The sequence below is a fragment of the Hippocampus bargibanti genome, linkage group LG05 (assembly GCF_051943395.1).
Source record: "Hippocampus bargibanti isolate YZ-2025 linkage group LG05, ASM5194339v1, whole genome shotgun sequence".
In the NCBI taxonomy this organism is placed as follows: domain Eukaryota; kingdom Metazoa; phylum Chordata; class Actinopteri; order Syngnathiformes; family Syngnathidae; genus Hippocampus; species Hippocampus bargibanti.
Genome location: NC_142738.1, coordinates 18,110,262 through 18,252,814, shown reverse-complemented (window position 1 = coordinate 18,252,814; position 142,553 = coordinate 18,110,262). Strand labels below are relative to the sequence as shown.

The window sequence follows — 142,553 nt, the reverse complement described above, 5'->3', positions numbered from 1 at the left end:
ATTTGATATTTCCATGACAGCTTTCCATGATGACAGGTGACGCACTGCCTCCCCACTGACTGCACGTCACTGATCTGGATTAGATTTAACCGATAGAATATACTGTACATGGTGGTATTTACTTAAATGGTTTGCAGATGTATAAACTTTGTTCCACTCTTGTTTCATTTGCCGGGATGACAGTACATATTGAATGAGCAGTAATATCCATTAAAGTGAATATCATCTTAGGCAGCTGGCTCTGAAAGAAGTGTATGCACATGCAGTTCTTGGCCACCATCCCCATGTGGTCCGCTATTATTCTGCCTGGGCTGAGGAAGACCACATGATTATTCAGAATGAATACTGTAATGGTAAGCTGTTGTTTAGTCCCCCACAACCCCACCCGACCTTGATTTTAAATGTAATATTGGATCAATGAATCTGTGCGATAGGTGGAAGTCTCAGTGATGTCATCAGGACAAAGGAGATGCAGGGGGTGGTATTTTCTAGAGGCGAGTTGAAAGATTTGCTTTTGCAAGTGTCCATGGGTCTAAAGTACATTCACAGTTTAGGACTTGTGCACCTGGACATCAAACCAAGTAAGTCTGGCATTGTTTTCTATTGCCTTTCTCTGGGCATAAATTTCAAATAACAAAAAATACTTTGGCAGTGATCCAACCAAATGCACTTGTACTTAACCCTTTTATTGTAAATTCTCTTTTGTATCATCAGGTAATATATTTATCTGTCAACGTACTGTCTCGAGCACGGCAGGTGTGGGGGAGAGTGAGGAAGAGGAGGAGGATGAAGGAAGTCACCCAGCAGGGGTTGTTTACAAAATTGGTATGAATTGTCATGGATAAATGGCTAAATGTTGTGTTTCCACGACAGGAATTAAGATTTTTTTTTTTTTTTGTAAATCAGAGCATTTGGGTCTAAATTAATCTGTGTAAGGTCTCAGTGAAGTACAGATCACGGCTGAAGAAACATTTTCATCTACGTTTAAATCAAGTTCCACTATAATTTAGCAGGGCCAGAAAAACATTTTGAAAGGCAGTTTTCCTAAGAGGTTCAGGGACCTTTGGGATCAAGAAATTATTAGTTCCAAGAACTACATGTACCAACAAGTAACATTTCTGAAACTTTAGGCTAAGTATATCTTAAATATGTTTTGCATATTTGTTTCCTTTTAAAGGAGATCTGGGTCATGTGACATTAATCAATAATCCTCAAGTTGAGGAAGGGGACAGCCGCTTTTTAGCCAAGGAGGTTCTTCATGAGGTAAAATAAAGGCTACAAAAAATAAAGTGAAGGCACATTGTGGAGCTTTTGTAATTTTCATGGATATCTCATTCGTGTACCAGGACTACACCCATCTTCCCATGGCAGACATCTTTGCTTTGGGCCTCACCGTGCTGCTGGCAGCGGGGGCTCCACCAATGCCTCAAAATGGAGATGAGTGGCATCGGCTCAGAGAGGGCAACCTTCCCATGCTTCCAAGAGACCTCTCTGCTCCCTTGAGAGAGCTGCTGCAGGTATCCCTTGCTTGGTCAAGTTTTGCTTGAAGTTGTCATGTCTTCTTCTTCTTTTCCTTTCGCCTTTTCCCTTCAGGGGTCGCCACAGCGAATCAATGTCCTCCATCTATCCCGGATTTGTGCATCCTCTTCTCTCACACCTGATACAGTAAAGTCTCGTTATATCGATATCGGATATATCGATAGTCCCGGTTATATCGATACTATTTCTATGCACACACGGAGAAAATTACATGCAAACAGGGTCGGATATATCGATAGTCCCGGTTATATCGATATTTTTTCGGACTCCCTTGAATATTGATATAACGAGACTTTACTGTACCTTCATGTCCTCTTTGACCACATCCATAAACCTCCTCTTCGGTCTTCCTCTCGGTCTCCTGCCTGGCAGTTCAAGGCTCAGCATCCTTCTGCCGATATAGTCACTCTCTCTCCTCTGGACATGTCCAAACATCATGGCTGGTCTCACCACTGTTTTATACACTTTTCCTTCCATCCTAGCTGAAACCCTTCTATCACACATCACACCTGACGTTTTTCTCCAGCCGCTCCAGCCTGCCTGGACATGCTTCTTCACCTCTTTTCCACACTCTTCATTGCTCTGGACAGTTGAACCCAAGTATTTAAAATCCTCCATCTTCTTTATCTCTTCTCCCTGTAGCATCACTCTTGCACTTGGATCCCTCTCATTCACACACATATATTCGGTCTTGCTGTGACTGATCTTCATTCCTCTCCTTTCCAGGACACAGCTCCACATCTCTAGTTTCTCCGCCACCTGTTCCCCGTTCTCGCTACAGATCACAATGTCATCTGCAAACATCATGGTCCAAGTAGATTCTTGTCTAACATCGTCTGTCAGCCTATCCATCACCATAGGAAATAAGAAGGGGCTTAGAGCTGACCCCTGGTGGAGTCCCACCTCCACCTTGAATTCCTCAGTCACACCGACAGCACACCTCACAACTGTTTTACAGTCATGATACATGTCTTGCACCGCTCTGACATACTTTTCCGTCACTCCAGACTTCCTCATGCAATACCACAGCTCTTCTCTGGGTACTCTGTCATACGCTTTCTTCAGATCTACAAAGACACAATGCAATTCCTTCTGACCTTCTTTGTACTTCTCTATCAGCATTCTTAAAGCAAACACTGCATCTGTCGTACTCTTTTTTTTTTTTTTTTGGCATGAAGCCATACTGCTGCTCACAAATGTTCACTTCTGCTCTTAGTCTAGCTTCAACTACTTTCCCAGAGTTTCATTGTATGGCTCATCAACTTTATTCCTCTGTAGTTAGTACTACTCTGCACATCTCCTTTGTTCTTAAAAATGGGCACAAGTAAACTTCGTCTCCATTCTTCAGGCATCTGTTCACCATCTAAGATCTTGTTGAATAACCCAGTCAGGAACACCACCGCCACCTCTCCAAGAGACTTCCATACCTCCATTGGTAAATCATCAGGCCCGAGTGCCTTTCCCCCCTTCATCCTCTTCGGCGCCCTCCTCACTTCATCCTTGCTAATGTTTGCTACGTCTTGGTCCACAACAGTCACGTCTTCTACTCTTTGTTCCTTCTCATTTTCCTCATTCATCAATTCTTCAAAGTACTCTTTCCATCTTGCACCTGTTAATACATTGCCATCTGTATCCTTAATCACCCGAACCTGCTGCAGGTCCTTACCATCTTTGTCTCTCTGTCTCGCCAGCCTGTCACGATCAGTCTCACCTTCCTTGCTGTCCAGCCGAGCATACAAGTCATCATAGGCCTCTTGTTTGGCCTTTGCCACCTTTACTTTATCCGTGCGCTGCATCTCCTTGTACTGCTGTCTGCTCTCGTCCGTCCTCTCACTGTCCCACTTCTTCTTTGCTAACCTCTTTCTCTGTATACACTCCTGCACCTGCCCATTCCACCACCAAGTCTCCTTATCTACCTTTCTTCCACTCGATACACCAAGTAATTTCCGACCTGTGTCTCTGATTATGTTCGCTGTAGTTTGCCAGTCATCTGGAAGGACCTCTTGCCCACCTAGTGCTTGTCTTACCTCCTTCCTAAATGTCATGCAACACTCTTCCTTTTTCAACTTCCACCATGTTGTCCTCACTTAAGCCTTTGGTTTCTTCATCTTCCTCACTGCCAGCGTCATCCTACACACTACCAACCTATGCTGTCTGGCTACAGCTACACTCTCACCATCCACTACTTTGCAGTCACTGATTTCCTTTAGATGGCGCCGTTGACACAAAATGTAGTCTACCTGTGTACTTCTGCTTCCACCCTTATAGGTCACCCTATGTTCCTGTCTCTTTTGAAGTTGTCATGTAGAATAGCTGAATTGCCCGTTTTGTTTATATCTTTCTTTTAGTTGTTGTTAGATCCAGATCCCACCAAACGGCCATCAGCCAGAGAGCTTTGCAAGCACAGCATCTTAAGGCAGGAGAGGACTGGAAGACTGGCCGCTCAGCTACGCCAAGAGCTCAACATAGAAAAGTTCAGGACTGCCATGCTTGAAAAGTAAGAAAGAAATATACATTACTATTGACTTTCATTGACATACTTACACTGCTGGTCCAATTTTCCGCTTACAAATGAATACCCATATGTGATTATTTTTTAAATGATAGCATATATGTTATGCTCTGTTTGATCATAATTTTGGTTTTAATACTTTTTGTGAAATGTTTGTTTGGGGCTCAACTCCGTCCGTCATCATGTGGTCTGATTATTGACATGCACTATTCAATGTGGCCAGTAGGTGTCACTTTTATCATACATTACTTTTGAATTTATACCGTGTAGTGAAACCAAACACGCCTGTACAGTATTTTGATTACTCTCTCTTCATATTACCAAATTTGGAGGTAGGTATTCTTTCAGGATGTCACCATTGTCAACCCTGTGAGCGTCCGCAGTATTTAAACTACATTAACAGCCTCTACAACAACCTTACAATTTCCGCAAAAGAAACTCTTGCTTTGCTTACTCAACTTTTCAGTAGGGAGTAACTGTTGAATTGAATGGCCACAAGTTAGCAGACATAATTTTTTAATTGTTTTTATAGTGTTTTTTTTTTTTAAATAAATCGAGCCATTTTGTCCCTTTTCAACTTTGAGCACTCAAAAGGTACCTGCACACAACCCTAGCTTTGTTATAGCTTCAGCTGTTGTTAAAGCGCAATATAAAACAATTTGTATTGTTTGTATTTCAATGGCCCAGATTACCAGACACGATTTTTATGTTATCCATTTTTTCATAAATCAATTTATTTTGTCCCTTTTCACCTTTGAGCACTTGCACTCTCAAGTTCTCTGCTGACATCGTGAGCTTTGTTACAGCTTTAGCTGTTGTTAAAGCGCTATATAAATCAATATACAGTATATTGTATGTTTTGTATTGTACAGTGCAGCCAAGATAAATGCTATGAAATATAATGAATAGACCGGTGGAAATAATTCAGTGCAATTTCATCAAACCATTTAAAAAATGTCTTGTACCTAGATCAGTGTTTTGAATTGTTTTTGTGCCAACATAGAAGGCCTTGCTGACACTTTTGTTCCACCACTGTGAAAGGTTTTAAAAGAGCAGTCTTAATGTTCTTTTTCCACAGGGAGCTCCAAGAGGCACGGCAGGCTGCTCTGTCACAGAACAGCCCACGGCCTGGGTTGAAACATTCTAAAAAGACAGGGTCACTGCCAAGATCTGGGAAAAGGGTTGTGGGTAGAAGGACTGCACGGTCCATGAGCTTTGGTTGTCTAGGGTATGAAGTGTGATGAGAGGATGCCCAATCGACAGGCTTGTCCCATTTTGTGCATGCACCAACAAAATGTTTGCATTTTGTTGGTTTTGTAAATGATTGTAGTCGGTGGCAAGCATGACACAAGAGTTCCTCACTATTTTTTGTTTTTAAACTGTGAATAAACATTTTAAGGGGGTTCATCCTTTTTTCCTTGCCCCATTTGATTCATTTGTTTGTTTTTCTGTATTGAAACTGACTTGTCATCATTTGAAATGGGGATAAGCAGGAGAAATGATTCAAAGCTTACAGAGGGGACTCTCCATAGAGTTGTTGTTCATGTGATAGTTTGACCACATTAACACCAACAAGGCCACAGTAATACTGTGGTGTGAAGGTCTCCTTCATGTTTAAAATAGTTCATATCCATTTTATAAAGAAATCTCTCGTTTTGATAAAGTGCACACAAACCAAAATTAACAGCGACTTTATTTCCTGTTAATTTTTAGGGGTATGGGAGGAAACGCCCCTGTTGTGTATGTTTTTTTTTACCTCTTGTGACCAGACAACTTGAATATGCAACAGCAGCAAGTGCAATCCAATCTAAGCTCCTCCCCCCATTAACTTGAGTTGCGGGAGTCGGATTCCGGAAGAAGTTACCGTGGCAGGGGGTATTTTAAAATTGACAAGCGCGTTGCTGTAAGTAATCTGCGTTTTCCGGTGGTTAAATTGTTGAATTAAAAAAGTTTGATTCAGAAACGGATAACTGGAAAGCAATCGACTACTCAGCCCTGTAGCTAAATATTGTGGGTTAAGCGAGCTACCAAAGAGAATTAGAGCCACCGTAGCTCATCGTTTGAGGAAAGACAATTGTTAAAACGAAACTTGGTTAGTGTACTCGTCGAAATTTATTATCGTTGTTGATGAGTTTTAGAAACCTGCCACAGTGAACTAAAACGCATGCCTAAATCTGTCTCAGAAAAGTGATGGATGATCTGACGAAGTTGGCCAGCGAAGAAAACGCCACTTTGGTAGTGTTGAGCTTCCTCCAGGCGGACTGCAGTAATGTGCAGTACAACAAGGCTGTTTACTCTTTGGGTATAGAGTTAGCAGAAACTTGGAGGGAGAGTAGCGATGACAAGTATGGGGTTATCGAATGTGACGGCAACCTATCCACCACCATCTCGGGTTCCATCGCCGACATAGAGCCGTTAGTGGAGCTTTACTGGCCCGGTGAGTACACGTGGAGTTTATACAAGTACTGTAGTACTCATATTCTGTTCCCAAGAAATGCAGGTACTGTAGTGTTTTAAAAAATACCACCTGAGTGAATAACCAATCTGCCGTATACGTTTTGTAAGAATTCCTACAACAGTCGTAAATACTGTTAGAGGCCGTGTTTTGTGACATGACGTTTCATTTAGGGTAAAGCACCTGATTGATATTTCAATGTTCATGTTTTTACAGATTGAAAAAAATACTTTCATTATCAGCAAGGGATTCCCTTTCTCCGTTATTTATCAAGGTCCATAACTGGTCACAAATCAGTCATTGTGGATGTGCGGAAATAAAATATAATTTGCATCCATACCCTTGGACAATTTAATTTTCGATTAACCAATGTGTTTTGGGTTGCGTGCAAAGTCCACAGGAACTGAATCACCCCACTGTTTTTCTGGCACATATTGGTGACTTCTTGTAGGTGGTTTAGGCGAAGCGAGAGCCCTGCAGGAGGCTGCAGATCGTCTGAGAGAAATTGCTGCCCAACTTGAGCAAAATGTTGTGGACCACGCTGCCAGAAACCTGCACAGGAATGTGATGTCTTCACCCAGTGAAGTGAGTCTGATCTCAAGACACTCAACTCATAACCCAATAAATACTACACTACACAACCACAGAGGTCCAATACAAGAGATGTATCATACGTCACATCCAGCTTCTCCATCAATAATGAACCCTGTATGTTTTAAATTGCAAGTTTTAAGGTATAGTTTGTCCAGAAACCCTTGAAATTGCAATGTTTATATAGGAATATTTTATTTATGCAGCTTTATTGTTGAGAAATTTAAATTGTGCAAGTGACTCAGCTCCAACAAACGTATTGATTCAGATGATCAAGCCCCAAAAATGGTCCTTTTCTGACCGATTGTTTTTGGCTTTACAGCAGTGGCTGGACCTCCTCAAAAGTGAGGTGCACAGTGCCATGATGCAGGGGGTAGGCTTGGAACAGATGCCCCAGGAGAGGGTCATCATAGCCTTCAGCCTCACCCTGGTGAAGCAGGTGTGTGAACACACCCCACAACTGCTCAGAGATCTCTTCAACACTGCACTGCAGTACATCAGCCCAAGGGCAAGGTGACTTGAAGTGGGCAGGATGAGAGAATACCTATTAAATGTTTGCAGGAAAACAAAAAAAGAGGGGACGTTAAGCCACTTTTCAAAGACAAAAAGTATGAGTGTTTTTTTTTTGATCATTCGTCTTATTTTCAAAGCAGGAATATGTAGTTTAAGTTTGTGTAGTTTTGCTCATGTGTTGTAATCGATGAGAAGGTTTCTTCAGCATCGATGGACCACTCCTGTACGACTGAGAGCTTACACAGACGCATGTGTTGTAATGTTTTTTTTGTTATCTGTTGACATGCATGTAAAAATGTGCTGTGCGCCTCAAGTTACCCCTGCAATGTAAACATGTTGAAATAAATGATATTGGTTTATATGGAATCATTTTGCCACAAAACCATTGTCACTTTCTTTATTTTCAAGTACCTGTAGTGTGCTGTTGGAAGTTTAAGGTACAAAGTTTGATGGGAGATATCTTGTACATTCTCTTGCTTTTTCTGTTCAACATTTCAATGTTGATTGCACACCTGGAAGTTTGTAATTACATGCGGACCACCTAAAGCTCACCCAGCAAGGACTTTGCATCACAGCGATACCAAATAAAAAAATGACAGCAGTTGGGAAGACAGCACATTGATGTGGTGGATTCTCATGTGGAAAGTTTGTCTACACTGCAGCAAATGTGTCTGCTAAATTTTCTCTCATCCATTTACTATAACAAAGAAAAATACTGTCATATTTTCATGTATGCTGCAGCTTTCTCAATGACCACTGACTGAAGAATTATACTAGTAGGACTTGAAGCATACTAATTTAAAAGTAGGGATGACAGCAATGGACAAATTTCATCAATGTTGGGATAATCACATTGCACATAAAATGATGAAAAATAAATGAACATGACCATTGGGTTTGAACATCATGGTAGTGGAGTGCACATTTATTTCCCTTTTCTGTGCTTGCACCTGTTGATCGGGATGGAAGCTTTATCCTCAAATGGATGATGATTTTAAATGTGGCCTCGGATGACAAATGCATCTTCAGGGTACTAAATCATTTCTGCCGCGACATACTTCCCCTGAGAAGAAAACATATCCCTTCTACTTCCTCCTATAGCTAATGACACCAAACGTCATGACAGCAGTGAGGAGTGCTAGGGCAGCTCCGCTGTAGAGCAGAATTTGGAACTCTGATGCTGGATCTGCCGGCACCTGGGTCTCCTCTGCGACGGCCAGCACAGGGCCCTGCGAGACTGTGGTTTCAGCTGGTGGTATATTGAGCTCGCTCAGGGCCTCTGCTTCGTGCTGGGGAGGCACAGTTACAGGCTCCAATTGTGGTTCAGACAGGGCTTCAGGCTTTGCGGTCTGGCCCAACTTAGCCGGAGATGAGGGCGCGGCTTCGGCAGGCACAGGGGCAGATAGGGGTTCTACTACAGGAACAGGTAAGGGTGTCACAGGTTGCGGTTCACTTGAGGGAGGAGCAACATCTACTGGGGCTGGAAGAGGAAGTTCCGTTTCGAAAGAGATAAGGGAAGGTTGTGTTGACAAATTTAAAGGTGTTTCGATGACAACATGCTCCTCCAGTGAAATCAGGGCGGCAGGTTCCTCCAGGGTCACGGATGCAATGGGAATCTGGCTGCTACTTTCCTCCCTGAGCTGGGCAAGATCACTCTCTGTCCCCAAAACACTCATCATGCTATCCTCAACCGCACCGCTTTCGCCGCCTTCCTCCAGCAGCTCGGCCTCCTCGCGCTCTACGTGGACAATGTCCGAGTTGGAAGAGTTGTTTTCGCTGCGCTCCTCTGCCAAGGCTATACCCTCGTTGCTGTCCAGGCTCTTGATATCTTCGGGGTCCATCGCGCACACCTGTGCCCACGACTCGTGGCCAGCCAGCGACACGGGTAAGCTCTCAGTCTGCCAGGAGCTGTGCCCGCTGCTATTGTCAGCCGTGCACAGCAGAGACGACGGGGGGCTCAGCTGACCGGGCACCTGCTCCCCTGACAGGATGTAGATGTCGTTGCTGTCTTCGGCGATGCCCACGACCCGCTCTCCTTCTGAACCAAGCCCAAATAGTTCACCCTGTGGAGCACACAGGGTCATGAGTGCATATGATGGCCGAAAGGGAACAACAATGGGACAAAGACTTCTGCTTACCCCTGAGCAATTCGACTCGGGACCAGCATCAAACTGCGCAGTGCATTTTTATATACTTAGCGCACTATATTTCATAAAGAAGAAAACATGTAATCAACAACTTCAGCAAAAGGCAGACAACAGTACACGCACTGCACTGGTTGCCGGTCAATCACAGAGTTAACCTTTTACATTAATACTTGAAGTGGGCAGGAGTTAACCTTTTACATTAATACAATGATGGTAACATCAACAACAGCAAGTGGGAATTGAACCTGCACCGCCTGCTTGGATATCAGTCAAATGAACCGTTAAACCACATCAATGAATCACAACTGAATGTCATTTTTCACTCTTTCCACCATTTATGTTGTCAACACGAAAGGATGCGGGCAGGACTGAATTTCTGAAGATGTTTATCATCGTACTTGAAAAGCTGTAAAATCATTAAGAAAAAAAAAGACAGGAACAGAAATATGCATAAAATACGAAGGCAATTAATTTATGGCTATATTAAGAATACGAGTACATCATCCATTCACAACATCATTGTACATTTTTAGAGCAACGCATTTATTAGTTTCTGCTATGGATGTGGTTTTAAATGTGTGCTAAACCAGTAGTGCTCATTCTCATGTCACATTGTGCTTCATTCAGCTTTGTATACTACTACTACCTAATGTTATAAAGCCGAAAGAATGAGTGTGGGTACCCGTGTGTTATGCAACCAAATACATCATATGATCATGTGGGGCAACTGAATGACACCACTTCGCCTGCCTAAGCCAAAAGCAGTGAACTCAATGTCATCAAGCAAGGTCTGTTGATTTCACATTTAATCCAGAGAAGGTCACGTTTGCCCTAATGCTTATCCATGCACACCATACACACAGTTACAATACTTAAGCAGGCCTTTGCATAATATCCGGGGCATATTACAGTACTGGGATTTTTATAACAGTTTGTACAAACTAAATTACGTCATGAGCTGATCGGGTGGTTTAACAGAAAGCCACAGAGGATTGTTTTTTTATTATGTGTCAAGTCATTTCATTTGCATGACATGCTTTCTACCTGCTGGGAACATATTAATTACATCAGAGAAGTGTCTCAAAAATAATACTCGACATTTACAGCAAACAGGCAAGCTAGTAGCAAATGGAAAATAGTACTGGCAGACCAAAACGTATTCATAAATGGCTTGGCCATTTATGCATTTTTTTCAGATGGGCACAATGTTGGTGAATGTGACAGCTGCACTATATTCAAGAACAAGATTAAACTTAACAGCCACAACCATGATCCGCCATTGGATTTCTCTAGAAGCTGATTCGCGTGCATGCTTTACTAAAAACCTACACCATCAGGATACAGACTCGCCATCATTCGGACTGAAGGTGACAATGCTGTCATGTGCTGTTAAATCCACAAGAGTGTGCTGGTCATGGAGTTCAACAAGAAAAAAAATTCCATACTGTCGTTCACGTTAACGTGAACGACAGTATGCATAAAGTAAATTTTAAGACTCGTGCTGAATATTCAGGAAGTCTTGTTTTTGAGTTGGTGACGAGTCCGTACGTGACGTCACTAAAGGACCGTCCTTTACCGTAAAAAAGATGCATTGTAGCGGTCCTTCCATCACGTCAATGTATTTTGCTGTACTTATTTGGTCTGGGGACCTCATGTTGCACCCAAAAGCCGCCAGAAGGCCAGAAGAGGGCGTCCAAGCGCCATATAAGGAATTTATCAGCCTATGTAAACGGAGGTGGCCACAGGATGTCGCCATTTTGTGCCTGTTTTTTTTGGGTGAGAGATTTTCCCCCAATGTTGCCTCAAAATGGCACAAATAAATTATTTAATCGATTACAAGCATGCATGCTTTCCTCTTCAGAACTATTTCAATCATATTCATAACTGGATGTGTAACAAGAAAGCATATTCTCCGAATCTGAAGCCATTGTTTTGATTCACTAGCAATGCAAGACGTCTTGGCGTGACGTCACGCCGTGGGGGCGGGACGTTCTGAACATGCAGATTTTGGACACTAAGTCATTTTTATTGGTGTTTTGCATTTGACTAAAAATATCACTGCGTGTTTTGGGTATTTTAGATGCTATAAAACGTTTTTCTGGTGTCAGTTAAAAAAAACAAAAAAGTGACGTCGGTTGTCCTTTAAGTTTCATTGCTAAGCCCATCGACAAGAAAATGCAATTACTGTACATATTGTCGATGGACCTTATGAGACAAATGTCTACCGTGTCAATGAATCATTTGTTGTTTTGATTAAATTCAGTAAAATTAATTTGTCATTTTAATGTTTATATTTAATCACCTTTTTCCATACATCATTATTGGTAAAATGCTACACGGGTGACACTCGCAAATAAGGTGGAAGCTTTAAAACTGATAGCCAAAGAAGGAAACGCAAATATTCTGGTATTCTGAAGAAATCCTTGAGAGTTTTGAAAGGCGCTTATGAATGAAATTCTTATTATTATTTGATATGTTTCATCATACATGAGTGCATGCTGGGAGATTAAAAGACCAAATGTGCTTTTTGTATAGTTTTGTAATGACACCAACATTGTGTACGGATGATGGCAAACAATAAAAGTTTGGTGAGACCTGGAAATGGAATTTAGCTACAAATGAGGTCCTGGCTGTACCCGTAATGAGGCTAAAGTGCCAATCCATGAAGATAATGAATCAAAGGCACAAAATTGGATATGAAATCAGCTGTCTTGAACACAAATCTCCCAAACACACACAAACAACAAACACATTGCCCCTTCTCTGTTCTTCTTTGTATTCATCAAAAGGTGAGAATTTTTTTTTGTCATTGTATTATTATACCAGTGGCATGCAGTCAGGGGAGGCAGTTGAGGCTGTGCCTCACCTGTCATCATGGAAATATCAAATGACAAAATAAATTAAACAGTGATATTTATTTAGTGATTTGCACTTTAACGTTATTTTCCATTTAACGTCACCATTTTTGGATATTTTTTTTCAAAAATCGCTGAATTTTCCCATTTACCGTTCAAATACTAAGTGGACACGAGCGGTGCCTCACCATGGATTGCGCAATCACTATGCTAACTGTGCTGGCTTGCTCTGCAGTGAGACCACTTTGCTGTCCCTCTGCATATCGCTATGAAAGTGTTCAAAAGCTTTTAGTTTATGAATGAAATTTCTACAGTTTAGCTGGTGTATATAATGTACAGTCACTGTACATTATAAACACTGTACTACAGTGTTTATTTTATTTTATTTTTATCAAAACTGTGTGAATAGGTGAGGCACACAGTTCTCCTGCTCCTCATGACAGGGGGCGCTGGTGATTACAGATTCTTCTTGCGACTCCTCGGCTGCAGAATAATAGAATTAGTGAGAGCAAGCTTCAGTAAACAGTTAGCAAGTTAAGTGCAACCATCCAGTCATTTTTTGTGTTGCTTGGCCTTATTTTCAGAACGGTAGATTATATATCTAAATTGGAAGAATTTTCTAAACTGGATTTTCAATCGAAGCAGGAGATAATAATTAAAGGAAGACCAACACCGGACTGTATAGCTCACAAACGATGAGGAATGAATGTAAATCTCCTGGACAGCGTCTCAGTTTTTGGGCCAAGAAGGATCTCATTGAAACTATTCCTGAAGCGACAAAGTTGCTCCAGCTCGTGCTCACTGTTCCAGCTACTACAACATCAGTGGAGCGGTCATTCTCAGCACAGAAGACTGAAAACATACTGTCGGAACAGGACTGATTAAGGACGACTTTCTTCACTGGCAGTGATCTCCATTGAGACAGAGACTTGGACTTCATTTATAAGTAAAGGTAACACGATAATAAGGTTTTTTTCTTAATTCTTTTTTTGCTATGCTACAGTTTGTATACAGTATATAAAGAATGCTGACATGACATTTTAAACGAAACATGTTAACTGTTGCCAATCAAGTGGTGAATAAGCTACTCTGTGGAGTTCATATGTTTGTAAATCTCACTGTGATGACGTCAGTGCCTCACCAGCCATGAACCTCACCGCACGTCACTGTATTATACAAAATGTTTACATTGAAACACTGATCCAAATTTTGAACACATTACCTGGAAAAATGATGACAATACCATCCCTTAAATGATATTTATTTTTCAATTCCCATCGCTTTTTGAGAGGAAATGGGTACATTCTAGGACCCAAATTGCAAGTTGGCCAGTCTTGAAATTGAATGTAGATGAGAAAAACGTTACAAGTGGGCCATTCTAATCCCTTGTGATGATGTTTCTCTGGGATTGTGAGAGCTATTTTTGTAGGGCAGCGAGTAAGACGTTGCTCTATTCCAAATTGGTGTTGAAGTCAAGGTACGGTGATGCACATATTTCACACATGAGCAGCCGAGATGGGAATTATGTAACACGACTTGGACGCAGTGGAACGTGCCGTGACAGGGGCCGAGCCAAACCCATGACAGATTCTTTGCTTGGCAACATTTGGTTCGAAACATCAGATCGGCAAACCACAAGCATCATGCAAACTGTCAAATGAAATGGCTGATGTGCAGCTATTGACTAACAGATGGAAGACAAAAAGCAAACAATGTACAAGCTGAATGAGCTTGAATGTCACAGGTCCATGCATTGACATTTGGTAAGAAAATAAGATCTCACTACCTCTTGCTCAGACATTTTCTTGCACAGACCCCCAACCACTCATACATGTCCTCCCCCTCCTACGTGCCCCTGGCTGTGTTCTGTCAATGAGGGGTGACTGGTTTTGTTCTGGCCAAATGAAGTGTACGCAACATTCAGGTCATAATAATCTGCATTGTATTCTGAAAAGCATGACAAACGACTCCGCACTGACCATCAAATCGTCTATACGCTGAGCAAAGTGTATCAGGGCAGATTTGCTTTTGAAGTAATACATGATTCAAAGGTACATTCTAATTTCCGTGTGTCAATACAAATTGTGAAGTACAGATTTTTAAAAATCAAATTCTCGAATAAATTGCTTTCTGTACATTTTTCGCTGAACAGAATTAATTTATTTTATATTTCTCACCCATTGGAACGACAAAAAATGTGTGGAATTTCTAAGTGGTAAATGCCAAAGTCCAGAGGTTTGGCATATAAATGATAAAAATCCATCAATGTCCAGCTCTTTCTGGAACTAACAGTACAACGTCGACATTTGAACAGTACCACTACAATAATAACAAAACCAGAAAATTCTAAGACAGTTCCAAACCTTTAAAATGGAAAAAACTACAGTAGAAATTATCGAAGAACGCACAAAGAAAAGACATCTTACCTTCGAGAAAAGTGTACAAATTTCTCACTTTTGACTTAGCTAGCCAGATAATTTCTTCATCCAACGGACCAAAAAGTAAAAAGCCCGCTGGAGAGATGCAGATTTCACCTAACAATTGCTGCAACCAAACGACTTTCCCCTTCCTTCCAATCATCAAGCCTGTACGCAGGCGTCCGCCTCCTTTCTCTTCACCCCTCCAATGCTGATCCTGCCCATGCACATCATCTGTTCATCCCCTGTGACATAACGCTAGACAAGAATGTCACCGCGCTCAGGACAAGCACACTGTGTTCCTATTTGATTGCAGTTTAAAAAAAATAATACAGACTAAATAAGGTCGAGCCTCATACCGCCACAAATAATATATATTTTTTTCCATAATGCCAGTAGTTTTCATGTTAGGCTGTTTAACAAGATTTCAAAATTGAAATGACTGCGTTTATGTGACGGTTTGTTTTTTGATGCAGTGTTTTCATGACCAATGATGGAACATTAGAGACTCACGAATGCAATTCAATACAATAAAATACATCTTCATTTATATAGCGCTTTAACAACAGCTGAAGGTGTATCAAAGCACTTAACAAAACTGTTAACATAAAGTAAAATAAGAAACGTAAAACACAACACAAAGCAGTTTGAGATGAAAGAGAAATATCCTGTGCCATTAATGACTGTTTCAACAAATAAGCGGTTGAAGAAACTGCATCAATTCCTCAAAATATTACACTGAAAAATAACAAAAATAATTACAAAATAATAAAGATAAACAAAAACACTTTGGAGTACAGCTTAGCTAATGATAAGTATTCCAATTGAAACTAGAGGAAGAAAAGGCTGATGGCGGTAAACTATTCCACAAAGCATTTTCACATAATTCATCTGAGGGCAAATCAATCATAAATTATCAAATATATAATCATCAAATTCATGAATGAAGAGTGCCATTGCGATCGTGTACTGATTATTAAAGTCAATCAATTTCCATTTTGAGATCTTGTTAAACAGCCTAACTTGAAAACTATGGCATTCTTTCTGTGAAAACAGCCCACAATCGCCCCCCTCTGTTCATGTAAAGAATGTCAGAAATACAGCACAGTGGCTGGACTTTCAAAATTACAAGTCCTTAAAGGACAACCGACGTGACTTTTTTGTTTCCTAACTGACATCAGAAAAACGTTTTATAGCATCTAAAATACCCAAAACATGCAGTATGATATTTTTAGTCAAATGCAAAACACCAATTAAAATGACTTAAAGTGTGTAAAAAGTACTTAGTACAGTAAAGTCTCGTTATATCGATATTCAAAGGAGTCCGAAAAAATATCGATATAACCGGGACTATCGATATATCCGACCCTGTTTGCATGTAATTTTCTCCGTGCGTGCATAGAAATAGTATCGATATAACCGGGACTATCGATATATCCGATATCGATATAACGAGACTTTACTGTAATTTGAAACCGGAAGTGGCCAGTTTCAGGAGGTCCCACCCCCATGTTCGTGGGGGTGGATCTAGAATCAAAACAATGGCTTCAGATTCGGAGAATATGCTTTCTTGTTACACATGCAGTTATGAATATGATTCAAATAGTTCTGAAGAGGAAAGCATACATGTTTGCAATCGATTAAAGAAGGTTTTCTGGGTCATTTTGATGGCTCAAGACTGACGTGTAGTGGCACAGAAAATGCAGAAGATGGCGGCAGAGCTCTGTGTAAGGAATTAATCAGCCTGTTTCCACAGGCTGATAAATTCCTTACATGGAGCTTTGTCACCCTCTTCTGCCTCTTTTTGGTGCAACACGAAGTTTTCAGACCAAACAAGTCCAGAAAAATGCATTGACGTGATGGAAGGACTGCTACAATGTGTCCTTTTTTCGGTCAGGGGCGTTCCTTCAGTGACGTAGGGTGAGGACTCGTCACCAACTCAAAGACAAGACTTCCGGAATATTCAGTGCGACTCTTAAAATGTAAAATATAGCTATATGCGGTGGAATGTTTGTAAAATACACTCAGTAGAAGTCATTTGAAGCCATTTTACAAATTATGGACACAACTTGACCGGAGACATCGGTTGTCCTTTAAAAACATTACAGCAATCCATCCATTTCTCACACAGCTCATGGGTGGGATGGTATCCCAAAGTCAAAGTCTAAATGTCAAGGCTACAGAAAGGCCTTTTTGATTACCAATATAACGTAGAATTGGCATGAATGCACGTTTGTTCACATTTAATAATAATAATAATAATAATAATAATAATAATAATAATAATAATTAATACATTTCATTAATAAGCTCCTTTCAAAACTCAAGGGCACTTTACAGTCACAGCATATTTGCTCAAATTCACATTTTTTCAATTACCGGTAAACATTCCCGAAGTGGGTATCTTATTTGTCTGAATTATAGACTGATTCAAAGTGTTAAAAAAGTCTTGTTGTTTTTGAGCATGCAATGTGAATGCAATGCGGTTCAGTAAGGGTGTTTTTTTTCGCTGCCTGAAACAGGGCTGGAGATGCAAGGTTTCGCCTGATGACAGCGAAATTTAACGCATGCACACGTATGTGCGCACACACAGAAAGACACGCGCACTTTGCTTTAATGGTAATAAACGACATTTTTTATGATTTCTTAACTTTAGTGACTGAGACAAATCGACCTCATAGTGAGACATTGTAATTGATTTTTTTCTGTGTATAAATATATTGAATATGTACCTACATTCAGTGCTTTTCTGAATAACATCAAGAGTAATATGCAGCTCAGACTGCAGAAATGTAAATCACTCACATATCCCCCTTGCTGGTTGATGAATTCACCCTGAGTCTCCTCCAGGAAGCGCACACCAAGATGAAGCAAGGTTGACACAGAATGATCTTCACTTTGTAAAGCTTGAAGCAGCACCAATGGCGCGAGCACCTGGGATATAAAGTGGCAGTTGTAGTGAATCAGCAACAAGAAAGGGGAAGTCAAATTTAGGATGTACAAAATAAATAAATAGAAGAACAGAAGAAGTATAATGAGGAAAGGGGTTTCGAAGTATCGGAGCGGAAAGTAGTCATTGGAAGCAAGAGTACAAAAGGAAGCAAAAAAGGGGTAAAAAGTAAAGGGGGTAAAAAAAGAACGTACATTGAAATTATGTTAAGCTCGTATTTCACAGAGTGGGGCACAGTGCGTTCAAGGTCAAGAGTTTTTAATGGACCCAACAGTCTTTTATTGTCAACTTCCCAGTTTCATGGCAAAAAAATATTGTGACAAGAAAATCTGTTTGCAACAATGAAACTGTTGACCAGTCTTTGTGACTGTTTGCAACCTTAACAAAAAGCAAGCAAACAAACAAACAACAACATTAGGGAAAGGGGCACACAATAAATGGTGCGAGACTCAATAAGACAGAATAAATTGCTTTATTTTCAACCCAAAAAATGCAAAAGCTCACCTTGCTTGACCCACCCTGTGTGTGTAATAACAGGTCCAGTGCTGTATCACGGAATCTCTCAAACTCTAGTGGCCTAAAACAAAGACGTGAGGTCATGAAATCAACTGTAATATATATTTGAGAGTGGTGTTGTTCTTTTAATGCGTTAAAAAAAAAATTATTTATTGCACAATCATTTGACCATGTTATCTTAAAGGACAACCAACGTCACTTTTTTGTTTCCTAACCGACATTAGAAAAACGTTTTATATCATCTCAAATACCCAAAACACGCAGTATGATATTTTTATTAAAATGCAAAACACCAATAAAAATGACTTAAAGTGTCCAAAATCTGCAAAAAAAATTGAGCAGCGAATTAAGCATTTTCAGAAAGTCCCGCCGCCAGTTCGTGACGTCACGCCAAGACGTCTTGCATTGATGGAGAATCAAAACAATGGCTTCAGATTCGGAGAATATGCTTTCTTGTTACACATCCAGTTATGAATATGATTCAAATAGTTCTGAAGAAGAAAGCATACATGTTTGCAGTCAATTAAAGAATTTATTCCGTGTCATTTTGAGGCATCAGGGGTGGGAAATATTGCAACCAAGGGAGGCAGAAAATGGTGACAAAGCCGTGTAGGGAATTAGTCAGCCCGTTTCCACAGGCTGATAAATTCATTCCATGGAGCTTGGTCGCCCGCTTCTGGCGGCTTTTTGGTGCAACGTGAGGTTTTCAGACCAAACAAGTACAGCAAAATACATTGGCGTGATGGAAGGACTGCTACAACTTGTCCTTTTTTTTCGGTCAGGGGCGTTCCTTCAGTACGTACAGACTCGTCACCAACTCAAAAACAAGAGTTCCTGAATATTCAGCGCGAGTCTTAAAACGTAAAATATAGCTATATGCGGTGGAATCTTTGTAAAGGTCAGTAGAAGTCATTTGAAGCCATTTTACAAATTATTGACACAACTTGTCCGGAGACGTCGGTTGTCCTTTAACTCGACTACACCAATAACATAAGTGTACAGGAATTCATGGTGGCTGGAAATTAATATTATTGACAAAGAAATTAATATTCTTGATGAAGCTGACTGGGCTGAGAAGTAAATGGAGTCTTCTCAGTGTACGGCAGTGTTTGCCCGAGGACCATCTAACTTCTGCTAATGTTTTTTTCAAAGCTTTGTCACACATTCAACAATACATTTCAATAACAATTTCATGAGTGCATGTCGAAGACAGAGAAATTCTGGAACGTGTAAAATAATCAATTAAATAATTAATTGATCATTAAGAATTCGGTTAATCAAGTCTGCAGAGTTGAAAACTCGAACTACTCGGCCTCAGATACTTCTGCTCCATGTGTCACACAGTAAAAAAAAAGAAAAAAAAAGACCCTATGAGAAGTGTGTCCACAGCTCCTCTCAGGTGGGCATCCAGCTCCTGGGCCACACGCTCTCCAAGATCAGTGAGGCAGTCTTCAATTGATGTCTCAGGATTGGCTGGATTAAACACCAAGGACATGCGACAGTCGAAACCTGTGCTGGAAAAGGCTAGGAAGGCAAAAAGAAAGCTAGCTCAGACAGGTTTGGGAACATGCCAAGATAGTCACAGGAAAAAAAGAGTGTACAATACTTACAAGCATCAATTTCCTCTTCAAGTTGTTTTAGCTCTTCTTCTACCTGCTTTTTAACAATGCCGGCATGATCGCTCTCTGAAGTTCCTGAAATTAAATGTAAAGCATACATGTTTTTTGCCTTAGAGGAATCATTGTGAAAGTCATGTCACAACATCAAGAAAAAAATATGGATGCACTCGTTGGAAATGGTGTTCTTTTATTTACTTTTATCCGTGTAGATTCTCAGTCTGCAGTTTCTCACATTCTCCACAGTTTCTTCCCGCATTCCCAAAACGTGTAAATCTTGCTCTGAATTGTCATTTGGAGTGGATGTGAGTGTAAATGGTCGTTTGTTTATGTGCTCTGCAAAGTAAAGACATTACAATACAGAAGATGGATGCACATAGAATTTGGATGTGCATGGAATTTATCAAACCAATAAAATGGTTGGAACTTTTCATTTCCTGTGATACTGTGCCGCTTGCTAATACTGGACTTTGCAGCATACAATGTTGTGAAGCGGAAGAAGACGCCAGTAGTAATCTACCTAAGCAGGAAATACTTTTCCTCGCATGATTCTTCATGTGTCTCGAGTACCCACTATGGGTCGTGTATAAATATGAACAACATATTTCATGGAAGAATTCGCAAATGACAATCATCACAAACAACTCGACTGCGTGTACATAATTGTTGGATGAAAGTTGTTGTTCTTCTCCTGGTTCATGTTCTTCGCTTGTGTTGGTCTAAATAGTCAATCAGCAGTAATCGAAATGATGAACAGAAAGAGTATTTATTCAGAACCCTGTTCGAAAAGCGATTTGTTCGAACACCGAAATCATTTTTCCCCTTACAAATAGTGTAAATCGTTTTCATCCCTTCCAACACCCTGAATGTTTACCTTTTTAGTATTTTATACATTGTTTTATGCATGAAATTGCACATTAAAATGCTGACAAACACATAAAAAGCAATGCATAACTCAGAAAATGTTAAGCAAAATGGCAAAGACACAAATAACAAAAATAAATGTAACCCAGGCTTTCACTTGTAGCCTCTTTGCTGCTTGTACTGACTTTCTTTGGAGGCATGATAAGGGGCTAAAACACTTCGTACACCTATATTAAACGCGACAGCAAAACGCAGCACGTCCACACGAGACATCAGTTTGTCACGAGCGAGTTGACAGCTGGGCGGGGCCTCCGCTCCCGACGTCCACCAGTTGCTGTCAATTCCCTCATCACGGACATTTGGACATTTAAACCAGACGCTGGCACTCACCCAGCGTCGGAAGATACTTCGCCTCGCACCTCGCCCGGGCCTTGAACTGCTATCGGTACGAGAGTTGCTTCGCCCGAGGTATTTACTAGCCTCGATCGCGTCAGTTGATACTCTTGAGATCTGTTTTGCACCCTCGTGGGCATTTTTATTTTTCCCCGAGCGAGTCAGGTTGGACAGATCGCCCCGCTCCCCCACTCGCAGTGCTCTGTTTTGTCACTTTTTGTTCAACCAGTTTTTTTCGGGTCCGCGTTATCTCGGACCCAATTTTTGTTCGAACTACGAAACAAGAATTTCTCGAATTTTTTGTTTGGACTCCGATTTGTTCAAACTGTGAGTCGTTCGAAAACCGAGGTTCCACTGTGTGTGTGTGTGTGTATATATATATATATATACACTAAAGTCTCGTTATATCGATATTCTCGGGAGTCCGAAAAATATCGATATAACCGGGACTATCGATATATCCGACCCTGCGCGCATGTAATTTTCTCCTTGCGTGCATAGAAATAGTATCGTAATAAGCGGGACTATCAATACAACCGATATTGATATAACGAGACTTTACTGTATATATATATATATATATATATATATATAAAGAGAGAGAGAGAGAGAGAGAGAGAGAGAGAGAGAGAGAGAGAGAGAGAGAGAGAGAGAGAGAGAGAGAGAGAGAGAGAGAGAGAGAGAGAGAGAGAGAGAGAGAGAGAGCATAACAAACTAAACTTAGACACATACACATAAATGAGTGGAGAATAATAAACATTGCATTTTTTAGAATGTGCAATAATGATCAATTGTGTCAATAATGATTTTTGCTTTTTTGTTTTATCAACCCTTATGGTTAATAAAAATTCTCAAATAGGGCAATTGTAATGAGGAACAGGTCATTTCTGTTTCCATTACGTATTTCTAAGGGGAACATTTGCCAAATCCAAACAAATTTGATGGCGATCGATGTTGTGCACGGTTGTTTCCGGTTACAGATGAACAATGGGACTGACCAAATTTCTTCAGCGGTTGAATTTTGGAGCGGATATTTAATGCGACATTTTTTTTAATTTGTGTGAAACACTGCATTGTGGAATTGTATGCAGAATCTGTGTACAGCAGCACTACTTTCATAGCAGTCAAATTAGTGTGTAAACATCCTAAATGCTGCAGCCATTGCATTCAACATTCAGACATTGCCTATTCAACATCTTTCTAAATTTAAAATGATATGCTGATTACCGTGCCTTCATGTTGCGTACACACGACACGCATGCAGAGCGCACGCCCTGAGTGAAATATTTATAAGAGTAAGTCTAAACAGCTGCGGGCATGATGAATCACACAAGGTACACATTACAACGGAGCACAATCTTTGATTTTCACAATTTAAAACGTCTGTGTAAAAGCTCAAGTATGAATTTAAGAAAGAAAAGAATGTCACTGACCCTGTGGCAAAGGAGTGATTTTTGGTGACAGCAACATTAAATTGAGGAAAGACAGCAAGTGGACATTTTTGGACAGTCAAAAGGGGCCCATTTGCCCTCTCAGTTCCGCTATAGTTTGGACATGAATATCCAAATAATCATTGTTGTTTTTTTATTTTATTTTTTGCTGCTGGCTTGGTGCTTTTTCAGTATTCAATCATGCCGCTACAAGGCCAGCTATTCTGCTTGGCTCCATTAACGTGTGAGTGATCCAACGGTGATTACACATGACAAGCTGTCACAAATTGGAGCGGGTCATGCGGAAAGCAGGGCTCAGACACTCATATGCCTCGACACACCCACACCAAGCGCACACACACACACACACACACACACACACACACACACACACACACACACACACACACACACACACACACACACACACACACACACACACGCACGCACGCACGCACGCGCGCACGCACACACGCACGCGCACACACACACGCGCACACACACACACACACACACACGACAACTGTGAGGTCAGCGAATATAGAAAATTCCTTTGTTTTTTTTTAACTTGCACATAGTTTGCTTTCTTTCTAAATAATGTTATCTTTCAGAATACTTTCCAACACTACTTCCATCCATTTATGGTAACCATTCCCGAATGGAATTTGGTATAACATAATTTTATTGTGCACATTTTTTTCTGAATAAGGGAATTTAGATTCTGGTTTTCTGTCATTATTTTAGTTTAAAAAGTTTGATGTCATTTGTAACGCTAACAATATTTTAGCGAATTTAGCTCCCTGGGTGTAACCAAATTAATTATTTAATAGACACATACTGTATTCAGTCATAGCCCGAACTTAATGGAGTCATGCAAATTTTGATGAGCATCAACTTCACCACATCATCATTTTTCAAGAATATTTCAAATTTCAAAATTATTGTTTCAGTTTGTGAAAAGCAAAAATAAGTCTTTTCTAAGTTGGATAATGTCATGCTGTGCATCACCCTGAAAATGCCATCCTCGCGATGAAACATGCTCACGGTAGCCACATAGCCTGACACTGCTTTTCTTTAGCACAGGGGTGTGAAAATCCGGTCCTCGAGGGCCGCTGTCCTACGCGTTTTCCAAGTCTCCCTGTTGCAACGCACCTGATTCAAGAGAACAGGCTCAATGGACACATCTGATTCTAATGATCAGATCATCAGCAAGCTCTGCAGAAGTCTGACATGAGGCTGTTCCCTTGAATCAGGTGCGTTGCAATAGGGAGACTTGGAAAACATGTAGGATGGCGGCCCTCGAGGACCAGAGTTTGACACCCCTGCAGTTTAGCAGGAACAGGGACGATGGAGTTGATGGAAGATAGATGGAGCCAAATCAGGGCCTTTTTGGAAGAAAACCTATTGGGCTCTGCATTAAACCCGACTGAGGTTTATCTTCCACCAAAAAAATGGCAGTCAATATACAGAAATATCTACAACTTCTTCTTCTTTTCCTTTCAGCTTTTCCCTTCAAGGGGTCGCCACAGTGAATCAGTGTCATCCATCTTCAGAGGTTTTATTCGCATGTTTGTTTTGGCCAAGCTTTTACATCGGATGCCCTTCCTGACACAATCCTCTGTATTTATCCGGGCTTGGGACGGGTACAACAAGACACTGGCTTATGTCCCTTTGTGTCTACAGAAGATGCTCGGGAAAAGGCTCCCAAACACAAAATGGTCATCGGCACAGCTATAGCTGCATAAAAAGCTTATTCTACAAAGCATTAACTACAGGGGTGTCAAAGTCATTTTTTGCCGCGGGCGACATTGTAGTTATGGTTTCCTCTCGAGGGCCGTTATGAATTTGGGGAACCCATTTGAATGTTTAAATCCCTTCAAATATTACATATAGAGCACACAGCAAATTAATGAATAACTCGTTTTCAAATCTGAAGTCAAGTATAATGACTTTTACTGTGGTTGACATCCAAAAATATGAAATTTTGGCTCATATTTTAGCAATCATCATGGAATTTAACAAGTTTGATTTGCTTTCGCGGGCCGAAAAAAATGATGTGGCGGGCCGGATTTGGCCCGCGGGCCTTGACTTTGACACCTGTGCATTAACACAAGGCGTGGTCCTAAATTCATCCTGACATCACTATGGCAGTGAGTGCGTGCGTGTGTGTGTGTGTGCGCGCTCATTTGCGCGTGCGTTAATAGAGGCAGTGCATGCTGCCCTCCCATTAATTTACGACTGCAACCTCGGTTATGAGCCAATCATCAGTTCATGCTGGGGGTACTCTGAAAAACCAAAACACACATTGCAACAATGCTCCAAGTTTCCCAACAAAGGGAGTGAAATGGTGCAGGCTCAAAGCACATTTTTGAACGCACCAATAATTGGGAACAGGGATTTTATAGGCTGTATTTTTTTGTATCGGCTTCTATAAGATGCGAAAAAAATGTGACTTTCACTCCAGATGAACTAAAATATTTTCTTCATCTTCATGTTGTATTTTTTAGATTCGTGTGACTTTTACTCTAGCAATATAAAGTGTGAATAATATAATTTGTCAAAAGCTGCTGAAAAAACAAACACACACCCACACACACGCACACACACAACAACAGGAGCAACCGTGATTCCACATTTGATTTTTTTCTAGCCTTTATTATTAACTATAGGAGTTTAACCCACAAGTGGTAAGTCAATGTTGTAAATCCCTAACACTAAAACTAAAACAAAACAATAAACAAATATGAAGATGGAAACACTTATTTTCAAATGTGTTTCATGTTCACGGTCACATTGTGTTGTTATGTTTGAAATGTGTTTCATGTTCACGGTCACTCTGTTTCGTTACGTATATAAGGGCTCAATTGAGCATGCAAACAGGTGGCTTCACATCCTGAACACTTGTGCTTCTGGCAAGTGACTTTTATGTGTATTATCTGTGTGTGAAGTTTCATGTGCATGTCACACGTTGTTGACTTTTGACATCACCCAATTTTGTAGAAATACAACTACAGTCAAGAGTGTGCCATCTTCACTGTATACTGGGTGTAAAATAAATACAATTGCACAATATTTTCTTGTTTTCTCTCACCAGCTGTAGTGGGGCCAGCATGACGTCTAGAAGCAGGCAACCGTCCCAGGTAGGTGAGCACAATATACTTGGTTTCATAATGGAAATCCTTCGGCACGGTGGTCGCAATTAGGGGAGACAGTGGAGCTGTGGAGCCTGAGGAAGCCATGGATCAGAGGTGTGTCACACTTCGAGGCACATATGTTCTTACAGGAGAGCAGGACACTCCACCTGTAGATTGGATGAGTTCAGGTTGTGGAGTTAGAACGAGTAGTTGTGGTGAGTGGAAGCATCTATTCACAGAAAATGAAATGCAAATCAGTATAAATAAGTATGCAGTTGGCCATGAAGCAACTGGTAAGAGTGCATATATGACACCGTGTAATATAAAAGGCATAGGTAATTTATCATAGCATTTATAGTTCCACATTCACCTCCACATGTTGTGAATACCACTTTCAGAATTACAAAGTAACATTATTGGAGATGCATACATTTCTTGAATGAAAGTACGACCAAACTATATTAAAATCGCCGACGGAGGTATGAATATTTTAAATGTTACCCGGAATGGCAAATTGCACAGATCTTTTTAACAGTGAGGAATGTCAATTTTTAGTTCGACGAGTTAGGAAAAACACTCACAAATACAACAGCCACAAACAACGTAGGGGTAATGTTAAGATATTTTCGGTTGATTTTTAGTCAATGTCAAGCTTGACTTTGATAAAAATGAAACCCAATGAAGGACACACCTACCGTCCTTGAATAAAGGCAGCCAGGTGCTGACAAACCGGAGTCCGAAGGGGAACTGCAACACCCGTGCAGCTTAAGCCTTAGCACGAAAGGGTGCAGCCCAGCATATCACACAGGCAGCTGAGCAGTGCGTGCTCGGACCAAACACAATCGACGAAAATGGAGCACACGTATTTCTCTTTCGGCTGTCAGTCTAAAATCATGCTGACATCGTTTACTCATTATTTTAAGGGTAAAAGGGAATCATGTACCCACTGCATCATTTACACTCATTAGTTTTAATAATTGGATAATCAATGAGATGACATCGATCAGGCTTTTCTCTTTCACTGTTTTGGTAGTGACAAGAAATCGTTTAATTTTGAAAGCTCAAGCCGGAAATTGGTCCGTCTTGTTTTGTTTCACATGACGTGAGGATAGCGGAAGCATTAAATTTTACTGTACGGCAAACAGGTTCTACTTTGCATTTGTTGTTTTGTATTGTTTTGATTTTTTTAACTGTATTTGGCTAAATATTAATTTTAGTAACAGCAAACATGGCCCTCACTGATGCGGATGTCCAAAAACAGGTAACGATGATGATTAGACATCTACTGAGCAGAAGGTAAAAGTTGGGTCAAAGGTAAAAAACAGTAAACGACCGTTACAGCTGCCCAAATGATTGTATCCGTGCAAATTACGTATCTCGATTAGAATTTACCGAAACAAAACATGTATACGAATTCACTTTTAAAAGTTGGAATTGGTCAGACTATGAATTTGACGACTGGTTTTTCTGTTGTGACAGATAAAACACATGATGGCCTTCATTGAGCAAGAGGCCAATGAAAAGGTTGAGGAAATTGACGCCAGAGTGAGTCGCTCAGCACGTGACCGCGCCGCGCGCACATAAAAGCTAATGTGTATTTTTAATTTTTGCCAAAATTTCATGTAAACAGTTGTGCTTCTTAACTGATTGCAGGCGGAGGAAGAGTTCAATATCGAGAAAGGTCGTTTGGTCCAAACGCAGAGGGTGAAAATATTGGAATACTATGAGAAGAAGGAAAAGCAGATTGAACAGCATAAGAAAATGTGAGTGTGTGTGCGGGGGGCAGGGGGGTGTAATGGGGTCCCCTTCTGACATTGGGTGAAAGGCCCTGGATTGGTTGCCAATCAATCTCAAAGCGCATACTGTATAGAGAGACTACAGACAGACTACCATTTACACTCACATTCACACGGTCACTCAGTGGAATTGAAACCAAGTTTCTGGACTGAAGCCAAGTGAGTTAACTATTACACCATCATTAACCTCCTTTTAAAATACATTGACTAAATTGTTATTCATAAGGTTTCCCACATCGTAATTACTGTATTGTGTTAACAGATTTAATTTTTAAATAGCGCACATTTGTATGTGAGCACTCTTTTCATGTGTATGTTTTTGCCTACGACTTCCTGTCTACAGTGTTTGATGTATCAATTTAGAGTATTGATGTTGAGTAAGTATTCTTCAAAATGTCTTATATTTACATCAGATGCTGATGTTTAAAAAAAATCATTTGTTCTTTCTTAATGCCGGAGTGGCTAAACTTTTCCCATGGACAACCAGATTTCCATAACTGACTAATTGGTTGTCAACCTTTTCCAGCCTGCATACACAAACCCACAATACTTTTCCTTATCCTACAATGACAAGACATCACTTCTTCTGCTCCTCTTTCACAGCCACGTCCACACATGCCATCATGAGCCATAGCCATAATTGAAACAGAAACAGAAAAATAACCCAGATACAAGACGGCTAGATCTCTGAATTTGAAAAATGAAATCCCTGCATATTTTAGTAGAATATCTGTGACTGGGGGGCAGAAGCAGGGACGCACTTCTGTAGTGGATAAAGTGCAGAAATATATATCCTGTTTGTACCATTTTAAAATGTCACTCCAGATTCCCATCAAGTGCTCACATGACTATCTGCAAGTGATTGCTGATTGCTGACATGTTGGTGTGATGGAGGTCCGTGCAACCATACGTTGAAGGCGGAGCCTACTTTTTTCTGTTTTTTTTAGACTGAAACTGCATACAGTAGTCCGTAGTGTGCAATAACACAATATATGTATTAAATAATATACACATGCACACTCACCCCCCTCCACGAGACACAAACACACAATCCTCACGGTTGACTTTAAAGCAGTACACGGCCTATGAGTCAGCCTAATCGATTGGGTTGGCACTCCTGCCTTAATACAACTCTGTCAATTTGACATGATTTGAATAAAATTTGGTAAATGTATAGCAGACCCAGATGCTCTAATGCCAAATCAAAGTTCATGTGGGTCTAAACTAGACTCCAGATTTTTCAACTACGTAGTTAAATGTCTATAATCGGTGTACCTTCTACATTGCGACCATCTGATCGTTTACTGCAGAAATTTTGGATCATGATAAAACTTGACTTTCTGTTTCCATTTAAGATTTGAGAAGTTCACTCAATGATTTCTCTGGTGATGAATGGTGAAGGTCTTTGAGTGCTGCTGTTTAATCAATGACATTTCTTCTCACGGCACATAGCCAGATGTCCAACCTAATGAACCAAGCAAGACTTAAAGTGCTGAAGGCTCGTGATGACATGATCACGGTAAATGGTCATGCTGTTTATCCAATATATTCCAGTAACATCAAAATGTTTAAGCATCCATCCGTACACATTGCGCAGAAAATTATTTTTGCAAACATTTTTTCCTCAGAATATCACAGCACTGGATTTCATTTGAACTTTTTGTGTCCCCCGACATCGAAGGATATGTTGGTCGAAGCTCGACAAAGACTTGCCACGATTGCGCAAGATCCTGCCAGCTACTCCACATTGCTGGAGGGGCTTGTTCTTCAGGTAAAAATAGTGGGGGAGGGAAAATATAATCCAACTGATTCATCTCATATTTTTAATTTTAAGCAGATTCTTTACTTACAGACAGTGTAGGTGTTCAAATACCTGACATGTTTCGGCGACTACTTCCGCCTTCGAATAATTCCAATAACGAAGGCGGAAGTAGTCGCCGAAACATGTCAGCTATTTGAACACCTACACTGTCTGTAAGTTAAGAATCTGCTTAAAATTAGATATCAAGTAGACAGGATGAACTTAGTACAATGATTCATCTCATGTCTGTTGAGACAACCAGTTTGTTATTTTAGTCCCTGGCTGCGTGGACGTGTTTCTCCTGACCATTTCTTGATCAGAAGTACACACGCGCACATAATTGTGATGATGCCGACAGAGGGAGAAAAAAAAGAGTGCAAGGCTAACACAGACATGCAGGCAGATTGAATTGGATACTGTGATGCAGACAGATGAAGTTGTCAGGAACTATAGCCTACTGATACAGTCAGCGAATCATAACGCTAGAATTGTACTGATAATATGATCTGAAGCAGTGATGACATCAGGATAGATGGAATACAAATGAGATTGATGTGCTCATTACATTGGACGAGCCAACTTCTCATCGTTCTCATTTTGGTTCGCACCGAATCCAGCAGACATTTAAACAGCTCCTTCCCCCAAGCCATTAACTCATTGAACAGTAACCCAAATAGAACTGTATAGAGCCTCTTTGCAATTTTTTGATGATGATACTAGTGCAGCGTCTTCTACCGGAAACAAATTCCTTGTGTGTTCTACATACTTGGTAATAAAGATGATTCTGATTCTGAACCTGTTGCTACTCCCTTTGTGTCATGTCACTTCCTGAGTGGCTCACATTCTAATTCACATCCAATCATCTTGAACAGGTTGAACTTTTATGACTATTTCACTAGACATTCAAGATTTGGGCTTCATCTGACTTTGCTCATGACAGTGGGGGAAAAAGCTCAAATTCAGACATAATCAGCATTTTGGTAATAACGGGATCACAGCAGTCCAGTTGCGTTCGATTCAATCCCCTGAGAAATAAATGACCGGGATGAATGAGAATATCTACGTTTACATTTTGGTAGCAGTACTTGGTAAATCTACAGCACTGTCCTCTCTTGCTCCTCTCCTGCTGTACTTGTTTTTTCTTTTCAAACAGCAAAGTAAACACATCGTCCAGACAGCAATAATGGTTTGTTATTTTTGAAAACGTCAACGCTGACATCAAACTGTTTCGACCTCCTGTACCTCACAATGCACCTGAAAAATGCCTGGGCACTGTTCTGTAGTAGACTTTGTGTAGGATGATAATTTGTAGTCCAAAGGCCAAACAGAGTGACAGTTGCAATTGCAAACGAGGTGACCCTCCTCCCATCCTGCACTTTTTGAGTTTGTGCCTGTCATGTTTAGGGTTTCTACAAACTGCTGGAAGAGAAAGTTATCATTTGCTGTCGACAGCAGGATGTGGAGATGGTTCAGGTGAGCTTGACCTGAGAAAGGTAGGATGAACAAATTCACAAATGTTGCACAGTGGCGAACTTTAATAAGCAATTCATGCCTTTGCGTTTTGCTCATAGGCTGCAGTGAATAAGAACATCCCCATCTTCAAAGAGGCTGTGAAAAAAAACATTGTTGTCAAAATTGACACCAACCATTTCCTGCCATCGAGCATGTAAGAAAATTCCATTTCCATACATTTGTCGTTAATTTTGTAATTTTCAAACAGGGTGCTTTTTATTTTCATTCATCATTCTCATATTTGGGGACATATGAACAATTGTTTTCATAGCTGCGGAGGAGTGGAGATGTATAATGACAATGGCAAGATTAAAGTATCCAACACTTTGGAGAAGACACTTGAACTTCTAGCACAACAGGTAAACAATGGCATACATGTATAGTAATTCCAATGTTTGACCTCGAGAGGGCACTACACTCTACACAATTCCAAAGGAGTGGCGTGTACCCTCAAGGCAAGGAGGGGCTTCTTTAGTTGTGTTTGAAAAACAGTCATTGTGCTTTACTCGATTTGAACTAAATTTAAAATAAAAGAACTCGGGATAAAGAAAGTACCGAAACAAAACAAAACGTACTAAAGTTACTGAAAGAACAAAGTGTAAGATTTATATACATATATTTATAGAACATTCTTACTTGGGCTCTTTCAGTGATGGATTTGATATGACAGTCCGATCAAAATCTGTTAGTACAAGGCTCACAGTTGTTTGATAATGTGCAGAAATAGTAAAATATGTCGGTCTATGTTTTAAATAATAACAATGCATTCTGTTTTTGGGATTTTACTGTGACTCAAGGTCTGGGTTTGAAAAAAATGGTCCAAAGAAAATTATAAAATGAATCGAAAATGAGGAATTAAATACAGCAAAGTAGTGTAGAACACAATAAACACTGTAATTGAGAAAATGCTGCAATTTGCTTTTGACAGACAATGGTGTTAAAACAAATCTGGGATCAGAATGAGATCATGTAATTACTGTATGTTGCCATGTCCTGTATATAATTGTTCAATAGCATAATGGACATCTTGGTGATGTATTACTTGTTTGCTATATTTCCTCCAAATAGATGATGCCTTCAATCAGAGTGTCCTTATTTGGCGCCAACCCCAACCGCAAATTCACAGATTAACAGTGGATATAAAGGGTGCAGCATGTACAAAGGTGAAATAGGTTTTGCCCATGCCATGTTGCATAATATTGATGACAAGTATTACCACTCAAGTGCCTTACTTTTAACTGACATATCCCATAGACTCTTGTCAGTCATGTATGCCAAATGCCTTGTTGGTTTTTCCAAGAGAAATGAACAGTGTTACAATGTATATTTAATCAAACAAAGAACGTGTTCATAATTATGAGTGAGCGCTTAACATTCAAGAGCCAAAGTAATAAATGAGTACAACAATGCATTTAGTGTGTCTTCATTCAGCAGTTGTAGAGAAATTGCTTACCTAGATTGTTTAACCAATTGTGTAAAAACTAGCCTCATTTAAAAAAAAATATAGCATTGTGCTTAAAATGCTTAAAATCTCTCACACAATATTTAGTTTCTTGTGTCGTGTTTCATTTGCCCGTGAATGTTCGTGGCGGGTTGAACTGTGTGCCAGCCATTACAAGCGCACCGCGTGTTCTGCTGAGTCTCTGCGTATGATGCGATCAGGGACATCATGTAAATAACAATGAACTTGCGTTGTATTCTCTTTTTCTGTAAATAACCACTATACGATCACACGTTGTTAATTCTGTTTTGTTATCTAAAATGTTTTGCATTTGAGAACAATCTGGAGGAGATTTATGTTAATCACAAAACGAAACCCATGCGACTTCACCCATCCCTTCTGCCATACTGTGTTGCAGAAATAAAAAGACACATCCACGCGTCTGGTCTCATTAATACGGCAGCATCGTGGAGATGAAGACAGTCACTGTTGTGACACCCGTCACATATATATATATATATATATATATATATATATATATATATATATATATATATATATATATATATATATATATACACACACTTGTGGCAGAGAAAATGAGCACAAAAACATCATCCAGTGTGGGTCCTTGGGCAAGACCCTTCACGCTAATGCCTACCTCATAAAAAAAATGATGAGAGACAATAAATGGAATGACATGCCGGCTCAGACGTCGCCCGGCCAAACAAGGTCTGCGTCAAGTGCTGGGGAACCAGAGCACCCTGATGAAAAATGGGCTACTGGAACAAAGCGGAGATGGACGAGATGCGATAACATGGCTCTGTTGGAATGCTACTACTCAAGCAACCCTAGTCAGAGGGGTTACATGCGGAGAATGGGGGCTGAATGGTTACTTCGAAACCCACAATCACGGTTGACCACGAAACAACTAGTAGCTCAGTGTTCCAATATCCACAAACGGCAATTGCTATCACAACTTGAGATTGATGAGGTACAACACAAATTCCGAGGTGAAGGGCCCCAGGCTGCCACATCAGAGGAAGAGGTTCAACCAGATATCGGGAGGCAAGCCCCAATGAATGATGAGATTGGGAAGCCAGCCCCAATGAATGAAATGCTGAGCGAGGGAGCAACTGACCTGAGAGATAAGATCATGGCAAGAATGAAAACTGGGCAACTAAAACCGATTACATCGGCTATGTGAAGTACCACCTGAAAGTCTCATGGAAACTGTGAATGCAGCACTGAGAACGATCCCGACCGGAACGATCACGGAAACCAATGAGCTGATATACACCTCAGCATCAGTGATCCTAGAGATGCTCGGCTACAAGAGCAACCATGAGAGCCACGAGATTCATTACCCACCATGGAAAAGACGGTTCTAGGCCAAGATCAAGGCGGCTCGGAAAGATGTGAGTCAATTGACGGAGATCCAGAGAGGTGTGAATAAAAGGCCAATACCCAAGAGGTACATGCAGATAACCATACCTGAAGCACTCTAAACTACCAAACAAAGGCTCCAGGCCTTGTCCAGTCGCCTAAAGAGGTACACGAAAGAGAATGAGGCCAGAAGAATAAACAGGCTGTTCGCAACACAACCTGCGAAAGTGTACGCTCAGTGGCAGGGTTCTAACAGCAGAGCAGACCCTCCAAGGCTGAAAAGTGAAAGATACTGGAAAGGCATATGGGGGAAGGAGGTCGCACATAACAGCAGTGCACAATGGCTGGTGACTCTGAAAGAGGAGCACAGCAACCTCCCTGAACAGAACCCAGTTACCATCACAGCGGCAGATATACAAGGAAGAGTCTCAGGTATGAAAAACTGGACGGCACCAGGCCCGGACATGGTCCACACCTACTGGCTAAAGAAACTCACAGCTCTCCACGAGCGCCTAGCAACACAAATGAACCAGTTGCTGATGGATGGGACTCACCCAGGATGGCTAACCGAAGGGCGAACAATCCTGATCATGAAGGATTCCTCAAAGGGTGCAGTTCTTTCCAACTATCGGGCAATAACCTGTCTCTCCACAACATGGAAGCTCATGTCAGGCATCATTGCGGCTAAGATAAGTGGACACATGGATCAACACATGAGCAAAGCACAGAAAGGCATTAGTAGAGATACTAGAGGTGCCAAACATCAGCTGCTGGTTGACAGAACAGTCGCTCAAGACTGCAGGTCCCGACATACCAACCTGTGCACAGCCTGGATTGATTACAAGAAAGCATATGACTCGATGCCACACACATGGATCACTGAATGCTTGGAGTTGTATAAGGTCAACAGGACCCTGAGAGCCTTTGTTGCAAACTCGATGAGGATGTGGGAAAACCACACTTGAAGCCAATGGCAAGCCACTAACGCAAGTGTCCATCAAATGTGGCATATATCAAGGTGATGCACTCTCCCCACTGCTGTTCTGCATCGGACGGAACCCCCTCAGCCAGATAATCGCCAAGACAGGCTATGGATACCGCCTCAGAAATGGAGCTACGATCAGTCACCTCCTCTACATGGATGACATAAAGCTGTATGCTAAGAGCGAAAGGGACATAGACTCCCTGATCCACACAACCAGGATCTACAGCAGTGACATCGGAATGTCATTCGGGCTGGAGAAATGTAGTCGGATGGTGACTAAGAGGGGCAAGGTTGTCCACACTGAAGGGGTCTCACTCCCTGAAGGAACAATAGCAGACATTGAAAACAGCTACAAGTACCTCGGTATACCACAGGCCAATGGCAACCTCGAACTAGCAAAAAGGAAAGCGGCGACGACCAAATACCTCCAGCGAGTGAGGCAAGTCCTCAGAAGCCAGCTCAATGGCAAGAACAATTAAGACCCGGGCAATAAACAGCTATGCCCTGCCAGTGATCAGATACCCTGCAGGAATAATAAGGTGGCCAAAGGAAGAGATTCAGACCACGGATGTTAAGACCCGAAAACTCCTCACCATGCACGGAGGGTTCCATCCCAAGTCCAGCACCCTGAGACTGTACACAAGCCGTAAGGAAGGAGGCCGGGGACTAGTGAGTGTGAGAGCCACTGTCCAGGATGAAACATCCAAGCTCCATGAATACATCAAAGAGAAGGCTCCAACTGATGATGTACTCAGAGAATGTCTCAGACAATGGGGAACAAAGGATGAGGTGATGGAAGAGGGACAATCATGGGAGGAGAAGCCCCTACACGGGATGTACCACCGAACCATAGCAGAAGTGGCTGATCTCAATAAGTCCTATCAGTGGCTAGAGAGGGCTGGTCTAAAGGACAGCACAGAGGCACTCATCCTGGCTGCCCAAGAGCAGGCCCTGAACACCAGAGCCATAGAGGCAGGGATATACCACACCGCACAAGACCCAAGGTGTAGGTTGTGCAAAGAGGCACCTGAGACAATCCTACACAGGGTGTAAGATGTAAGATGCTGGCAGGGAAAGCCTACATGGAGCGCCATAACCAGGTGGCTGGCATAGTCTACCGAAACATCTGTGCGGAGTATGGACTGGAAACCCCAAGGTCAAAATGGGAAACACCTCCCAAGGTGGTGGAGAATGACCGAACAAAGATCCTGTGGGACTTCCAGATACAGACCGACAAGATGGTAATGGCCAACCAACCAGATATCGTGGTCATAGATAAAGGGGAAAAGAAAGCCGTTGTCGTGGATGCAGCGGTCCCGAGTGATGGAAACATCAGAAAGAAGGAACATGAGAAAATGGAGAAATACCAAGGGCTCAGAGAGGAGCTGGAGAGAGCCTGGAAGGTAAAGGTGACAGTCGTGCCTGTGGTGGTCGGAGCACTCGGGGCAGTGACCCCCAAACTCGACGAGTGGTTGCAACAGATCCCGGGAACAACATCGGATATCTCGGTCCAGAAAAGCGCAGTGCTGGGAACAGCACGGATACTGCGCAGAACCCTCAAGGTTCCTGGCCTCTGGCCAGAGGACCCGAGCTAAAATGGGGGACAGACACCACCCATGGTGGGTGAGACGCGGATTTTTTTATATATATATATATATATATATATATATATATATATATATATATATATATATATATATATATATATATATATATATATATATGTGTGTGTGTGTGTATATCAGTGACGTGCAGTCAGTGGAGGCAGGTGAGGCACCTGCCATCATGGAAAGCTGTCATGGAAATATCAAATGAAAAAATAAATTAAACAGTTAGATGTATTGAGTGATTTGTACTTTAAAGTTCTTGTCCATTTAACTTCACTGTTTTAGGATTTTTTTCAAAATCGCTGAATTTACCGTTCAAATACTACGTAGAGACGAGTGGTGACGTCATTGATGACGTCAGTGCCTCACCAGCCATGAACCTCACCGCACGTCACTGGTGTATATATATATATGTGTATATATATATGTATATATATATATATATATATATATATATATATATATATATATATATATATATATATATATGTGTGTATATATATATATGTATATATATATATGTATATAGAGAGAGAGAGCTTTTGCTTAGTTTTTTATTTTTTCATGAAATATGACCAAGATCCTCAACAGCACAAATCACAGACAATTCCAAGACTGTTTGTGTTTTTTAACCAACGATGATAAGGCTTTTATTTAGTTTTCCATACACTTTTATGATTGTTATGCAAAAGTAGCTTTTTTTTCCTATTATTCTCGATTTATTTTGAAACCTGAAGCTGCAAAGGTTTAAAAACAAAGTACATTGGTGGGAGTGTGTAGTTTTTAGGCCGGAAGTAAACTGTGTGTGTATATTTTACGCTAATACAGGGATTAAATCATTACCATCAGATTAACACGTGAACGACCTACTGACAGGCAGCACTTCCCAAACCAGGTAGGGAATCCAAGATTACAACTCAGACCTCATGGATAGAGTGCAAAGAATGCATAACAGAGCAGTTAAAGAACCCTCTATGTATTTGTTTAACCTGTATGATTATGCAATGTGATCATTTTAGAAGATCAGCAACCAAACAAATGGTTAGCAGCCTGAACAATATACAGCATTTTTTCTTAGCAAACAGACAACGATATCTCTTTTGGGTTGAGGAATAACTCCAGATGTAAACTCAAAATACCATGGGACACAGTTCACAGAACCCTCCTTGACCAAATAAACCCTTACACTTGCATGTTGCAATCTCCGATAACATGAGTGAGTGTGAGCTGCTGGATCCAGACGCAGCTTGACTGGATGAAATGAAACGCGCAGATGCAACACAATCCCTACCGATTGAGTTTATTCCAACAATGCGAGCACTGCCTCCCCAACACCAAGAAAGTAGACGCCTTGCGCAATGCCGAATAGGGGGGCAATAACCAGTGCACGGCACGCTGCACCCTTCAGGAATGCAGATGGTCCTTCTCGTCTCATTATTCGCCTACAGAAATACAAACAACAAATGATAGCTGGTAAAAGATTACAGACAATATCTGATGAGAAAATAGTTACCGTGTGCAGTCAACAATTCCTCGGTAGGTATCCTCCCCTTCACCTTTTTGGAGTGTTTGCAGTCGAGTTTTTATCACTGTACGGGTGACAAAATCAAAGATGATATATTACTGTGTAGTACTGGATCCAAAATGCACTGAAACCTTTACCAGAGGCCTTTGTAAGACCTTCTCCAATCTTTTGAATAGTCATGTCATGTTTTTTTGTTTTTTACAAACAAGGAGCTAGTTCAGATGACAACTGTTCAATCCATATCTTTTATCATCCGCTTATCCCCACAAGGGTTGTGGGTGTGCTTGTGCCTTTCTCAGCTGTCTTTCGGCAGTAGGTGTGGTACACCATGAAGTGGTTGCCATCCAATCCCAGGGCACACAGACAAACAAACATTCACGCTCATACTCACGCCTAGGGACAATTTGGAGTGTTCAATCAGTCTGTCATGCATGTTCTCAGAATGTGGGAGGTAACCGGAGTACCCAGAGAAAACCCACGAAGAACATACAAACTCCACTCCATATTTATAATACAGTAAAGTCTCGTTATATCGATATCGGATATATCGATAGTCCCGGTTATATCGATACTATTTCTATGCACGCACGGAGAAAATTACATGCAAACAGGGTCGGATATATCGATAGTCCCGGTTATATCGATATTTTTTCGGACTCCCTTGAATATCGATATAACGAGACTTTACTGTATTGCACATTTCCCCATTGTGGGACTGAAAGGGTTTCTGGTTCTATTTTGGGCAAGTTGTGGCTTAGGCACGAGTTGTGAATTTTTCTGATCAGTTTATTGAATAGTTCAATATGCCTTGGATTGGATTGGATTGGATATGCCTTTATTCGTCTCACAGTGGAGAAATTTACATTTCACTGCAGCAAAGTGATGAAAGGAAAGGCCTTCAAAGGTCAAATTAAGTTCACATGTAAAGGTTACAGTCCATTTCAGTTTTATCCTGAAATAACACCTCAAAGTCCAATGTGATTCCTGACTCTTTGTGTTTCTCAAAGTTAAAGCCCTTTGGAGGATTTGTGGATCGGAAAATTAAGGAATGAATGAATAATATTTTGTTAAAGTGGGTGCCTTCAAAAAAAGCCTATGTCCTGAGTTGTTTAAGGCATTCAGATCAAAATAAATTCCCTCAAAATGCATGATAACAAAACACACAAAAATATTCGCACTGTCATAATAACTGAAATAAACGGTGTCTCTCACTGTGTGTTTCAATACGAATGGTTTTGTTGTCTTCATAAAAAGTGTCATTGGATTGTATCGCTGAACCGAGTAAGTGGTGAATGTATACAAATGTCAATGAGGACTGGAATTAAAAATATCTCTCTGGAATATCAAATCCAGACATGCTGATGTGATATCAAGATAATCGACAGTTTTAGTTGAAACACAAATCCATTGTCATAGCTCATCATTTCCAATCTCCATCATGTCCCCACTCACCATCCAGCGGTGTGACAGCCACAGCTGCCACTGAGCCTGCAGCGCATCCTGCCACAAAGGACTGCCAGAAAGGAGCTTGTGCCTGGACATCACCTGGACTTCCATGTTTTTCCCTCCCCAGTGCGTTCAAGTTGGCAAACAAGGGGAAGTAAATCATTGAGAAAGGAACATCCCTGAAAATATATATTTTGGAAAGCGTGAGAGCTAAAATAAAGGTACAGGCCATGGCATTGACAAAGGAACGAGAAGGATGGTGTGATAAAAGTGGGGAAAATAAGTTGTGGTCTTTCCCATTGTTACATCTGTGCAGGCAGACATAGCTGGAGGAATCTATTGATTTGTGTTGATTAGAGGGGTCAGGAAATGCTGTATAACAAAGTCCTGTAGTCCAGTTATGTAATCGACAGTAGCCCAATCAGAAAACCAAAGAGGGTGTTGAATGGGAGCAGAAATGATTCATACATTCTTGAGCTCCCTTCAAATGTAGTTGGGTAAAAAAAAACATACCTTTCCAAAATGAACTTATGTGGCACTCATGCTTTTTACATTTTGTGCCAAGGACATCTCACATTTATTTGTTCAAAAGCTCATAAAATACTGGATGATATAAAGTAACGGTGGTCAAATAGGATGAGGTATCTTTCAGAGTCCCACACACAGCAGCGGGCTTCTTTTCATTCAAATGTGCGTACACACACACACACACACACACACACACACACACACACACACACACACACACACACACACACGCACACACACGCGCACACACACACACACACGCACGCACGCACACACACACACACACACACACACACACACACGGCCCCAAAGCAAGTGGAGCCTTAACAGTGAAGAATTGATATATCCCCTGATGTGCACCCATTTCCAGAGCTAGGCTAAGTTTCAATGAGGTCAAAACACCACACTTGAGCCAAATAAACTTTCGTTTGAATTGATTATGTATTTTTTATGGATTGTTTGTGCCAGTGACGTGCAGTCAGTGGAGGCAGGTGAGGCAGTGCCTCACCTGTCATCATGAAAAGCTGTCTGAATTTACCGTTCAAATACTAAGTACAGACGAGCGGTGACGTCATTGATGACGTCAGTGCCTCACCAGCCATGAACCTCACCGCACGTCACTGGTTTGTACAAACTGTTATCAAAAAGAATGTCAGTAAACAAATGATTACATCAAACTGGCACGGTACAGTGATACCTGAGTTTACGAACTTAATTGGTTCCCAGAAAGTGTGTGTAAGGCAAAACGTTCGTCTTCCAAACATTTATTTCCCATAAGAAACCATTAAAATGAGAATAATCCGTTTCCAGGTCCCCACAAAACATAATTTTCTCCGGAATAAGCCTTAAAACTACACAAAATATACCTTATTTTATGTATAATAAATGTGCTATTGTATTGTAATTAAAGCAATAAACTGTACAGTGTAATAAAGTCGTTTTATTTACCTTTGTGATGGTAGTTGTCAATGGATGTAGCAATGGTCGACTTAGCTTAATGATACTGGGACAGCTGAGTCACACAAACACACACCTTGTTCGTGTTTTTTGATGATCTTCTACTGCTCGACCGTAATTTTCTTTTGTGTCCTCTTCGCCTTAACACTCGCCTGTGGTGGGGCCTTTTTCGGTCCCGTAATAGCAAAAGTACTCCACTCAATAACAAACCACCTCTGTACTCAAAGAAATGGGGGCGGGGGACTAGTCCGCCAGCCACCGTGGCGCTGTGTGATTTGGTTCGTCCGCTGAAAACTAGTTCGTTAGCCAAGACTATATGCTTGCAAATTTAATGTTCGTGAGGCAAAAAGTTTGTGAGCTAAAGCGTTCGTAAACTGAGGTATCACTGTAGTTGTTTTTATGCTGAGAAGGGCATAATTTCAAGTTGATTTTATTGTGCTGCTGTGATGACCTGTGTGTGCATGTATAACCTCGTTAAGGTGGCTCCTGCTCCCCTGTATAAACCAGCAAGGCCTCGGGTCCTCAGGAGCTCCACTGTGATGCTAGTGGCCGATGTCCGTAGGGCAGAATTAGGCCGGGGCAGCTGTGGTGCCACGAATGATGGAGCAGGACCAGGAGCAGCAGCCTGAGCTGGTGTCGGAACTTTTCTCTGTGCAGCTGATAAGAAATCATATTTAGGTGAGCCCAATATCCTTATCACATTAAGACATTTTGCTTGCGAAAAAAAAAATTGACCCCCATTGGCTACATTAGTTAGCAGGGAATATAAAATACAGTAAAGTCTCGTTATATCGATATTGGATATATCGATAGTCCCGGTTATATCGATACTATTTCTATGCACGCACGGAGAAAATTACATGCAAACAGGGTCGGATATATCGATAGTCCCGGTTATATCGATATTTTTTCGGACTCCCTTGAATATCGATATAACGAGACTTTACTGTAATTACAATAAATCTCACCCAGCCTTCCTGCATCTTGTAGTTGTATTTTGAGCATTTCCATGGGAGTGGTGACCACCACCTGACATGTCCCAGCCCCACAACCTGCCAGAACTTCCCCCCATAGAGGCAAGTGTCTGATGACAAAGGACAAAAGCATTAAGAAAACCTAAGACATCCTTATGTTTGAGGATTTTCTTTTCATATTTAAAGGACAACCGACACCTCCGGACAAGTTGCGTCCATAATTTGTAAAATCACTTCAAATGACTTCTACTGAGCGAATTTTACAAAGATTCCACCGCAAAAATATTTTACGTTTTAAAACTTGCGCTGAATATTCACGAAGTCTTGTTTTCGAGTTGATGACGATGCCGGAGCGACGTCGCTGAGGGAACGCCACTGACCGAGAAAGCGACACACAGTGCATTTTGGGTACTTTGTTTCGTCTGAAAACACGAAATTAGAAGAAAAACTCCATAAATAAGGCGATGTTGAATCGTTGTGTGGCAGCCAATTGCGGTAACACGCATAAAGAAGGTGTAAGTTTACACAAATTCCCAGCGGACAAACCAGCCATTTCCAACAGACCAGAGCAGTATAGCGCCAGCCGAGGAGCTCCCTGGAGTGCGCCAATCCCCGCTTGGATAACCGCTGTCACCCTCGCAGCCTGACAATGGGTAGAAAGTTGTGTCCACCAAAAACTCTGTTTATTTTATCCCCACCAGGGATTCAATTTTTGTAGAACGCTCACCTGTCCTCATGGCACAAATGACCGTATATCTTGATTTTTTGTAACAGCATGAGACTCATTGCTCGTTTGCTAATTTGGTTGATCGGTTTCCACCAAACAGGGTGTTGTGGTGCAGCGAGGGCATATGTGGAGTTTTCACGATTTTAATAGGGGCACAGGAAGACAGATTCTGAACTTTATACATTAGAGATGTGATGGATGTCAGAAATGGTTAATTCAAAATATGTGAACAACAGATATCAAAATGTCTGAATCATTGTCTTTATTTTTAGATCAGGCCACCGGGCTGGGCAGTGGTCATAGAGCAGTTTCCGAGTGCCCATTTCTCTACATGTACATGCTTTCAACATGCAGAGTGTCTTGTGGGCAACACGTCCGCCACGTTCTCAAGGAAGATTTTCTTTAATATAAATTGACATGTAATTTTAAGCAGATTCTTTACTTACAGACAGTGTAAGCGGAAGTAGTCGCCGAAACATGTCAGCTATTTGAACACCTACACTGTCTGTAAGTAAAGAATCTGCTTAAAATTAGATATCAAGTAGACAGGATGAACTTAGTACAACGATAAATTGACATGATTGATCAGCTGTGACCACTTCCTCAGCAGCGCAGACCTCCCTCTCACACATCTGCTGGTCTACAGTTATGTACGAAATTATCAACAATCTATGTAATGTTTCAATTGCATCTTGATTATTTTCATTTGAGGTGATTGCTAAATCATGAAAACATTCTCCAAATATATCCACGCCACAAGGAATCTTGTACAGTTCACAAACATAACATAACATTCAAATGGCTGTTCTAAACATATACCCATTTCTGGAGAGCTTTTGTCTGAAGGCATCATTTGCTGCCAGTTTGATTGCTTTTTCTGGTGTGACAAGAGTGAGGTTGACTGCTGCACCTAGTGGAGGCAAACAAGCTAATGAGTGACAAAAGTTTCCTTCTCAGCCACAAAAATCAAATAACAAACAAATCATCCTAGGGTTGCTACTACATGCATTCCAATGTCACAATAAACCACAAAGTATAGAAAGTCACAGCTACATTTTTGTTTGTCACAGGAATTGGAAATGCAAATAATACCTCTGTAGCATCCAAAATAGCCTTCTGAGCGTATTGTCTTGGCCAGACAGTCCCACCTAATTTGAGAAAAGAGAAATCACGTTGTGCAAGTTTAATGGCAAAGGACAATTTAGAGACCAACCTACATTTAAATAAAAAGTCAAACAATAACATCCATATGCAGGAATTGATCCATAGAAATGCTTCATGTACTGAGAATTTATGACGGAATAAAGGATTTTTTTTTGTTGCAAGCTTTCTGAAATTCTTTTGTTTTTTTGTTTTATTTAAAATAATTACACCAAAAGGAAAGCATGATGGTAACCATAGAACATGAATTGGATCGTGTGACTTTGGAAAGTGTCTGGCTGATATACAATTATTTCTATACATACACATACACACACGCACGCACAAAATTGTACCAAGCAGATGATAATATTAATGTGACAAATGAAAATGACGAATGAAACTTGCCAGGAACAACACCTTAAAATCAGGGGTATTCCATCCTAGAGAGCACGAAAATGTAAATGAATCATTCTAATGAAAAATATTTGTAAAGACTGTATGCCTTTTTATCCCATGATAAAATACACTTCTTTTCATTAAATGTATTGGATAATCAGCGCTAATGAAGGATTACATGCCCCAGTTAGTCATTTAAAACGGGGTTCCACTGTATAGCTTTTCGATGAAAAGGATAAATACAGTATGATGCAGTTGTTAATGAGTAAAATTGATTGTGTTATCATTTCCAATAATCCAGTTTGGGCATGGAGAACAACCATTGAAAGATTCTTTTTAAAAGTGTCAGATGGACCGCCAGACATCGTGCAATACAAATGTAATGAGTACATTTAAGTGAATTCAATTCCACCACCTGCAGAAAAGGTAAAATTCAAATGATGTCACAGTTAAAGCAAGCCTCCCTTCAAAAAGGTGGATTCATGTCAGCTAATGTTTCCAATCAGTCCCCGTCCTGTGATGGGAACATTCAAAATGGGAGAGGAGACAAGCAGCTGCAGTTCTGTCTACGGAGGGATTATGTGTGTGTGTGTTGCTGCTATTCTCAGACAAGAGTACGGACCCGTTCATGGATGGTTGTGAGAGGGGGATATAGACTGTCTATTCTCCAAAAATAACTTGAAATAACAAATTAGTTTCATGACGCCATATCGGTTAAGCTTTGCAATGTGCAAACAGATGAGCTCAAATTATCGGTATGCTTTTCTGTATGCCCATTTGTTCAAGTCACGTTTTAATTACATTGTGACTGAGTGCTCTATATTCAGTTTCTCATTAAAAGTAGGGTGGCACTGTCTTCTTACTGGTCAATGCCAAAGAAGTGATAGAAGGTCATCGTCCCACATGTCACACTGTGAGACAAGACATACATAAATCCAGACATTTGCTGACTATATCACACTATACAGACTACGAAGTGTCAAGAAAACAGAAAAAGTGCTATGAGACAGTACATTTGTCTGTGACACATCTGTCAGATGAAAATCGGGCTACATTTGCGTATTCTGGCCATTGTGATATGATGTTACAGTGGTTACTTGACTGTCAACGGCTTTTAAAGACATCTTGGGAACCTTGCGTGACAAAACCCAGAAAAGAAGTGAGCCGTAATTGGTCATAACCTGAACCCTTGGATGCTGTCATGTCATTTTCAGATGATGGTAAGGGACAAAATGGCCACACCTTGAAATAGATGAATATGGATGGATTTTGTTTCTTCATTTATTTCCACAAATGCAATATGAATAAGAATACTGTTTTTACACCAGAAGGGTTGCATCGAACCGTCTAAATTGTTTTCAGCGTTATTTATTTATATATTTATTTATGTATTTATTTTTGACTTGACCTCCACCTTAAAGTAAACACACAATTATCTATTGTTGTGTTTGGACAATTAAACCAGTTTAACCGTTGCTGGTTAATGTAGAGTTGCAAGCACCCAATCCAACTTTTATTGAAAGGAAAAATGTATTCTGGTAGTTTTCCATTTCTGAGTCACCGTGGAAAACTGCGGTCTGGGTCTTGTGGTGCCGAGCACAGAATAGCCACACCCATCACAAGGCAGTGCTGTTGCCCACCCCGTTGAGAATTCTGGCTCACATTTTTTCACAGAGTACATTTTCATTTTGGATCATATTCAATCACAAATACTATAAATATTTCTCATAACTGACTTCCATGACATCAAACCAAAACATGCTAAATTTATTTTGGAATTTCATGAGAATCATGATTTTTCCATTGAGCTTCCTCAAGCACTGGAAAAATCATGGGATGCGACTTTATAGTTTTGCAAGTCCCCCTTTTATGAGTTTCTTGTGATTCGTGTGACAATGTGATCTTTGTTAAGGTGAGCTGATAACTCAATACAGTGCTTTTATGCACTTAGGAAACATATTCATATTTTTGTTTTTTCTCTGAGGCCATACTCACATTCCTTTGTAGACCTGGGCACCCTGCTGGTTCTGTAGGCGGGTTTTGGCCAGATCGATAGGAAATACACATGTCACACCAACCAGGCCTGCCACGCCCCCATTAATCAGCTTAGCAGGGAGACTGCAAAGGGATCAACAAATAGGCACATTGGACATGTGCATGCAAACAGACATTACACGCAGCTTTCAACACAGGCCACGCACATGTGTGAATAACTTGTGAGGCTGTCGTAGAACTGGAGATGTCTCAATAGTTAACTTCAAATCATAACACTGAATCAAAATGCTCAAAAGAAATAATTAAATAAAGAGGAAAGAAGGTCCCTATTTAAAAGATTAGTCAGTGATTTTTTTTTGTGTGAGACCAATTTATTCCCGAATGGTTCGGCAAGACTACAAGAAGAAAACACAGATGGAATGTTTGAGTAAACAAAGATTACCTTATTTTGTTCTCTGCCATCCTGTTTGCGTTTGGGCTCAAGGCCCACAACTCCCCTCGTTGTCCTCCACCTACTTCCTCCTCTTCTTCCTTTCAGCGTCCACAATTTGGCACTGAGCTCCAAATGGCCATTTCACACTTCGCCTTTCCCACTCAATAACACCAAGGCAGATCACTAGATCTTTGACTGTGTTACCAGCGGACTGCTCTTTTTCCCCTCACTGGTGGCAGCCTTTTTTTCTGCTTTGGCCAAAACCAGCAATGACGAGTCTGTTTTGAGGCCAGCCCCTCTCCTTTTTGCTCTCTCTCACAACACGGCACAAAATCCCCTCTTCTGCCTTGAATGGAAAACACACGCAGAAAATGTAATTGCATGAGATCAAAATCCCAATCGAATCGTTTCTAACACTAATGGAAAATATCACAGGAAGGGCAGTCAAAAAGAGCGTGCCGAGACTCTCTAAACTGCCTTCTAACACACAGCAAAGGGTGCAAAATGAGGAATCGTTGTCCTTAATCAGAAAGTATTTTCCTTTCCATGTGGCTCTTGGAGTGTATTGTATCTAGTTTATGTACTGTCGGCCTCAAGGTGAAGATGTTTTCGGATGAATTTTGTTAGCAATGTGGCCAAATTTAATAGGTTTTTCTCTCTCTCTTTTGTAATCACTTTTTTCCTCCATCTCCCCGACTTCCTCATGCCTCATCTCTCTAATTAATCTGACTTAATCTCTACCTCTACTCTACCTCTATTTATAACACCATTAAGCTTCATTATAGCTTTACTCTTTTGGCACAGTGAACTATTTCCAAACAAAGAATAGATATATTTGTTCATTATTTCTTTGTCACATCTCATCATTTTTTTTCTATGTATTCCTAAATCTAGTTTTTATTGCCCAATCCCAGCCACATTCTTTTCCCTGAGCCTCTTTCTCTGCACCTTTCTTTCAGCCAGGCTCCATTCACACATTCGGAGAGAAAAGTTACCCTGCCAAAACACAGAGAGAGCTGTCTCACCCCTAGACAACCTCTATCTAAAACCTCTATCCACACGACACTTAATTTGTCATAGTTTGAAAGCCGGCAATTTTATTTTCTTCCAACACAGTGAGGAGAAGAAGGTTGTTACCTCCGCGGGTGCATCCGACAGGCTGGATCAAGCTGTCCACTTTCCCCTCCCTTCAACCAGGCGTGCATCAGCCGTAACCAAGCCAGAGCAAACTGAGAGAGCCAGTCGTTGCACAAACACTAGCATTGTGTCAGTGGCTAAGTCCCTCCCTCTCGTGGCTATCGTGTGTGTGCTTAGACCAGGGGTGGGCAAACTTTTTGACTCGCGGGCCGCATTGGGTTCTAAAATTTGACAGAGGGGCCGGGCCACGAGCATTTGGAGGGAGTGTTTGGGCCGGAAATACTAAACCTAAAGAATTAAAGGACAACCGACGCCTCCGAACAAGTTATGTCCATAATTTGTAAAATCACTTCAAATGACTTCGACTGGGAGTATTTTACAAAGATTACACAGCAAATAGCTATAGTTTACGTTTTAAGACTCGCGCTGAATATTCATGAAGTCTTGTTTTCGAGTTGATGACGATCCCCATGTGACGTCACGTTTGGACCGCCCCTGACCGAGAAAGCGACACACAATGCATTTTGCGGTACTTTGTTTAGTCTGAAAACTTCGTGTTGATCCATGTTGATGGCGAAATTAGAAGAAAAACACATAACGCAATGGCTGTGTGTTGCACCAAGACAACTATTTGATATTTGCTGACACAAATTCCCAGCTGACAAATCAGCCCATTTCCAACGGAGCTTGGGCGCAATCTTCTGCATTTTCTGGGTGCTACATTGCTGTCATTGACGGCTGGAATTGATATTGGAGGACACCTTTAATCAATTGCAAACATTGATGCTTTCCTCATTAGAACTATTTGAATCATATTCATAACTGGATGAGTAACAAGAAAGCATCTTCTCCGAATCTGAAGCCATTGTTTTGATTCTCGAGCAAGGCAAGACGTCTTGGCGTGACGTCACGAACAAGGGGGTGGGACCTTCTGAAACTGGCCATTTCCGGATTCATTTTGAAGTCATCTTTATTGGTGTTTTTCATTGAACTAAAAATATCAGCCTGCCTGATTTGGGTATTTTCGATGCTATAAAACGTTTTTCAGTGGGAAACAAAAAAAAGGTGCCGGTTGTCCTTTAAATGCAGTGTGTACAAACCTCATAGCACAGTAAGAACACTACAACCCAATTTATTAACTGTATTTCAAATGTGAATAATATCCCTGATCAGTTAATAAATTTGTCTCAAGGAATATATCAATATACATACTATTTCGCAGATACTTGGAGGTGGAAATGGAAAGAGATTAAAATAACATATGCACTGTGATTTATCAAGATCGCGTCTGTTTTTATTTTCATTGAAGTTGTCATCGAAGGGGCAAAGTTAAAGAAATCAACATTATTGAAAAAAAAAAAAAATTCCGCCAAATCATGGATGGATTGTCCTGACCGTGCGCTCTACAAACTCTCCACTGACGCCCTTGCCCTCACGCACAAACAATACACGTGTACGATCGCCGAGCACACAGACATAGGCTACTTGCAGTTGAAATTTGCATACTCGGCACGGCAGCCAATCAGAAGCCTGCGTCTTTCTTCCGGACTTTCGCAAGCGTTATAAAATTATAAAGTCATTTTTCAAAATAGATGCACAGAACCTCAGCCCAGAAGAAAGATTCAAAAGAAGCTAACAACATGTGTGACGCTACAAAACGTAAATTTATATCAAACCGTGACTGTAAAGTGTACGTGAGACTTATGAAAGGGGCTTCGTGGCTCGTAGGAAGCAATGCAAACGTTGCGTTGTGCGACACAATGAGAATGGACTACTGCAGCAAAATCTACAGCCATGCACATTTACCGTAAATTAAGCAAGGTACAATTTGTAGTTGGTACATTCTTGATTTAAAAAACTTTATACTTCGAGACAATGTTTTTTATTGTGATTAGTTGTGTCATTGTGTTTCAAGTTGTGAAAAATGGGGCAGGCAACTTTTCCGTTGTCTGGCCTATTGTCTGCTAACTTTTTGTCATGAGTTTCAGACACTGTTTTTACTATAATTTGGGCAAATTCGGCGGGCCGGATTAAAAAGCATAACGGGCCGTATGCGGCCTGCGGGCCGTAGTTTGCCCATCCCTGGCTTAGACACACGATCTCAGGAACTCCGTTAACATGACTGAGTTATGGACACTCGCGTACCTGTTGAAGGCATTCCATTTAGACAATCCACTTCCAATAACTTTGTTTTAACTGGCGTGCAAAGCAAAGACAAAGATGAACTGAACCATTCTAATTAGTATTTTTAGTCATTGGCCTCTGCATTACATAAGACCCCAGTCTGCAACTAATCAACAAGTGTCCCCACATTTACAATCCATCTATTGCCAACATAAAAGCAATGCAAATGAGGATTACAATGTTGACTGTTACATAATTAAGAGAGGAAAAACAATCTAAAAGTTGTGCCTGCGAAAATAAATAAATAGACAGACAGACAGACGTAACAATAAGGGGTAAACACAAGTACGCCCCCCCCCCCCCCAAAAAAAAAAAAACACATTTGTGGACGACAGCAACCACTTGTTGCCCTTAAATAACTTTTTTTATCCACTATTATTTAATTCCTGGCAAAAATAGATGTTTCTCTTCATGGTGTTTTTATTAAAGATGGTGTTTTTTTACTTTTACACCTGGCACATTGTCATGTTCTCTCTTTGTTTTTGTTGACAAGTGTCATTAATTTAGGACAGATGATCCCAGAGGATTCAAAGATAAGAAATGTCGCTGCAAGGATGACTGATGACCACAACCACTGCTTGTTGTGCTGAGCTGCTTTGGCTTTTTGGGGCTATCAAGCATTGTGCAAGTGTTCCTTCTGTTTTGGCGATGCAAGACAACAGTTGCTCAACTTGGCATAAGAAAATCATCCGGATATGTTTTTGATATTCATCCTACTGTGTTACTTTGTGATAGGACTATTTTATATATGCACATTCTGAAACATTCAATGTTTATTATTCTTCACTCATTTATGTGTCTAAGTTTAGTCTAAGTTGTATATATTGGTGTTATATATAACTTTACGTATTTGTAGTGTGTAATGTTACTCAACCATTTTCATATCAGTCTTTCAGTCTAATGTTCCACGCCTTAAGTCACAGCCAATTGGCTCGTTTTGAAATGAGGTCATTCCCGCTCTATGTATAAATAACATATGTGGGGGAAGAGCAGGTGCGCTTCTCTTCCCCACTGGTCTCTCTGTCTCTCTCTCCTGTGAAGTGCATTCTCTGTGCCGTTCCAAGAATAAATAATCTTTCTGTTCATTATTTCGATTACTGCTTATTGACTATTTAGACCAATACAAGCGAAGAACATGAACCAGGAGAAGAACAACAACTTTGATCCAACACATTGCTCAAACGGGTAACGTGTATTAAATCTTTTTAAGTAACACCATGCACTATCATGACAATCACACACTGACTACTGAGCGAACTTAAATTCCCGCTGCACTGGTTGCACAAGCAATGTAATTACATCATGTGCAGTCAGTGATGACCAAGCGGGAGCGCCCTAAACAGTTGACATGCTAAGTGGGGTAGTCTTAACTTCCATGACAGAGGCTCTGTCGAACCCCAGAGAACGATTCACCAAACCCCAAGCGTTTGATCGAATCAAGTTAAGACCCACACAGCAAAGACATCCGGCCTGCATTCGACAGGAAGGTGGCACGGCTGGCCTTGTGCTGGCATTGGCAGAATGCATGTGGGCCAAACATGGCCCAGGAGTGGCAAAAGAAGCTATGGTTTGACTCTGGCAAACCAGATGTGAGCCGGTTACGGAGTGAAGTACGTATGTGGGCCAGAAATCAATTTACAACTCTGGTCCATATATGGCCAGTCAGTATTGAGGCACCTTAAAGGACAACCGACGCCTCCGGACAAGTTGTGTCCATAAATTATAAAATCACTTCAAATGACTTCGACTGAGCGTATTTTACAAAGACTCCATGGCATATATGTAGCTATATTTTACGTTTTAAGACTGGCGCTGAATATTCAGCAAGTCTTGTTTTCGAGTTGATGACGATGCCTGATATGACGTCATGTCTGGAACGCCCCTGACCGAGAAAGCGACACACAATGCATTTTGGGTACTTTGTTTGGTCTGAAAACTTTGTGTTGATCCGTGTTGATGGCAAAATTAGAAGGAAAACACATAAATAATGCGATGTTGAATCATGTGTTGCACCAAGACTACTATTTGATTCTTGTTGACACAAATTCCCAGCAGACAAATCAGCCCATTTCCAACAGAGCTTGGGCACCACCTTGTGCATTTTCTGGGACGCTACATTGGAGTCCTGATGGCTCGAATTGATACGCAAGTACTTCTTTAATCAATTGCAAACAGAACTATTTGAATCATATTCATAACTGGATGAGTAACAAGAAAGAATCTGAAGCCATTGTTTTGATTCTAGAGCAGTGGTTCTTAACCTTGTTGGAGGTACCGAACCCCACCCAAGGAGCCATTTGGGAGCATCATCTTTGGCTCTTCCAAGCCAAAGATTATGACTTTCTTCAGAACGGGGACCGAGCTCTTTGTGAAGCCGAAAGGATGCTTTGATGACAGTCAAACCTGGGACGTATCATTGCGACAGTGAGTCTTTTCTTTGAATCGAACACGAATGCTTTTCTTGACCCCGTGATGAAATTCTCGATTTTCTTATTATGAACTCCATTGTATAGAAGGCCGTTAATATGTTAGTTCGTAACTTTTCATCTTTAAAGTTTCAACAACTTTTTGCATGCTCAACCATTAAACGATCTGCATTGATTTAATTGAAGCCAGATTCTTTTCTTACAGACAGTTTATTGTAGGTGTTCAAATACCTGACATGTTTCGGCGTATACTTCCGCCTTCGTCAGAGTGTCACGGATGTTGGTGTGACGCGCCTTTTTCAGCTGGTGTTGCTATGAGAGCGTGACCTACCTGTCAGATCTGACAGGCAAGTCACGCACCCCCGCTGTCCGCTCGTCCATCCAGGTAATTGCTCCAGGTAGTAGAGAGCTTGTAAGCTCCCTCATCCCTGTTGATGGTCCTTGGTTCTCGTTTCCGGATTTCAATCGCCTCCCTGATCCAGCACCACAATAATCACGGACCCGGAGGACAGAACACAGGAGGAAAAACATATACAACACGCACTCCAAAAATGCCAATATCCTCAGTGGGCAATACCTAAAGGTGCAGAGCAGGTCAAAAACAAAAACAACACAAGACAGGGGTGAAAGAAAAAGCAAACAAACAAGAGCACAGAGGAATGGTACATTATCACTTTTCAGAGGCCCATTATTCTAAAATAAAACATCAGATCCGAATCAGAGTGGTCTTTTTGGGTAGCTGGGCTGCTCTAATTTTCCCCAGTGTTGGTTTTGTCGCAGGATATCAAATATTATTCGATTTAGAACTTTTTAAACAATGATAAAAAATACCAATATGTTTTCATGCATTGGAGTCAGGAAAGAGGTCAGATGTCACTTTTCAGAGGTCCATTGTTTCAAAATAAAACATCAGGTCTGTATCAGAGTGGTCTGGTTGGATAGCTGGGGTACTTTGGTTTCCCCCAGTGTTTATTTGGTCCCGGGATATCGAATATTTTTTCAATTTAGAAGTTTTTTCACATTGACGAACAATATCAATATGTTTTCACTTTTTAGAGCCCCATTATTCCAAAATAAAACATCAGATCTGAATCAGAGTTGTCTTTTTGGATAGCTGGGGTGCTTTTTCCCCAGTGTTGATTATGTCCCGGGATATTGAATATTATTCGATTTAGATTTTTTTTAAACATTGACAAACAATACCAACATGTTCACATGGAAACAGGTCAGATGTCACTTTTCAGAGTCCCTTTATTTCAAAATAAAACATCAGATCTGTATCAGAGTAGGCTGGTTGGATAGCTGGGGTGCTCTGGTTTCCCCCAGTGTTGATTATGTCCCGGAATATCGGATATTATTCGATTTATAAATTTATTTTTAAATTGACGAACAATATCAATATGTTTTCACTTTTCAGAGGCCCATTATTTCAAAATAAAACATCAGCTCTGTATCAGAGTGGTCTGGTGTGATCGCTGGTGTGCTCTAGTTTCCCCTGGTGTTGATTTAGTCCAGGGATATCGAAGATTTTCCCCTTTAGGACTTTTTAAAAATTAATGAAAAATAACGTCAGCAGGCGGCCCGGTAGTCGAGTGATTAGCACATCGGCTTCACAGTGCAGAGGTCGCCGGTTCGCGTCCCGGTCTGGCCTCCCTGTGTGGAGTTTGAATGTTCTCCCCGGACCTGCGTGGGTTTTTTCCGGGTCCTCCGGTTTCCTCCCACACTCCAAAAACATGCATGGCAGGCAGATTGACCACTTCAAATTGTCCCTAGGTGTGAGAGTGACTGTTGTACGTCTTTGTGTGCCCTGCGATTGGCTGGCAAACAATTTAGGGTTGTCACATCCTGATTGGCGTCAGGTGCGCGCCCCTCCCCTCCCTGCTGTCCGAGCTCACTCACCTGATTCCAATCCCATTGATTGTGCCTTCTGGCTATAAAAGCCACGCGGTTCCGCTCGATTTTCGCCGTTGTATTCATTCATCTCATGACCCTGTCACCCAACAGTATGCAGGTTGGTCCCGCTCGGCTGTCGTGCCTCACTGTCCGGTTGCCTTACCTTCTGTTTTTCCCTGCGTGTCTCAGTAAAAACCCTTTTTGAACTATACTGTCTCGTCTACGGTTCGCAGAACACCAAACCGGTCGCCCTATCTCGCATTCACGAGCCGGCAGAGAAGGAGGAGGTCATCACCAACATCCTGCCGGCGCAACACATCCTGGGCGCCCTTAGGTCGGAGGTGAATAAGAGGGTTCAGGAGGCCCAAAGGTGGTAACCCGGTTCCCAAGGGTTGCCCGGTGGATCGCCTATTCGCACCCCCCCCCCGCGCTTAGGTGCTGCAATGGGGACACCCCTCCAGGGTCAACAGGACGGTCCACCTCATCGCCCAGCGGTGAGGTGAGGTACAGGAACGACGTTGCGGACTACGTGAAGGCATGCCCAGCATGCGCCAGTGGGAAGGTCTCCCACAGGCTTCTCCAGTCCCCTCCCGACCCTGGTCCCATACCTTCCTGGACTTCGTCACGGTCCTCCGCCTTCCTGTGGCAAGACGGTCGTCCTCACTGTGGTGGACCGCTTCTCCAAGTTGGCCCACTTCATTCCGTTAACCAGGTTACCGTCCGCCATCGAGACGGCCCAGCTCCTGGTTAACCACGTCGTCCGTCTCCACGGGATTCCGGCGGACATTGTGTCAGACCAGGGGCTGCAGTTTGTGTACAAGGTATGGAAACGCTTCTGTCGTCCCATAGGGGCATCGGTGAGCTTGTCGTCTGGCTACCACCCCCAATTCAACGGCCAGACGGAGCGCAAGAACCAGGATCTGGGATCGGCTCTACGGTGCATGTGCCTCCACCGTCCAGCGTCGTGGGCTCTCCACTTGCCGTGGGTGGAGTACGCGCACTTCACCTTGGTCTCCTCAGCCACAGGTCGGTCTCCGTTCATGTCTGCCTGTGGTTATCAGCCGCTGCTGTTCCCCACCCAGGAGTGCCAGGTGGAGGTCCCGTCTATCAAACACCACCTCAGACGGGCCCATCGAGTGTGGAAGGAGACCATAGCCGCCCTGTCACGCATGGCGTCACGGAACCAACACATCGCGGATCGTCGTCGTCACCACCAGGCACCGGTCTACCAGGTCGGGCAGGAAGTGTGGCTGTCCACGAGGGATCTCCAGTTGGTTGAGATATCGGCCAAATTGGGTCCGCGGTTCGCGGGCCCGTTCCCCCCTCAGCCCGGTCTTGGACAGGCTCCGGCTACCACCCACGATGAAGGTCCACGCGGTCTTCCACGTGTCCCTCCGGACAGCCGGTGGAAACCAGCTCCCTAGTTCCGGCACCCGTGCCTCTCTGTTCGGTTGCCTTACCTTCTGTTTTTCCCTGCGTGTCTCAGTAAAAACCCTTTTTGAACTATACTGTCTCCATAGAGTATTTTGGATCCAGCTCCCTTCTTTTTTCATCCGTCGAGATCTGTCGCCACTCCTCGTGCGGACGTGGCAAAGGTGTCCCCCACCTTGTGCCCAAAGACACCTGAGATAGGCTCCAGCACCACCCGTAACCCTAATGAGGAATAAGCGGTACGGAAAATGGATGGATAACATCAGTATGCACTCAACGATGATGGTGTTTATTTTACTTTTGTCATCATCATCAATTACTTTTTCCGCTTGATAACGCACTTTGGCACCTTTCTGAGAGTTATTATTATTCAGTTAATGTGATCCTTACCTGACAGCCAAGAAACCACTTGTTTTCCATATTTTTTGTACATTTCCATCCAAAGCACTCGTTGTGACGCCTTTATTTTGAAGGTGGTGCGCGCCGCTCGCTCGCACACTCGCTCGCCGTAGATTACCGTAATGCACAGTGTTGTCAATCGAAGTGGCGGCTCCATTGACTTCGATTTTGCGAGTGGAGGCTGGCATGACCGCAGTCTTCTTTAGCAGCCTCAGGAAGTACATCCTCTGTTGGGCCTTTCTCAGGATGGAGTTGGTGTTGACCTCCCACTTCATGTTATATATATATATATATATATATATATATATATATATATATATATATATATATATATATATATATATATATATATATATATATATATATATATATATATATATATATATATATATATATATATATATATATATATATATTCTGACAAATTAAGAAAAACTGGATACGTGCCCCTCATGATCATGGCACGGTGATCGTAATTTCCCCAAGTGCGTGCAGTTTGTGTTTGGTACGATAGGGGGAGACCCTATGATGTGTCATGGGCAAATCATTTGAGGCGGAAGCGCTGTTTACTCAATCCAAATGCGATCACAGACGTTTTGGGGATTACAATCTTTTTAACATTGGTTTTGTGGTTGTTATTAATCCTGTGTCTGCTTGTGAAGACCGACTTTAAAACCATTGAAAGGGAAAAAAAACTATACCGATCGATTATTTTTAATTACATCCAGAAAGAATACTTGACACAAAGCAATTATCGACACTTTACTGTTATCGTTATTTCACCGTTCAAAGCATTCTCTTTAAACGAAGGTCGCACAATCGAGATCAATGGGGAATTAAAAGCATATAATTTTTCTGCTCCCAAAATCAAATCAAGAATTAGACAAGTGCCATCGAACGGTATGAAAACTCGGAAGTAAGTAATAGATTTGCTCATTTGTAGTCGTAACTCGAACAGTAAGTGGCCGTCCTCCCCTCCCTACGAATAATGGTATGGCCCTGCCCATCTGTTCACCTCCGCTGGGACTGATTGAAACAGCTTGAAGAGACCGGCGAATCGTCATGGCAGCCGAGCGAGGCAGACTGCGCAAGCAACTTTTATCGGAATCGTTTCATTGAACTTTTGAACCTCCAACCGATTTCTAATGACAGAAACAAACGTGACACGATTTGAACAGTCTGAAAATGTCCCAGGGATTTACAGTTTCTGTGGAAGAAGTCCAATCTTGGTGGGAAGTGCCCGCCATAGCCCACTTCTGTTCGCTTTTCAGGGCAGCGTTCAACCTTCCCGACTTTGAAATCGAGGTAAATGAAATCGTGTCATAACGGTAGAAATACCAACATTCCTGATTGTAGATATGAAATGTTGCTTGTGTCAGCTTTTCCTTATGTCCGCTCTGGTAAGGTGCTTTACGAACTATTCGCCAATTGAGCTATGCTCTTTGAACTTCCACCCTTTAACGTGACTATTCCACGACAAACTAGCTGACTGATTAGCAATGCTAACGTTTATCAACCAGTTAATCGGTCCTCAATAAAAGTGACCAGAGACCGAATTGAGATCGAATGAATTAGGACCGTCAACAATGAGGTTGTAGTTGGTTGTTGCGCTCTGTATTCAACGAGGGCGTTCTTGTGCACCTTGACTTGATATAAAAGACCGACGCTCCTCATTGTCCATCAGTTCACTCAAGACATCGGTCGTACATAATATGATCCCACTTGAAGTGTGGAACTCTGGAGACGATGACATCCTTGTGATACAAAATGAAACTTTAAAAGTTTCATGTTTTACATAGAAGTGTGATAGCGACAATACCGGGGTATTGAATAGGTTTCAACCATAGTGCTGCTTTATTGTGTATTGTTTGTCACATTAAGTTAAGTTCATGGCGTGGGTTTGGCAGTTTATTGTCTTCAGCCAGTCGTCAGCCATCTGGCTTGGGGAGCGAGACGCAGATGCTTCTCTGGCATTGTTTGCTCCCCCCGTTAGGGACTGAGTGAAAGAGTTGGTTCAAAGTGTGCTTGCTAATACCGCTTTGAACTGAAACACAATGCGTTAATTCCGAAATGTCTACAGCCTGGCAACTAGACGACTTGGTTTTGCTATTTATTGAAAGTTGTTATGCCCATCTGTCACAACAGGCAGCGATTACTCCGTGATGATTCAATGGTGACAATTAATTGCATGGGACTGACTTCAAATGATTTTTTCAGGTTACCCTAAAATGCCTTTATTGCCCTATCATCTAACAGTCAGCAGGGTGGAAACGCCAATTTAAGCTTCTTTGATGAAATGCTCAGTTGAACTAAACGTCATGCGTCACCGTGACTCTAAGCACAGCCTACGTGCATAGCCAGCACCCACCATTCCACATGGAGGGAATTATGGGAATTTCATTTTATGTCTTCATTCACAACTTACAGATCATGTTTTAATATTGGACATTCCTTAACAATTGTATGTATATTTTGTCCCTATCTGGAAGACGACATCTCATCTCAATGCCCAACTGGGGGGTGCTTTTGTATTTTACATTTTCAACTCAACCTATATTTCTGGAGCACTTAAAGGGCAACCGACGTCACTTTTTTGTTTTTTAACTGACATTAGAAAAACGTTTTATAGCAGCTAAAATACCCAAAACACGCAGTATGATATTTTTATTCAAATGCAAAACACCAATAAAAAAGACTTAGTGTCCAAAATCTGCAAAAAATTGAGCTGTGAATTGGGCATTTTCAGAAAGCCCCCCCCCCCCCCCCCCCAGTTCGTGACGTCTTGCATTGCTGGAGAATCCAAACAATGGCTTCAGAGTCGGAGAATATGCTTTCTTGTTACACATCCAGTTATGAATATGATTCAAATAGTTCTGAAGAGGAAAGCATACATGTTTGCAATCGAGTAAAGAAGTCCTTTCGTGTCATTTTGAGGCATCTGGACTGCAATGTAGCGTCCCGCAAAAGAGGCTCCTGTGAGGAATGAATCAGCCCGTTTCCACAGGCTGATAAATTCCTTCCATGGATCTTGGACTCCCTCTTCTGGTGGCTTTAGGATGCAACACAAGGTTTTCAAACAAAACAGTACAGCAAAATACATTGATGTGATGGAAGGACGCTACAATGAGTCTTTTTTACGGTCGGGGGGGGGGGTCCTTTTATGACGTCACGCACGGACTCGTCACCAACTCAAAAACAAGACTTCCTGAATGTTCAGCGCGAGTCTTAAAACGTAAAATATAGCTACAGTAAAGTCTCGTTATATCGATATTCTCGGGAGTTAGAAAAAATGTCGATATAACCGTACTGTCGATATATCCGTCCTGCGCCGAACTGCATTAAGGGGGGGGGGCAACACGTAAACGGGGGATCTTTGATATGGCATGTCATCTAACATGCTTTTTGTACAGTAGTGAAGTGAAAAATAAATTTGTGCATAAAATAAAAACGTCTTTACACTTTTTTAATGACTACTGTATTTCCTTTCAAAAATGCAATCAATGCAAAATCCTCACGTTCTATTCACAGGAAACCACGAAAAAAACAGTGATTGTTGCAAGCGATAAAGATATCTGAATGCTACACAAATACATGGATGAAAAACCAAAACAGCAACGTTTACATTACTTATGTTGATGAAGTATGTTTCGTCTGAGAACTGTGTTGGGCCCAAAAGCTGCCAGAAGAGGGCATCCAAGCGCCATATAAGAAACGGAGGTGGCCATTGGAGCTCGCCATTTTGTGCCTCTTTTTTTTTTGGGTGAGAGATGTTTCCCCAATGTTGCCTCAAAATGGCACATATAATTCATTAATCGATTGCAATTATGTATGCCATTGTTGTCGCCATTGTTGAAGACGGTAGAAAATGTCGTCTGCTACACACGAGCTGGCGTCTGAAAATGAAAATGGCGTCTGCTACACGGGAGCTGGTCACGTAACAAACTCGTGTGACCAAGTCGACCAATGGCGCGACCGATACAGCGACCGATACAGATTTCGATCATGGTGGTACTGTATAGAAACCCCTAAGCAAATATCGATTCACCGTAAGTATTTTTTGTATCGATATAAACAGCAAAATGGCCGGCGGAAGATGAAAAAGAGCACCGTAGTAACCCGATTATCGTAAAAACCACGAATCATACAAATCGGAACTAATTATACATTCAAAGACTATAAATGTGCACGGGAAATGAAAATAGTGTCGTATTAAGCAGTATTATCAATATAAACGATATCGATATCACGAGACTTTACTGTATATGCGGTGGAATCTTATTAAAATACGCCCAGTAGAAGTCATTTGAAGCCATTTTACAAATTATGGAAACAACTTGTACGGAGACATCGGTTGTCCGTTAAACAAGCTATTTCAAATTGTAGGTAGAACATTCAGCAATAATTAAAACAGTCATACATGACTAAATAAATAAAATATGCTGTTCAAATTAAAGTATGCTTTATGGATTTTATGATTCATGAGGTGAGGTTTATGGATGTTGTGAAAGAGGACTTGGAGGTAGCTGGTGTGAGAGAAGAGGATGCCCAAAACAGGTTTATATGGAGGTAACTGATTCGCTGTGGCGACCCTTGAAAGGAAAAGAAGTTCTAATTAAAGTATGTGCTGTCAGTGGCATCTTAATGTCACACTCGCATAGGTGTCGCTGAACCGGTTTCCAGCAAATTGCAGGGCACACAGAGACGAACAAAGATCTGAGCTCACGTTCACATCGAGGGACAATTTAGAGTGTCCAATCAGCATGCCATGCATGTTTTTGGGATGTTGGAGGAAACCGGAGGACCCGGAGAAAACCCACGCAGGCCCATGTGGAACATCCACACACAGATTGTGGATTGAATGCACTGTGGATTTAATGCACTGTGAAGTCGACACGCTACCACTGGCCCACCAGGAAGCCATAAGTATGAACAATGACTCTTAATTTGATTTTTGATGAATTGTTACACCTGTGGACTAAACACTATTTTCTGTTAAATTCAAAATCTGTTTCATCAAGGTTCCACTGTCACAGGAAATCGATTTAATGTCAGATCCCTGCAACAGGTGAAGCCGGTTTGGCCACCATCACAAGTGACACACTTACAATGACAATCACTTAGATCCCCCTTTATATGCACGAGACCAGGTGGATTGTTTTAATGCTAAGTCATGTTGAATGAATCAACTGAACTCTATTTATATAGTGTTCTCACAGCTGTCACACTTACCAAAGCGCTGTGCACAAAATATACAAAAAAAAAAAAAAAATAACATCCATCCAAAATACACGCCATAACTCCCTTCATAAACGGCACTTTGCAAAGAGGGAGGTGCTGCGTGTTATTTCCTACGTCTTGCACTTGCACGTGAATGAAGCATAATTGTGAGGGAAGAGAGATTGATGATGCCTTTGACTGGTATAAATGAGACTGCCGGCCGGGATTATGGATGTTGCCTTCACGCCATGCATGGTTTCACTCAAGTTTGGTACAAGTGACATTTGAAAGTAAATCGAGCCAAATGAGCCATGGTTGGCTTGTAGTTTTGGAGCCCATTCCAGCATTGATTTAAGTCAACAATTTTGTCCCTGACATTTTCGGACAGTTCTTGGGTCTGGTTCATTGTGGCTAAATTAAAAGATAAGTGTATGTATGTATGTGTGTGTGTGTGTGTGTATATATATATATATATATATATATATATATATATATATATATATATATATATATATATATATATATATATACAGTAAAGTCTCGTTATATCGATATTCAAGGGAGTCCGAAAAAATATCGATATAACCGGGACTATCGATATATCCGACCCTGTTTGCATGTAATTTTCTCCGTGCGTGCATAGAAATAGTATCGATACAACCGGGACTATCGATATATCCGATATCGATATAACGAGACTTTACTGTGTGTGTATGTATATATATATATATATGTATGTATGACTTTCAATTAATTCCTGATTCATTTCTTGCTCGTAAAACATTTTAGGCAATGACTGATGCCTTTATCCATCCATACACGAGTTTTTAAACTTTATATTTTGTCATCTATGGTGTTGTCTTTGTGCACCTCACTCAATGTCCACGCACTTTCTCACCACTTGACCGGCTACTCACAGCCACTAGCACAACCTCTCCCCGATCCTATTCTCTTTCCCCATCACTAAGCCCCAGTCCCTGGCATTACCATGACTAAAACCCAGATGGTGGGTATTTCTTTCCCTTCCCCCTGAAAGGTGGAGGCTTTTCCTCTGACGGGATTCTAGCTGCATCCAAAGAGGGGTTGGTCATTTATTTATGCATTTGTTTTTGTTTTTTCATTCATTTACTTTATTTCCCATGAAGCTTGCCGTTTGAGTATAGTTTGGTCATGTTAGATTTGATAAATGAGTGTGTAATTTGCCTGTCAGTGGGTATTTGTTTCTGCGTCGACAAGGCCAATGGATTAGTACCAGTAGGACAATGACAGCTTTAAAGGACAACCGACGTTACTTTTTTGTTCCTTAACTGACATCAGAAAAACGTTTTATAGCATCTAAAATACCCAAAATACGCAGTATGATATTTGTAGTCAAATGCAAAACACCAATAAAAATGACTTAAAGTGTCCAAAATCTGCAAAAAAATTGAGCATTCGCAAATTGGGCATTTTCAGAAAGTCCCGCCCCCAGTTTGTGACGTCACGCCAAGACGTCTTGCATTGCTTCAGAAGCAAAACAATGGCTTCAGATTCGGAGAATATGCTTTCTTGTTACACCTCCAGTTATGAATATGATTCAAATAGTTCTGAAGAGGAAAGTATACATGTTTGCAATCGATTAAAGAATTTATTCAATGCCATTTTGAGGCAACATTGGGGAGAAACGATCACCAGAAAAGAGGCACAAAATGGCGATCTCCTGTCGCCACCTCCGTTTCCACAGGCTGATAAATTCCTTATATGGAGCTTGGACACCCTCTTCTGGCGGCTTTTGGGTGCAACACAAGGTTTTCAGACCAAACAATACAGCAACATACATTGACGCGATGGAAGGACTGCTACAATGTGTCTTTTTACGGTCAGGGGGCATTCCTTTAGTGACGTCACGTACGGACTCATCACCAACTCAAAAACAAGACTTCCTGAATATTCTGTGCGAGTCTTAAAACGTAAAATATAGCTATATGCGGTGGAATCTTTTTCAGTAGAATTCTTTTGAAGCCATTTTAAAAATTATGGACACAACTTGTCCGGAGACGTCAGTTGTCCTTCAAGTGTAACAGAAAAAGCTTGCATGGGTGTCATCACTCACTTGGAGAATTCACATTTTTAATTTTGACCTGATCAATTTGAGGCCCCAATCAAAATTTGATTTTGGAGGCCCAATTAGCTCAACCACTTCTCTCCACCCAAGATGTATCATATGATCATTTTCAGGTTTCTTCAGATTATGAGTGATCTGATAATTTCAATGTGTTGCAGTCAGGACACACCGAAAACTTGCTGGACAGTAGCCCTCAAAGACCGAAGCTGGACATGCCTGGTCTAGACAAATTCCGATCTAATGAGTAGCAGGTTTCTCCCACATTTTGTTTCCACAAAATATCCTTCTTAAAGTGAAGTGGGGCATTCTTTTTATTTTTCCTTTAAAATGTATATTTATTGAACTTCTTGCATGCTTGTCATGATGTGTCATCCAAATTATACATGTTCTGCATGTGCAGGTCAAAGCGATTCATTCAGATTAGTCAGATGGCTGCAAACACTGCCTCTCTCTTTCCTGATGCAATTGATGCTGTATACCCTGCAGGAGCACTTGCACAAAATGGATGCAACTATGGTTGTAAAATGCCATAGCTATGTACTCTGCTCTAGTGTACCTTAACCTACACTTTATAAAAAAGTGTTCTTCTTAAACGTACTAACCTGTCAAAAGTGGACTTTTTAATGACTGTCTGTGTAAGCTCTCAGTCGTACAGGAGTGGTCCATCGATGAGAAGGTTTCTTCAGCCGTCATCTGTACAATTTTGAAGGTTTCGGACGTTTCGCCTCCTATCCAAGAGGCTTCGTCAGCGAACTAAAGTCTGACTGGTCGTATCGGCCCTATTTATATATCCCTAATGTCCAGGCATGGCGGTGCCGGATACAGCTAGGATAGGATTTTTAATGACTGACAACATTTTGGGGTTAATATCTCGAATTTTGTGTTGGTTTGGTTATAACTGTCACCATCATAATCGTGGGCTCAACAATGACTTTTATGTTTCAAGGCCTTTTTTAGGGCTCTGATTATGGCTATAGGGAAAAAATATCAAAGCGCCTTCTTCAGGCCACTATAGTTTGCCATGTGAGCACATGATTAGGGGAGTGACAAGGAGTTGCTTAGCCCCCCAGGAGATGTACAGATGGACAAATTTAGAAACATCATATTGTGTAAAAGTTTAAAATTGGAATTAGATTTGAAGTGTTATTCCAGTCCGTTTTAACATGGTATACAAACAAGGAAGTGTGTTTACAAAATTAACCACAAAACCACAGTTTGTACACTATAAAGCAGGGTTTCCCAAACTTTTTCCCGTGAGGGCCACATAACTTTTCCCTTCTGTGATGGGGGGCCGGTGTCAGTTTGTAACAGAAAAAGTGTGACGATCGTAGGGGATCTTAAAAAAATGTCCAGAAAGCCACACATAACCAAATAACCCTTTCCAGGTTCTTAACAGAAAAAAGTCAGGAAACAAATAATAACACTATTAATGAAATAAATAATAAAGAAATAACCCTCTCTGAGTTCTTCACAGAAAAAAATCAGGAAATAAATAACACTATTTATGAAATAAATAATAACTAAATAACTCTCTGGGTTCTTCATAGAAAAACAGGAAATAAATAACACTATTTATGAAATAAATAACTAAATAACTCTCTGTGTTCTTCATAGAAAAAAAGCCATGGAAGATTAACTTTCTGTTGTGCCATGCACAATCTTAACAGATACAAGTTCAGCTCAGTTGTCAGAGCAGAATCTCTCTGACACATATGAGCAGGCTCTTAAAGTTCGTGTGTTGCTTCCTTATAATCCTTTGTAGGTTCCAGTAGGCTTCTAGACACCACTGTTTGCAGATGTCTCTCATCAACTTACCTGTGAAAACCACAAAGGAAGCAGGTTGAGAAAGTGAACTAAGTGATACAGCACCTACACAGCACAATACATTTCACTACCAGTATGGCTGTAAAGATAGATTTTATTATGATTATATTTGTTTATGCTCAGAATGACTCAAGTCAGAAAAGTGAGCTTACGTATTTATGTTCATCAGTGTGAACTGAGGGTCTGCATCTGGCTGGTGAGAAGTTGAATATCAGGTTCCATTCTAGTTACAGCCAGTCTCAAGCACTGATGCAAATGTTCTTCTATCAATCTTGATCTCATCGGAGTTTTCAGCAGTTTCATGCCAGAAAAGGTTTTCTCGCAGATATACGTGCTGCCAAAAACTGGACATTTTCATTGCGTGTTTTTTGATGTTTGGATATGTGTCATTTGGGATAGCGGCTTAGAAGTAAATGAGACTGTTGGGCTTGAATGCGTCTTTCATAACATCACAATTCTGTAACTCAGGTCCAACTTCTCTATGGTTTGGTACACTTGGTCAAAAATATCCTCTCCCGGTGTAGTCCCTTTGAGACTTTGGAGGGCTGCCAGCTCCTCGCATATCTCAAAGTTTGCGCTAACTCCACGAATAAAAATGAGCAGTTGCGCTGTGCCTTGCACATCCGTGCTCTCATCCAGTGCTAATGAAAAAAGTTGCATTCTTTTGTCTTCTGCTGCAGCTGGGCATATACATGAATCCCGATTTCTTCACCCCGTCTGGTGATTGTACTCGCCGACAGACCTACGGCATTATGTGCATCTTTCTTCTCGGGACACAACTCCTCCGCGACAGCATCCATACATTTCTTAACAAACTCTCCGTCCGTGAAAGGCTTACCACTGCTTGCTATCAGCTTAGCAACCCAAGAGCTGGCCCGAACGGATGCCTTCTTCAGGAGAGCTAGGCGTACAAATGTATTCTGCTGATAGTAGTCCACTTTTTGCTTTGATAGTTTGTCTGCTCATATTTGGCCTTGCAAGCTATCGTACTTGTCTTTGTGACGCCATTCATAGTGTCGGCAAAGATTGTATTCTTTGAATACTGCCACCGCCTCTTGACAGATGAGACAAAGCCTTTTCTTTGTATTGAACATAAAAATAATCGTCTGTCCACTGCAGGTTAAATACCCTGCATTCTAAATCAATTCTTCTCTTCCCTAACCTTTTCGCCATTATTCCGTTCTCTCTTTGACAGGAAGGTTTACAAGAGAAAACTGGTCTGGGACCAAATAGAGCGCCAAACTGAGTGCACCTGAATGTACCACTGGACTCCCCTCCACTTCCTCATACGTCACTTTCTTGTGTCGCGTCGCATTGTGACCGACTCCTTTAGCGTTCTATTGTGAGCAGGCGTGTTTGTATTGTTCAATCACGATTATAAACAACATACATTGATTAAAATAGGAGCAGATAATGATGACCTTTGACATGTAAAAGGATTTTTTATTTTCCTGGAGGCCAAATAGGAAAAAAATCTGATATCATCTCTGGTATTGTTCAGGGGGCCGGGCTAAATGTGCTGACGGGCTGTAGTTTGGTGACCTCTGATCTAAAGCATGTCAACTATTGTTTTGACTGCCTTTTAATTTTTCTTGAAGTAAAACCAGCCCCCCCCCCCCCCGCAAAAAAAGAAAACCCTTTCATGCAGCCCTGAACACGTCATGTCTGTACATCAAAAAACAGTTTAGAAAACAGTTATTCAAAATAATGATTTGGTGCATATCCATGCAAATTAATGTCTATTTCATAGCCCCCCCCCCCAATAATTTAAAAATAATGCCTTGATGTTAAAATGTTTTAAATGGGTCTCTGTTGGATTAGATCACACCAAGCAACTATTTTGGGGTTAGTTCATGGCATAAGTCTTTCTATGCAAAAACAATTGAACAACTCGTATGTCGAGTATATTTATACACATTTCCATGAGACGTTCGTTCCAAGTTGACTTTCTCCAGTGAAGTACCCTTCCAGCATTAGGCCAACCAATAACACTGGCCAACGAATATTTTAACATATTTTAGCAATATAATTTCAAACAAATTCCGAGAAAGGCCTTTTATTAAATATATTACTATTAAATATATTAAGATATTGGTGAAAAGAACACTTTGATCCCCTCTTCTATCATCTATAACTGTTTATACAACAATGGGTGCAGAAAAGTGCTTGAGCTTTAATCACTGTCTGTGTCTTCGATGTTTTGTCACCTATTTATTTATTTATTTATTTATGTATTTATTTATTTGTTTATGTAAAGCATTTAAATCAAATGGTGTGTAAGTCTTGCTTTTTGAATGTTGCTGTGCCAGTGCAAGTATGTGTTGTGCTGTGACGTGACCATTTTGTGTTTGGGAGCCTTTTACTGAGCATCTTCATCTTTATTAAGTTTATAGAGTTGCTTTTTCTGTAGCCACATAGGGGACATAAGCCAGTGTCTTATTGTGTCGGTCCCATACCCGGATAAATACAGAGGGCTGTGTCAGGAAGGGCATCAGACGTAAAAGCTTGGCCAAAACAAACATGCGAATCAAACATCTGATGATGGAGGACACTGATTCGCTGTGGCGACCCCTTGAAGGGAAAACCTGAAAGAAAAAGAATATGCAGATCTGAACATAACACAATGAGCTTTCCACTGCAGTAAACGCTGTCTCTGAAAGGGTTAAACAGATGAACTGATATTAACATTCAGTGATGATGTAGTGGTACACTCACATTGACAATGTGCATGTTGCTGTTGGTGGTGGTTCTTTTGTAAACCCTGCGATTGGCTGCTGCCAAGTTCAAGGTGCAGTCCACCAAGCACACGCACACACACCACACACCACGCTATGTTGACAATGGAATGATAAAAAGCAGCATATATCACCCAGTTGTATTGATGCAACAAGGGATTAAGCCCTTTCCAGCTTCATAGACTTTCCAGCTGTTGCACAATTTATTAATTCATTCATTTTCCGTGTTGTGGGGGATGCTGGAGCCTATCCCGGTCGTCAGTGGGTAGTGGGTGGGGGACACCCTGAACTGGTTGCCAGCTAATCGCAGGACACACAGAGACCAACAACTATCCACGCTCACACTCACACTGAGGGACAATTTATAGTGTTCAATCAGCCTGCAATGCGTGTTTTTGGAATGTGGGAATAAGCCAGAGTACCCAGAGAAAATCCATGCAAGCCCGGGAGAACATGCAAATTCCACACAGGGGGATGCTGCAGCAGTCATGTTCACAGTCAAAGTCCTGAGTGCTTTGAAACTCTAAATACATACCATCCTCAACTATAATGAATTAGTTGACACCACACCAACGCAAAGCATTTCCTAGATATGGAACTCCAAAATGTCCCAAAACATAGACAGTGCTATAAACATTTACAGGTCTGTACCCACCTTGAAACAAAAGAAGATGGTCTTTAAATACAGTCCAAAATTTATTTGATGTGCAATTCCTGGATCCCAAAACATGGTCGTGGCACTCAAACCTCGACGGGCTTAACTTGAAAACAGTTTAAGGCAGCTTGTTCAAATTTTTAAATGATTTCATTTAACATAAAATGTGTATAGCGCCAGGCAAATTGAAGAGATGCCAATGAATGCAGTGTCTCACATGACATGGAATTGCTCAGTGGGCCCGAAACAATTTCAGACACTTCAAATTTGTCTTCAATAAAGACCCAAAGTTTGGGTCCCAAACGATTGTATGCTCTTTATTTTCTGTAATTTGACAGTGGCAGGAAGGCCCCCCCATGCACAGCAACAATTACCTATTGTCAAGGCAGTTCACTTGTCCCCTGGAACCATTTTTCCCATTATCCCACCCACTCACCTTCAGCTCAGCTTGTGTGATGGCCTTTGAATCACCGACCTCTCACACTCTTCTCATAAAGCTTAAAGAGAATGTTTCACACCCTGAGTACTCGAAAGATCAAGAAACAGTTTGCATGTCCCTTTCTTGTATGCAATGAAGTAGTTGGTGGCTTTGTAAAAGACTGCAGACCCTCCCCCAGTTATGACTGACAAGTGAGGGCACACATACATCAGATGGGGGAGGCAGAGGGGTACAAACACTCGAGTTTCTCTCAGCCAGCCCCATTGTCACAGCTCCCCATGGTTCCTTTTCTCTGTCTCTAGTCTGGGGGTGACTTCCCTTCAATGTTGCAAAGACCCTTGTGTTTGGGACTAGTTGTAAATCTGAGATAAGAGGAAAGTCATGTGATGGAAGGTCTGTAAACGTAAATTAGAAGTTAAATGTAATAATAATAATACATTTGATTTTCAAGCGCCTTTTAAAGTTCTCAAGGACACGTTACAGTCACAGACAAGCATAGAAAAAAACAGATGTAGTAAATATACATAGACAACTATAGTATGTGCATGTCCGTGGACAGGTGATCAATTGGGTCACAATTTCTACATTATGTTTGTGCCTTACCTTGAATGCGGAGGTCGTCTGTGCACCACGGACACTGCTTCTTAATTCCATTGGCAGTAGATGATCAACTCCAGTGCATTTATGTTCCCCTTATCTCCTGTTGGCTGGATGCTAGTTTTCCTATACACCAAATATATGCAGTCTTGCCTTTATTTACAATAGTGTTTGCACCAGGACTCAGTTATAACAAATTAAACTGGTCAGGAACTGACAAGCAATCCTTGTTCATCCTCGACAATGCACAACTACTGATGCCACCTTAAATTATTGTAAAGCAACAATGCTGAATTGAATTAGCCTGGAAACAGACCATTTCAGGGAAGAAAAAAATCCTGATCTAGGGGTGTACAGTATTATAGTGTCTTCAATTTAAAGTATAATTCCAGCCGCTGTAATGCTTGTTGAATACATAATTGTCTCCCCTTACATGTGCGCTGCTCAGTGTAACAGATAAAACCAAATTGTATGCCCAGATTACCTTGCTCAGTCCAGATGCTTTGAAGCATCACTCCATATGAATTGTGGCTGCATAGTTAACGTGGCAAAACATGATACGTAGTTAAAAGCTCGCTTTGAAGTCGATATACAGTACTTAGAAAAAGTCATCATTGCCCCCACGGCAGTGAAAAAGCTGAACCCCTGTAAGTATGATCATGAAAATGAAGGGGAGATGCTTAGAAAGACAAGAAGCCACGTTTATTGCTAAACTGTCAAAATGCAGTCACTATTCACCAAAATATGTTTGTGAGAGGGCGGCCCGGTAGTCGAGGGGTTAGCACACCGGCTTCACAGTGCAGGGGTCGCTGGTTCGCGTCCCGGTCCGGCCTCCCTGTGTGGAGTTTGCATGTTCTCCCCGGGCCCGCGTGGGTTTTCTCCGGTTTTCTTCCGGTTTCCTCTCACACTCCAAAAACATGCATGGCAGGCAGATTGGCCACTCCAAATTGTCCCAAGGTGTGAGAGTGACTGTTGCATGTCTTTGTGTGCCCTGTGATTGGCTGGCAACCAATTCATGGCGTCCCCTGCCTCGTGCCCGAAGACAGGTGAGATGCTCCAGCACCCCCGCGACCCTAATGAGGAATAAGCGGTACGGAAAATGGATGGATGGATGAATGTTTGTGTGATGGTCGATCTGGCTGGAAACACACTACAGTGGACAGTAACTAACAGAACAGCTGAATATTAGGCAATACCTGTAACTAGTATACCTGTAAGAAAAAGTGATACAGAACAAGAGACAGGTACTTAAAACCAGAAATGACAGCAGACGTGATAGAGCGTATGTCATGGGTGACTGCGTTTCCTGCCGGCAGTAGGGACAATCTTTCTGGTGATACAGAACAAGAGACAGTTACTTAAAACCAGAAATGACAGCAGACGTGATAGAGCGTATGTCATGGGTGACTGCGTTTCCTGCCGGCAGTAGGGACAATCTTTCTGGTCATACAGAACAAGAGACAGTTACTTAAAACCAGAAATGACAGCAGATGTGATAGTGTATGTCATGGGTGACTGCGTTTCCTGCCGGCAGTAAGGACAATCTTTCTATTTCCGAGTCTCTGTCCACAGTGTCTGACTGTCATATATCTGACAAGACGTCACCACCTCAGCTGAAAGGAGGCAGTGCCTAGCAGTGTGAGCAGCAAATACCCTCCTGCTGTGTGTGTTCAGATTACTTTTCAAAAGCAGTTAGTTCAATGTCGGACACTGACAGTCTTACTGATGACAACGTAGTTGAGAGGTTAGCGCGTCGGCTTCACCGTGCAGAGGTCGTGAGTTCAAATCCCGCTCCGGCCCGGAGTTTGCATTTTCTCCCCCAGCCCGCATGGGGTTTTTCTCTGGTTTCCGCCCTTGTTCCAAAAACAGGCATGGCCAGCTGATTGAACACTCTGAATTGTCCCTAGGTGTGAATGTGGATGGTTGTTTGTCTCCGTGTGCCCTGTGATTTGCTGGCAACCAGAGTGTCCCCCGCAGAGTGCCCAAAGACGGCTGGGGTGGGGTCCACCAACCCCGTGACCCTCATGAGGATAAAGCGTCATGGAAAATGTTGTCCTTTAAAGGACCTTTAAAGGACAACCGACATCACTTTTTTGTTTCCTAACTGACATCAGAAAAACGTTTTATAGCATCTAAAATACCCAAAACACCGAGTATGATATTTTTATTCAAATGCAAAACACCAATAAAAATGACAAAGTGTCCAAAATCTGCAAAAAATTGAGCTGCGAATTGGGCATTTTCAGAAAGTCCCGCCCCCAGTTCGTGACATTACGCCAAGACGTCTTGCATTGCTTGGGAATCAAAACAATGACTTCAGATTCGAAGAATATGCTTTCTTGTTACACATCCAGTTATGAATATGATTCAAATAGTTCTGAAGAGGAAAGCATACATGTTTGCAATCGATTAAAGAATTTATTCTGTGCCATTTTGAGGCAACATTTGGGGGAAATGTATCACCCAAAAAGAGGCAGAAAATGGCGACCAGCTCCTGTGAGGAATGAATCAGCCTGTTTCCACAGGCTGATACATTCCTTGCATGGAGCTTGGACTCCCTCTGCTGGCGGCTTTTGGATGTAACACAAGGGTTTAAAAAAAACAGTACAGCAAAATACATTGACGTGATGGAAAGACGCTACAATGCGTCTTTTTTACGGTCAGGAGGTGGTCCTTTTCTGACGTCACGTGAGGACTCGTCACCAACTCAAAAACAAGATTTCCTGAATGTTCAGCGCGAGTCTTAAAACGTCAAATATAGCTATATGCGGTGGAATCTTATTATACGCCCAGTAGAAGTCATTTCAAGCCATCTTACAAATTATGGACACAACTTGCCCGGAGACGTCGGTTGTCCTTTAAGGCTTTGGTCATTGTCTCTCAGCAGCTACACAATAGGGATGCTTCACTCTGCATCAAGGAATGTTATATCCTGAGGACGTGAGGGAGAAACACTTTCCTGTGGTTTTATGGATGTGCATGCATGGCTGTAATGCACTTTCATGTGGGGGTGGAGGTTTTGCCAGGTGATGATTCTAGCAGGAACCATGTGAAGTGGATGGGTTTGGTGAGGGAAAGAAAGCAATCAAAGCATGGTAATAGACGACCCTTACAACAAACAGACGTCCCTATCCCCCTCCTAATATCCCTTTCACACTCCCAACTATTCGTGATAGGAACTCCAGTTAAAAGATAACCAACGTCTTCGGACAAGTTGTGTCCATAATTTGTAAAATGGCTTCAAATGACTTCTACTGAGCACATTTTACAAAGATTCCACCCCATATAGCTATAGTTTACGTTTTAAGACTCGCACTGAATATTCCGGAAGTCTTGTTTTTGAGTTGGTGACGAGTCCTCACCCTACGTCACTGAAGGAATGCCCCTGACCGAAAAAAGGACACATTGTAGCAGTCCTTCCATCACGTCAATGCCTTTTGCTGTACTTGTTTGGTCTGAAAATGTCGTGTTGCACCAAAAAGAGAAGAGCAGAAGAGGGTGACAAAGCCCGTAAGGAATTTATCAGCCTGTGGAAACGGGCTGATTAATTCCTCACACGGAGCTTGGTCGCCATTTTCTGCCTCTTTTTTGGTGATACATTTCCCCCCCAATGTTGCCTCCAAATGGCACAGAATAAATTATTTAATCGATTGCAAACATGTATGCTTTCCTCTTCAGAACTATTTGAATCATATTCATAACTGGATGTGTAACAAGAAAGCATATTCTGCGAATCTGAAGCCATTGTTTGGATTCTCCAGCAATGCAAGACGTCTTGGCGTGATGTCATGAACTGGGGGCGGAACTTTTTGAAAATGCTCAATTTTTTTGCAGATTTGGGACACTTTAAGTCATTTTTATTGGTGGTTTGCATTTGACTAAAAATATCACACTGCGTGTTTTGGGTATTTTAGATGCTATAAAACGTTTTTCTGATGTCAGTTAGGAAACAAAAAAGTGATGTCGGTTGTCCTTTAAAGTAGCTAGTCTCTCGTCGCATGATCTGTAACACATGATCAAGTTATATATTCCTTTTCTTTTCACACAGAGTACACAAAAGAGATATTTTTATTACATTTTATGTTTCTCTCTATATATCTATATCCTATATATATATATATATATATATATATATATATATATATATATATATATATATATATATATATATATATATATATATATATATATATATATATATATATATATATATATATATATATCAGTGACGTGCAATCAGTGGAGGCAGGGGAGGCAGTGCCTCACCTGTCATCATGGAAAGCTGTCATGGAAATATCAAATGAAAAAATAAATTAAACAGTTATATGTATTTAGTGATTTGTACTTTAAAGTTCTTGTCCATTTAACTTCACCGTTTTAGGATTTTTTTCTAAATCGCTGAATTTTCCCATTTACCGTTCAAATACTAAGTAGAGACGAGCAGTGAGGCACCAGCCGGCTGATCCTCACTATGGATTGCGCAATCACTATGCTTACTGTGCTGGCTTGCTCTGCAGTGAGACCGCATTGCTGTCCTTCTGCATATCGCTATTAAAGCGTTCAAACACGTTTACTATACGAACTAAATTTCTACAGTTTAGCTGGTGTATATAATGTAGAGTCATTGTACATTATAAACACTGTACTCCAGTGTTTATTTTGTTTTATTTTTATCAAAACGCTGTGCGTAGGAGAGGCACACAGTTCTCCCGCCTCATGACAGGCAGGGGGCGCTTGTGATTCCAGAGATACTTCTTACTCCACGTCTGCAGAATAATAGAATTAGAGACAGAAAGCTACAGTAAACAGTTAGCAAGTAAAGTGCAACCCTGCAGTCATTTTTTCGTGTTGCTTGGCCTCACTTTCAAAATGGAGGATTACATATCTAAATTGAAAGAATTTTCTAAACTGGACTTTCAATCGAAGCAGGAGGTAATAATTAAAGGAAGACCAACACCGGAGCTAAAAGGTTTGCTTCAGACAACGGGACACAATAATCGCTCTTTTCAGGTGGACTGGTACACACGAAAAGGCTGGCTGTGTGGATGTCCAGCAAGAAACCGCCTTTTCTGCTTTTCCTGCCTTCTGTTCTCAATTCGTGACAATGTCTGGACTCAAATGGGATATTGCGACCTGAAAATTTTACAACGGAGCCTCATCAAAAAATGAGCGAAGACTCAACATCAGCATCCACAATGCTAGGGTAAAGGAGAACCGGGAGATCTCATCAATGCCACCTGCTTCCTTGCCAAACAACAGCTGGCATTTCGTGGAAATGATGAAAGTAAGGGCTCTGCTCATCGTGGCAACTATGTTGAACTATTACATGCTTTCGCTCAGAAAGATGACAGGCTAGCGAGTCATTTTGGGACATCCACTATATTTTCTAGCCTGTGATACAGAATACAGAACGATTTAATTGAAGCAGTTGGTGATGTCATTAGAAATGACATTAAAAAGGAGATCGGTGCAGCCCCATTTGTTGCTGGAGAAGTAGACGAGATTGTCATTCTCAGCACTGAAAACATACAGTCGGAACAGGACTGATCAAGGACGACTTTCTTCACTGGCAGTGATCTCCGTTGAGACAGAGAGACTTTTAAAACTGAAGAAAGATAAGGAAGGCTTCTACAAAGAAGTTATCGATGCCTTTTTTCAGAAGGAGCGGCGCATGGACTAAAGGTAACACGATAAAAACGTTTTTTTTTTTAATTATTTTTTCTATGCTACAGTTTGTATATATAAAAAATGCTGACATGAAATTTTAAACAAAATACGTTAACTGTTGCCAATCAAATGGTGAATAAACTACTCTGTAGAGTTCATATGTTTGTAAATCTGACTGATGACGTCAGTGCCTCACCAGCCATGAACCTCACCGCACGTCACTGATATATATATATATATATATATATATATATATATATATATATATATATATATATATATATATATCATCTCATTTTCCGTACCGCTTATTCCTCATTAGGGTCGCGGGGGTTGCTGGAGCCTATCTCAGCTGTCTTCGGGCACGAGGCGGGGGACACCCTGAATTGGTTGCCAGCCAATCGCAGGGCACACAAAGACATACAACAGTCACTTTCACACTTATACCTAGGGACAATTTGGAGTGATCAATCTGCCTGCCATGCATGTTTTTGGAGTGTGGGAGGAAACCGGAGGACCCGGAGAAAACCCACGCGGGTCCGGGGAGAACATGCAAACTCCACACAGGGAGGCTCGACCGGGACGCGAACCGGCGACCTCTGCACTGTGAAGCCGGTGTGCTAACCACTCGACTACCGGGCCGCCCTATATATATATATATATATATATATATATATATATATATATATATATATATATATATATATATATATATATATATATATATATAGAGAGAGAGAGAGAGAGAGAGAGAGAGAGAGAGAGAGAGAGAGAGAGAGAGAGAGAGAGAGAGAGAGAGAGAGAGAGAGAGAGACTTCACATCACAACCTTGTGGAAGCAGTCTTCATTTTAATTATTTAGTTTTTTTTTCTACCAAAGAATGTGTGCATTTGGTGGACATGGTAGATGAACAACAATAAATCCAGTGTGTCTTCATTATGTGTGTTCATTGGACTCAAAACTGTCATCAGAAAGCAAGGCATTTTCGTGAAGTAGCTCTGAGAGGACTCTTAGATGCTGGACTGCTAAGCAGAGAGATGAAAAGAATGGAGTGAAAATGCCAAATAGTTAGATTTTTTTTCCCAACCCATGGGCTGAGTCGAATATTTTCAGGCTGACTTGTTCTTTAGAAACAATCATACAAAAGAGGCTTAATGGTAACACACCTTTTGGCATTAGTCTTGTCACAACTTTCAATGTTTGTCCCACTGCGGATATGAATAGCCTGGTTTGGCTGTAGTCATGAATGTGACAGTTTAACTCATCATTCATGTGCCGTATAGATAAACTACTGACCCCACTCTATTATCTTTTAAGTCATTGATCATTTATTTGAAGAGTCATTCCATGTCAAGTCGCGTTTCCTCACCAAGGTCATAAATTTTCCTGACATTTACTCTACCTGTACATCAACTGAAAGAATTCGACATTTGAGACTCCAAACACAAAACTGTTTTTGAGTTATGGATCATCAGAACTTGAGTGGCACGGACATTTTAGGATGCAGATATTGCACACAAAATGTTGGGCCATATTTGGAGGCCATGCAAGAGCTGCAAATTGCTTTGGCTTCGTATTCTGGCCCTTTGCATCAGAATTTGCGCTTAACATCAGCCACAGACGTAATATGAGCAGGGGTGTTATTGCAATCAGAAATGTTTGGAAAAGTGGTGAATTTTCAGAACGTGTGCATTTTTGGTCCAGATAAATCAAGTGATGACCACCACCCAGTCCCCTAAACCCTACTCCCCAGGTGCCAATAAACCTTCTGAGTGTCACGTATGTGGTCCAGTTATGTATTTTATGTGTTGTTGTGTTTTTGGGGGGTATGTGTTTGTGAGCATTGCTCAGTGGTTTGCTAATTTTATGTCTTTGCTGTGTGTCAAGGAATTGGAGAAAGCGCTTTCAGAGCAGGACTTGAACTTCCTTGGGGAACTTATTGCTTGTCTGCTGCAAGGATGTTACCAGCGCACTGACATTACGTAAGTTATGAACAAATTGAAGTGATATTTATCTGTAAAGGGATTTTTGAACCACCCACCTCATTCTTGTATATTGTATTATTATCGTAAAGTTTGTTCTCTGTGATGTTGAGAAGAATGTAATTACATTACATAAAAACTGAAATTATACAAATAACATTTATCATATATATTTTTAAATATGGAAAGTGATTGGCAGGAAGTACCACACCAATGCATTTAGGTGTTACTCCATAGATGAAGGTTCTCCATCTTATTCTGTCTACTCAAGATTGGTATGTTGCATAGTGGTACCAGCAGACTGACAGAGAGTCAAGAATAAGCCAGTTCGCCACCCAGGCAACCAACATCAGTAGGACAACCTGCTTTATTGGACTGGACAGGCGCTGGCATATTGGGGGTGGCCGATCACCACTGGCCTTTCAGAGAGCTGCCCTTTTCTTCTGCACGTGTTAAACGCTCTGCCGGAGAGGGGGTAGGTGGGAGGAAGGCTTTTGGCAAGAACAAGAGACAGAATGGAAGAGTGAGATGGGGTTAGTAAAGAGGGGACCCTACAGCTGTGTGAAAAGTGCACACTGCTCTTTCAAGATAAGCCATTTTTTTCTGGTTCTCTTTCTCTATATTGCATTGCTGTCCCCCTCATCCCCATAGGCCTTGTTCTCTTTTGAGTTGGAAATAAAATGTAATGATTAATAGGCGATGCCTGAACTATACCTTTTACTGGTCCAATTTGGAAAAAGAATAGCTATTCGCAGTGAAAATATATTTCCATCAACTTAAACGTTTTACCAAAATTTGCAGGTCACTGGTGCAAATCAGGGATGGGCAACTTAAAGGACAACCGACATCACTTTTTTGTTTCTTAACTGACATCAGAAAAACGTTTTATAGCATCTAAAATACCCAAAACACGCAGTATATTTTTATTCAAATGCAAAACACCAATAAAAATGACTTAAAGTGTCCAAAATCTGCAAAAAAAATGGAGCTGCGAATTGGGCATTTTCAGAAAGTCCCGCCCCCAGTTCGTGACATCACGCCAAGACGTCTTGCATTGCTGGAGAATCCAAACAATGGCTTCAGATTCGGAGAATATGCTTTCTTGTTGCACACCCAGTTATGAATATGATTCAAATAGTTCTGAAGAGGAAAGCATACATGTTTGCAATCGATTAAATAATTTATTCCATGCCAATTTGAGGCAACATTGGGAAGAAACGATCACCAGCAAAGAGGCACAAAATGGCGACCTCCTGTGGCCACCTCCGTTTCCACAGGCTGATAAATTCCTTATATGGAGCTTGGACACCCTCTTCTGGCGGCTTTTGGGTGCAACACAAGGTTTTCAGACCAAACAGTACAGCAAAATACATTGATGTGATGGAAGGACTGCTACAATGTGTCTTTTTTTCGGTCAGTGGGCATTCCTTTAGTGACGTCACGTACGGACTCGTCACCAACTCAAAAACAAGACTTCCTGAATATTCAGCGCGAGTCTTAAAACGTAAAATATAGCTATATGCGGTGGAGTCTTTTTAAAATACGCTCAGTAGAAGTCATTTGAAGCCATTTTACAAATTATGGACACAACTTGTCCGGAGACGTCGGTTGTCCTTTAAATGACTGAGGGGACCGCAGTTATCAGTGCTATTAGTGTGTCACATTGGACAACTCACTTAGTTGCTTGATGTATGACAAAAATGCCCTTTCAAATATGTGCAACAAGTATCCTGAATGGTTACCCGTGTATTAGAAGATTTCTGGGGGGTGTTAATTTACTGTGCTGTTTCAAATCCTACAAAAATTCAATTTAAATTGTGTAATTGATCCATATTATTGAGAAGCACATATACATCAGTTAAATTGTTGTATGTACATTATTCAGCAATTGTTTTTGTTTGTGTGAATTGTTCTGTCTGTCGAGGGCAATTTTTTGATGCGTTCAGAAGCGGCCATTGGAATTGTTTTTTTGTTTTGAGAAAATTCCACCAACATGGCGGCACTTAGTCACATTGATAGTTTGAAACACAAATAACGTGAACATCTGCAGAGCATTGTCTCTTGCTCTATTTGTCTGTTCCCACCGGCAACCTCCCTCCCTCACTCACTCTCGCTCTCACTTTCTCTCGCTCTGTTTCTCTCTCGCTCTTTCTCTCTCTACCTATCTCTCTCTACCTCTCTCGCGCTCTCTCTCTCTCTCTCTTATGTGGGTAGCTTCAAATGGTGAACAGTTGAGTAAGACACTTCATTAAGGGAAGAGCAAGGAGGAGGTGGATGTGACATGTTATTTCATGCATTAAAAGAAACTTTTGTGTTTTGTTAATGCAAGAGGAAATTATTACAGAGGTACAAAAACCAAATATATCTCTTAGAGAATTAAAGGAAACACACTCTTTTAAATATACAGGTATATAGCTATGCCGTCCCGTTGAATTCCCGGCATGAAAATTCAGTGATGTATTGACTTTTGAGATGTTCGTAATTGCGATTGGTTTAAAGGAATATACTCAAACTGTCTACAAAGTCAGTACTCACCCAGAGAAGACAGTTTTCGATGTGCACAGGTACAATCGATTCTTTCATTTTACATGCTGTTCAGGGTACTCCTTCCTTGATTAGCCGATACGTTTTAAGTTAAAAATGCAGACAAATAAGTTTCTATGGCCCGAAAGTCTAAGGTGTGAAACAATCTATCAGAATTACTTTTAAGGCCATTATTAATGAAGAAGGAATCAAAAGTAAGGACAAAAATATTTTTTAATCTTTGGGACGGCACATAATGAAGGTGCATCACACGATGGTAGGTGCGAGGGGAGAAGAGAGAGAGAGAGAACTCTTTGGGAGAGCTTTTGTAAAGAGCGGCAAGATGTGACGCCATTGACCGGATGTATAAAAACGGAAGTATGAGAAAATAAAACATTAAGAAAAGAAAATGTTTAAAATGTGTTCGTGTAGCGAATTGCCTTAACAATTACCATCATGTCTCTATGGCACAAATTGAGCTTTATTCATGGAAAGAGCAGTGTGGTAGCCTGTTTTATTCTGTGCTCCTTCCATGATTTATTTCTTTATCTTCACACCTAAGGATGATGGACATACCATGTGTCTTGTTGGAATGTGGGAGGAAACCGGAGTACCCAGAGAAAACCCAAGCAGGCACGCGAAAAACATAAATTGCGCACAGGAAGACCAGAATGCTAACCAGATGCCCATGTGCCGCTGCACAGAGAGCAAAAAAGTGCCATATTAAAATGACTAAAAGTATGTATTTTGACATTTTAAGGATATTTGCAACCAAAAGATTTAAAAATGTAATGTCTCAAATAAAATAAAAAGTAGTTGTATTAAGTTCATCCTGTCTACTTGATATCTAATTTAAAACAGATTTTTTTTCTTACAGTGTATTGTAGGTCACTCTGACGAAGGCGGAAGTATATGCCGAAACATGTCAGGTATTTGAACCCCTACAATACACTGTACGAAAAGAATCTGTTTTAAAGTAAAATAAAAAGTAGTTTTCTGAAATTATGAAAGGACTATAAAGGCTTTAGCGCAGGGGTGTCCAAAGTCGGTCCTCGAGCGCCGCTGTCCTGCCTGTTTTCCAGCTGCCCTAGGAGCAACGTACCTGATTCAAATCATCAGGACCATTTTGATGCTGCTTCAGAGCCGGCTGATGAGCTGATCACCTGAATCAGGTGTGTTGCAGCCGGGTCAGATAGAAAAAAGGCAGGACAGTGGCCCTCCAGGCCTGGAGAGCTGGACATGTCTGCTTTAGTGTAATCAAAGCAATGAGGACAGTCTTGATATGTCACAAGTTTTGATAAATTCAAGGCACCATTCAGTGGGTTTTATCCTACTGTTGGACAATTTCTGTGCAGAAGACCCTATTGGTGACAGACCCTATTTTGCATAACATTAGAGTGAGCATTTTCTGAGAAAAAGAATACCAAATTGCATATTCATCATTCAGCGCTTTAGTCCCCAGGTAGTCACGAGATATCTTGAAGACATCATCAGCTACAGGTGGGAGCTAGAAGAGGGGAAGCCCAACCCACTTCGGGAGGAGCCCTTTGAAAACTTGCCCCCTCGCACTCAGGTGGAACTGCTGCACCGTCTCTGCGATTATCGCCTGGATGCTGCTGATGTCTTTGACCTATTGAAGGTACACCATAAATTCAAACGTCCTTGTTAATGCAATATGTTGTTGGGATCTGAAAAATGCCACCATGTCCAATTAACTCAATTTAAGTCAGATTGAGTGGAATATAAAATAGGTTGAGGTCATTTGTATTAAGAAAACATGGTGTGTAAGAAGCAAAATTAGATGTCTTAAAAGTTATTTATATTTGACTTTCTTAAATGTGCACGTTCGCTTGTGTTTGGATCAACTTAATCAAAAGAATTTACTAACCCCAATTCCAATTAAAAGTTGTCTAAAATGTCAATGCACTTACATTACAATCATTTTCAAATTATATTCAAACAACATTGAATCGAAGAGACTACAAAGAAAATTACATTCAATGCTCCACGCCCTCAAATGTAATAAAGGCATATTCTTACTCTTATCACCTTGTTTAACAGCACTCAGCAAGTTTTGAAGACTTGCGGATACGACTAGTATTTGTTGAAGCTTCTTCTGTGGAGTTTTTTTTATTTCATGAATGCCTTCAGTTGCCTCATTGTTGCACCTAGTACCCGCACCAAACTGTGCGGCCAGCATGCCAGGTCTCCCAAGACACACAAATACCAAAGGCCCAAGTAGCAGGGTCAGTATGGGACTGTTTTGCCACCACATTGCGACCGACGCTTCCCCAAATGGGCCATCACATTTTTCCCACTCAAAATAGTTCAGTTGCACCACAATTCCCAAGTGATATCTGATTTTCAATGGTTGATTCATATTAATTTGTCTAAATTATTGTGTGTCAGATTTGTGTTATTACAGGAACCACAAATAGTAATACTTTCATTACCAAGAGTTTGACCTCTACTTTTGTCCACGCGTGCAGATATTGACAGCCAAGGTCAAATCATTACAATATGCAATATCGTTTGTCATTTTTGAGGGATGGTCAGTATGTGGGAAAAATTCAACATGGAACAATGTCAATGTTAAGGCAATTTCCTATACAAACACATTTTAAACATCTTTTCTATTTCCTTACACATCGTTTTATTTTCTCGGACTTCCTGTCATCATGTCACTTTCTGTACGTCTTTACATCATTTTATTTTCTCTGACTTCCTGTCATGACATCACAACCTGTCCATCTTTATAAAAGCTCTCCCAAATCAGCCCCTCCCGCTTTTTTCTCTCTCCTCTCTTGGCTTTTTCCCCTCTGCATGCCCCTCGGAGTAGGCAGTTACGTTTTGTGCCGTCCTAAAGATTACAGAATCTTTTTGTTTTTACTTTTTATTCCTGCTTCATTAATAATGACCCTAACAATCAACATGGTGTCTCGTGGTGTTTTCTACTTTCATTTCTTTCATAACTTTGCTGCTGTGAAATGTAAATTTCTCCACTGCGAGACTAATAAAGGCAAATCCAATCCAATCCAATCCAATCCATACCTGCATTTCTTCAGCATTATGATCCACCACTATAAAAGGCTTAATGGACTGACTAACATCTATAATTGAGTGACGTGATAGTGCCTTTTGCTTCCACCAGGGACTGGAAGCAGACAGTCTGAGGGTAGAACCCCTTGGGCAAGATGGAAATGGAGCTCTCTACTGGTATTTTTATGGCACTCGTATGTACAAAGAAGAGGTACTCATGAAAGAAGTGAAGCAAATCAGGTAATAGACATAATTTCTTCATAACCATCCCTGTTATATTACATATTTTGTATTTGGTCATTTTGGGAGAAAGGCTTTTTAAGGATTACATTTAATTGATGCTACATCCCTGACAGTGAAAATCCCGAGTTAACATTGCCAGAGAAGAAGAAAAGAGGAAGACCACCAAAGAAAAAAAGAGCTGAAGACCCTGATCTCAGGTGAGTTTTCCATGTTGACATGTATCTAGATATGAACGAACCCAATTCCAATGAAGTTGGGCCGAGAACCCTGATCAAAAAAAGGTTGAACAATACTTGTTGGACCTAAACATTAGCTGATGAAATTATAGAATACAGATATGTGCATGTTATGATTGATTTGTACAATTACTGTTTTGATTTACTGTACTGTTTCAGCACTTGCTGTTTCATGTTTGTGTGTCTTTGTAGTGAGGCATCAAGTGAAGAGAATACAGAAAATGGACTGGATGATATACTTCCTGCTAAAGGTTATCGATACATACAGTACATTAACCGTTTTACCAACCCCAATTTGTTTATCAATTGCTTTTGTGCTTTTGGCTTCGAGTAGGTCGTAAGCGAGGCACCTGGTCCCTTGTGTGCGAAACAGAAGAACAGTGGGTTAATTTGGCAGAAAGTATAAAGGATAAGCTCTCACCCCAAGACCGCCACCTCTACCGGGTCATCAGCCAGAATTTTCTGCCTGAGATACGCAACATGATTGAACACAAGGTCAGATAGCAAAAGAATCAATACCATTACTTAATATTACAGGGTTTCACAAGGTCTTTACTCTTTGGCATTGAAATGACAATTGAATCACATCTGAAATTATGTACATGTGTGAAAAGGTCACTGTTCGAGACAAATACTTGAACAAAATGATTCATGAAAGGCATCCTTTTTTGTCTGGGGTGGGGGGGTTCCATAGACTACACAGACCGAAGAGAAGGTTTCTTCAGCCGTCATCTGACTAATAAAGACATATCCAATACAATCCAATACAATCTGTACAATTTTGAAGGTTTCGGACGTTTCGCCTCCTATCCAAGAGGCTTCGTCAGCGAACTAAAGTCTGACTGGTCGTATCCTTCATTAAACCGGTCTGGTGGGGTGAGGTTCAATTTGGATCGTTCATACAATAGCCTGCTTAGGCAAAACAGGTTAGGCAACATTCGTAATGCTGATGAGGTGATACCGGTGGGAGTGGGGGAAATAGGCCAGTCGTTAGTCAGGAATGTAGGAACAATCAGTGGGGCCACAGGGAGGGGTCCTCTGCTCCCCCCAACCTGAGAGTAGTGACCTATCATAGCTGTGTCCGGCGCCGCCATGCCTGGACATTAGGGATATATAAATAGGGCCGATACGACCAGTCAGACTTTAGTTCGCTGACGAAGCCTCTTGGATAGGAGGCGAAACGTCCGAAACCTTCAAAATTGTACAGATGACGGCTGAAGAAACCTTCTCATCGATGGACCACTCCTGTACGACTGAGAGCTTACACAGACGTACACAGACCGAATTGACTGAATAGTGTGTGTGTGTGTGTGTGTGTGTGTGTGTGTGTGTGTGTGTGTGTGTGTGTGTGTGTGTGTGTGTGTGTGTGTGTGTGTGTGTGTGCGTGCGTGTGCGTGCGTGCGTGCGTGCGTGTGTGTGTGCGTGCGTGTGTGTGTGTGTGTGTGTGTGTGTATGGGAGAGATGATATTAAAAAAAATCCTCATATCACCCCTTGGTTGGTGTCTGTCCGCCATTTTATATCTGGTCCTCTACCAGAGGCCAAGTCACGTGAGGGTTCTGCACAGTATCCCAACGATTCCCAGGACTGCGCTTTTCTGGACCCAGATATCCGATGTTGTTCCCATGAGCTGTTGCAACCACTTGGCTAGTTTAAGGGTCACTGCCCCAGTGCTCCGACCACCACAGGCACACCTGTCAACTTCACCTTCAAGGGTCTCTCCAGCTCCTCTCTGAGCCCTTAGTACTTCTCTATTTTCTTGTGTTTCTTCTTTCTGATGTCACTCGGGGCCGCTAAATCCACTCGATGTTAACTCGGGGCCGCTAAATCCACTACAACGGCTTGCTTCTGCCCTTTATCATCTTCTTCTTCTTTTCCTTTCGGCTTTTCCCTTCCGGGGTCGCCACAGCGAATCAGTATCCTCCATCTAACCTGGTTTTGTGCATCCTCTTTTCTCACACCAGCTACCTTCATGTCCTCTTTGACAACATCCATAAACCTCCTCTTTGGTCTTCCTCTCGGTCTCATGCCAGGCAGTTCAAGGCTCAGCATCCTTCTCCCGATGTAGTCACTCTCTCTCCTCTGGACATGTCCAAACCATCTCAGTCTGGCCTCTCTCACAAAGCAGTTGTCCCTCTAATGTACTCATTCATGATCATCAAAGTCAAAGTCAGCTTTATTGTCAAATATGCTAATATGCATGACATACAGCACAGATGAAATTACTGTCCTCTCGGACCCAGCATGCAAGGCACTTATAATGACTTTAACAAACATAATTAACATGAAAACGGCAATTTGCCGGGAGAGGGGATCCGCTGCGTGTTCACGCGTCGCCATCTTGGGAAAAACAAAAAAACAAAAATAATAAATAATATGACAACACAAAGACACAGAGTCATTCATTCTTCAGGACTTGCTGTACCCTCTTTGTTATGACATGAAGCAGTTCTAGATGAAAGAGGAGAGGATCAAAGCATCCATTCCAGCAGTGGATCAGGGACGTCATGGTGGAATTTGCACGTCTACTATAAGCTAAATGTTGAAAGCAAACACAAAGCTGTAGCATCCATTGACAAAAATACATTGTCCCACATCTCCTGTTCCACATAAATCTGCTTCAATTCCAAGCCGCGACAGTTCTACATACGCATCAGCGCTCTGCGCTGACGCTCCTTCTTATCGCGGGCTCGTCAAGCCATGCATCATCCAACCGCAGACTGTTCAACAGCACCGACCTTCCCGCTGAACAAAGCGGGGCTGTGAAGATGCTGCCCATTACAGGCGCAAAAAAGCACAATGGACCCAGAGCTGTCCAGCGATGACAGTCAAATGGCACCTACATTCCTCCTCAGGTTCGATTGATCTATGATCACGATATCTGGTTGGTTTGCCATTACCATCTTGTCAGTCTGGATCTGGAAATCCCGCAGGATCTTTGCTCGGTCATTCTCTACCACATTTGGAGTTTTTTTTTAATTTAAAACAGATTCTTTACTTACAGACAGTGTATTGTAGGTGTTCACATACCTGACATGTTTCAGCGTATACTTCCGCCTTCGTCAGAGTGTCCCACCTTTGGAGGTGTTTCCCATACTCCGCACAGATGTTTCGGTAGACTTTACCAGCCACCTGGTTATGGCGCTCCATTGAGGCTTTCCCTGCCAGCATCTTACACCCTGTAGTTATGTGTTTGATTGTCTCAGGTGCCTCTTTGCATAACCTACACCTTGGGTCTTGTCTGGTGTGGTATATATGTGCCTCTACGGCTCTGGAGCTCTGCCTCTGCTGTCATTTAGGCCAGCCCTCTCAGGCCACTGATATGACTTCTTGAGATCAGCTACTTCAGTTATGGTTCGGTGATACATCCCATGTAAGGGCTTTTCCTCCCATAATGGCCCCACTTCCAGCACCTTATCGTCTGTTCCCCATGGTCTGAGACATACTCTGAGTACATCATCCATTTGAGCCTTCTCTCATGTATTCATAGAGCTTGGATGTTTCATCCTGGACAGTGGCTCTCACACTCACTCGTCACCAGCTTCCTTCCCTACAGAATGTGTCCAATCTATAAATAGAAGTCCAAGATGGCGCCCAAGTAGGCAGCCGTCATCAAGTTCTCTCATGAGCCTTTCTTTTTTTGTCTTTTTTTGTCTCGTTTTTATGTTTTCTTTTGTGACTTTGTCTTGTTGTGCGTCGTGTCGAACGGATAGGGATTGTTTCTCAGCATTTTTGGTCACGACATTCATCAAGGAGTAGACTGTGTTGAGCAGTCGCGCCCTTTCGGCAGCATGAATATGACAGTACTGTTTTTGATTTGGGAGGAATGTTGGTTCCATTTGACTGTCGTTGTTGGACAGCTCTGGGGTGATTGTGCTTTTTTGCGCCTGTAATGGGAAGCATTTTCACAGCCCCGCTTTGTTCAGCGAAAAGGTCGGTGCTGTTGGATAGTCTGTGGCTGGATGGGTGCATGGCTTGAGGAGCCTGCGATAAGAAGAAAGTGTCAGATGAGAGCGCCGACGCGTATGTGGAACTGTCGTGGCTAGGAATTGAAGCGGACTTATGTGGGACAGGAGATGTGAGACAATCTTTTTTCGTCAATGGATGCTTCAGCTGCGTATTTGCTTTCAACATTTAGCTTGTACTAGATGTGCACATTCCTCCATGACGTTCCTAATCCACTGTTGAAAAGGATGCTTTGATCGTCTCCTCTTTCATCTAGAACTGCTTCATATCACAAAGAGGGTACAGCAAGTGCTGAAGAATGAATGACTGTCTTTATGTTGTCATTATTTATTTAGTTTTGTTTTTTTTACTTCAAGATGGCGCAGCGAGAGTGCATTTTGTTTTTGTACTTCTTTCTTTCCTCTTCCTTTCATAACTTTGCTGCTGTGAAGTGTAAATTTCTCCACTGCAAGACGAATAAAGGTACATCCAATCCAATCTCAGTGTGCTGGATTTGGGATGGAACCCTCCAATCATGGTTAGGGGCTTTCGGGTCTTAACATCATTTGTCTGAATCTCTTTTTTTGGCCACTTTATATATATACTTTATATATATGTACATATGTATATGTGTGTGTGTGTGTGTGTGTGTATATATATGTACAAAAAAAAAAAAAATCCTCGTCTCACCCACCATGGGTGGTGTCTGTCCCCATTTCAGCTCGGGTCCTCTACCAGAGGCCAGGAAGCTTGAGGGTTCTGCGCAGTATCCGTGCTGTTCCCAGCACTGCGCTTTTCTGGACCGAGATATCCGATGTTGTTCCCGGGATCTGTTGCAACCACTCGTCGAGTTTGGGGGTCACTGCCCCAAGTGCTCCGACCACCACAGGCACGACTGTCACCTTTACCTTCCAGGCTCTCTCCAGCTCCTCTCTGAGCCCTTGGTATTTCTCGATTTTCTCATGTTCCTTCTTTCTGATGTTCCCATCACTCGGGACCGCTACATCCACGACAACGGCTTTCCTTCCCCCTTTATCTATGACCACGATATCTGGTTGGTTGGCCATTACCATCTTGTCAGTCTGTATCTGGAAGTCCCACAGGATTTTTGCTCGGTCATTCTCCACCACCTTGGGAGGTGTTTCCCATTTTGACCTTGGGGTTTCCAGTCCATACTCCGCACAGATGTTTCGGTAGACTATGCCAGCCACCTGGTTATGGCGCTCCATGTAGGCTTTCCCTGCCAGCATCTTACACCCTGCAGTTACGTGTTGGATTGTCTCAGGTGCCTCTTTGCACAACCTACACCTTGGGTCTTGTCTGGTGTGGTATATCCTTGCCTCTATGGCTCTGGTGTTCAGGGCCTGTTCTTGGGCAGCCAGGATGAGTGCCTCTGTGCTGTCCTTTAGGCCAGCCCTCTCTAGCCACTGATAGGACTTCTTGAGATCAGCCACTTCTGCTATGGTTCGGTGGTACATCCCGTGTAGGGGCTTTTCCTCCCATGATTGTCCCTCTTCCAGCACCTCATCCTCTGTTCCCCATTGACTGAGACATTCTCTGAGTACATCATCCGTTGGAGCCTTCTCTTTGATGTATTCATGGAGCTTGGATGTTTCATCCTGGACAGTGGCTCTCACACTCACTAGTCCCCGGCCTCCTTCCTTACGGCTTGTGTACAGTCTCAGGGTGCTGGACTTGGGATGGAACCCTCCGTGCATGGTGAGGAGTTTTCGGGTCTTAACATCCGTGGTCTGAATCTCTTCCTTTGGCCACCTTATTATTCCTGCAGGGTATCTGATCACTGGCAGGGCATAGCTGTTTATTGCCCGGGTCTTGTTCTTGCCATTGAGCTGGCTTCTGAGGACTTGCCTCACCCGCTGGAGGTATTTGGTCGTAGCCGCTTTCCTTGTTGCTAATTCGAGGTTGCCATTGGCCTGTGGTATACCGAGGTACTTGTAGCTGTTTTCAATGTCTGCTATTGTTCCTTCAGTGAGTGAGACCCCTTCAGTGTGAACTACCTTGCCCCTCTTAGTCACCATCCGACTACATTTCTCCAGCCCGAATGACATTCCGATATCACTGCTGTAGATCCTGGTTGTGTGGATCAGGGAGTCTATGTCCCTTTCGCTCTTAGCATACAGCTTGATATCATCCATGTAGAGGAGGTGACTGATCGTAGCTCCATTTCTGAGGCGGTATCCATAGCCTGTCTTGGCGATTATCTGGCTGAGGGGGTTCAGTCCTATGCAGAACAGCAGTGGGGAGAGTGCATCACCTTGGTATATGCCACATTTGATGGACACTTGCGTTAGTGGCTTGCCATTGGCTTCAAGTGTGGTTTTCCACATCCTCATCGAGTTTGCAACGAAGGCTCTCAGGGTCCTGTTGACCTTATACAACTCCAAGCATTCATTGATCCATGTGTGTGGCATCGAGTCATATGCTTTCTTGTAATCAATCCAGGCTGTGCACAGGTTGGTATGTCGGGACCTGCAGTCTTGAGCGACTGTTCTGTCAACCAGCAGCTGATGTTTGGCACCTCTAGTATCTCTACTAATGCCTTTCTGTGCTTTGCTCATGTATTGATCCATGTGTCCACTTATCTTAGCCGCAATGATGCCTGACATGAGCTTCCATGTTGTGGAGAGACAGGTTATTGGCCGATAGTTGGAAGGAACTGCACCCTTTGAGGAATCCTTCATGATCAGGATTGTTCGCCCTTCGGTTAGCCATCCTGGGTGAGTCCCATCCATCAGCAGCTGGTTCATTTGTGCTGCTAGGCGCTCGTGGAGAGCTGTGAGTTTCTTTAGCCAGTAGGTGTGGACCATATCCGGGCCTGGTGCCGTCCAGTTTTTCATACCTGAGACTCTTCCTTGTATATCTGCCGCTGTGATGGTAACTGGGTTCTGTTCAGGGAGGTTGCTGTGCTCCTCTTTCAGAGTCACCAGCCATTGTGCACTGCTGTTATGTGCGCCCTCCTTCTCCCATATGCCTTTCCAGTATCTTTCAGTTTCCAGCCTTGGAGGGTCTGCTCTGCTGTTAGAACCCTGCCACTGAGCGTACACTTTCGCAGGTTGTGTTGCGAACAGCCTGTTTATTCTTCTGGCCTCATTCTCTTTCGTGTACCTCTTTAGGCGACTGGCCAAGGCCTGGAGCCTTTGTTTGGCAGTTTCGAGTGCTTCAGGTATGGTTATCTGCATGTACCTCTTGGGTATTGGCCTTTTATTCACACCTCTCTGGGTCTCCGTCAATTGACTCACATCTTTCCGAGCCGCCTTGATCTTGGCCTCCAACCGTCTTTTCCATGGTGGGTAATGAATATCGTGGCTCTCATGGTTGCTCTTGTAGCCAAGCATGTCTAGGATCACTGATGCTGAAGTGTATATCAGCTCATTGGTTTCCGTGATCGTTCTGGTCGGGATCTTTCTCAGTGCTGCATTCACAGTTTCCATGAGACTTTCAGGTGGTACTTCACATAGCCGTTGTAATCGGTGCCTTCGTTGCCCAGTTTTCATTCTTGCCATGATCTTATCTCTCAGGTCATTTGCTGCCTCGCTCAGCATTTCATTTATTGGGGCTGGCTTCCCAATCTCATTATTCATTGGGGCTTGCCTCCCAATCTCTGGTTGAACCTCTTCCTGTGATGTGGCAGCCTGGGGCCCTTCACCTCGGAATTTGTGTTGTATCTCATCAATCTCAAGTTGTGATAGCAATTGCCGTTTGTGGATATTGGAACACTGAGCTACTAGTTGTTTCGTGGTCAACCGTGACTGTGGGTTTCGAAGTAACCATTCAGCCCCCATTCTCCGCATGTAACCCCTCTGACTAGGGTTGCTTGAGTAGTAGCATTCCAACAGAGCCATGTTATCGCATCTCGTCCATCTCCGCTTTGTTCCAGTAGCCCATTTTTCATCAGGGTGCTCTGGTTCCCCAGCACCTGACGCAGACCTTGTTTGGCCGGGCGACGTCTGAGCCGGCATGTCATTCCATTTATTGTCTCTCATCATTGTATGAGGTAGGCATTAGCGTGAAGGGTCTTGCCCAAGGACCCACACTTATGATGTCATTGTGTGCTCATTTTCTCTGCCACAAGTGAGATTCGAACCCTCGTCTCCCATATGCCAAACCGATGCCTTATCAACTGAGCTATCCAGCCGCCATATATATATATATATATATATATATATATATATATATATATATATATATATATATATATATATATATTAGAATATACAGTAAAGTCTCGTTATATATCGATATCGGATATATCGATAGTCCCGGTTATATCGATACTATTCCTATGCACGCACGGAGAAAATTACATGCAAACAGGGTCGGATATATCGATAGTCCTGTTTATATCGATAATTTTTCGGACTGCCTTGAATATCCATATAACGAGACTTTACTGTGTATATATATATATAGAATAACGAGAATATATATATATATATATATATATATATATATATATATATATATATATATATATATATATATATATATATATATATATATATATATATTAGAATATCTTGTTTTCTATCCTTTCACTCCCACCCCAACCCCATCCCTCTTCAATTGCTGCTGTGGACTGCAAATTTCCCCATTGCGGGACGAATAAAGGTATTCTGATTCTGATATATATATATGTATGTATATATATATATATATATATATATATATATATATATATATATATATGTGTGTGTGTGTGTGTGTGTGTGTGTGTGTGTGTGTGTGTGTGTGTGTGTGTGTGTGTGTGTGTGTGTGTGTGTGTGTGTGTGTACATATGTACATGTGTGTATATGTGTGTATACATCTGTACATGTGTGTGTGTATACATCTGTATATGTGTGTGTATACATCTGTATGTGTATATATATATATATATATAGAGGGAGAGAGAGAGATAGATATGGCCGATACTACCAGTAAGACTTTAGTTCGCTGAAGAAGCATCTTGAATAACAAGCGAAACGTCCGACACCTTCAAAGAAGTACAGATGACTGCTGAAGAAACCTTTTCATCGATGGACCACTCCTGTACGACTGAGAGCTTGCACAGACGTATTAGGCTGTAATGTCATCCATTATCTGCATTTTTTTTTCCAATGACATACTAGATTACAGTAAAAACATTCTCATTCGTTTCGGCGGTTGTATATTGCTTTAATCATAAATGTATGCATTATGCCTCAGTCTAATCTTGAACTTTAATGCTTGTTTCAGGAGCGTGAGCAAAAGCTGAAGCTTGATGATCCGACGCCATTCGCTGCATCTCAGTGTTTCTCTGAAAAACATGGGAACCACGAGGTGCAGGCATAGCTGATGGTTTTTATTTTTTGTCTGCAACAGTAATGGAGTAGTATCCATTTGTGAAATTGTTGTCATGTTTTGGTGTATTTCCACTTGCAAATAGAGCAACCGTGTCTGTCAGGATCTGATGTTCCTGTTCGTTGTATTCAGGATAAGGTGAATGCCACAGCTGAGTTTGAGAAGAAAAATGATGATGAGCTAGACAGGCAGGTCTTGCTGGCAGAGCAGAGACGAGAAGAAGAAAGTCTTGAACAGGAACGACGCCAGCGAGAGAAAATGGAGAAGCTCAAAGCTGTGGAGGGTATGATGATAGGAACAAACAAAGTGCAAAACTACAGTTTCCCAAGTTTCTATGTAAAATGGTTTCCAGTTCTGTTAATGTACTTTTGGAACCTGCGAAATTAGTCTTAATTTTAATGAACCTCGATTCCAAACATAAACATGAAGCAAATTTGAAACAGTGATTTCACATTCTTTCATCAGCGATGATATGCGCAACAAATAGATAAAATACACCCTTCTTGCTGACTTCATCTGTCCAGCTCTCCCTTTTAGTTTGTCTATCCGTTCATTAATCTTCCGAACCGCTTATTCATCACTAGGCTTGTGGGGGCTGCTGGAGCCTATCCCAGCTAACGTCAGGCAGTAGGCAGGGGACAACCTGAATTGGTTGCTGGCCAATCGCAGGGCACACAGAAACGAACAACCATTTGTGCTCGGTTCAATTTGGAGTGTTCAATCAACCTGCCATGCATGTTTTTGGAATGTGGGAGGAAGCCGTGGAACCCTAGGAAAACCCACGCAGGCCTGGCGAGAACATGCAAACTTCACACAGTATGGCTTGAGCGGGGATTGAACCAAAAACCTCTGCTTTGTGAAGTTGACATGCTAACCTCTTGACTGCCGGGCCGTCTAGTTTGTCTATTCTAAAATCTGCCAAAACAGGAAAATTTGTAACATTGAGCTGGACGGTGTGATGCACTTGACTAGAACAGACAAGATTCAGCACCATAATCAATCTGGTCCTCTCCGTCATCTGTCAAGCGTTAATGAACTGCTGATTGTGTTCCAGTTGAGCTCTATTAATGTATTCTAGATGAAGTGCTAGACCAGGACTGTTACATATGGATTACACATGTGAAATCCTCCTTTGAACATCTTTAATCCACACAATAGAATGCCGACAATCCTTTGATGTTGAAGGGAAGTCACATTACATGTGCACTCTCAGATCTGAACTTTGCTTGAGACAACTTCACAATTGTTCCTCTTCCATCTGGGTTCCATTAGGTGTAATGTCCAAAATATTTACCCTCTTCGCAACCTAGATTTCAGCATGAAAACTTAATCTTAAAAAGCCAAAGGCGAAATGTGTTTGCTTTTCCCCTGCTAGTGTTATTTGTCTCTGATAGACCCGATGTTGTGAGCGCTCTCGCACTCTTACTCTCTCTCTTGCCACTATGCTGATTGTTTTTCTCTTGTTGTCACGTTCTTATTCTCTCTTTCATTCTGTCCCCTTCTCTCTCTCCCTCATTATCTCTCTCTCTCCCTATCCCCTTCTCCCCTCTCTATTTGTTTCCCAGAACGGGCTAGGAGACGGAAGATGCGAGAGGAAAAGGCTTATCTGTTGTCTGAAGGAAAATATCTCCCACCAGAACTTCTGAATTTAGAGCCTTCTTCACCTGTATTCAGAACACGGGCTGCTAAAGATTTGTATGAGGCTTTTATAAATTTACAAATGAATAATTTGCATGGAAGTTGTTTGTTAAAAACATTGTGTTGTATTTCAGCTATGACATGGAAGATGACTACACCGGTTTATACAAAGGTATACTTCAGAGAAAAAATGCTAAATGTTATTATTATGTCATTTAGTCATCTTGGTCTCTACTCTATTCCAAGTGCTGGAAGCCTTAAAGGCTCATAAAGATGCATGGCCTTTCTTGGAACCTGTGGATGACTCCTATGCTCCCAATTACCATGACATAATCCAGGTACAAAAACAACGTAATGACGAATTGATGGTGGAACCTGTAAGTTTTTCAAAAATGATTCTTGTCCCCTGTCTCCTCAGACTCCCATGGACCTGTCCACCATTGAGAGGAAACTCAATGATGGAGAGTATCTTGCAAAGGATGAGTTTATTTCTGACGTGAAGCTCATTTTTAAAAACTGCATTGAGTACAATGGTGAAGATAGTGGTAAATGAAAACATCTACTCACACACCAACACCATGTTATGCATGACGGCACAAAAGGAGAATTGATGTACTCAATGTTGAAATGGGGCTAAGAGCTAGAGCAGCCTTGTCAGTGATTAATGAGGAATGACTGAGCAGTGCTTCAATGCTCAGGAGTAACTGAGCCCTGCGGTGCCAGAGAAACATTCCAGCCCCAAATACCCCCCACCCCCGCGACCTCCCTTCGACAGCTAACCATTCTATGGAATACTTCCCCGAGGGATGGGGGTAAATGGGAGTGGTGATGTTGGACCCCGGTAGTGGAGAGCTTGGGAGGAACAGGGGTCAACAGATGCCCTCTGATCTATTGCAATGATCAGCACTGGCCTGAAAGCATTTTAAATGCAAAAGAATCAGAGTGCTGTTGTATATTTTTGTTTAGTGATCAGACATTTAATTTACAAGCGCCTTTCTGAACACCAAACGACACTTTACAATTAAAAGTACAATACGACTGTAAAGTGTCCTTGAAAGGTGCTTATAAATTAAATGTATTATTATTATTATTACACAGAACAATAAAACCATAAATAACGTGATAAATAATAAAATAGCTGATTAAACTAGACCATGGATGCAATTTTAAACAGATGAGTTTTAAGGTGGAATTTTGTTTGTAAAGATAAAAGGTTATGGTTCGGCTGAATGGGCTACATGCCTCAGTTTTGTTTGAGTCTTGGTTGTGAAGACAATTAAGATACATTTTTAACAAGAATTAATTTTGTCATGAATGTTTAGTTTATCCATGTCTTTTGCATCTGCTTCCCTTCCAGAATATACTGTGATGGCAGAGTCTCTTGAGCGCTGTTTTAACCGAGCCCAGTCAAAACACTTTCCATCAGAAGAGGGTGACACCGATGAAGAATTTTACATCAGCAAAGAAGACAAAGAGCGCAAGGAGAAAAAGCGAAATCGAAATAGTAAACATTTGGGACCTGAAAATTTAGTCAAAGCCACCGAGGTCCAGCGTAAACAAAGTGTGCAGGGAGGCAAAGGCCAGAGGTTGTTGGAGGCCCAGGTTAGCAAGCCAGTGCGACCTCTTACGCAGACTCATTGGAGCTTTCCTTCGAACCAGCAACACCGACATGGAGACATCAGGGGCATGTACCACCCAGCGCAACGGGTATATTTTCCATTCATCACAATAGTTAATTTGGAATGTTTACAAAGTCTGCGATTTTAATTTCTTTTTCATCTGGCCAGTTACATCGTCCTCGTGGGCCACACATGTACACTCACAATATGGGCATGGATCCTCGTTTTGCCTACCCGGGTCACATTCCAAGGCACGGAGATCCCAGCTTGAATCGTTTGCCCCACAACTTTAGTATGCAGGTACAAAATCTTGTCAACTTATGTTTTGGGGAAAATGGTCTGAAGGGGGACGTATTTTGGAGGCAGGGGTGTTTTTCAGATTAAATGTATATTTTATAGTACTGCTATATCAAATTTAAATATACCTGTATATGTATAGGCCGATTGAACAACGAAAGATACTTTAATTGCTGACACCCGTAATGACAATAGCTGCAGTTGATTAATCAATGATGTAAAATTGTAAATGAATGAAAAATCTGCTTTCACAATAAATAAATAATTTGCATATTTTCTGACATTATGGGCAAAGCAAATTAGTGCATGATAAACCAGAAGCAAGGATTTTAAGAAAATGTAAAAATATGCCAATTGGTGAGCAGCTGTTGAATGTAGTGGTGTCTGGGAATCATACAGAAAAGGCTTACCTAAATAATTGAGGTCACTTTTCAAATAAATAATTTTTTGCTTAGTTAACGACCAATTATAAAAATAATGCAATATGAAGTTTTTATTTTGTAAATTCACAAATGGGATTATGAAAATAAAATAGTTGTGGCTGACTAGAATTTTAGCTTTGCTGGCTATTTTAAAAGATTGATGATACCAGTGGAAATGTGGTCCTATTTTAGGAATAGGATCGCAGCAAAAAGTGAAAATAATGTTTTTGGCAGAATGTGATGTCTCTCAACTCAACTGTATTTATAGAGCACTTTCAAACAGACAGAGCTGCCTGCAAAGTGCTGTCCATGGACAACCATCATATACAAGTAATAAAATAGTCACAAAGTTAGTAAAAAGCACCAGGGAGTAAAACTAAGATCAAGTCTGAGTCATGCTGAGTCAAATGCCAAAGAGTAGAAGTGAGTGTTGAGGCAGGTTTTAAAGATGGGCAGTGAGGGCGCTTGCTGAATGTTCAGTGGCAGGTCATTCCAGAGCGAGGGACCAGCAACTTAAAAATCTTGATCCCCTCTCAGCCTCAGTTTAGTTCTTGGTGCTTCCAAAAATGTTCAGCAGACCTGCGGCGCCGGGAAGGTGTGTTGGGGTGGATGAGCTTGGCAAGGTAAGTAGGAGCAAGGCCGTTTAAAGATTTGAACACTAATAATAAGACCTTGAAAAGAACTCTAAAATGTATAAGGAACTTAGATTTTCAAAGCTGATGAGTATTTTAAAACAAGCAGCGAGCAAAAATAACAGGTATTCACTGACTAATTGGTTCAACATCTCACATATAGGTTATTTTAACTCCTGTTCTCATTTTGATTTTACTTTCAGCATCACATGAACCATAGGTATCCACTGAGCCCCAATGGTAACCACACTCGTCATCAGCAGCAGCACCCATTTATGGGTCCAACTCATGGCCCATCTCTGGGACCACGTCCAATGGCCCTTCAAATTAGGCCTCCTCCTGAAGCCAGCATATACCCATCCCACTACTGTCCAGAGAGACACACGATGCACCCGATGGGAAACCAGTTATCAGGGCCTCAACAGCACAATTACACAGCCTTGAGGTCTCCTGGTATGGGACTGGCTAACATTTGGACTACTTTGAATCACCAGCGTCTAGAGAGGCCGAGTGGAATGCACATGCAAGACCCTAGTGTGGTCAACCAGCACAATTTGAGTTATGGAGGGGAACAACCTCCAATCGGACACAAACCTTGGCCGGAAGCTGTTGGATATCCCCATCCTCTTCCTACTGCACAATACCAAGTTTCTACAGCGGCTGTCAGCTCCGCTGGCCCTGTGCAGCAACGACCCCCCCTAACTTATTCAGACTCTTCCACCAAGACGCGGTTAGCCTCCATGTTAGAAAGTCCAGAAATGCTCGCTCTACAGCAGCTGTCAGCCTTCTCAAGACCTCCTGCTGGTTCCCCCCATCAGAATATGGGCCATTTTCAACAGTCCAAGTCCCCCTCAGGGATTGGCAGCATCCCAACTCATCCCTCACAGCAGCACCCCCCAGTCCCTGTGATTCAGCTGCAGTGTCCCGCTGGAGACAATGGACCAGACACCCAGTCTTCCTCACAGACAGGCGTTCAGCACAAAGGTAGATCTATCTTAATTTTTTTGTTTGTGTGATTGATTTTTTTGTTCTGCTTCTGGTGACCCAAAAACAATCTAATTATTATTATAGGCAATTATTTGTATCATGCCATCATCAAGGCATCATTGTATGTCACATATTCCCTATCCCGTTGAAATTCTTTGTTACTGGAAAATCTACATTCAATATTCATTAGCTCAATGAAACGCCTTAGTGTTTTCTTTTAGATTACAAAACTCAATGGCATGCTGTAATGTTTGTTCAGTCAAAGGGAATTAATTCTATCAAAATATGTTTAGTGTCTTGCAATAATCCTGCCATTGTTGATAAATATATATATATATACGTATATTTTGCATAATATACGTGTTCTGGAAAAGTAAGGCAAAACTGGATCTCACATTGAACTTTTGTGGGTTTTTGTTAAGTGGGTTTAGATTTGACATTAGATGAGCGCTATTTTGCAAATCTCTGCTTTGTCTTCCTCAACTCACATTAAGTATATAATATATTAAATCCCGTTTCATAAATTGTTTCATTAAGTTTCCGGTACTTACGTAATGAATTAAATAATCGTTTTTTGGTAGACAAATACCCTCTGTATTGTAGACTAGATTGTAGTTATAATCTACAATGAGGTATTTCTGATTATGTTGGTCCATTTCATTTTTTGTTTTTGTCAGGCACATCGGAAAACAAAGCGAATGTAAAAGACATTTCCAGTGAGCCTTCTTCATCAGACCACTGTGGCCGAGTCAACAAAGTACACCCATCCATACCAAACTCCACTCAACACCGCAGTGAGCCAGCAGAAGTATTGCGCAGCCCTCAAGGACCTCAGGAAAATGTGTCTGGACATGAACTGTCAGGGAGTGGAGCAGAATGTGTTGTGGAAGAAGAAGGTAGTCAATTTCAGAATGATGGATCCACTTCTGTGTCCTTGCACTTCCATGTGAGAAATAAGAATTCAGAGAATCCTTATCCACCTGACACTGCTCAGCATGCCGAGAGCAGTCCTCTCCAGAGGCACTGTGCATCATCATCATCATCATTGAATACCACATCTGAAAGCAGTTCACCACACATGCTAATTACACATCAGCATATTGAGCAGAATGTCCGAAAACAGCACCAGCAACGTTCAGGCCAAGAAACTCAAAATCGGCCAGCTCTTAAATACCATCAGAACTCTCCTCCACAGATGAGCCTGAACACAACACAACTGCAGACTCCACCTGTCACCCAAAGCACTCAGAGCAACTCTATGCATGACATGTCACATGGTGCCTCAAAGAGAGTCCAACCTCTCACCTCTATGCCCCCCAGCCATCCTACTCCACACTTACACTCCCAGCCAAGCCCAACAGAGCATGGCGCTCAAACACCAAGCAAGCCCGCAAGTGAGCGAGAAGCAGAAGGTCCAGCGGCAATGAAATTTGGATCTTCTAATACTGCTTATAAACAACAGCAGGGGTTCAGTCCAAACAGTCATCAAACCCACATGGTGAGTAGTAACCCAGGTGTGCAATCAGAAAGAGGGCCAGTACCTGCCCACAACACTGCCATGCCTCCTCATTCCCAAGCCCAGGTAAATGGAGACATAGCTTCATACAGCACAGAGAACGTACCACAAACACAGTTTAGCCAGGAAAGCATGAGCAGACCCATTTCTCATTCTACTCACCACTCTTATCACAACCAGACCCTCAACCCCATCCACAGTACCCCAGACCAGTCCAGATACCACCAGCAACATAGAACTGCCTATTCATTTCACATGCCTGGCCCTCAGCACCTTCATGCCCACATCAACGCGTACCCGCCACAGCAATTCCAGCAGGAACAGTATTACACCCGACCGCAGGCCCATACATTGGCAAATCATAGAGGGGGTTATCATTCAGACGTTTGGCAGCAATCTCAGCAGCCCATGGTGCCTTCTACCTACCTGCCCACACCAACTGCCAAAGGAAACAATCAGATCAATGATGGTCGTGTGTCACCAATAGGCTGTGATCTCTCCACTTCTGTCAGTTTGTTGTCACCAAAAGCTGGGTCAGTCTCTGGAGGCTTAGAGGAGAGGAAATGGGAAAGCAGAAACAGTGGTCGTGATAGCCCAGCAAAGCGTAGTCGTACAAAGGGGAGCTTGGAGCAACCTGAAAGTCCAAAGGAAATCCTGGATCTTGATAGCCACAATGCCGCTGCCCGCCGTCAAAACAACCACCCAATCTCCTCCAATACACACATTCCACCTAGTATCATGTATGACACTCGCACAATGCACCCGGCAATGCATCCAGACGGTGCACCTCCATGTCACAGCAGAGTTGGGAATGCAGTCCTATACGCTACACCTCCCTACACAGATCCGGGACGATATGGTGTACAGAAACCACACTCACACCTAATGGAAGCTCTCCAGCAACCCCAGCAGTTGCCCATCTCCCCTGGTCAGATGCGCATGGCCATGTACCCTCATTCTGGTGGCCACTTTCAAAGCGTGATGATTCAGCAGAGAGGCTTGGCATCTGAACACCTCCTACACCCAGGGTAAAAAGGTTTTCCTATTTTTTTCCCTCTTCCTCATTAAAAGCCAAATCTTGAGGCCCTTCTTGTTTTGCTTGTGATGTCTCATCATCTCAGTCTTAAAGGACAACCGACGTCTCCGGACAAGTTGTGTCCATAATTTGTAAAATGGCTTCAAATGACTTCTACTGAGCGTATTTTACAAAGATTCCCCCCCATATAGCTATACTTTACGTTTTAAGACTCGCGCTGAATATTCCGGAAGTCTTGTTTTTGAGTTGGTGACGAGTCTGTACGTGACGTCACTGAAGGAATGCCCCTGACCGAAAAAAAGGACACATTGTAGCAGTCCTTCCATCACATCGATGCATTTTGCTGTGCTTGTTTGGTCTGAAAACGTCATGTTGCTCAAAAAGAGCCAGAAGAGGGCGACCAAGCTCCATATAGGGAATTTATCAGCCTGTGGAAACGGGCTGATTAATTCGTCACAGGGAGCTTGGTCGCCATTTCTTTTCTGGGACGCTACATTCCAGTCCAGATACCTCAAAATGACCGGAAGGACTTCTTTAATCAATTGCAAACATGTATACTTTCCTCTTCAGAACTATTTGAATCATATTCATAACTGGATGTGTAACAAGAAAGCATATTCTCAGAATCTTAAGCCATTGTTTTGATTCTCCAGCAATGCAAGATGTCTTGGCGTGACGTCACAAACTGGGGGTGGGACTTTCTGAAAATGCCCAATTCGCAGATAATTTTTTTTGCAGATTTTGCACACTTTAAGTCATTTTTATTGGTGTTTGGCATTTGAATAAAAATATCATACTGCGGTGTTGGGTATTTTAGATGCTATAAAACATTTTTCTGATGTCAGTTCAGAAACAAAAAAGTGACGTTGGTTGTTCTTTAAATATTTATGAGACTCTACAAGCTATAAATGTGATTAATGCTGTCCAAATGATGAGTGTAAATCTGACAAGTTATGCGTGCGCGGTGTGTCACAGGCAACCAGTGATGACAACACCTGGCGGCTCAAGCACCAAGCAAGTAAGTGTGATGCGGGTGATGTGGTTCTCATGTAACATTGTACATTGTACCCCCACTCGGCAGCATGAATCTGAATATTTATAGTACTCATGATGAAAATTAAAGAACGCAAGTGTAAAAACACACTCTGCAACTGTCCACCCTTTTCCATCGGGAAAAAAAGGCACTCCTGGATGTAACTGCAATGAAACCAGGGAGAAGGGACAGTTATTTTTTTGATGATGGGATGGATAGACATTTTAGAGGCTGGTGTAAAATGATTAGGAAAGACTATACATGATCACTTTTTGTAGATGATAAAACCGTATGAAAATAATTTTGTCCCACATTACCTCCACCGACACCCACCAATATTTTTATTACAATGAGTTTGTGATATTGACGCACCTCCACATTTGACATATTTAGCTTAATAACCATATTTTTTCTTCTAACTTCTTTCAGGCATGATACACCCACCTGGAAGGTGGCCGGGTTGAAGATTTTCACCATAAAGTGTACATCAACCTGTTCAATTTTGTTACCTTGGCTTCCGGTTTTCATTGGACTTGAAAGTCCTGCCAGAAAACTCTGAATACTAAATTGTTCTGAGGCCGTGTGAACAAAATTGATTATATTGCGGCCCTTTACAAGTATTGATGTTCAGAAACCGCTGTACAATTAAACTTGGATCTTCCATGAAACTCATTTTACCACTGGACTGCCCTTTCCACTGTGAACAATCGCAATATGCAGAGAGAGGGGGCAAGCCTTTTTGTCATTGTGCCGTTATCTACTGACACCATTTTTTTAAACTCAGGTACTGTAAAGAAAGAAGCAAAGGTTACAGTGAGACTGTCCTTGGCCAAGACAATTTACAACTGCGGTCGTCTTGGTTGATTTTTTTTGAATGTATGAGTGAGTGTTTAGATAAGCACAGTAGCTGTGAATGAGCAGAAAATACAGTCTAGTTAAATAACTATTCTAATTATTTCTACCAACTTCTTATCCATTTCGACCTTGACTCTGAGTTTTGTCAATCCTCAACAAAAGACGCTATACTGGAACGTCTTTTACTGGTAATGTTGATTTTGGCAAACCTTTATGGACTGGTGAAGATAATGCTGGTTGTACCAATTTGTGCCCCGCTCTATTCTGCACTATAATTTGTTAAAGAATAAACCTCCTGAAACCGAGTGGCCTTGGAAAGTCTTTATTTTTAATAAATGCTTGTACATGCACGAATAAATGCAAATCTATTAGCCCCACCCCTTTATTGATTAGATTCATCTGTAATGAAGGGAATATTTTCAAGAGGCATGTCCTGCCCATTATGTTAACAGAGTAAACGCAAACTGAACATCTCGTAAGATTTGACGGGCCACTCAGTCTACATCTGTGTAGGCTCTCAGTCATACAGGAGTGGTTCATCGATGAAACGGTTTCTTCAGCAGTCATCTGTACTTCTTTGAAGTCATTTGTACTTCTTTGAAGTACAGATGACGGCTGAAGAAACCTTTTCACTCAGTCTCCAGTAGATGTGAAGATCAGTCTTGGCCTTCTGCATTTGCTTCTGCAATTTGCTTCCTCTTCTCAGGGATCACACTTTATACGGGTATTTTTCGCCATTGTTTTGAAAGGCGTACAGTTTAAGGAAACCTTTTCTAAAAAAATTGTGGTAAACTGATCTCAGTTTCATGTGAGCAGTTTCACTTTCAAAGAGGCTGTTTTCATGAAGTCACTGGAAGTGAATATGAATTGCTTATTTCTCTTTTGGGTTTATTTGATATCACACTTGCTTAATTTGTTTAGGAAGTATTCAATCTCATATATATTACACCTCTGAGTCGCCACCCTTTTTTCTATCTCTGCAATTAGATCCGAAAACAAGCAACAAAGACTATAGTATGTGAAGTTGTGGGTGGTGGTGTCTTAAAGTGTATAATACATGAATGTTTATATCTTCGTGTGAGTGTCTGTTGTGCAGAATTGATGCCAGATATCTGTGGGCTTGTGTGTGTGCGTGTAAGTCCTTTCCATTAGTGAAACCAATTTAGATGAGAAATATATTTATTTGCTATTTTCCATGTTTTTGGTACATGTTTATACTTGTTTTAATATAAATGTGCTCATTTCACATTGAGAAAATTACCTGTCTGTTTAATTTTGAATGCTGTTTTAAGGTGTTTTTTTTACTTGAATGTCCATTTGGGAAATGGACTGGAGTATTTTCAATATGTAAATTTCTTAGAAATAAACAGCTTTTCTCAATGTGTAGTGTTTTGTAGTGATCACAATAATACACTGTCCTTGCAGTCATTATTTTTTTCAGAAATACCAATATCTCGATATTTACATACAAAACGTCAAAACGAAAATACCCAAAACACGCAGTATGATATTTTTAGTCAAATGTAAAACGCCAATAAAAATGACTTAAAGTGTGCTGAAACTGCAAAAAATTTAAACCGCAAGTGGCCATTTTCAGAAGGTCCCGCCCCCTTGTTCGTGGTGTCACCCCAAGATGTCTTGCCTTGCTCGAGAATTAAAACAATGGCTTCAGATTCGGAGAATATGCTTTGTTGTTACTCATCCAGTTATGAATATGATTCAAATAGTTCTGAAGAGGAAAGCATACATGTTTGCAATCGATTAAATAATGTATTCCGTGCCACTTTGAGGTATCTGGGGGTGGGAAATGTAGCGCCAAAAAGAGGTAGAAGATGGCGACAAATCTCCGTGTAAGGAATTTTGACACCCCTGCCTTAGAGACGGACGCCCCCGCCCCTTCGTAAGCTTAGCACCAATATCTTCATCGGACGTGCAAGAAAATCCCGAACAGCTTCTCATATTCCCTTAAGTAATAGAGTAACTGGATTGCAGGTGTTGCATATTTTGTAGTCATGTTGAACTAAATTTGTCTCTTTAGGGCAGGGCTCACCAAACTTTTTCCTGTGAGGGCCACATAACTTTTCCCTTCTGTGATGGGGGTCAGTTTGTAACAGAAAAAGTGTGACGATCGTAGGGGAGCTTAAAAAAATGTGTTTTCCAGAAAGCTACACATAACCAAATAACCCTTTCCAGGTTCTTTACAGAAAAAAGTCAGGAAACAAATAATAAGACTTTTAATGAAATAAATAATAACTAAATAAGCCTCTCTGAGGTCTTCACGGAAAAAAATCAAGAAATAACACTATGAATTAAATAACTAAATAAGTTGCTGTGTTCATAGAAAAACAGGAAATAAATAACACTATATATGAAATAAATAACTAAATAACTCTCTCTGTGTTCTTCATAGAAAAAAAGCCATGGAACATTAACTTTCTGTTGTGCCATGCACAATCTTAACAGATGCAAGTTCAGCTCAGTTGTCAGAGCAGAATCTCTCTGACACATATGAGCAGTCTCTTAAAGTTCGTGTGTTGCTTCCTTATAATCCTTTAAGTTCCAGTAGGCTTGTAGACACCGCTGTTTGCAGATGTCTCTCATCAACTTCCCTGTGAAAACCACAAAGGAAGCAGGTTGAGAAAGTGAACTAAGTGATACAGCACCTACACAGCACGATACATTTCACTACCAGTATGGCTGTAAAGATGGATTTTATCCCAATAGATTTTATTATGATTATATTTGTTCATGCTCAGAATGACTCAAGTCAGAAAAGTGAGCTTACCGATGTATGTTCATCAGTGTGAACTGTGGATCTGCATCTGGCTGGTGAGAAGTTGAATATCAGGTTCCATTCTAGTTACAGCCAGTCTCAAGCACTGATGCTAATGTTCTTCAGTCAATCTTGATCTCATCGGAGGTTTCAGCAGTTTCATGCAAGAAAAGGTTTTCTCGCAGATATACGTGCTGCCAAAAACTGTGGACATTTTCATTGTGTGTTTTTTGATGTTTGGATATGTTTCATTTGGGATAGCGGCTTAGAAGTCAATGAGACTGTTGGGCTTGAATGCGTCTTTCATAACATCACAATTCTGTAACTCAGGTCCAACTTCTCCATGGTTTGGTACACTTGGTCAAAAGTATCCTCCCCCTGTGTAGTCCCTTTGAGACTTTGGTGGGCTGGCAGCTCCTCGCATATTTCAGAGTTTGCGCTAACTCCACAAATAAAAATGAGCAGTTGCGCTGTGTCTTGCACGTCCGTGCTCCCATCCAGTGCTAATGAAAAAAGTCGCATTCTTTCGTCTTCTGCTGCAGCTGGGCATATACATTCGTCCCGATTTCTTCACCGCGTCTGGTGATTGTATTCGCCAACAGACCTACGGCATTATATGCATCTTTCTTCTCGGGACACAACTCCTCCGTGACAGCTTACCGCTTCTTGCTATCAGCTTAGCAACCCAAGAGCTGGCCCGAACGGATGCCTTCTTCAGCAGAGCTTGGCGTACAAATGTATTCTGCTGAGATAGTAGTCCACTTTTCGCTTTGAAAGTTTGTCTGCTCGTATTCTGCCTTCCAAGCTAATTATTCTACATACTGTTTTCTTGATGTTATATTATATCCATTTGGTTATGCTCCTTTCAGTGTTGTAGTTTTAGGTCAGAGTTTTTAATTCAATCAGAATTCAGCTAGTTTGTGTCGCCAGGCTGTATGAAATCTGACCGATGCCTTCAGAATCAACAGTGAGGGCGTCTGTGCGCTGTACATGAATGGGCACAAGTAGTTGATATACAGTTGCGATAGCCAATCAGATCACGAGTTGGCACAGTGAGGCCAGCTAGAGGGCCTCGCGTTGAACATGACGTACGCGTCCTGTGATTGGATACTCACTTTACCTCAGCCCTCAGCGGAGGCAGAGCTATGCAAATCAACCAAGATGACAACAGATCAGACCCGGAAACTTTAGCAGAAAAAACAAGTATATCTACTCGCTTTTTTAACCCGCAATGGCTGAAGGAGAGGACAACTCAGATTTGGTAGCAGATATACTTGCAAGGCCATTCTCAAGACGGACCTTTCAGGAGAAGCTAGACCTTGTGAGAGGAGGCCGGCCGACCCCCGAGCTAGCTAACCTGTCCCAGGCGGGGAAAGGGTTTCAGCACTGGCCTCCATGTCGATAGAAAAGGATTTATTGTTGGAACTGAAACGCACAGACAAACTGCACAATGAAGTCTTCTTCAGGAAAAAAAGGAGAATGGATTTTGTATTTAAATAAGTGTTTTGGAGTGCAAACATTTTTATTTACTTATTTTTTCACTTTTAACATGTTTTTGAAATGTTATTTCATTCATATTAAATCAATGGTAAATAAATGAAATGACAAATCTACAAAAAAAAATGAAAAAAAATATTGCTCTTCTGCAGTGTGTAAATAATGTGCATTGGCGCAGCTGTGTGATTGTAGTGGAAGTACTCAGAGACTTGTGTGTGTCACGGTTTGCGAGGTTTTGATGGCGGGTGCGGATCCCAAAAAGCAGGCAGGAGGGAGCAGGAGGTTGTTTGACAAATTGTATTAAAATAAAGTCAGCAGGAACAAAATGTAAAACATCAAAATCATCTGAATGGAAAAAATACAAAGTAGCAAAAAAAGACCAAAAGTAAAAGTCCGCCAAGGTTAAAGAAACACATGCACAGCATGCAACAAACATGCAGCAAACAATGAACCGACACCGGATGGTCGTGCCGGGTGTCCTTTTAAGTGTCAGTGATTAAAACGACCAGCACCTGCGAGGCTGCAGGCAGGGCTGACGTCGCTACCCGTTGGTCGCCAATCTGATCGGGACGACCAGCACCTGTGCAAGTGCAGGCGGGGCCGACAGCGCCCCCCGTTGGCCGCCAACCAGATCATGACAGTGTGATTGTTTCGCTGTCGCATGTAGGCCTATTCTCAAGAACAAATGAAAAAGATTTGTTTACTTTTATTTTCAACAAATCGTTTTGTGAACGTCTTGTTGTTTTTCTTATATTAAACTGACATTTTGTAATTTAGCGTAAAATCTTGTTAAAGATTGCATATTCTTGGTGGACTTCATAAAACTTTGTGGACAAATGATTTTAAATGTCCTTTTATTTTTAAGTATTTGCAGTATCACGTATAGTGACAAGTTCTAATTGCTGATGCAGATTTATTGATGTGTAATTGCTCCGGAAAATATCCTGTGTTGTAGACGATTAAGGTGATGCCACGCCCAGTACTGCGTGCGTGTGATTTGTAAATGATATCTCCAGCCGTTGTCATAAATTATGGTATTCCGAGGGATATTTGTTCAAGTCGGACTAAGCAGGACTTCACTGAAGGCCTAGGTGTGAAATGCACGGACCGCCACTGGTATTGAACATAAAAATAATCATTTGTCCACTGCAGGTTAAATACCCTGCATTCTGAATCATTTTTTCTCTTCCCTAACCTTTTCGCCATTATTCCATTCACTCTTTGACAGGAAGGTTTACAAGAGAAAACGGGTCTGGGACCAAATAGCGCGCCAAATTGAGCGCACCTGAATGTACTACCGGACTCCCCTCCAATCCTCATACGTCACTTCCTTGTGTCGCGTCGCATTGTGACCGACTCATTTAGCGTTCTCTTGTGAGCAGGCTTGTTTGTATTGTTCAATCACGATTATAAACAACGTAGATTGATTACATTGATTAAAATGGGAACAGATAATGATCGAAAACCGACCTTTGACTTGTAAAAGGATTTTTTATTTTTCTGGAGGCCAAATAGGAAAAAAAATCTGATAGCATCTCTGGTATTGTCCAGGGGGCCGGGCCAAATGTGCTGAGCCGGGCCGTAGTTTGGTGACCACTGCTTTAGGGGATTGCCAGCTGTAAAACAAGGCAACTGATCAGAATCAGAGTCTTTATTGGCTGAGTATGTAGAACACAATAATTTGTCTCCATAAGACCATGCTGCACAAATATCATCAAACAAGGATATGACATACTGTAAGTATCAAATGCCATTTCATAGTGTAAGTAGAGGTGCCCCCATGTAATATAATTAACAATTACTTCACCCACAACTGCATTGCTAAAGTTAGGTTGGTGGTTTTTTTAATTAATAGTGTTTAATTAATAGTGTTTTTTAAGTAATAGTGTCATAGTGTTGGCTTCTTCAGCGAACTAAAGTCTTACTGGTAAGGCCCTATATATATATATATATATATATATATATATATATATATATATATATATATATATATATATATATATATATATATCCCTACTGTCCAGACATGGCGGTGCCGGACTCTGCTATGATAGGTCCCCTCCCTCAGGATGGGGGGAGCAGAGGACTATTCCCTGCAGCTCCACTGATTGCTCCTATTGTCCTGACTAACGACTGGCCTGATTGCCCCACTTGCTCCGGTATCACCTCATCAGCATTACTAATCCTATGTAGCCTGTTGTACGAATGATCCAAATTGAACCTCACACCACCATATCGGTTTAGTGAAGGATTATGAAAATCGCTTCTTTTACTCCCCTTTCAAACCATCTGTTCTTTGGCAAAGATTTTAACCTCATTGTCGTCAAATGAGTGGTTGCTAGCTTTTACGTGCATGTGTACTGCCGATTGAGGCCCACTAGTATTATCCCTGTGATGTTGATAGTCTTTTTTTGAGAATTTGTTTAGTCTCCCCAATGTATTGCTCTTTACAATTTTCATTCTTACAATGTATTGAATAAACTACATTACTTTGTTTTTCATTTGGCAGCCTATCTTTTGGATGCACAAATTTTTGCCTTAAAGTGTTTATCGGTTTGAAATAAGTAGGAATTTTGTGTTGCCAAAGGACTCTGCTGCTACTGCTACTTAATTGAAGTGAATAAATTATCATTTTCGGGCTATTATATGAAACAGCACCCCCTACGACCCTAATGAGGAATAAGCGGTACGGATATTGGGTGGATGTAGAGTACATCCATCCAATATCCGTCCGACCCATCACTACATCATGTAGTGATGGGTCCAGCGACACTGAGGCGTCGATGCCTGCGCCGAGCTTCCAGGGCAAACCCCGTGTCGGTGCGCGTACCGCTTTAAGAAAGTCATGTGACCACTACCGGAACCACTTGCTATGGGAATCGGCGCGTTCTTTATGACGTCATCGTGAACCTTTTGGAGAATACGTCGTCACTGCGTTGAAAGAAATATACCGAAATACCCACTGTAGACTATTTATAAACTACAACTTCGGGAGGTTCATATTGTATTCAATGTTCGGTAAAAAAAAAAAAGAATAGCAAGTTTTCCCCCTCTTTCTGGATTCTGTTCTCCGTCGCCGATTAATGATGTTGCAGGACGTAATTAGGCCTTCTAGTAACGTCAGCAAAGTGATCTTAGTTAGCAGTGGGACGGGGACTTGACGCAGTGTGTTGGTTTTCAGCACGGAAATCAAGTTTGGATCATATTTAATATTCAAGTTCACGTTCCAATATATTCTGAATGAACTGGTCGCTCAATATAACGTGATTTAAAAAAAGTGTAAATCTGCGTAGGTTAAATGTTTGAACGCAAACTCGTACAGGGTTCCTCGTTATTATTGGTTTATGGCGTTAAATGGTTTAAAAAAGTACTATGAAATGTTTATTTTTATTTATGTATTTGTTTATTTACCTATTCACCAATGTATATTCATTTATTTCTTTATTTAACTATTTATCTATTTGTTTATTTATGTATTTATCTATTTATTTTCAGGACTACGTACCCTGCAAAGATGAGAAGGTTTCTTCAGCCGTCATCTGTACAATTTTGAAGGTTTCGGACGTTTCGCCTCCTATCCAAGAGGCTTCGTCAGCGAACTAAAGTCTGACTGGTCGTATCGGCCCTATTTATATATCCCTAATGTCCAGGCATGGCGGCGCCGGACACAGCTATGATAGGTCACTACTCTCAGGTTGGGGGGAGCAGAGGACCCCTCCCTGTGGCCCCACTGATTGTTCCTACATTCCTGACTAACGACTGGCCTATTAAATTGTACAGATGACGGCTGAAGAAACCTTCTCATCGATGGACCACTCCTGTACGACTGAGAGCTTACACAGACGTACCCTGCAAAGATTAAAATGTGTGTTGACAGATCAGTGTCAGATGACCCTGTCAAATGTTTCATGCAAGTCCACCAGGTGTCAGTATTCAGCAACAGTATTCAGCAACACGTGTCAACACGGTTTCAATACAATGTGTCACTGTGTCGAAACGATACAGGATGCCTCATCTACCCATCATTTGATGGATGGATAAATGAATTGCCATGGCAAAACCAACACAATACATGTTAGTGGACCCATTAGAAATGAGTAGTACACTGTGCTCAGTGTGCCACGTCCGATGACCTTCACACTGTTTTTAATACAGACGACATTGTCTCAGGTAAAATAACAGGCAGTGGGCTGAAAGACCAATTTTGATTGGATGACACTAACCTACAGTATGTGGCCGTTACTGTCGAAACAGGTAAAAACTCCCTTTTGAATAAACCCACTCGGTCATTAGCTCAAAGTTAATGACCACCAAATAAAATGGCAAAAAGAAAAAAAGATGATGAGTATTGTACACTTCAGATTGAATTAGACCAAAGGATTTGTGGAGGACAGGTTCTGTCATGATTCTAATTTATATTTGAAACAATATCGATGAAACGGTCGAATGTCAGTGGCACTTTGACACACCCCATGCTACGTTCACATCAATATACTCTGCGAGCGATAGCAAAGAGCAACCATGCAAGCTATTGAGCAGTGTGCATGCTTGCAAGCAGTAACTTCGCGTATGGACCCGGCAAACTGACTTTCATTCCGATAGTTTGGCTGGATTTTTTACCAATCACGAGGAACGGAAAACCATTCACATTAATGGTGAGTATGATCACAAAATTATTTTAAAGAATACATTCTAACATTTTGTGAACTCATGAACTGCCATTCACAAATTTATTCGAGAATTGAAAATATGACGTAGAGCGCCATTCCCGAATTTGTTCGGGTTTTGTTTTTTCTTGTTTGAGTGCAGATAAAGCGCTGGCAGTTTTTTCCCTTCCAGAGGGGAGCAGCATTTCCTTTTTTTTCCTGTTAGTGCTTTGTTCCAGCTTCAGCATTTGTTCAAGTGCTATATAAACCAATATGTATGTACTGTATTGCATTGTATTTTGGACAGCCATCCTCATTTCAAGATCATATAACTCCAGACCCATATAATTTAGGAATTAACTCTTTTTTTCTGACGAAAGAAGAGTCAAAGGTTTCTTACGCTGCATTGAATGTTTATGTAGTCAGCACACACGACTGAATGTGGAGACATGTTGGGTCTAACTGAAAAACATTTCCAAATATTTTGCTTTAATGGCTCTCTTCGTCAAAAGTTACCGACCCCTGCTGTACCCTGATCTTCTTCTTCTTCTCCTTTCGGCTTTTGCCTTCAAGGGGTCGCCACAGCAAATCAGTGTCCTCCACCTTTAGAGGTTTGATCTGCATGTTTGTTTTGGCCAAGCTTTTACGTCGGATGCCCTTCCTGACACAACCCTCTGTTTTTATCCGGGCTTGGGACCGTGTTTCTGGGTTCGATGGGGACAAATGCAACCAGATTATGAATTAAGCAAATAGGCTGATGTACAAGAAACCAACCATTGTCGAAGTGTTCGACAAATAGCAAATCAACAAACCTAAAATAACTCCCGATCGTACAATTTCCCCGGTTCATTTTTTGGCCATATGGACTTTGTTTACGTGATACCCGAGCCAATGTATGATGAAAGAGGCGGGGCTTGTGAATTTATGATTGCTGCTTCTGACAGGACCCCGATCGACGTTGACAGGGGACCTCGTAGTCTAGATGAGAACGTCTCGGACATTTTGCAGGTTCTGCTCTTGGATGTATTCGTTGGCTAGCACTGCATTTGTAAGGTACGTATATCGCCACAGTCCATTTTGGGGCTTGATCAGTTAACGTCAACATCGTCTATCCTTTGTTTAAAAAATGCAAATAAACGTTTACGTATCAGCTTTTCTTAGGCTTTGTCTTAACCCAATTACCCTCATGGTCTTTTCCGTTCATTTTGAAGCTGTTCGCTGATGTGTTTCTTCTCAATGATCGTTTTATATATGACATCTTGTCTACACAGTGTTAAGATTTACGTATGTACCGATGATTTGACTGAAATGCATTACTTTTTATAGCTGTGTCGATATGAATGCCCTACTTAGGCGTTAAACAACGAGGCATTTTTCTTCCTCCGCGGGGTCGTTTTAAGAGTTTAATAAAATGCTCCTTTATGTTTAAGGTCATCACGACTCTTTTTGGTTTGCCAGTGGATTATGGTGAATGAGTTACAGCGCCCCCTCGCGGCGGTCGTCTGTCTGCTGTTTTGGAATGCTGCAGGTGTCCTATGCATGCCGAATCCCCAGTTGAGGCAGTCTCTCATTGAGCTGGAGGCCTCGCAGCAGACAGGGGGGCAAATTGTGCTAACAGACTTGGAAAAGCTTTTGGACGCTCGGCTGTACCAAATGAAGCAGGATGAGATGGCGAAAGCTCATTTCCCTCCTGCGATGCACTTCTTCAAGGCCAAACCCCTAATCGAGCGCAGTCCCATCTTTAGCCTGCTGCAGAAAATGCCAAAAGGTTCTTAATTTAATCCAGTGTTTCCTATCCTTTACTCAACCAAATACTGTCCTGACCGATATATGAAAACATGATTTTTTTTTTCTAATAAAACCATTGACTGATATGCTGCTAGTTCGGAGTCATTCATTGAATCATATTTTCAAATTACTCCCCCTTGGACCAAAGGTAACATCTGTAATTGAGGTTATATTTCAGGTGGAGCCCTGCATGTCCATGACCTTGGCATGGGGGACCCCGAGTGGCTTGTGAAGAATGTGACGTATCGGCCGAACTGCTACATGTGCGTCACTGACAAATGGTCAGTCAGCTTTATCTTCTCACCAGGGCAGCCGAAGAGTGTGCCTAATTGCTCTCCGTGGACCGTCACAGATCTTGACAACAGGTAAGGTTTTATAGAATATGATCATTAGCCACAAGTAATAATCTGATACCGGTACCTGTACGGAATTTTATTTGACATGACAGACGTTCAGTATAAACTTTCAAATACACACTTTTTGGCTTACACACTCTGTCTGGGAACCAATTAAGTTCGTAAGCTGAGGTCTCACTGTAATCAGCACTTACGTTGTACAATTTCATGTGTATTGTAACTAAGATGATCAAAGTATCACACAGAGATTCTCTCCCACTCATTGACCGTTTCAACCTTAGTGTCTCTGAACAGGATGAGCGGCATGGAAAATGGATGGATGATGCAGTACATTTGATGACTCTGTCTCACATTGCTATTTTCAATTTATCCTGCCTTTATGGCCCCTTTTCAAAACTTTTGTGCATATCTTATTACTTGGCCTGAGAGTCAATTTGTGTTTACAGCATCCTGGCCAACCTGACGCTCTTCACTGATGGTGATCCTGAGGTCTTATATCCCAACCAAGTTATGGTTTGGGAGAAATTTGAGTTGAACTTCGGGGCAGCGATGGGTCTGCTCAGATATGCTCCCGTTTTCAGAGACTATTACTACCACAGCCTCACCCAATTCTACAAGGATAATATCATGTATGTGGAAGTACGCGCTTTACTTTTGGAGGTAGGATGTTTTCTTGACGTCATTGAACATTTTGGATGAATGCCATTTCTTGAGAACATATTGACTGGACTCAGGTCTATGAGCTGGACGGCAGGATTCACGACTCAGCCTGGGCTCTGAAAACCTATGGGGAAGTCACCAGACAGTTCATCGCTGACCACCCAGATTTCTTTGGAAGCAGATTCATCTTCGTTGTCAATAGGTATCCTTTGGAATCCTGCCTTTTTCAATCATGATCAAGCATGTACTGTAAATACTACCTGCGGCTTATGTTGAAGGAGGATAGATGCATCTGCATTGATGGGGGAAATGGAAAAAGCAATGAAGCTGCAGAGAGACTTCCCTGACTTGATGGTGGGCTTTGACTTGGTGAGAAACTCTGACACAGTTCCTTGGTATCACGATGCCACAAGATAGCTGCAAAGCAATACTGGTATTGAGTGAGAAGAAGTCCACAGCCCTAAAACGCAAACAAAGAATTCAACCAACTTATTTCTAAACCCAGCTAAACTGAATTTTTCTTGACAACATATGCAACTTGAAGAACTGCGTCTTATCCAGGGTGCCGATATCATTTTTCAGACTGACCAACATACACAACAGCAGCATGACTGATCAGGGGGGGGTTGTGGAGAAACAAATACTGTATGTCATGATTAGCCCTAACCAAGGTCTCTACACCAGGGTTATAATAGCCATCTAATCCGCTTTATCCTCAGAAGAATTCTAGTAGGGGCTGGAGCCTATTCCAGCTGTCTTGGGGCAGTTTGCAGGGGACACTAGTTGCCAGCCAATCGCAGGGCATACAATGATGAAGAACCATTCATGGTCACCCTCACACCTCGAGACTATTTGCAGTGTTTAATCAGGCTGCCATGCAGGTTTTTAGAACGTGGGAGGAAACCGGAATACCCAGAGTTAGTTTTTATTTCAGTTTGACAAACTTGTGTAAAAAAAGGTCAACTTCAATGTTCAAACAACTGTTTTACTGTTCTTTCTCTGTAAGGATGAACAGCAATACCAAAATAAATACAGTTAAAATGCCCAATGCAAGCTACCTGACAGATGAAACACATTTGAATTTAAATCCAGGTAGTCACAAAATGGTGTTTCTTTTTTTTTTTTTTGTTTAACTACATTTTTATTTTTGATTAATTTTTGTTTTTTAGTTTTATTTATTCCTTTAGTTTTCGTTTATGATAATAAAAACATTCTCCACACTGACCAACTTGTTTGTAGTAATAATAGATAGTAAACTATATTTTGAGTTTACGTGAAACATGTCCTATCCACAGGTAGGACGTGAAGATGACGGAAAGCCGCTTTGGTATTTCCGAGATGCCTTGTCGCTCCCAGGAGAAATGGGCGTGACACTTCCATACTTTTTCCACGCTGGAGAGACAAGTGAGAGCTCAATGCACTTCCAATGAAAGCTACCGAGGGGGGAAAGGTAGCATTTGTGAATTTCAAATATTTCTCTGCAATACATTATCGTAGACCAGGAGGGCACAGAGGTGGACCAGAACTTGTTGGACGCTATTATGTTCAATACTTCACGCATCGGCCATGGGTTTGCTTTGAATCGTCATCCTTTGGCTCGAGAGCTGTCCAGGAAGAAAGCCGTGGCGGTGGAAGTTTGTCCCATATCCAACCAGGTAGATACGGTCTCGTGGATAATCGTCAACATGCAGTGCAAACATGTAGAGACGCAATCTTTGATGTCATTCAGCATTTGACAACTCAGCACGGGTCTCAAAACACCTGATTGAAATGATCAGCTCATCAGCAAGCCCTGCAGACGCCTGATTAACTAACGGCCATGGTCATTTCAATCAGGTGTGTTTCAGCAGGGAGAGATGAAAAACATACATGAAAGCGACCCTCGAGGACTGGACTTTGAGACCCATGGACAACTGTATTTAAAGAGTTTGATGGTTCTCTTTATTTGTAAGTAGGTTCGTTGTCAGATCTCCCAGGCAGGTGACGCGCAGAGCTTGATCGCGGCGTGGAGTCGAGCAAGTCGTGCCGTGATATCCGTCCGACGCCCGGCGTGAGCCGGGCGTGAGTCCGAGATGAGTCTGCCCCGTGGTTCGCCCCATCTCTCTGCCCCGCGACAGCTCTTTTTATACAATTTGCAAGCGTGTGCTATGCGTCAGGGTGATACGCACATCAAGGAGATCAAGGACTTGAAAGACATGAAAGGGTTGAAAAACGCACTTCAAAATCATACACGCGTGTGACGCAACAGGGCTCCCCTCCTGGATCCGAAGTCGGTGAAAGCGATGAAGGAAAAAAATAAAAACAAAAGTCATTCTGCACATGGTGAGGCCAGGCAAGATGACGGTCACCGGACATGGCAGGCGTCGGTAGGGTGGTTGCCGAAGAAGTTTCGTGGTGCCTGAAGTCGTTGTACGGGAGCACGGCAAAGAGTGCTCTACGACTGCCAGTTTGAGTCGATCGATGGAAACTTTCCTCGCGGCCGTCGAGTCGATGCCGGAAGGTCTTCTCACCGTGAGTTGTTCGGCTGGGATCGGTCAAATCGGAGAATCGATGAGGGATTGTGAGGACGAAGGTGCGTGGGGTTGGCCATGCTGCCGGGCACGGACAGGCGGGTCATCGGCGACGGTGGCGTTGATCGCGCTGCCATGGCGCTCTGCAGGACGCTGAGGAAGAACGCTGACGTCGGCGGCCGTGTCGGCCATGAAGCGTCTTCCCGAAGTCCGATCGTGGACATAAGCGATGTCCGACGATGTCCGATCGTGGACATATATGATGTCCGATCGTGGACATAAGCGATGTCCGACGATGTGCGATCGTAGACATATACGATGCAGCTAGTTGCAGAGTCGCCAGGCGAATTGGACGATGTCGGCCATCAGGGTGCGGCAGGTTTCACGGTGGGGTCGGGGCGCCCACGGGTGGTGGCGGCCCATCTGGAGCTCGGCTTGAGGGGTCTTGCTGTGAAGATGCCGGGTTCATGGGCGGCTGGGAAATCTGGATCTTTCCATTTGGAGAGTTGATTGGGTTGAGGAGGAGGGGAAAAATGCTCCTGGCTGGCTCGCCAATAAAGAGTTTGATGGTTCTCTTTATTTGTAAGTAGGTTCGTTGTCAGATCTCCCAGGCAGGTGACGCGCAGAGCTTGATCGCGGCGTGGAGTCGAGCAAGTCGTGCTGTGATATCCGTCCGACGCCCGGCGTGAGCCGGGCGTGAGTCCGAGATGAGTCTGCCCCGTGGTTCGCCCCATCTCTCTGCCCCGCGACAGCTCTTTTTATACAATTTGCAAGCGTGTGCTATGCGTCAGGGTGATACGCACATCAAGGAGATCAAGGACTTGAAAGACATGAAAGGGTTGAAAAACGCACTTCAAAATCATACACGCGTGTGACGCAACATATTAACTCCGTGTCAATAGTTTGTTCAGATGCTATATCACAGTCTACCTAATGTACTTCCACACCACTGCAAACAATAACAAACATTGTTACATTAATAATGCCTCTCTGGAATTGTTAAAATAAACACTATTGTCTTTGGAAATGACAAATTTAGGTTGCACTGTGTATCATGTATCAGTGCTGAAAAGGGGTGTAAATTTAGAGGTGCTTTACATCTAAAATGTATGATTATTATTATTTCAGAAAAGAGTGAGGTACATTATTGAGTATTTTTTTAAATTTGGACACTCACTTTATGTGATACATCTTATCTATGGTTACTTTCCCCGATTGACTAGCAACACCTCCTGTAGCCTGTCTTTATGTTTGAAGGCCGCTGTGCTAAACTATAATTATTCACAGACCTAATAACAACAATCTATATAATCGGCAGGTTTTTTTTTTTGGAATGCAGCAGAAAGTCAAAGTACTGAGTGAAAAATTAAGGGGAACAAACTGCAGTCATTTTTTGAATAACACCAACTTCTAAGTTATGCAATAGAATGAAACTTGCCAGTTTTTTCCCCACCAATTCACTTCAGTTACTATGTCAGGTGCATCAGAATATGTGCCTGTAGTTCAAGGAAAAAAGTGAAACATTTGAGTGTTTTATTGTTTTCTACATATTATTGATGAGTATAGTTTATGGATAGATCAGGAACTTCATCACCCCCCCCCCAAAAAAAAAAAACAATCCATCACAAGAAATATAAAGAATTTTACAACATAATGTCATTTAGGATGTGTGGTATGGTTGTGTTTTATTGCTGAAATTCATCTTGTCATGGTGCAGGTTTTGAAGCTGGTCGATGACCTACGAAACCACCCGGCAGCGGCGCTGATATCCCAGAACCACCCAATGGTCATCAGTTCCGATGACCCAGCAATGTTCGGCTCCTCCGGCCTCTCCTACGACTTTTATGAGGCCTTTGTGGGCTTCGGGGGGAACAGGACCCACTTGGGCACACTCAAACAACTTGCCATCAACTCTATTCTGTGGGTGTCGTCCATGTGACGTGAAGAATGTGTCCGAGCTGTCCTGCTGACCTGTCATCATTGTCTTCTTCCAGATACAGCTCGCTGAGCCCAGAACTGCAGAGCAAAGCTTTGGATTTGTGGCAGACGAAATGGGACAAGTTTGTCTCTGAAAATACTTTCCAGAAACAAGAGTGTGGTTACGGAAAATTATTTTGTTCTTATCCCAGCACACATCCTTGGAAGAGACTCTAATTCTGCTGCTGTGTTGTGAGCCAGAATGTGGGACTTTGCTGTTTTGCACTTTTGTCTATGGGTATTTGTCTTGAATTTGCACTTTGCAGTGGCGGTGCGCAGATTTGCTCAGGTGGTTTCTCTTGTGACATTGCCATGAAAACTACTCACACTAGTTTCAACCATTTTGTATGCATTTTGGTCACAACAAGTTGTGTTTATGATTCTTGGAAAACTGTCGAAAAATCAAATCTTTAGATTGTTTGTAGTGTACGCTAAATGCTACTCTTAAGTCTGGAAATCCATTTTCAGGCTTCCAATAGCCTGTAACGATGGATTTTGATTTTGAGGTGTTGGCCCAAAATTTGGTTTACACCATATGTAGACCGGGATTTTTAGTTAAGAGATTTGCAAGACTTCAAACAAATCATGTTTTCACTGTTGATCTTGCAGTTCGGTGTGTGCGCTTCACTTGTGATTTGATAAAAGCGATTGAATCAAATGTGTTGTCTGATGCCGTTTCAGAAATGCTCTCTGCTTTTATTTGTTTTTAAACGTTCTTGATTCGATTATAAGAGCGGTGCTACCACATTGACTATACCACATTTGTCCAAATCTGCCACTAAAACATTGTACAGTATAATGAAAAAGCACTTTGTTTGTAGATATTCCTTTGCAGTCTTCTATTTTGGAACACACAGTCACTCAGCTTTGGATCATCATCAGCGGCCGCTGGTGTTGAATTGGGAGAAGTATCTCTCATCAATGTGTCCCCTTCCAATGTCCTCTTTCCTTAATACAGAAACAATGAAAACCTGTGAAGCGCCCATGGGCAAACAGACCGCTCTGTTTTGTATGCGTGTTCTACCTGTGCTGTGCTGAAACCAGCTCCTTGTTGCTGGTGTCAACGTGTCGCCGGAGCTGCTTTCTGTGTCGGGCTTTCTGCCTTTCCAAGAGCGCAGCTGTTCGAGCCGAGTCCAGACAGATGCCATCGTGTCGCATCTCTTCTCTTTTCTTCTCTAATTCCACCCTCTATGATGCGTGTGCATTCCAAGTCAAGCAAGTTTTAAACACCTCAAATACACAACATGATTTGACTCTGGTGTAATTATCTGGCTGTTACCATTTTCTCTTCAATTTGATGTTTGCGGAATTGAGAGATTTGCACGCAACTCTCAGGAGGCGGCTTCCTATCGATGCTGGGATAAAGGCCAGGGGCCCCCATCATGCCCGTGTTCCGATCTTGCTGCCGGATTTCCTGAATACGCTCCTGAAGACGTCTTTCTTCGGTCTTGATCATCTAAGAGCAGAGTCAAATCCAAGCTTCAACTTTCAGCTCGGTCTGGGGGTTTCTGAAGCAAAATTCAATTAAAGCTACAATCACGTTGAATAGGCTCTAACACAGAGGTGGGCAAACTACGGCCCGCAGGCTGGATCCGGCCCGTTGGTCTTTTTAAACCGGCCCGCCAAAGGTTAGTACACGACCGACTCCATTCATTTCAATCGGACACCATTCATTTCAGTTGGTCTTGTAATGAAAGCATTTCAACACTGGATGGCGCAGTTATGAATTTGCAGAGCACATGGAGGAAGGAGGAGAATAAGAGAGATAGAGGGAAAATGTTTTTTTAACCGAAGCTTTCGGAAAAGTGTGTCGGCCACACTATTTCTTATTATTGGATCCAAAACGGTGACATCCAAGTGACTCGTGGTTGCAGTGTGTTTTACTGGAATTGCGAATGTTTTAAAATCTAACTCATTAACTGCCATTCACATTTTTTTTCAAGAATTGAAAATGTGACATAGAGCGCCATTCCCAAATTTGTTTGGGTTTTGTTTTTTGTTTTTCTTGCTTGGCTGCCGATAAAGTGCTGGCCATGGCCTCTGGCAATGTTTTTCCCTCCCACAAGGGGTAAGCGGTCCCCTTTTTTCCATGTTCGCGCTTAGTTCCAGCTTCAGCTGTTGTTAAAGCGCTATATAAACCAATATGTATGTATTGCATTGTATTTTGAACAGCCACCCTCATTTCCAGCTCATATAACTCCTCATTTACAGGCCCGGATAATTTAGGAATGAATTCTTTTTCTCTAATGAAAGAAGAGAATCTAATGTTTCTAACACTATTGAATGTTTAAGTAGTCCTAAAACTCAAGATTATGTGAGTCCTGCAATTCACGTGACAATGACAAAAACCCTGGCACTGGAGTAGACACATTTTTGCATATTTCTGGCATGTTAATTAATTAACATTTATGTCAGGTAGAGCGTGGTATCCAAACAAAGAACAGCAATTACCGCGGAACAGAAAGTGAGATGTATCTGATTAAACAAAGCGCACAAGCTCATGATGTTAGAGTCGAACATCATGAGCTTGTGCGAATTGTCAATTTCAGAATCAGAATCAGAATCAGAATCATCTTTATTGCCAAGTATGTAGGACACACAAGGAATTTGTTTCCGGTAGAACACGCTGCACTAGTATCGTTGTCAAAAAAACTGCTAAGTGGCACTATACAGTTCCATTTTGGCTACTGTTGAAAATTTCCTCGTCGTTCTCAGCCCACACACAATTCAGGAAACTCAAAAATGTCACCCTTTTTGCATGGTAATAAATGGATGAAGACAAGCATGAGGGCAAAAAAATGCACTTCTGGTCATGTTGTGCTTTCTTCAGTCAGGCCCACCACACAAATATCCTTGCAATTCAATTTGACATGAACTTCAGAATCAGAATCAGAATACCTTTATTCGTCCCACAATGGGGAAATTTGGAGTTACATGATCAATTTGGCGGCCATGAACACAATGTACTTTACGTCACTTTATATTTTTCTGTATTCTGCATCAAAACTATGTTAATCATATTCTGAGACTCAAGCCACGACTCACTGTGTTCCGATTCCATTCTTTAGTTGCAATTGCTGCTGATCTTCTCCTCTCTTGTTCTTTGTTCAGCCGCTGCAGAGCTTCATTGTCCATGTCGAGTCTCCTTTGGTCGTCCTGCAGCTCTGAGGGCCAGACATTGAGTGAGCTCAAGTGTGTGTGTGTGTTTGTGTGTGTTAGTTTTGTTATAAAAACCCACTCTCCATCTCCTGTCTGTGTTTTTCCGCACCCTTCTCATCCTGCTGCTGGATCAGCCAACTTTGGAGCTGCTCCTTTTGCCTCTGTGCCCGTTTTCTGTTGTCTGGGTCTTCGCCATGCAGACCCGGCAACAACATCATTTGTACGTTCGCGTCCAAATCTTTTCTGCCATGAGGCTGTTGGTACTGGCACCAGTAGATGGCCTTCTCCGTGTCAAGTTTGACCTTCATTTGTTGAGTATGGAGCAGAGAAATGTGTTTGAGTTCCTCCAACATAGCAGCATCTGTGGGGAACACCTGAAGCTGCTTAGTCTCAGAAAGCGGTATGGGGGTGAGTACTTAAGTCTTTTCGGTGTAAGCCTGGGTACACAGGGATTTTCTTGGTGGTGCTAAGAGAGCAAGAATATGCGGAAATAGCTCAATGGAAGGAAACACCACTTTGAACAACTCCGATGCCAGAAAACCAATATGTCATTTTGTAACGATAGTGACGGTACATAAAGAAAATGGCCCCACAGAAAATGTTTCAAACACGTTATTCATGTATTTGTATTTCACTTGAAATATCGTTTCAAAACGTGCTTATTGCTGGGTCAAAGACATTGAGCAAAAGATGCTACCTAAAATTGATGGATTTGACAAAGCAAGTCAAACTATTTTCCCCTCAAACATCTATATTTCTCATGCTATATTATATATCTCAATGAATTTGAACACCATACAAAAGCTGGTCTTATTTCCACTAATTCTACCAAAAAAACTGAAACATATGCCTTAGATTCAATCTATCAAGATTGAAATATTTCATGATTTATATTTCACAATAATGAGGTTTTTAAACTAGCACACTGCCCAACAAAATCCTAATTCCACATTTCAAGAAATTATGTTTTATATTATGCTCACCATCAGCCACTTGTTCCTCCTTTTCTGCCTTTTTCTTTGCCATCTTCTCGGCCACTTGCTTGTCAAGAAACTCCTTGTCAACCTAAATTATATTTGAATAAGAATAATTTCAAACTGGAAAGAATACGTCCAGCACAAACAACTTACTCCGATGCGGCTTAGCTTGTCATCCAACAGCCTCTCTCGTCTTCGAGCCTCTGCTTCCCTACGTCTCTGCACTTTAACATTTGACAGGCCTTCCGATAACAATTCAAAGTTGTTCGTCATCATTTTCACACTCGGGCTGGGCGTAAATGTTGACCGCAACAAAAGAACGAAATACGCCCTTTTTCAGTGTAGCTTGTGCGAACTGGAAAACACACAAGTTGCTACGACACCGAATGCATCGTGGCCCTTCGGGAAAACTCGGCTCTTTCCGTTACTCACACTCGACACGTGAATAAGGTACTTAACAGGATACATTATTAAAACAAATGAACAAAATTTTAGTTTCCTTTCAACGCCAAAAATTGATTTCTCTCAAAGTCAAAGTCAGCTTTATTGTCAAATATGCTAATATGCATGACATACAGCACAGATGAAATTACTGTCCTCTCGGACCCAGCGTGCAAGGGACTGAATCACATCATTAAATATTATATTGGTTTCCATTGTGCCATAACACTTTAAACTTATCCATGTATGTTTTGATGGACGATGCATTATGAAAATGCAGGCAAATGTCTTTTAAAAAGCAGTCAATATATTGATAACAAAAACGCAATATAAACATTCTGACAGTAAACCATTTACAATCCACAATTAAAGGACAACCGACGTCTCCGGACAAGTTGTGTCCATAATTTGTAAAATGGCTTCAAATGACTTCTACTGAGCGTATTTTCCACCGCATATAGCTATATTTTACGTTTTAAGACTCGCGCTGAATATTCAGGAAGTCTTGTTTTTGAGTTGGTGACGAGTCCGTACGTGACGTCTCTAAAAGAAGGCCCCCTGACCGAAAAAAAAGACACATTGTAGCGGTCCTTCCATCACGTCAATGTATTTTGCTGTACTTGTTTGGTCTGGGGACCTCGTGTTGCACCCAAAAGCCGCCAGAAGGCCAGAAGAGGGCGTCCAAGCGCCATATAAGGAATTTATCAGCCTGTGGAAACGGAGGTGGCCACAGGAGGTCGCCATTTTGTGCCTCTTTTTTTGTGTGAGAGATTTCTCCCCAATGTTGCCTCAAAATGGCACAAATAAATTCTTTAATCGATTGCAAACATGTATGCTTTCCTCTTCAGAACTATTTGAATCATATTCATAACTGGATGTATAACAAGAAAGCATATTCTCCGAATCTGAAGCCATTGTTTTGATTCACAAGCAATGCAAGACGTCTTGGCGCGACGTCACAAATTGGAGGCGGGACTTTCTGAAAATGCCCAATTCGCAGCTCATTTTTTTTTTTTGCAGATTTGGGACACTTTAAGTCATTTTTATTGGTGTTTTGCATTTGACCTAAAATATCACACTGCGTGTTTTGGGTATTTTAGATGCTATAAAATGTTTAGCTCTATAAACATATAGCTCTATTTTTTGCAGATTTTGGACCATTTTCCGTACCACTTAATCCTAATTAGGGTAGCGGGTGGTGCTGGAGCCTATCACAGCTGTCTTCGGGCATGAGGCGGGGGACACCCTGAATTGGTTGCCAGCCAATCGCAGGGCACACAAATACAGACAACAGTCACTCTCACACTCACACCTAGGGACAATTTGGAGCCATGCATGTTTTTGGAGTGTGGGAGGAAACCGGAGGACCCAGAGAAAGCCCACGCGAGTCCGGGGAGAACATGCAAACTCCACACAGGGAGGCCGGACCAGGATGCGAACCGGCAACCTCTGCACTGTGAAGTCGGTGTGCTAACCACTCCACTACCGGGCCACCCTCAATTGGTATATATGTATGCATAATAGTTATTTTCAATTAAAGCCAGATTTTCTACTGGAAGTCCAACATATCATGGTACAGTAAAGTCTCGTTATATCGATATTCAAGGGAGTCCGAAAAAATATCGATATAACCGGGACTATCGATATATCCGACCCTGTTTGCATGTAATTTTCTCCGTGCGTGCATAGAAATAGTATCGATATAACCGGGACTATCGATATATCCGATATCGATATAACGAGACTTTACTGTACTTTGAAATTTTAACTGTGATAAAAAAAAACGCTCAATAGTGCCAGAATGAGCGTCTTCGCAAAACTGTTCACTAGGTTGAAATACGCCCCATTCAGTCTATGGTCGCCGAAAATATGAACAGGTTCATGAACTTTTTCCTTCAGTTACAACACATGGTGCTGTATATGTTTGCTATTTCTGTTTTCGATGACCAACTTCGCAATTTGAGGTGAGGCTCCTTTATTTCACACTTCCCATCTCATCGATGCATTTGAAAAGGAACTATGCAAATAGTCAACTTTTAATGATAACATCATTCATGACATCTATTTCAATCACTATATTATTATTATTATTATAATTATTATTATTATTATTATTATTATATCTACCGGTATATACTGTATATATATCCCAGGAAATACATTGGACATCGCAGTCCAAAGAAGCACAGTGCTTGGACCAGGAAGGATACTGCACAGAACCCTCAAGCTTTCCGGCCTTTGGTAGAGTACCTGAGCTGAATGAGTCACTGGACACTATATGAGGGGTGAGACAAGGACGTATTTATTGTTTTCTTGGACTGTGTATATTTGTGTGTGAGTGTGAGAATGAGAGACTGTCTCCCCCGACTGACCACAAGTCCATGCAATCCATAAACCGTACTTGTTGACATTGGGTCCTTTGAAAATGTTCCAATTGTTAGTCAGCCGCAGAGTCAATAATGTGGAAGTAAACATCTAGTATTCATGAAGTCCTCCGGTTGTGCTAAATCTTCGTCAATATCTGCTGGGTCTTCTTAACGTGAAGAAGGCCCAGGCACTGAGACCTGAAATGTAGGTCGAAGAAGGCATAGAGGAAGGGGTTGAGACAGCTATTTATGTAGGCCAGGCAGGCGGTGTACGGGTAGGCCAGCAACAGGAAATGCTGGAAAGCACAAGTGGTCGGGAACAGGTCCAGTTCGGATAGGGCGCCCACGCTTCTCACCACATGGTAGGGGAACCAGCAGGCCGCGAATACCACAACCACCGTGATGATGATCTTCAAGAGTCGCCACTTACGTTTGTCCTCCTTGTGCCAGATGTGAAAGTGACGCATCACGGTACAACCAATCAACCCGTAGCACACCATCATGGCCAATAAGGGGAGTAAAAATCCCAGGCTGGACAACGACAAGCTCAAACCGGCGAACCATTGGCTCTCCTGATGCCGGTTGCTCACGACCAAGCTGAAGTCCAGGGCGCAGAAAGTTTTGTTGCTACTCGGGTCCTGCTGGGTTGTGCGGAACACGAGGGCAGGGACAGACAGGAGGCCCGACAGCGTCCAGACGGCAAAAAGGGAGGCGCCCGTGTGGCCGCCGGTGCACAAACGGTTGCTGGGCAGTGAATGCACGATGGCCTGGTAACGATTGAAACTCATGCAGGTGAGGAGAAAGATGCTGGCGTACATACTGAGGAGATCCACATAGCTGATGATCTTGCACAGGGCCACTCCAAAGGGCCAGTGGTCATCCATGGCTGTGTACACCGTCCAAAGGGGCAGCGTGACCGTGAAGACCAAGTCGGCTAGAGCTAGGTTGCCGATATAGATGTGGGGCACTCGCCGCGTCCCCTGCACCTGCTTCACGGTGTAAAGGACCACACTGTTGCCGGTTACTCCCAAGATGAAGATGAATATGAGGAGAACCGGTATGAGCGATGGGGATGCCGTCCGCTCGGTGATGTCACACATGGTGTAGTTGTCCATCTCTTCATAGTCATAGTATGTCTGAAAGCTCTCAGTATGCTCCATGGCTGTTCTTTCTTAGGCTTCGGCTGGCCCGTTTGAGCTACCCACTCTGACACAGCCGTCTGAGACTTGAGGATGCTACATCCCACCCCTCAGACCCAAAACGACTGCCCACTTATAATGGAAACAGATTCATTTGTAACTTCCTGAAACATCGCACAATATATTACATCATCTACTCTTGCTCTTGTCTGCACTTTTACTCACTGCCAATGTGAAAAAACAAAAATGCATGCTGATAGTTAGATAAAATGAATTGGTACATGGCACTATCAAAATGAAAATCATACATTCATAAGTCACGGATGGATGTAGAGATAATAAATCATATCATCAACTCAAATCAAGTCAAGTTAAATCAATGTCAAAAAGTCAAAAAAGTCAAAGTCAAAGTCAGCTTTATTGTCAAATATGCTAATCAACGTGAATTTCGGTGTGCTTCAAGACCTCTAACAAAAGATACATTCATTCTGAAAAAAAAAAACAGGAAATAACTTCAACCTACTTGTGTTGGTTATCATGATGCTTTATCTGCTCTTCTGTTTCCTCTAACCAATCGCATAAAAGTAGTTGGTTTCCTGTCCTGCACGCATGCAGAAACACTTCTCTCTCTCCTTCATTTTATGTGGCCCTCGGGAGCAAATTATGTGTGTCAATTTTCACGATCCTTGCCGAAATCTGCACCGAAATGTCACCCTGTCATGGGGGATAAATAACGTTGAGATTTTGCATTAGCTCTCCAAGAGAAGCCGTAACTCTGAAGCGGCCCGAAACAAAAAATGAGTTTGACACCTTCGGCGTAAAGGAACGGATTGATAGAGCTGTTGATGAAGACCGAGATATAATAGATACACAGATATGGGGTTCACTAAATACTGGACAATAAATTTGACTTGAAATACTGTACCCTTATTTCTACTCCCGTTTTGCACTGTTGTTGGGAATACTGCTGTTAATCAAGCAAGTACTGTAGATGTACAGATGTATAAAATGTTATTGAAATTATCTTTGTTTGATTTGCAATACAGTGAACCCTCGTTTATCGCGGGAGATACGTTCCAAAAATAGCCCGCGATAGGTGATATCTGCGAAGTACAATGTCAGCTTTTTTTTTTAACAATGCAAAACTGTATACACATACTGAAGAATGAAACAAAAAATAAAACCTCTTTTTTAACGGTTTAAAGAACAGTGTTGCAACACAATATTTTGCTGCTGAGCCTATTCGTCCTGACTTCGCTGCGCTGTAGCATCTTTTTCTACTGAAGGAGTCTTTCTCCGAGAGAAGAACATTGTTATCGGTAGTTGTTGGCACTCTCTTTTTTTTGAGCATAGAGAACATGGAGCATTGGAACATAGAACATGGAACATCTCATGAAGCAAAATGAGCTGTTCAAAGCCAGTGTGTTTGATTTTATTCTGCTTTGTTTGCAGTGTTGTTTCTTTTACTTTGTTTGTTTGCACATTTGCATGCCATTAATTAAAAAAAAAAACGTTTTCCCCCTAAAAAAAAAATCCGCGATGCACTGAAGCTGCGATAAGTGAACTGCGAAGTAGCGAGGGATCACTGTATAGAAGAGCCAGATGGCGCCCGAGTAGGCAGCCGCCAGCAAGTGTTCTCATGAGTCTTGTTTTTGTGTGTGTGTGTGTGTGTTTTCTTTTGTCACTTTGTGTTGTTGTTCATCTTGTGGAATGGATACGGATTGTTTTTCAGCATTTTTGGCCACATCATCCATCAAAGAGTAGACTGTGTTGAACGGTTGCACCTGTTCAGCAGCAGGAATATGCCAGCACTGTTTTTGATCGGGAGGAATGGCAGTGCCATTTGACCGTCATCGCTGGACAGGTCCGGGGCCGTTGTGCTTTTTTTTGCACCTGTCATGGGTAGCATTTTCACAGCCCTACTTTGTTCATCAGAAAGGTCAGTGCTGTTGGACAGTCTGCGGCCGGATGGATGCATGGCTTGAGGAGCCTGCGATGAGCCTTCTTAGGAGTATTAGCGCAGTGTAGAACTGTCGCAGCTTGGAATTGAAGCGGATTTAAGTGCGACAGAAGATATGAGACGTGCACATTTCACCATGAAGTCCCTGATCCACTGGTGAAAAGGATGCTTTGATCCTCTCCTCTTTCATCTAGAACTGCTTCTTACAACAAAGGGTGCAGAAAGTGCTGAAGATTGAATGACTGTCAATGTCTTTTGTGTTCACATTGCTTATTGTTTTTTGTTGTTTTGACTTCAAGATGGCGCCGCAAGTGGTTGCCATTGCAGCCACTCCTGTCTTTGGTTTTACTAATACATTTCATTTATAAGTGCATTTCAAAACTCTCAAGGACACTTTAGTCACGGTTACGTTTTTCTGCGGGTGGGTAGCAACATTTTTCTTCCTCTCCTCTTCCTTTCATAACTTTGCTGCTGTGTAAATTTCTCCACTGCGAGACTAATAAAGGCTAATCCAATCTAATTTTTTTAGATATCGTGTTCACCTCTGTACTCATTGCAGTTGTATGACGCCATATTGACCACTGTTGACTCATTTATCAAGAGCATGTTCGAGGAAGGTTCGACTCAGTCAACGTGGAAACAGATGAGCGATAGATAAACCTAACCTGCTCGCTAGCAGAGCTTGTTTACAAAATCAGGCTGAAACTGTGGTTTTTAGCATCAGACGTCACTATTGGACTCGTTTCACTCTCCGATTGACGACTGACAAACTTTGAAACATTGACGGAACAAGTGTAGATGGAAGGAATTCTCTGTCATCAGTTGAAGCAAAATGAGAAGCAAAGACAATCTTTGGCAAATATTAATTCAAGGCACATGTTGGCCCATGTTTCATAATGAAAGTTAGTGAAGTGTGGTCCACTTTTACGGTTGTTATTAAGCCTGTTAACAAAGTAAAACATCCCCTGCCCACCTCTACACTGCTGTGGAGAGAGTGCTCTCCACAGCCAGCGACAATGTCAGGTAGAGGAAGGCCACCCTGGTCAGTGCCAACTTAAACAGTAAAACACACATACATAAAACACTTGATGTTTTATCTCTTTTTTTATTTACATGAATTAAGTTAAAGCATGAACAGGTGACAATGAGCCACTGATTTAGCGCTTTAGTAATTGACGGTCTTTGCCGGCTTGGCTGCATCCAGGTCAGCATCCAGGAAACGGAATCGGCGATGACGGCGCAGAATCTCAATCGCCCTTTGTTCTACGGTGGAGGGACTGATGCCAAGATCCTCAAGACCAGGAAGTCCTGGGTATTTCATGTCAGTCAAGTGAAACTGGAAAAAAAGGGGTTTTCATCAGGCTAATTTCTTGGTCTCTGCATGGACAGGTGGAATTCTGACTGAGCTTCTAACGTTTTCTTTCTTACCCTTTCAATTTTATCTGGGGTTGTCCAGGGCTCAAACGGGCTAATTGCGAAAAACCGTGCGACCAGGCTGAAAGGACAAAGGGAAGCACATGAGGAGCTTCATCCAAATCTATGAAACAAAGTAGTAATTGCAACCTTCTAAAGTTAACAGGTGCAAATTCATTTGCTTGTGGTGCCCTCATGAGGCTTGTATAGGAACATTCAAAAGCAAGTCATCAACCAATTTTACTGCTGCTCAATCAGGCTACAAACAATTGTGAAAATGAATACAGTGAGACCTCAACTTACAAACTTTTTGTCTTACAAACGTCAAATTTATGAAAATTATACCTTATAATAAGCACTATTTTCATAGTACACACCCACCACGGCTGGCGGAGTGATCTTCGGCGGAAGCACACGACCGAACAGCATCAGAGGTTAAGTTACCAACAGTCCTTATGGAATGTGACTCTCCTTCCATAAGCCATCAACGACTATCAAAAAGGTAAATAAAACTTTATTTTACAGCACAGTTTATCTCTTTAATTACAGTCGTCATGTAATGCGCCTCTCTTTCCAAACAGCAATACCCTTTGACCTTTGACCTCCAACGCCATTCCATCAAGCCATAAATGACCATCACAAATGTAAATAGTGACTTTATGATACAATGCAGTGTATTTCTTTCATTACAATACAATACCACATTATTTATACATAGAATAAGGTATGTTGTGTGTAGTTTTAAGGCTTATTTAGTTGAAAAGTATATTTTATGGAAACCCAGGAACGGATTATTCCCATTTTAATGGTTTCCTATGGGATATTTTTTTTTAGATACACACTTTTCGCCTTACACACTCTGTCTGGGAACCAATTAAGTTCGTAAGTTGAGGTCGCACTGTACCTTGAAAACAAGTAAGGATCCAATTTTCAATTTGAAGTTATCTGAGAACCAACCCCAATTTTGTATGAATGTCAACATGTGTAACACTAACTGAAAGAGTGGCCGAGGAAGTGGATAGGGCACAAAGGATCTGTGAGCAACGGCGTAGATGTACTCCACCAGGTCATGGAGCAGGTACCGGTTGGGACTACAAAACAGACAAAAACAACACCAAAAACGTTTCATCACGCATCGTTGTCAGGTGAATGTGAAAGTTTGATTTGAGAGTACCAGTAAGTGAAGAAAAAAACAACAACACGGAAGCCATGACACATACCAAGCTGATGAAGCATGCAAACATGACAAACATCCTTCAAATGTATATCTGTATCAATGCGAACTGCATCAACCACAGTAACGCAAACATTGTTTCACAAGTAAAGAAAGGTGTGACTTAATTTACAAAGAGCAGTTTCATCATTTATTCAATTAACATGATAACAACTGGATTCTCAATGAACATGCTGGGCTGTGCTGGTGTACCTAATGATGTGTCCTGTGAGTGCAAATGTTTGGCCACCTACCCGACGAGTGCGTACGTCTTGCCATTGGCGTCTGGGTCTTTAATCGCGCTGATGATCGCCTTCGCCACGTCGACAACCTGATGAAAAGTCACTTTTTTTTAAAACAGGGTGGTATATGGAGGCACCTTATGATACAAGTTTATTTTGTTTCGTGACTATGCTCAAAACTCAGAGCACCCACATTACAAATTCTCTTTACCGAAATCAATGGAAGCAGCCTGAAACTAATTCGGGCCCACCAAAAAAAAAAAAAAACACCCTCTCAGCTCCTAAAAGCATTTTGTTGACCGATGATCCGCTAGTGTGGCCACTTGTGAGTATGTCACAGAAAAGTGGACTCTTTTTTTTAAATTCAGGTCATTAATTAAAAAAAGACATTGCTTCAAATTGACAGTGCAAAAAATGGACAAAGGCACAATATAGTAATAGAATATAATTTACAAAAGAAAAAATAAAGTTGATCTTAAATGACAATTGACTGACACAGAAAAACAGAAACGCCAATACAGTGATACCTCAGCTCACGAACTTTAAAATATTAGCTAAAGAAAATTAATGGCTTGAAAGGGGAGTAAAAGAAGCCATTTTTGTAAAACAGCAAAACCCTTTACTAAATTGCCATAGTGATTTGAGATTCAATTTGGATCACGCTGACAACAGACTTCTTAGATTGTTACCAATTAGGCATAGTCATGCTGGTGAGGTGATACCAGAGCAAAAGCCGAACTGTGGACGGAGACTCAATCACCAGGTAATGGTAATCAACAAATTAATTCAATTAAGGTAACCAGACTGTTCTTATTCAAATGTTTTTTTCTTGTTTTGAAAACCTGACTTTTGCATTTATGCTTACAAGTATAATGAAATACAGTGATACCTCAGTTTACGACCTTAATTGGTTCCCAGAAAGTGTGCGCAAAGTGAAACGTTAGTCTGCCGAACATTTATTTCCCATAAGAAACAATTAAAAATGAAAATAATCAGTTCCCAGGTCCCCATAAAACATACTTTTCTACTAAATAAGCCTTAAAACTACACAAAATATACCTTATCGTATGTATAAATGTGCTAGTGTATTGTAATTAAAGAAATAAACTGTACTATATAATAAAGTTGTTTTATTTACCTTTGTGATGGTCGTTGATGTCGCCTCTTGATGCTATCCGAGTGAAGTTGCCGTGCCTTCTCGGCGATAATACTCTCACTCACACTGCCCCCTGCTAGCTGCCTTTCGTTAATCCAAATCAACAGAAGTTTTTCAACCTCTTCTATTGCCTGAGACCATTGCTTAGACAACACAGAAACACCCGTAGCCACATGTAGCAATGGTCGACTTAGCGTACTGGTACTGGGACGCAAAGTCACACAAACGCACACCTCGTTTGTGTTTTTCGATGATCTCCTTCTTCTGCTTGACCGTAATTTTCTTTTGTGTCCTCTTTGGCTTAACACTGGCCTGTTGTGAGGTCTTTTTCGGTCCCATAATAGCAAAAGTACTCCACTCGATAACAAACCACGTCTGCACTCAAAGCAAGGAGGTGACGAAAACTAGTCTGCCAGCCACCGTGGTACTGTGTGGTTTGGTTTGTCCGCCGAAAACTAGTTTGTCTGATAAGGTTACATTCTCGCGAATTTAATGTTCGTTAGGCGAAAAGTTTGTGAGCTAAAGCGTTCGTAACCTGAGGTATCACTGTATTCAGATTCCTGCGGGGACTATTTAGTGACAGCCTACAGTGCATTCAATCAAATCTGGGATATGTCTCCGGCGTAATTTGCACTTTCCTTTGTCTTTTGTAAACTAACAAGTCAATGAGGATAAATACTGTATTTGCTTATTGTGTTAGTGACAGAAAAAAAAGAGTATATTACATGAATCGGCTGCTTGACAGTTTTCTTTCCGAGGCTGATGAGTGGAACGGCATTGCCAAACCAACGCATGTCTGAAAAAAATGACAAAATATTGTTGAGGGAAGTTTTGATTAGCACTTTGGGATGGATACTGGGTTAGTCTTACTTGCGTAGTAGTTGAAGAACTTGTCTTCCCTCCCAAACATCTCAGAGGGCTTCATGATGATGGCGTCAGGAAACTCGTCTCTCACCGCTGTCTCTCCCACAGCCTGGGAGACAAGAGTGAGCGCCGTTGTCAAATGAAAGTCCTCCACATCAATTTCGTGTGGGCCGCAATTATTCTTTTGACTACTGGAGGGACCCCAGCCAAGGGAAATTAAAAATCAAGGAAAATGAAACAGATCAGCTGGGGGTCAAGGGGGGGCTGTAAATTTATGAATGCAAGATTGAATATTAAATATCTGCTACATAATTATACAAATACCATTTATTATGTTTATAGCCTTTTCCTGGGCATCTTCATCTTAATTAAGTTCATAGAGTCACTTGTTCTGTAGACACAAGGGGACATAAGCCAGTGTCTTATTGTGCCGGTTCCAAGCCCGGATAAATACAGAGTGTTGTGTCAGCAAGGTCATCCGACATAAAAACTTGGCCAAAACAAACTTACGAATCAAACATCTGACGATGGAGGACACTGATTCGCCGTGGTGACCACTTGAAAGGAAAAGCCGAAAGGAAAAGTAGATAAAGGTTTTTCGACCAACTTTGGTCATCCCCCATTAGGTCTTATTCCACTTAGTTAGTTTAGTAATATAAATCCTAATTAAAATCATGGTGTATTATAGGTCAACAGTAATAAACATGCCCTATCATAATTACCTTAATTACAATAATAACTTGTGGATTCGAATGACTCACCAGGTAGTTTGTAATTCTGCTTTCTCAATCCTTTTTTTCTCTGCATGTTTGCTTCCCTCACAATGCTGTTTGAGTGACAGCCAACCTTTGCCACCATCGTTGATCACTTTTCCATCGCAAAGACTGCAAAGGGCTTTCCCCAGCCGGAATTTTGTTTGAATATGGAATCTGAAAGCCGACATCAGTCTACTTGTTTTTCTAACCATGCTCAATTCCCCAAATTCTTTATCCCTCCATCCAGAGACGTCACTGTTCCACTATCACTCTTTTGTGTAGGATATCGCTCTTCCACGACATCTTGACAATGTGAAGAGTCGTGTGCTCTCCCAAGCGAGCAATCACACGGAACACGTGTATGTAAGCTTTACATCAAAACAAAATCTATATATATCTAACCTACACTGTATACAACTAACACATTAAACAGAAGTACCAAAAATGTGACGATGTTTAGCGCAAGTTTACTGCAGTAAACTTGCGAAAACAAACAAATATGGCAATATGGCAGCTTTTCGCCATGGCGAAAAGCTGCCATATTTGTTTCTTTGTCTCGCGATATTTTTCTCCCGAGCGACCCCGATTGTCAACGGAAGCAACCGACATCAACCAAAACACACGAAAGCATGCCGACTCAAGCACTACGCATTCTGATCATCCTATCTCCCTTCAAAACAAATGTTTTAGCGGTTGTATATGGAAATAAAATAACTTTTATATGAAAATAGAAAATATCACTTTGGCGGAAAAAAATAGCGGACGCCTATCCCTGCTTGTGTTTAAAAGCTGGATTCCATTACACGATTATGTAAAATGATAAGGGCAATTGGAAGTTGTCTCCATACAAAACAATATTAGAACAGCGATAACAAGTGTAACAGTCTTGCGCTTTAGCCAGGGTTTTTCCTGCGTTTGAAATTGGGAGGCAACCATCGACAGCTAATTTTGTGCTGCCCACTGCCAGACCGATTGAGATCGTCAAACTACCCATTATAAAACTAAAAACGTCCACGTCTGTGATATTTGACTGACCGCCACACGCCTATCAACAGTACGTACATTGATGTACTTTCATCATTTGAAGCGGCACTAAGAGCAACCATTATCTACAATGTGGCCCACAGCAATGGATTTGGTACACCTGCAGGAGAGCAATCGGGAAATGTATGCCACACCATTATCTCACAGGATATATCCAACCTTGTTCCTCAGGTATTTGGATGAGCTGCGGATGTCGGCATTGAGGTGAGACACGTGGACGAACTTAGTGATGCCAGCCTCTCTGGTTGCCTTGGCAATCTGCTGAGGGATGTTCACAAAGATGTCCTCAAATCGGTTGTTCCTTCACACAAAGACAGTAACATAAATTCAACAAATGCCAGTCTTGAAAGATTTCTTAGCAGGTTGTCAGAGATATGACAGTCAGACACTGTGGACAGAGACTCGGAACCAGAAAGATTGTCCCTACTGCCGGCAGGAAACGCAGCCATTCATTACATGCGTCTGAATTTTGCGCCCCTCTGCCAAGCTATTTATTGAGAGTACATGCAGATTAAAGTGATACATTAGTAAAACATAGTTTCCTTGATTAGAATACCACGCCTCTGGACGTTCTGGGCACCAACAGCTGTAAGCAATAAAACATTGTGTTTTCCATGAATTGATAAGTTTGTAACCTGGCTAATGAGCTCCTTCCTGTGAGGGAGTTCCAAGGCCAGATCTTTTTAGATCAGGGGTCGGGAACGTGTGGCTCGCGAGCCAGATACGGCTCTTTTGATGATTGCATGTGGCTCGCCGATAAAACTAAATACATATTCTCATTTTCTTCGCCATTCATTTCCTATTGGGGCTGCAGTTGGCGGAAAGCGCAATTTTGATTGGATGACACTGACCTAGGTTGGCAGAGAGCGCAATTTTGATTGGATGATACTGGCCGTCACGTTGAAACAGGTAAACGCCCCTTTAAATGAGCCCGACGAGTACGCTTCAGTTTGAATGCAACGGAGCATTCGCCTTTGAGGAGAGAAAATGTTCTGATTCTAATTTGCAATGAAACAATTCCATCGATGAAACAGTTGAATATCAGTGACATTTTAACAAAGCCCATGTTAACGTTAGCATCAATATACTTCTGCGAGAAGTACATTGCAGATAGCAAGTGTGGAAGCTTATGAGCCGTGTGCAGGCTAGCTAGGAGTAACTTTGCCTATGGACCCGATCGTTTGGCTGGATACCATTCATGTTAACGGTGAGTACTGTCACAAAGTTATTTTAAATAATACATTCTGACATTTTGTTGAAAAGTGCCGCGTGCGTGTTTGCGTGCGGGTTTGCGTGCGTGTGCGCGCGCCCCCGAGTGTGGCTCTCGCTGAAAAACGTTTCTAAATATTTTACTTTTATGGCTCTCTTCGTCAAAAAGGTTCCCGACCCCTGTTCTAGATGAAGGTAACAGTTTTACTGGGCTGTGTCTGTTTCACTCGGATTTACTGTGGCTATCTGTGACTCGACTGTGGGCCTATTGTTTAGTTGGCCAGCTAAACACGGCACTTTTAAACATGATAACTTCTTATTCTCCATCACAGGTATACCTTGTTTCCCACTCTTTTCCCACAAGATTGATGACTACATTGGAGTGCTCCAAAGCTCGTTTGATGGAGTCTTTATTCCTGGCATCCCACTCCTGAAACAGAATTGCACATCAAGTCAAAGGACTTCAATTAGGTACCCGTAAGTGTAAGGTTATTCATTCACATGCATCACCTAAATTCACACAAACCACATTTATTTATCCACATTTTGGCTGATCTCAGCCAATGTAGAGAAATTAAAAATAAATAAAAAAACAGCAGTTCCATGAGACGTTCATAATTTTCTCAATCTTTATCCTATTTTCAACAGGTTCATATATTCCAAACGTTTGCTGACACATAATTTTTCTTGGGTGGAACATTACTCAACTCCTAAGAAAATTACTCACCATGAAAATTATTTGTCCAAGGTCCCCCATAGGCTTGAAATACATAGTGTCATACTGATCGCAGCGATGAGGGACTACGATCTGAGAGCCAATCCGACCTGAAAACCAATAAGACACCCAATCAATTCTGCGCAAATGTCAAAAAAGACCAACAAAGCATGAAGGTTGGGATTCCAACGTAGTACAACATTTGATTTATTCTTAGCTTTCATATTCTATTTGTATTGATGGAAATGTGTCAATTTCCCCCTCCACTCACCGAGCCGATTGACCACGTATCGCCCCAGGAAGCCTGTGGCACCGAACACGGTGGCGGCGATGCCACTGGACGAGGAACGGCCACCCTTTCCTTTAGGGATGACAGCATGGTGCAGCTTTCTCTGCTGGACTGGACCAACGTAAAAGGCTGTCAACGTTACGGGGGGACAGAAACCCTCTGAATGGAAGGAGGGACAACCCACATGAGGTGCGAGCTATTATGTACACAGTAAATTATAGTCCATTTCAAATAACATTACGTTTTTAATAATAACACAGCTTAGTCTGCACGGACATGTCATGTAGAGGGGGCATTTGTTTGACTGAAGTGAACGCTGAACTTCATGTTACATTTGATTGACTTCATTACTATAAAAAGGAAATAATCGCCTGACGCAGCCTTAGGTACTTGTCACACAGGAAATACATCAAAAAGACATATTTTAAGCGTTGTGCATCAAAGGTTCTGGATGTAAACTATTTGTTCGTAGTTCCAAGAAGTCTTATCGCCGTAAATTTGCATTGGACGCCAATCTGAAAAGCATAAATAATTACAAAAGGCTCACGTCGAACACAAACTACCGAGAAATAGCACTTGCCTAGCTAGCGTGAGCAGCCTCGAGCAAAACAGATTCGTAAGGTCATTCAACACGCACTCGTGTTTGCAATGTCAGCCCGAGTGAAGCCGTTTGATTCATCATACTTACATTTTACATGACTACACAAATACATATTATGTATTATTTTGACCTGACTCACTCGTAATCTTTGGAAGGGCACTCGCAGGACGACCAACCAGCACTCGGGTCGCCATATTTTCGGCTACGGGCACCGGTGAGGACCAAAAGAAATACAGTGGGAACTAAGATGTGTCGTTCGTGAAGGAAGGAACTGTTGGAGCCGGCTCTTTGGAGTGAACGATGGGAGCCGACGCTTAATAGACGCCGCCTGAGGAGCCGACTTCTTCCCCGGTCGCCTTCGGTTGAAGCCGCACGTGATTGGTCAAAATCCATGGGAAAAGACGGGACACACACAAATTAACATGGTCACACACACACACACACACACACACACACACACACACACACACACACACACACACACACACGCACACACGCACACACGCACACACGCGCACAAAAAGGGTCCTTCCATTGCCCCGCCTGTTTTGTGACGTAGAAAACATGTACCGATAGTTTATTATTAAGCCAGACAAATCAACGCTCCTCAGACACCGGAAAAGGATAACTGCAATTGGTTGAATGTGTCAGTAAAACATATACAACAAACAAACAAACAAACAAACAAACAAACAAACAAACAAATAAAATAAATAAATAAATAAATAAGTACGCGCGTACGCACGCACACACAATACACACACACACACACACACACACACGCACGCACGCACGCACACACACACACACACACACGCACGCACACACACACACACACACACACACACACACACACACACACACACACACACACACACACACACACACACACACACATACATACATATGTAACGGAGTTGTGCACTTAGATTATTAAATTATGAAGGAAGTGACGCAACGGCGCACAGTGTGGCACCATGTCCCGCCCATAGTTTCCAGAACAATCTCGAGGAGATTCAGGGTGAGTCGCAATTTTCTGTTGGTCTCGATTAACGCGCATTTTCATGACAATATCTTATTTTGTTTCCCCTTTTATACTGTCTAGTGTTATCTAATTAGTTCCCTTATTCATTTCGAGTCCAGATTACTTTTTGTGTCATTATTTACTTCACGTTTTGTCGAGTGGAACTTTGGAGCACATGTGCTTCATAGTGCTTTTCTATTGCGCAGTTAATCACAAGACGAAACCCATGCGACTTCACCCATCCCTTCTGCCATACTGTGTTGCAGGTAATAATTGTTTCATTTCGTTTTTATTGAACAATATTTGTTTCTTGTGTCGTGTTTCATTTGCCCGTGAGTGTCCGTGGCGGGTTGAACTGTGCGCCACCCATTACAAGTGCACCGCGTGTCCTGCCGAGTATCCGCCTATGATGCGTTCAGGGACATCTTGTGAATGGCAGTGAACCTGTGTTGTGTTCTCTTTTTCTGTAAATAACCACTATAAGATCACACGTTGTTAATTCTGTTATGTTATCTACAATGTTTTGCATTTGAGAACAATCTCGAGGAGATTCAGGTTAATCACAAGACGAAACCCATGCGACTTCACCCATCCCTTCTGCCATACTGTGTTGCAGAAATAAAAGAAATAAAAAGACACATTCACGCGTCTGGTCTCATTAAGACGACAGCATCGTGGAGACAAAGACAGTCACTGTTGTGACACCCGTCACACATACATACATACATACATACATACATACATACATACATACATACATACATACATACATACATACATACATACATACATACATACATACATATGCGCACGCACGCACACACACACACACATACATATATACATAAGTACGTACGTGCATGAATAAATAAATAAATAAATAAATTACAAAAAGCACACAAGACCGGGCAAATAGAAATACAGAAACTAAACATGCGCATACGTCTGTGTAAGCTCTCAGTCGTACAGGAGAGGTCCATCGATGAAAAGTCTGTACGAGCAGGGACCTATCATAGCAGAGTTTGGTACCGCCACGTCTGGACAGTAGGGATATATGTAGGGCCAAAACTACCATCAAATTTTAGTCCGCTGACGAAGCCTCTTCGATAAGAAGCGAAAAGTCCGACACCTTCAAAGAAGTACAGATGACGGATGAAGAAACCTTCTCATCCATCGATGAAAAGGTTTCTTCAGCCGTCATCTGTACTGCTTTGAAGATGTCGGACGTTTTGCTTCTCATCCAAGGAGCTTTGTCAGCGAACTAAGACTGTTCGTCGAGTTTCATCGATAAATCTGCGCATGTACAAAGAGTATTTTTTTCCCCGCTTATTTATTAACCTGTCAAAATCCCAAGTCTGGGTGGTCCCAAGTCGCGCCGCTCGTAAGTCGCATGTTACCTGGACAGTGATACTACAGCTTACAAACTTAATTGGTTCCCAGAAAGTGTGTGTAAGGTGAAAAGTTCGTCTGCCAAACATTTATTTCCCATAAGAAACCATTAAAAATGAAAATAATCCGTTTCCAGGTCCCCATAAAACATAATTTTCTACTAAATAAGCCTTCAAACTACACAAAATATGTCTTGTTTTATGTATCATAAATGTGCTATTGTATTGTAATTAAAGAAATAAACCGTACTGGATAATAAAGTTGTTTTATTTACCTTTATGATGGTCGTTGATGGCTTGATGGAATGGAGTGGGAGGGAGGGAGTAAAAGTAACAGTCACTCCCTCCGAGTTACTGTTTGGAATGAGAGTCACCTTCCATAAGGACTGTCCCCTGCTAGCTTCTTTTCATTAATCCAAATCCACAGACGTTTTTCAACCGCTTCTATTGCCGCTGCTTAGACAGCACAGAAACACAGTTAGCGACACGTAGCAATGGTCGACTCAGCATACTGGTACTGGGACGCTAAGTCACTGAAACGCACACCTCGTTTGTGTTTTTCGATGATCTTCTTCTGCTCGACCGTAATTTTCTTTTCTGTCATCTTTGGCTCAACAGTAGCCTGTGGTGGGGTCTTTTTCGGTCCCAAAAAAGCAAAAGTATGCACTCGATAACAAACCACGTCTGCACTGAGTATACTGGGCAACCTCAAAATCGATTACAACTATGTGAAGTACTACCTGAAAGTCTCATGGAAACTGTGAATGCAGCACTGATCCCTACCATAATGATCATGGAAACCAATGAATATGAATATGATTGAAATAGTTCTGAAGAGGAAAGCATACATGTTTGCAATCGATTAAAGAATTTATTCCGTGCCAATTTGACGTTGGTTGTCCTTTAAAGGACAACCGATGTCTCCGGACAAGTTGTGTCCATAATTTGTATTTATTCCGTGCCATTTTGAGGCAACATTGGGGGGAAATGTCTCACCCAAAAAGAGGCCGAAAATGGCCACCGAGCTCCTGTGAGGAATGAATCCACAGGCTGATAAATTCCTTAAATGGAGCTTGGACACCCTCTTCAGGCTCTTTCTGGGGCAACACGAGGTTTTCAGACCAGACAAGCATTGACGTGATGGAAGGACTGCTACAACGTGTCCTTTTTTCGGTCAGGGGCGTTCCTTCAGTGACGTCACGTACGGACTCGTAACCAACTCAAAAACAAGACTTCCGGAATATTCAGCATGAGTCTTAAAACGTAAAATATAGCTATATGCGGTGGAATCTTTGTAAAATACGCTCAGTAGAAGTCATTTGAAGCCATTTTACAAATTATGGACACAACTTGTCCAGAGACGTCAGTTGTCCTTAGGACAACCAACGTCAAAATGGCACGGAATAAATTCTTTAATCGATTGCAAACATGCTTTCCTCTTCAGAACTATTCGAATCATATTCATAACTGGATGTGTAACAAGAAAGCATATTCTCAGAATCTGAAGCCATTGTTTTGTTTCTCCAGCAATGCAAGGCGTCTTGGTGTGACGTCACAAATTGGGTGCGGGACTTTATGAAAATGCCCAATTCGCAGCTCAATTTTTTGCAGATTTTGCACACTTTAAGTCATTTTTATTGGTGTTTTGCATTTGAATAAAAACATCATACTGCCTGTTTTGGGTATTTTAGATATTCTGATGTCAGTTAGGAAACAAAAAAGTGACGTCGGTTGTCCTTGAAGGACATAACTTGCCTT

General features: G+C 41.8%; 11 protein-coding genes across 19 annotated transcripts in view; 5 read left to right on the top strand and 6 right to left on the bottom strand.

The window, feature by feature from the left end:
* Nucleotides 1-5,463, top strand: part of wee2 (WEE2 oocyte meiosis inhibiting kinase) — a 10,056-nt gene extending 4,593 nt beyond the window's left edge. The window contains exons 6-12 of the mRNA XM_088997071.1: nt 232-353; nt 435-581; nt 715-825; nt 1,178-1,263; nt 1,347-1,517; nt 3,888-4,036; nt 5,130-5,463. Of these exons, the coding sequence (XP_088853197.1) occupies nt 232-353; nt 435-581; nt 715-825; nt 1,178-1,263; nt 1,347-1,517; nt 3,888-4,036; nt 5,130-5,292 (949 nt within the window). The 3' untranslated portion in view covers nt 5,293-5,463. The remainder of the gene's footprint in view (nt 1-231; nt 354-434; nt 582-714; nt 826-1,177; nt 1,264-1,346; nt 1,518-3,887; nt 4,037-5,129) is intronic.
* Nucleotides 5,464-5,866: 403 nt separating this feature from the next.
* Nucleotides 5,867-8,701, top strand: bida (BH3 interacting domain death agonist). 2 transcript variants are annotated; one of them, XM_088997079.1, is made up of 4 exons: nt 5,867-6,143; nt 6,235-6,488; nt 6,958-7,091; nt 7,420-8,701. In XM_088997079.1, exons 2-4 carry the CDS (start codon nt 6,242-6,244, stop codon nt 7,612-7,614), a joined length of 576 nt encoding a protein of 191 aa, XP_088853205.1. In that variant the 5' UTR covers nt 5,867-6,143; nt 6,235-6,241; the 3' UTR covers nt 7,615-8,701. The 2 variants fall into 2 exon arrangements, with proteins under 2 accessions (XP_088853205.1, XP_088853206.1); XM_088997080.1 differs by having other exon boundaries at nt 5,881-5,954.
* Nucleotides 7,994-26,780, bottom strand: bcl2l13 (BCL2 like 13). Of its 2 annotated transcripts, none has more exons than XM_088997072.1 (7): nt 26,628-26,780; nt 25,890-26,099; nt 20,106-20,189; nt 19,863-20,019; nt 18,484-18,556; nt 17,835-17,963; nt 7,994-9,673 (listed from the first exon to the last, which is right to left on the bottom strand). In XM_088997072.1, exons 2-7 carry the CDS (start codon nt 26,035-26,037, stop codon nt 8,696-8,698), a joined length of 1,569 nt encoding a protein of 522 aa, XP_088853198.1. In that variant the 5' UTR covers nt 26,038-26,099; nt 26,628-26,780; the 3' UTR covers nt 7,994-8,695. The 2 variants fall into 2 exon arrangements, with proteins under 2 accessions (XP_088853198.1, XP_088853199.1); XM_088997073.1 differs by having other exon boundaries at nt 26,624-26,717.
* A 244-nt stretch (nt 26,781-27,024) lies between these two features.
* atp6v1e1a (ATPase H+ transporting V1 subunit E1a) lies at nt 27,025-32,452 on the top strand. Its single transcript, XM_088997077.1, has 9 exons — nt 27,025-27,193; nt 27,412-27,477; nt 27,586-27,695; nt 29,181-29,247; nt 29,410-29,499; nt 30,934-31,002; nt 31,101-31,195; nt 31,313-31,400; nt 32,110-32,452. The coding sequence occupies exons 1-9, from the start codon at nt 27,161-27,163 to the stop codon at nt 32,170-32,172; spliced, it is 681 nt and encodes a 226-aa protein (XP_088853203.1). The 5' UTR covers nt 27,025-27,160; the 3' UTR covers nt 32,173-32,452.
* A 4,630-nt stretch (nt 32,453-37,082) lies between these two features.
* slc25a18 (solute carrier family 25 member 18) lies at nt 37,083-47,874 on the bottom strand. The gene is made up of 10 exons (XM_088997076.1): nt 47,722-47,874; nt 46,594-46,930; nt 46,152-46,274; nt 43,710-43,765; nt 43,437-43,527; nt 41,885-42,000; nt 41,387-41,573; nt 39,438-39,610; nt 37,974-38,049; nt 37,083-37,902 (listed from the first exon to the last, which is right to left on the bottom strand). Exons 2-10 carry the CDS (start codon nt 46,611-46,613, stop codon nt 37,761-37,763), a joined length of 984 nt encoding a protein of 327 aa, XP_088853202.1. The 5' UTR covers nt 46,614-46,930; nt 47,722-47,874; the 3' UTR covers nt 37,083-37,760.
* Nucleotides 47,875-57,085: 9,211 nt separating this feature from the next.
* cecr2 (CECR2 histone acetyl-lysine reader) lies at nt 57,086-102,938 on the top strand. Of its 4 annotated transcripts, none has more exons than XM_088997067.1 (19): nt 57,086-57,359; nt 77,180-77,274; nt 81,253-81,436; nt 82,949-83,076; nt 83,193-83,276; nt 83,508-83,566; nt 83,650-83,810; nt 92,494-92,577; nt 92,731-92,881; nt 94,164-94,293; nt 94,371-94,408; nt 94,483-94,574; nt 94,655-94,781; nt 95,594-95,943; nt 96,024-96,155; nt 97,410-98,190; nt 98,871-100,737; nt 101,721-101,763; nt 102,208-102,938. In XM_088997067.1, the coding sequence occupies exons 1-19, from the start codon at nt 57,240-57,242 to the stop codon at nt 102,211-102,213; spliced, it is 4,632 nt and encodes a 1,543-aa protein (XP_088853193.1). In that variant the 5' UTR covers nt 57,086-57,239; the 3' UTR covers nt 102,214-102,938. The 4 variants fall into 4 exon arrangements, with proteins under 4 accessions (XP_088853193.1, XP_088853195.1, XP_088853194.1 ...); XM_088997069.1 differs by lacking the exon at nt 57,086-57,359 and adding an exon at nt 80,360-80,535 and having other exon boundaries at nt 77,191-77,274; XM_088997068.1 differs by lacking the exon at nt 57,086-57,359 and adding an exon at nt 80,675-80,726 and having other exon boundaries at nt 77,199-77,274.
* A 9,534-nt stretch (nt 102,939-112,472) lies between these two features.
* On the top strand, nt 112,473-119,498 carry ada2a (adenosine deaminase 2a). Of its 2 annotated transcripts, none has more exons than XM_088997061.1 (10): nt 112,473-112,602; nt 113,078-113,317; nt 113,516-113,702; nt 114,140-114,353; nt 114,428-114,555; nt 114,632-114,722; nt 115,649-115,757; nt 115,851-116,008; nt 118,581-118,783; nt 118,858-119,498. In XM_088997061.1, exons 2-10 carry the CDS (start codon nt 113,089-113,091, stop codon nt 119,015-119,017), a joined length of 1,479 nt encoding a protein of 492 aa, XP_088853187.1. In that variant the 5' UTR covers nt 112,473-112,602; nt 113,078-113,088; the 3' UTR covers nt 119,018-119,498. The 2 variants fall into 2 exon arrangements, with proteins under 2 accessions (XP_088853187.1, XP_088853186.1); XM_088997060.1 differs by having other exon boundaries at nt 112,980-113,317.
* Nucleotides 119,499-119,637: 139 nt separating this feature from the next.
* ribc2 (RIB43A domain with coiled-coils 2) lies at nt 119,638-123,344 on the bottom strand. 2 transcript variants are annotated; one of them, XM_088997062.1, is made up of 7 exons: nt 123,130-123,344; nt 122,983-123,064; nt 122,079-122,360; nt 121,886-122,004; nt 120,120-120,296; nt 119,865-120,028; nt 119,638-119,788 (listed from the first exon to the last, which is right to left on the bottom strand). In XM_088997062.1, the coding sequence occupies exons 1-7, from the start codon at nt 123,250-123,252 to the stop codon at nt 119,719-119,721; spliced, it is 1,017 nt and encodes a 338-aa protein (XP_088853188.1). In that variant the 5' UTR covers nt 123,253-123,344; the 3' UTR covers nt 119,638-119,718. The 2 variants fall into 2 exon arrangements, with proteins under 2 accessions (XP_088853188.1, XP_088853189.1); XM_088997063.1 differs by having other exon boundaries at nt 122,109-122,360.
* A 2,369-nt stretch (nt 123,345-125,713) lies between these two features.
* LOC148898124 (apelin receptor B-like) lies at nt 125,714-127,878 on the bottom strand. The gene has a single exon (XM_088996224.1). It carries the CDS (start codon nt 126,941-126,943, stop codon nt 125,921-125,923), a length of 1,023 nt encoding a protein of 340 aa, XP_088852350.1. The 5' UTR covers nt 126,944-127,878; the 3' UTR covers nt 125,714-125,920.
* Nucleotides 127,879-129,967: 2,089 nt separating this feature from the next.
* On the bottom strand, nt 129,968-138,729 carry ndufa9a (NADH:ubiquinone oxidoreductase subunit A9a). Of its 2 annotated transcripts, none has more exons than XM_088997059.1 (11): nt 138,523-138,729; nt 137,765-137,893; nt 137,506-137,603; nt 137,117-137,208; nt 135,729-135,870; nt 133,777-133,879; nt 133,632-133,702; nt 131,763-131,839; nt 131,291-131,386; nt 130,311-130,377; nt 129,968-130,218 (listed from the first exon to the last, which is right to left on the bottom strand). In XM_088997059.1, the coding sequence occupies exons 1-11, from the start codon at nt 138,575-138,577 to the stop codon at nt 130,048-130,050; spliced, it is 1,101 nt and encodes a 366-aa protein (XP_088853185.1). In that variant the 5' UTR covers nt 138,578-138,729; the 3' UTR covers nt 129,968-130,047. The 2 variants fall into 2 exon arrangements, with proteins under 2 accessions (XP_088853185.1, XP_088853184.1); XM_088997058.1 differs by having other exon boundaries at nt 137,765-137,941; nt 138,523-138,728.
* Nucleotides 138,730-142,386: 3,657 nt separating this feature from the next.
* Nucleotides 142,387-142,553, bottom strand: part of dyrk4 (dual specificity tyrosine phosphorylation regulated kinase 4) — an 11,167-nt gene continuing 11,000 nt past the window's right edge. The window contains exon 14 of the mRNA XM_088997052.1: nt 142,387-142,553. This exon is cut by the window's right edge and continues 1,265 nt beyond it. The gene's annotated coding sequence lies outside the window, so the exon portion shown is untranslated.

Coding starts and splice junctions, on each gene's coding strand:
- bcl2l13 (XM_088997072.1), bottom strand. CDS start 26,037: ATGGCTTCCTCAGGCTCCACAGCTCCACTGTCTCCCCTAATTGCGACC. Junction 20,190..25,889: donor TGCTGGCCCCACTACAGCTG/GTGAGAGAAAAC, acceptor ATTTAATTTCAG/GAACTTCAGAGAGCGATCAT. Junction 9,674..17,834: donor TCAACCAGCAAGGGGGATAT/GTGAGTGATTTA, acceptor TGTGCTCCACAG/GGTGAACTATTTGGGCTTGG.
- LOC148898124 (XM_088996224.1), bottom strand. CDS start 126,943: ATGGAGCATACTGAGAGCTTTCAGACATACTATGACTATGAAGAGATG.
- ada2a (XM_088997060.1), top strand. CDS start 112,532: ATGAGAACGTCTCGGACATTTTGCAGGTTCTGCTCTTGGATGTATTCG. Junction 114,354..114,427: donor TACGCGCTTTACTTTTGGAG/GTAGGATGTTTT, acceptor GACTGGACTCAG/GTCTATGAGCTGGACGGCAG. Junction 118,784..118,857: donor CTTGCCATCAACTCTATTCT/GTGGGTGTCGTC, acceptor GTCTTCTTCCAG/ATACAGCTCGCTGAGCCCAG.
- slc25a18 (XM_088997076.1), bottom strand. CDS start 46,613: ATGGCAGAGAACAAAATAAG. Junction 46,275..46,593: donor ATGGCAGAGAACAAAATAAG/GTAATCTTTGTT, acceptor ATCCCTTTGCAG/TCTCCCTGCTAAGCTGATTA. Junction 38,050..39,437: donor GGCTGTCACACCGCTGGATG/GTGAGTGGGGAC, acceptor TCACCCGTACAG/TGATAAAAACTCGACTGCAA.
- atp6v1e1a (XM_088997077.1), top strand. CDS start 27,161: ATGGCCCTCACTGATGCGGATGTCCAAAAACAG. Junction 27,194..27,411: donor ATGCGGATGTCCAAAAACAG/GTAACGATGATG, acceptor CTGTTGTGACAG/ATAAAACACATGATGGCCTT. Junction 27,478..27,585: donor TTGAGGAAATTGACGCCAGA/GTGAGTCGCTCA, acceptor AACTGATTGCAG/GCGGAGGAAGAGTTCAATAT.
- bida (XM_088997079.1), top strand. CDS start 6,242: ATGGATGATCTGACGAAGTTGGCCAGCGAAGAAAACGCCACTTTGGTA. Junction 6,489..6,957: donor AGTGGAGCTTTACTGGCCCG/GTGAGTACACGT, acceptor GACTTCTTGTAG/GTGGTTTAGGCGAAGCGAGA. Junction 7,092..7,419: donor TGATGTCTTCACCCAGTGAA/GTGAGTCTGATC, acceptor TTGGCTTTACAG/CAGTGGCTGGACCTCCTCAA.
- ndufa9a (XM_088997058.1), bottom strand. CDS start 138,577: ATGGCGACCCGAGTGCTGGTTGGTCGTCCTGCGAGTGCCCTTCCAAAG. Junction 137,942..138,522: donor TGCCCTTCCAAAGATTACGA/GTGAGTCAGGTC, acceptor CCTTCCATTCAG/AGGGTTTCTGTCCCCCCGTA. Junction 130,378..131,290: donor CTTCCTCGGCCACTCTTTCA/GTTAGTGTTACA, acceptor TTGTCCTTTCAG/CCTGGTCGCACGGTTTTTCG.
- cecr2 (XM_088997067.1), top strand. CDS start 57,240: ATGTCCCAGGGATTTACAGTTTCTGTGGAAGAAGTCCAATCTTGGTGG. Junction 77,275..81,252: donor TACCAGCGCACTGACATTAC/GTAAGTTATGAA, acceptor TCAGCGCTTTAG/TCCCCAGGTAGTCACGAGAT. Junction 95,944..96,023: donor TGTACCACCCAGCGCAACGG/GTATATTTTCCA, acceptor TCATCTGGCCAG/TTACATCGTCCTCGTGGGCC.
- ribc2 (XM_088997062.1), bottom strand. CDS start 123,252: ATGATGACGAACAACTTTGAATTGTTATCGGAAGGCCTGTCAAATGTT. Junction 122,361..122,982: donor GGAGGAACAAGTGGCTGATG/GTGAGCATAATA, acceptor TGTTCCCCACAG/ATGCTGCTATGTTGGAGGAA. Junction 120,029..120,119: donor ATCAAATTGAAGAGAAAATG/GTAACAGCCAGA, acceptor CACGCATCATAG/AGGGTGGAATTAGAGAAGAA.